Here is a 144,179-nt window from a genome sequence, read left to right as displayed (position 1 = left end):
TATTCCCCGAAATAAAACTAACAGCCTTGTGGAAAATTTATGGTCTTAAATCGTAACCTATCATATATTGTTGTACACTACGGAGGTGATATTAAAAAATTGAATAATGTTAATCAATTGCGTACACTTCGGAGTAAGCTGGTGCACTGGCTGGGCTGTAACAGTAAGATTCTGGATACTTGGTAAGCGATTATTCATCCGAATTACTCACACATTCGTACTGATTACTAACATGCATTTAGGGTTCACGGAAAAAATGTATACTAGCCGTGGTCATGATTTAAAATATTTTGCCGCTTATAATTTTCAGAGTAAGGAGTATGCTATTGGGTTTGAATCGGTTATATACACTACAAATTTTTTTTATAGTAGCGAGTTATACATTCAAGGGCTGATTTACTGCTGTGGATCCGTGTTTAGGACTTTTAAACTGATTCCAGCGAGTACTTTACATGAGCTTTATTACGATTTCACTGGAGTTTTACGTGTAATGTGTTGGAACGCTAGCGAGGTGATGTATTCATGTCTCGAGCAAACATCTGACTGTCGACGCAATCAACAAGCTTGCCACTCCCACGCGAGTTTTCATTGATCATTTGCAGGTGCCTGTCTCCATGTCTCATTCGACAACTTCTGTCTCTAGCCTCGAGAATTTTTAAAAATATTTGAGGTTAACGAGCTTGAATTTAGGTACTGTTGCTTAGTCGTACGTGAATAATTTTAAAAACGTATGTATAGGAAGATATTTTTCTACATGATGTAGGTAATAATACAGAGTTGCTTCAATGTCTGAGATAGGTATCGAACACATGGTTCTTACCCTATGGGTGACTGGTACTTGTGACGTGTACTATCTCCACTATCCCTCTTTTACTATGTAATATAGATGGGACATGGTTGTTTTCAGAGATGATGGTTAAAATATCTTGGGTAAAGAGTCCTTTGTAGAAATTACTAGGTGTGGTAATTATTTCAGTCGAAGTGATAATTTAGTAAAACACGTAAAAATAACGTGATGATTTTTTTCTCTATTGTGTAAACAAATTATTGATAAGATGGATTTGTATGTAGAACTGGTAGTATATCACATCTCTTGAAGAACACTGAATGTTATATAATGAAAGACTTTTGGGTTCAAGAAGCTATACTATAGGTGGAAAGGATGAAGTGGTTCCTATGATTAAATGAAAGGAACTTTGATGATTTTTGTTCTATATAATTAAATAATTTAATTGAGTTTGGAATGTTTGGATGATGTGATAAATAATAAAACTGGACACACTAGCTTTTACAGAAAATGAGAATGGAGCTATAGAGACTATTGTGAAGCTCACAAGATCATAGATTGTGGTAAATCTCTGAAAACTGAAATGAGGAAACTATATCATAAAATGTGTGATATTGATGCAGCTCCCGGTATTATAACTGGTCACTACGGTGATGATGTCTTTGCGTCTGTGATAGTGACATGAACGTGGAGATTTTAAGACTATTAATAACATATATGTACAGAAGATGGGAGCCGTAGCATGACAGACCAATTGTTCATCGAGAGTCAATCCAAATGATGGGCTAATAGGCTAAATCTTCTACTTGGTTCGCGAAATGATGATAATTTTTACTTCCTCAAAGAAACATGAACTAAGAAATGCGTGGTTTATAGAATAAAACCTACTTTTTTTGATCTAATGTATATTGTTGGGAATACATATACAATTTAAAATGACTTTTATTAAATATCATTCTTACATATGTACTTTCATGCTCTTGACGCTTACAGTGTACATAAAGTATATAAAATATTTACGTACCTGGTTTTTTGTTTAACGTGTATATTTTGAATTTTTAAATTTGATTTTGTTAAAGAACAATGACTGAACTGATGCTTGTTATAAACAATAAGTCCTTCTATAACTGATGTGATTTATAATGCTGGGAAATTTTGAGGATAGTATGAGGAATAGGATGTAAATATGATGTGTCATTGGCTTGATACTTCGCTTGAATGAAATTAAATGATACCTTGAGACGAAAGCTGCAAGTGCGTGCATTGCGTGTCCATTTCATTTGTCGAATTTTCTTCCAAGAGTGTTACCTTATTTTGGTGTGCTTCTTCTTTCAATGATGTTTTGACTCGAGTATTATAGTAATTGGTTCTTGATTTGACTAGCGTATTATTCCAACCGGTGCATGTATATAAGCGAGTCCTAGACAGCAGGTCGCTCAGTTTGTTACTGGCGACGACGACGGTGTAAGGATCATCTAGTTTGATTCTTCTGGTGCATAAGACGCGTAATTACCTGTTCTTGTGAACTCGATGGCATCTTTACCATCTAAAACGACGAACTTGATGGATGTTGTACCATCGACTACGGGAACCCTGACGTCAGCTATGGTGGAGAAGGTGCAGATCCCGTCGGCAACGACTACGTCATCAAAAGAGGAGACTTCAACAGTCACGATACCGTCAGCAGGAGAGACTTTAATGCCGGTGGTGCTGGCTACACAGGAAAACTCTACGAACTTCGTTTCGTCCTCGATGGAAACTTCAATGGCTGGTAATTCAAGAACGACTAACGAACATCGATGCTGTTACTGCTACAAGATTTTCTCAAACAACAGCAATGCTCGACGACACGAGAGGAGAGAATGCGCTAAGAATCCTCCTCGCAAAATGTTTAGCTGTAACAAATGTCGTAATCAATTTGCAAGGCAAGATAAGTTGAAAAGACACCTGAAGACATGTAGAGGTCCTGCTGTGCGGCAGAAAGTAAAGGTTTCTATACAACAACGATGCATCGATGTGCATAAGAGTATGCCTGGAGATGGCGCAACTGCTGCAACATCATCTGGTTCGGGTCTGAAAGGATCGGCTTCATCACCACGGTATCCTTGCAGCTACTGTGATATGTCGTTCGCATTTGCTCATGACGCACGAAGACATGAGCGGAGTAAATGCAAAAAGAATCCTTCTCGTTTAAAGTTTCGCTGCGATGTGTGTCATGGTTGGTTTACACGTATTGACAGTTTGCGACGACATGTGAAAAAATGTAAAGGTGAAGTCCGTGTGTCTACTGAAGAACTACCTGTAGAAATTTCCACTCCTCGCTTTAGATTGGAGACTCGTAAGCGTACAAGCAACAAAACCGATGTGCAGCAACCGATTGGTATGGCGTCTGAACATGAAAATAAACATAAGACTGTGTTCGGCGCATTACAAGTGAATGATAATGGGTTCTACTTGGCGCAGTCTGCATTTCGTGGAACATTGAAAGACTACTATTATCTAAATACGTTAGGTGAGTCGAAAGACATTTGTAATTTTCTTGACGATATCAGACAGAACATAATCAATCAGCTTACTGATGACGTAGCAACAAACGGTCCATTAAAATATAACTTGTGGTTGGACTGTATATATGGAAAGCCGTATCCATTCGATGACGAAGTGAAGAAGTGCGCATTCAAGACATCGGCTGCAGTAATGACAGTTCTAACGATGTGAAGCAAACTGTTAAAAACGGTATCCAGAAACTCTGTCAAGAAGAGGAGGACTATGTCTGTAAAGGTTCTGGCTGGACTCTTTCTAGTGTAAGCAGATTGGAGCTAAGAATTAGTCATTTCACGCCTATGCGGACCTAAATGTTTATAAGATTGCTGGCTTTCGCAAGTGATCCTGTAGTAAAGTAGAAATTATGTAATAAAGTTTATTTTGTGAAAGAACTTGTGTTGTTTTCTTTCTCGAACCTGTCACTATTATGTTAAATTGTTCTTATATCTAATTTTTTATCAACTAGGATCGTACCAAGGACCTGAGTCGACCTAATTAATCAGTTTATTGATGGTAAATTTATTTAATGAATTTTGGTATTATACCCTATTTTGTGCGTTAGTTATTTTGAATTTTCAAGATGACATCCAAATTTTAAGATGTCGGGCACCTCAGTAATAATAAATGATTACGTACTCTAGCGGGTTAGAATAAAACTAGTATGAAGGTAATGTTGGTAATGATGGTAAGACTAGTACACACAAGATGGTGGCCACCAGCAGACGAAAACAAGATGGTGGCAATGTGCACTAGCAGGTGGTAGCTCCTGGTAGCATGTACTGAACATAAAATGTCGGATCCATGATTGTCGACAAGGACAAAGTCAAATTTCAAGGTCAAGGTCAAATTTCAAGGTCAAGGGCAATTTTCAAGGTCAAGGTCAAATTTCATGGTCAAGGTCAAAGTTCAAGGTCAATGTCAAAGTTCAACGTCAAAGTTCAAGGTCAAGGTCAAAGTTCAATGCCAACAGTCCAGGTTAAAGGTATGGTGAACAGAAAATTATACTAACATGGTATCAGCAAATATTGTAATAGGATAATATGGGAAACAGACAAAAAAATGCGAGACATGTTGTTCAGCGAACCTGGCGGCGTGGACTGAACCTACGCTTTGGAAACGGCGGTAAAAGGCATTGAAGTGTGTTTGGTGCTATAAGATGATGGTTCTATTTGCGAATAAATAAACACATTATTATGTGAACAGTAATTCAGAATGGCCGGAAATATTTGTGCGGTGTTTGGCTGCAAAAATTACAACGTTACTAACTGCTCAAAGTCTTTTTTCAGATTTCCAGCGGACCCAACGCAGTAAGTGTTTCGCGTTTCGTGCATTCACAATTTTAACCCCTTTGTTTTATATTTTTGTCTCTTATTATAAAGTAATTATTTATTTTCTATTCCTTACTATTCTTGTAACATAATTTGTTTGTTTGCAGCAGTTTCTTTCGGTTTAATTAAGGATTTTTATTTAAAATGCAGTCACATTTTCAGGTGAGAAATTAATTTCATACATACAATTTACTTCCGTTACTAAAACTAGTTGTTCTTGTTTCCTTAAAAATAAAACAGCTGGAAAACCAATTAGATACTACATACTACTTGTTCAGTTAATTTGATAGATTATATTTTGCACATAATTACATATATATCTTTGACACATACCTTTAAATAAAGCCTGAGAACATCTCTGTATGAATAATAGCATTAAATTTGTTTGAATTTCTAGTTTTGGTAAAAACAGCACTTAATTGTGTAAACATGATGCCTTTAATATGCACGTAAAATTGAATTACGCGGGGCTTTCTTCAGTCCACGCCGCTAGAATGCGCTGCAGTCTAATGTCTCGCGCTTCGCCAATGCTAATTGGTCGGAGTTTCCCATATTATCCTATTACAATATTTGGTATCAGTACACTCTAGCAGACGAAAACAAGATGGTGGTCTCCAGCGAATGAAGCCAAGATGGCGGACATGACGTCATATCGGTTTACGATATATACCTTGTTACTGATGGTAAGTCAGTCTGTAGGTAGCTTCCGTGGAGGAAGGATCTGATGTTTTTTTTCTTTTTGCCCTCACCGGTTTCGAACCAAGGACAGGAATCGATCTAATCAATCCGTTTTCTAATAAGTTAATTTTTTTATAAATTTAAAAAAAAAATTCATTAAAATCGGATAATAAACAAAAAAGTTAAAGATGGCTACCGTAACAAAATGAGCAATGATCTAGAATCCAATATGGCCGCCAAGGTCACGATCGAAGCTCCCCACAGCATGCGGCTTGGAGCGGCTTGACCATGGGGAATTTAAGCCACTATGGGGAACATTTCTAGTTTTTTTAAATTTTTTATTAATTTTTTACTATTTTATTTTTTTATAAATTTAAAAACAATTCATTAAAATCGGATAATAATTAAAAAAGTTAAAGATGGCGACCGTAACGAAAATTGCAACGGTGACGTCATCATCCAATATGGCGGAAAACACATCGCTGGAATGTTCGAGAAAACAAAATGACGTCATCCAAAATGGCGGATCCAAGATGACGGATCCAAAATGGCCGCCGGGGTCACGGTCAAGGTCAAAGGTCAAGATCACAACCATCCAAGATGGCCGACGTGACGTTACAATCCAAGATGGCGGTCGGCACCTTGGCACCTCACCCAGGACCCAGTTTCAGGAGGAAAATTTACATACTACTAAGACGGATGAGAAACACTATAGTGCAAGACGAACTTCCTTCTCCTTGATGTCTAGCGAAGCCTTCCTTCTTTTGCGATCGTTAGTGAGAATTTCACATAACAAATAAAAGAAATAAATAATATTTGCCTACATGCAACACGTGCCACCATCTGTTGTTGAAAAGCAGAACTACTTGTGGCAAGATTCTTGTATGATATAAATAACTCAGGCTGATGAAAAATTAAAAAAAAATCTAATTCAGTTGGGTTAATTGTTTCAATTGAAAACTCTCAATTTGCATTGGGCCTTAGTCGCAGAAGCTTACATGTATCCTGGTTTGTTTTCTGTAGCTGTATCAAACCACATTGATGTAGATACAGCAAAGAGTTTACCTTAAGAAAATGCTAAACAACCTGAGAGAAGCGTGTGTATTTTGGGTCCTTGTCAAAAAACATTTAGTTGCAGTCAGTGTCAGAAATCCTTTGGTAGAAGATATTTCTTGAATATACATTGCAAGATCTGTACAACTAAGGTGACTAAAGATAACGAAGACTGGGCTACAACACCGAGGAAGAACGAAGACAAGATATTACACGACTATAATGATTATGAAAAATGTAAAAATGCTATTGCTAAAAATAGTATCCTAGATAACGATAATAATTTAAAATTTAAAACTAACGAAGAAAATGGCAACTTCATGAGAAATGAAAATATATTGACACCAATTTCTAGTCGTCTCCATGAAAATGCGAACAAAACGTTGGAAACGAGGTGTTAAAAAAATCATTCTGATAAAGCTAGCGATGATCACTGGGTCATTGACGAAAGTGACCAAGAGGCTGGTGTTAAAACGGAAGACTCCAGAGATCTTATTAATACTGTATTAATTACAAACATGCAAGGAAAATGATAGAAGCATAAGAGATTGATTACGCATCATTGGAAGATTCTAAATTATTGATCAACAGGTTAAGACTTCTTTCTACATGCTTCGCTTTGTGCAGGAAACTATTCGCATATCAAAGAAGTATCCTTCATACTCAAAGAACTGTAGGAAGCTAACTATGTATAATAATGACTTGTATTACATGCATGCGTATAAAATTGAAAAGAAAAAATAATATTTTGGATTTCAAAAGTAATTGTTTCAATTTTCGAAATCTGATTTCTATCTAATACCGAGTTTTCATAATACAACTTCTAACTTAAAAATCAAAAAATCATCACCATTGACAGACACATGGAGAGAAATAATAGTTATACCACCAATCAGGCCAAGTTCGATCAAAAAATGCAATTGAAATCATATGGAGCCCAATGTAGATGGAGCAGTTGAAACATTTAGAGCAATTGGAGTACTTGGAGCAATTGAAGATTTGGAGCTGTTAGAGCCAACTTGGGGCTGAAGCTGTTGGAGCTGTTCTATATAATTCCATCAGGTGTAAATTCAGCGCACTCTAATTAGTGTCCAGTGACCGTCACTGCTTAAAGAAACCCGTGTCAAATGATGATCTTCAATTGCTTGTTGAAGAATATAAAATAAAAATATTTTTTTGACGTAACAACGTCTAATAAATCGATGAACGCCGGCTGCACGCACGAAAAAGGATGACTCATTGTCCCGTTACGCTTTGTCCCGTTACGCTCATTGTACGCTTGCGCCGCATCTATCTCTCTTCCACTCGATTGGAACAACCATCGATTTGACTTTTTCGAGGCACATTAAACTTGAAACACTCCCATTCGTTTCCTTCTTTTCCTATCATCGTCCTATCCTTAACAGAATAACACAGATTGGAAGAAGTTAAATAGCAAACATGTATAAAAGTTATAGTTAAAATAATCTCTTCGTTAAAGTAATAAACATATTTGAATTAATGAGTGCAAATAAAAGTAAATTCATCAATTAAATTATAGATTTCATTTCACTCATTCTTTGTATAAAAGTTATAGTTAAAATAATCTGTTCGTTAAAGTAATAAACATATTTGAATTAATGAGTGGAAATAAAAGTAAATTCATCAATTAAATTGTAATTTCATTTCACTCCTTTGTATCCATACAAAATAGTGATAATTCAATAAAAATTATTCAATTTTATTCATAAAAGTATATAATCATTTCATTAATGTTTTGTTATGACCTTGTCTCCTTAAACTATCGTCCGTAAACAGACTTTACAGACAACCAATTTTTTTTTCCCTAACAAACAATATATTTTCTGATTCTAAGCTATAAATTTGAATTAAAAACTAAGCTACTTATAGATACATACACGCATTTTTTGGAGGTTGATTCCACAAATTAATATGGCCTGTAATTTCTCAACTACGAAAGTAGCATTTGAGAATATTCGCACGTGTAGATCTAGTAGCCCATTTGAATGTGCACCACTGTTGTTCGGGCGAGTGATTTTGTGCTCTAAGATGTACAAGCAGAGAGCAAGAGAGTACGAGAGAAGAGCATCTTCTTTGGTGGACAAAGCATGTTTGAACAGATTTAAACTTCACAACAAGATAAAATTATTTAGTCGATTTTTCTGGTTATGAGCCTACTGGGAACAAAACATGAGTTATTATTGGGTAAGTGTATATCATTATATGTTACTACACTTAGACAATCACATGACTGTTAGTCGGTTGGAAACAGGAAGCAAATAAACAAACTCGAAAGCGACTAATAAAGCAGATGAATAAAGGGTACTGAGTGGACAGTAGCCACCGGATATCTGAAAACAAGGTGACTGTTGAATTTAATCCTGGACAATAAACACCAAATATTAGTCCAGTTTAGTATTTTCTGCATTAAAAATAAAAAGAATTCCAAGCTATTTAAAAGTAAATTTTTTTAAATAAAAACGTTATACATCTTGACATTATTCGAAGTTGGTTTCAGAATATGCATAATTACAGACATATTGTAATTACTGAAAAGATTAATTGTGAGAAGCAATAGTCAATGTGGAAAGGTAGTGCCGAGACGTAAACCAAAAAAAATAAATGCAAGCAGAGTAAGCTAGTTTGAGTTTCTGCAAAGAGGAATACATCCATGTTTCACAAATGTTCCTTTATGGGGCAATACACTGGCTCAGTTACCAAATCCTTTGATATTCATTCATGCTCGTGGTCACTATAGCCGAGACATTCGGCACAAGCGATGTGTGAAGGAACTACGGGAGTCCTGGTTCACTGCGGCTGGTAGTGGGTTCCATCCAGTTGCTGACACAGCGCTACCTCGGCCTGTAGTGTCGTCTCCCCGAGATGCAGTATCCTTTAAGACGAGACACTGGAAACAGAGGCTTGTGTCAAGGGTGCCAGAGGAGGCGTGGATGATTGTGTCTTTCCCGAGAGCTCCTGGGTACAGGCTTCATGGCAACATACGTCACATGCGGCTGTCGGCTCCCCGAGACGCATGTCGGACAGCGGCCAAACGGGACAAGAAGTCACGTCGGGCATGGGGCCGGCAATTATGCGGCCATTTCCATGTGCCAAATGAGCGCCGGCTAATTGCTTCCTACTCAGCCCCTAACGACGCCGCTTCCTGCCGCGGACCCGGGCTGGCAGCGTCTCGACGCGCCACTGCACCGCGTGGCTCTGCGCGCAGGAGACCGCGACACGCTCCTATCAGCCGCTCCTCTCACACCGAGCCCTCGCCGAATCCTCTCTGCGATTTCCTTACAGCTTTCCTCTAGCATGTGCTATTTCAGGCTCCTCTCATGCCATGCTCTCACACTGTGCTCTCACAGCGCTCCTCTCACAGTGTGATCTAGCAATTCTCCTCTCACGTTGTTCCCTCGCAGCGCTCAGGTCACAACATTTTCTCCCCCAACCCAAAAAAAAAAAACATTTGAAGGACAGGTCTTTCGAAACAACAAACATTAAACCAGGCTATACATATCTGCTATTCTATAACCTCTCCACAAAGGTAAATAATATAAACACAGAAACAATACTTAAGTAGGCCTATATCTGTCTTAATACCATAGTTACATCAAGAACAAAAGTTAAACGCAGTAACTACTGCGACCATGTTATCAACAATATGCCTTCACATTGTCAACATGTGTTTTAAAGCTTACATTATTCTCTTTGGTTTTAACCAATAGTGTGTTAGGCGTCAAAAACAGATTATCCGATAAGTACCTTTATACTATAAGGCTAACTTATTGGTACATTTGTCTATCACCTTACTAAAATTGTGAGTTTTTTATTAAAATCAAATCGTATAGCCTACTTTATAGGGGACTTTCCTCCGTTTTTCATATATTTTTTTTTACTTTTACTTGTTTATAAAATCTACGTAAATGTTCCATGGCTTCTAACCAATGAGTGCGTGATTCCCATCATCGGATACATGTTCTTCAACTTGTAGATCCAAAACATCACTGAGAGGGTCAATATCTCTCTTGCTAAAAAAAAAACACTCCTGCCGGAGATAGTTTGGTAACCAAGCTAACACTACTGCTAATACCTAACAAGATGATGTGTATAAATGTTTTATACACCCAATTAATATTTAATTGTTTTTTTTTCGTATAGTTATTACGAACTTATTGTTTATTATGTATTTATTAATTGTTTTATAAATTTGAATTCGGTGCCAAGTAAAAAAAAAAATAGAGCACGTGTTAGTCTGTACATGCGATAGAAGTAAAACTCCTCTGGCATTTCAAATGACAAATAATTATGTATACTAGTGTTATCTTCATATATTTTTGACCAGATACCTATTTTCTGCCCTGTACGTCTTAGAAAAGTTTCACAAAAATGTTTTACGAAAATCTTGCATTAAATATCGGCATTTAAATTTTAATCTCATCGCGCCTAAAGAAGTTTCAATTCAAAAGTACACTATAATTGTTATTGATAGTCACTAAATTTCAACAACTGTTTAAAATCAGCTTTAATGCTAGTTAAGAAACAACTTTCTCTAGGAGTGCGGGCGTTGCACGGGGAGCGGGAGGAGGAGGGGGTAGCGACGACCCTTGTAATCCGGGCAGGCATGCGTGGCATGTCTTACATCAGTGGACGGCGCGTGACGCCAGTGGCCGTGCGGGGCCGCCAGCCAGCTCCGAGCCTGGCATCGCGGTCCGCTCTCTGGCGTTCGTAACGATATTAATAACAATCTGTGAAGAAGGTTGAAGCAGCAGTGGAATAGACATATTATCTTTGAAAGATTTGTGCAATGGGAGTGCATGACTTGATGTAAGTTTTTGGACATACGCCATTGCTAAGAACTTTTTCTGTTGAATAAAAAATAAAAAATAAAGAAATAAATAAAAAAGACCCAAAAAAGACCCAAAAAAACACAAAATTAAGCATATTTTGTGGTGTTTATATCCTTGTTGACAGAATTTGTTTTCTTAATTTTGTGTTTTTTGTCTTTTAGGGGTATTTTTTTTTAAATTTTTTTTTCTTCAACAGAAAAAGTTCTTAGCAATGGCGTATGTCCAAAAACTTACATCAAGTCAATATACATATTGCACATCGAGAGACAATCTAAATGGATTGGTCGACAGGGTAAGACTTCTACTTGGTTCGCAAATATGCTTAAAAAAATCATAATCAAAGAAATGTGGACTAAAACGTATGAGATTTGTAGAATAAAATTTACAGTTTATTTCATCTGATGTATATTTTTTTTTAGAAAACATGTACAAATACTTTTAAAGATGAAATAAATATGACTTACTTGATAGCATTCTTACATATCTACAATAACATTTTTTAGAGTCAAAAACCTTCCGTGTGGTAAACAAAACAAATTGTTATTTCACAAGGAACCTAAAGGCTATTCATACGAAGATTTGCAAGAGTACAAGAAATTTCTAGAACTTACGTGCATTTTTGCGATAACGATACAGAAAGTGACATATATAAATGCGAAGATCACGAAAAAATAGACATTTTCATGATTCTCTTCAGAGTATTAGCAGTGATGGTGAAGGTTTAATAAAGTTAGAAATTGGTCGGAACTTTGACTGTGTGTATTGGGACGACCCTAACGAATTGCTCGACAGGCTAAGACTCAAAACAGTCTCCATACTCGAAGAACTGAGGGAAGCTGGTTACATACAATGAGTTGAACTGACATCGCTCGCGAACTTCATACTCCTGCAAGACTAAAGAACCTTCGATGCAAAATCGTAGTGCGAGGACTTGATGATTTATTCCAGGCGGACCTTGTTGAGATGATACCATATTTCCGAATGAATAAATGTTTCAAGTACATGATGACAGTAATCGAAGTGTATAGCAAGTTTGCTTAGGTCAGATCTGTGTTATTGAAGAATGCAATTGTAACCAAAGTTATGAGAGACATTTTGCGTGATGAACGTGTTCCGTCGCACCTGCAAACGGATTTCGGCAAAGTATTCTACAATGCAACCTTCAAGGCTTTGATGGAAAAGTTTGGCATCAAACACAACTCTACATTTAGTAGTCTCAAAACCTCTGTTGTCAAAAGGTTTAACAGAAGTTTGCGCGCCAAGATTTGTTGACAGTTTATGACTAACAGAAATTCCAAGTGACTTGACATCTTGCCGAAACTAATAAACAAATGCAATTCCATGGTGTAGTCTACTATTAAAATGAAGCCTAAAGACCTGAAGGAAGATCACTTGCTTCAAACAGTGTTTTTTTTAACACAAAGAAGAAACATCCACGAAAGCGTAAAGTTAACGTCGCCCGTCGGTGACATTGTGCCAATCTCCAAGCAGGAAGGTGTCTTAGAGAAAGGTTTCACTGCGAATAGGAGTCCCGAACTTTTCTGTTTGACACATGTTCATGAACCGGAGCCTAAGACCTACTACTTCGAAGGTTTTGACCACAAGCCTATTCGTGGTGGCTTCTTTGCCGAAGAGATTCAGCCTATGATGTATCTTGATACATTCTTGGTGGAGAAGATTCTCAAATGATGAAATGGTCGATCCTACATCAAGTGGGTGTCAGATGCAGAAATCGAGAAGTGCTAGTGATTTGTTTGTACTTGTTCTTGTAGTAGTGTATAAATAAAGTGAAAACATTTTTTATTTGCAATTTTGTTTTATTTCTCGAACCGGTCTTTTTGTATTTTTAATTAAATTACTGTTGTAGAACATATAGGTATAGAGTTTTCCTACCTCTCTTTAATTTAACTTCTTTATGGTAAGAATATATTATTGTTTTCTGTTTCTGTTGTGGAACTATCTCTCTTCCCTCGTTTCCGTCAGGTCGAGATACTGCTGGTGTAATTACCAAACTGTTATCCCAGATAGAACGCCACTGAAGTTGTGAGAGACTCAAGACTTTAGTAATTTGCCTGTGTTCTTTTTTTTTGTACTTGAAGTAGTGTAGAATTTATGTAATAAACTTTTTGCTTCTAAAAGAACTTGTGTTTTATTTTCTTGAACCTGAAATTACTTCATTTTGTTCATTGTCCAAATATCGAACCAAGCATCGATTCAATATGTAAATTAATAAGTGATTTTTTTGATGAATTTAAGAATTTTTTAAAATTTAGGTGTCGATAAATACAAATTTCCAAGAAGGCGGACATAAAAGCTTACTGGAGGCTGGTAGTAAAGGGTTTTAAGCCTCTTTTAGTATTTACCACCTTATTTATTTAAATTAATATTTTTTTTACATAAAATTAAAAATTATTGCATCGTCCGGACAGGAATCAATCACTATATTGATTGCAAATTTATTTAATGAATTTTGGAATTTTTCCCAAATTTCTAGCTAAATAATTACCAATTCTAAGATGGTGCCGAAATGTCAAGATGGCAGTTGCCTCAGTAATAATAAATGATTACTGCACTCTAGAGGGTAACACTTAAACTAGCATGGTGGTATCATGCTAAAATAAACGAAAACTAGATGGTGACCTCAGCAGACAAAAACAAGATGTCCTCCAGCAGACGAAAACAATATGGCGGACATGACGTCATACTAGCTGACGATATTTATGTGCTATGAACAAAGTGGAAGGGGGGGGGGGTCAGTCTGCCAGCAGCCACCATGTGGGAATATTATTTTTCCCTCACCGGGTTCGAACTAAGGACTCCGAGCTCCATGTCGTAAGTATATGTTTTTAAATATTTTTTATAAAATTTTATTAATTTAATTTTGTTATAAATATTAAAAATATGTTCATTAAAATCGCATAATAAATAAAGATTTTCAGGATGGCGGCCATAATGGAAATTGCAATGCTGAAGACCTTCAAAATGGCGGAAAACAAAATAGTGGAATTTTCGAGAAAACAAAATGGCGGCGATGACATCATCCAAGATAGCGGATCCAAGATGGCCACCAAGGTTAAAACAAGGTTAAAGGTCAAGGTCAACCAAGATGACCGCCGTGACGTCACAATCCAAGATGGCGGTCGGCACCTCAGCACTTCAGCCTGAAGCCTGTGCCAGGAGCCCCTTTTATACACTACTCGTATCACACACAATGTTTTCTTTCTATATAGATCTTGAGGCGGGAGCGGACTTGGCCTCTCTGGCAGTGGCGCTGGAGAGCAGGTAACCGGGCCTAAAAACGGGCTGTAAACTGCACGGCGAGGTTTCCCCTTTAGCCTTGTAGTCGGTGAGGAGATTCAGGCAACCCCGAGGTCTCCTCTGCCTGTCCTGAGGTTTCCACACACCGTTAGGAAGGTGATTGTCGTCTGAGGTGTCGGAACTGTTGCCGGTTCTAGTATCCGAGACACGAACCATCAAGTCCGCGGAAAGGGTGTGTGACGCGATTATATAGCCTCTCCACACCAAGTGGCAACCCTCTGCCTCCACGTTGGCACCACTGTTGGGGGAGGATCGTGGTGACTATGTTGGGAGGGTTTCCCCAACCTCTGGTCATAGCACCTCTCTAACTAAAGAGGGCGCTGCCGGGTCAAACTCTGCCACAGTGCATCCTCAATTGCATGTATGAGACCGGAAATGGTGAAAGGGCTGAATCTGCGGGCAACAGCAGATGCGATAGAAACCTTTCCGGGGGGTTCGACGGCTGAGCCTCGGTGCATCGGTCCCAAAGGGCCCCATAGTGAATGGATCAGGCCCCATGGTAAAGGAGTTCGACTGGGTATGGTGGTTGCGGTGTCGGGCGACCGGGCCTAAAAACGGGCTGTAAACTGCACGGCGAGGTTTCCCCTTTAGCCTTGTAGTCGGTGGAGGTACTGAGGCAACCCCCAGGTGCCTCCTGCCTGGGCACTGTAGTTGCCATTTTCCAGCTGGGGTTGACGGCGGTCGTCGCCTGACGAGTGCAGTCGCATCCGGGCCTTAACCGGCTGTAAACCCGCCGGGCCGAGGTACGGCAGGTCGGAGGGTTTTCCGAGGCAACGAGGACACCTCGTGGCTGCACTCTGAAGCGCGGTGGTCTGGTCAAACTGCCGGCGAACAGTCTGCTGACGAGACCAAAAGTTGGTCGTAGTACGGGAAGAATCCATCAAGTTTGAATGGTTCCCCGCTGAGGTTTCCTTAAGGCCCAGGATTCTTGGTGAGGTAGGACTCGTACTTGGGAGTGGTGCCCCGAGTGCTTTAGGGGCAGGTATCAGGGTTCCCTAGCCCATTGAAGTGCTGACGTTGTGAGCGACGAGGACAGCTCCGGTTACCAGCCTGGACAGCTGGCAGAGGTTGGGTAGGCCTCCACCGGACCGCGGGTTCGCTGGGTGATTGAGGAGTCCCAGTGTGAGGCGGGAGACCGGGGTAAGCGCCAGAAGTGATGACAACTCCAGAGGGCTAAGGGAGCATCCAACTTGCTGGTTAGCTGAGTGGAGTGGGGGGCCGGAGGTGGTGCATAAACTGAGATGGGTAGCCTCAGTCCCTTTGCATAGCCAAAAGCTCTAACGCTCTTCCTGGTTGCGTATGCGGCGTATCCGCATCCACGCCCGTGGGGGCTCCAGGGCGGTAAGGCGAAAGCTAAGAGCGCTGGGTTAACAAATCAAAAGGAGGGGAAACCCTTTCTTGTGACTTATATAGATCTTGAGGTCGGTTAACAGAACGAAGCTGACCCATGGCCGCTCAGAAGAGAAATCCCGCATGATATGCGCGAGATATCGCAGTCACTGTACCGGCCAGAGGACCAGCGAGAAAAATCATTGTGGCTCCCTGTTGGGAAGGGGGAAATGGCGCTCAGACACTGTAATATTTACTTATAATTAAATAACCCTGAATAACACTGCAGTGTCGATCTGAGATTATTGTACATAAAGTTCACAGTGGTCTCCGCTCAGCGCGTCAACACAACGGTGCAACAGAACACGTGGTCAAACCACGATGACGGAAGACCGCTCTTGAACTGAGCGGTGCACTGACCATCAGGCGCGTGAGAGGGCTCCAGCGAGCTGAAGGCTCCAGCGAGCTGAAGGCTCCAGCGAGCTGAAGACTCCAGAGGGACTCTGTCCAGCCGGAACACTCGAGGGAAACCAGTTGAAGGTCAATTTTCAATGTTATAAATTCAAGTTGAATAGCCTTTGAGTAAATATTCCGGAAAAATGCTAGCCCCATAAATTACAGGAAAAAATGTTGTGCAATGAAATAGTCTTTAAGTAGCTAAGTGATGTAGATATGAATATAAAAATAAATTAAGTTTTATCAATGTGTCTTTATGCTTTTCCCTTAGTAATAAGGTAGTAAGATAACCATTTAAAATATAATTAACACTTGTTCTTAGAATTATTTTGCTATCGCTTTAAGGTTCAAACAATTCTACATATCATTACAAACGTCATAAATTTTTGACTATGAACTGTGACACTAAACGACAAAAGAAAAATGATAGCACATAATCAAAAATCTCAGACATACTGGTCGGTTTATCACATATTTTTGATAAGATAGTATACAAAATGTTTGCACAATTGACTAACAAACTTTAGCATTAATTTATGTAATCGTAATATTATGATAAATACGCCTTCTACTTCTGATGTTTTTAATTTTGTAAAATAAGTTTAAAAAAATATGTTTTATTGAAATATCATGTGATATTTTAAAGCCTATGACTAAAGTGAATTATTTTATGCCAATGCAAAAGCTTAAAAACTATGGTGTAACAATGGTAGCACTCGAGTTATTAGACAGCTAGATAATCAACATTTTTCTGCAAACATAAACACAATGGCTATTACTCAATAGCTTGGAAAAGATAAAGTATTTTAGGAGCTTAAAGTTATTCATTTGTATAAATGACTTGCAGCTTGCTGTAATCTGTTGATTATAACACACTGTTGATAAAGTAGTAGGACGTAAACACTTATAAGTATCACCTACTGATCTTAAAACGTGAAGCATTCCCAATAAGTATACGTTAAAGATTTCAAATTTCGCTAACTTAAAATTAAAATAAAACACCTGAAAATACTCATAGTCCAAGAACGTAAACATATAAACACAACAGCATTGACTTCCCTAATTTTTGGCTTTTACGAGAATTTAAATTTAAATTGTTTAAAACACACTAATCGGTACAAATATTATAAATGCGAAAGAGTGTTTTTTTTTGTCATTCTTTCAAGCAGCAATATAGCAACGAATCGAAATGAATTTTTGCTTATGGACAGTTTATGGGCCGGAGAGTGACATAGACTACATATAATTATGAAATTTCATCCCTAAGGGAGAGAAAATGGGTATATACAGTTTTATAATAGAAAATCATAGGAGGTAGATCATAGACACAGAAGTGAGTTTGTGTTATTTCTCTATGTCCGCCACACAGTCATATAGTAAGGTCTAGAAATTTCCTAAACTTCTCATTGGTGAAACCCATTCGTTTAGTGAATTTCGCAGCTGCTAGGGAACTAAAGGCGCTAATAACAGTTTAGTTTAGAACTTCGTCATTAAATGGCGTTGCCTTGAATCTGTAACGCATTATCGTTTGGTCCGTCACGTCTTGCCCAGAGGTTACCTGCCTTCCCACGAAATTAAGCTTAAGATTTGAGTCCCGGTTTTGCTGATGCGTAGCATTAATGCACTGATATTGTGAATTAATTGGACTTCAAAATCAAAATTTCCTGTTTTTCAAGCGTATGTCTTACAGACTTGTAACTCAGTAGGGATGTTCCTTAAATTATGATGTGCTTAGCCTGTGCAACACCGGGTACATCAGCTAGAAATAATAATTAAAAAAATTCATCTCCCTACTTCTTGATAATATTTCTAATAGGCTGTTAAAAATAATTGAGAACAACAGCCTATAATTTGCCTATTTTCACTTCGGAATTGCATTATATTTAAAGCATTAAAATTTGTGGACCTACTATCAATTGTATACTACATAATTCAATACAGTAACCCTAATAATTTGTATTGCCAATAAAGCTATAGTAAAAATATAATTGGAATTTATTTTATAGTGAATATAGACCTAAGCCTTTGATTTAATAAAACTTACTTATTTTATTTTAATATTTTTTTACAATAAAAAATCCTTTACACCACTAATAATCCAAAACATGAGAGTAATTCTAATATAAATCAAATAATTGACAAATTAGTCCTTACATAATTGATCTAAATATCAAACTAAAGTTTTCAAAACAAAATTTAGCAAGAAGTATTTGTTATAGTAAATCTGCGACCTGTATTACTTTTGTCACGCAAATTCATGTCATTAATGTTTCTCTGCTTAAAAATTGTTTTTAATACTCAGAAACAGTGATTTTGTAGCTGTTGGTAAACAGAGCTATGGTGTTTTATTTATTTTTTGTTGTCAACATAAAAAGTGTTGGCATTAAAATATATATTTTATCTACATCAAAATAAATAGCAATAATTCATTAGAATCTCAAATTAAACTATATTTCAAATCCAGGTAAATAATAAATTTCATATCTTAAATTTTAAAAATACGATACATTTTATAATTACTATACACCTCAACGCATAAAAAATGTAAAATCGAAAGGCTTCAATGTGCTAATAAATTAAAAGCAAGTATTTGTCAAATAAATTTGAAAAAAAAACATTAATTAAAAATATGCGAAAATTTCAAACAAACAAATTATCCTAGTACCTATAGGAATTTTTTTTTTGGTACTAAAACTAGGCGAAAACAAACATTTTGCAAATGTGTAAAGAATCAATATAAAATAAAGAAAATTTTAATTGAAATGTTTCTACAATTCTCTTTTTAAATACTTATTTTTTTATATTTTGTAGATTATGTAGTTCACGCTACAAAATAAGTATTAGTTTTCTGAAGCAATGTTAACAAAAACTTTTTTTTTACAAAAAAATATTTTACAATGCAAAACGATTAAATGTAATTGTTTCAATGCGATATTAGAAGAAATGAGCGAGAATAGTTTATATACTCAATTATTATATTAGGTTTTTATAATTAGAAAATCTAAATTACATATACATTAAAAGGGCAACGTTTTCAAAATAATATGTTTTTAAATATTTATGATTATGTAGTTCATACTTTGAGCACGATGTTAATATTTTCAACCACATTCTGCAAAATACGATTTTATCAAGAAAATGTCTAATTATTTCAAAATGAAATAAACTGTTTAATATTGTTAATTTTTAATCAGATTTATAAAAAATAAAATATTTTATCCTTCATTAATATTTTAGTTATTTTTACCAAGAATTTAAATTAAACATATAAGTATAGTATAGAAAAATCATAAATATAATCAAAAATACATGAACGTATACCTATGTCTTAGAAAAAATAAATATTTTTTTTCTTAAAATATTTTGAATGAGAATCAATTGTAAACTGAAAAAAAAAACTAATTTGAGATAAACATATTTACTTTAAGAAAGCTGAATACTGGGTGATATTATTTTTTGCTAAGAATTAAATTCTATGATCAATTTAATTATATTTTTAAATAACGGGGTTCATAATCCAAACGTTTTGAATGTGAGAGTTTTTAGGAAATATTTGTTAACTTAGTAATTTGAGCATTAAGTAAAGATTTACCCATACATCGCCAAAACTAATTTAGAACAAATTTAAAAATAATTATCTACCAATTGAAATAACACATTTTGCTAAAAAAGATACAAATAGATTAAATCTTCAGGAAACGTTAACTGAAATTCCTATAAATAATGAAGGTAAAAAAAAATTGGTTGTCTGTAAAGTCGGTTTACGGACGATAGTTTAACGTGACAACGTCATAACAAAACATTAATGAAATGATTGCATACTTTTATGAATTAAATTGAATCATTATTATTTTAATAATAAAAGAATAAATAATTGAAATTATACTAGTAATCAGATTTTTAAAATGCAAGAATAATAAACCTTTATTGGCGAAATTATTGTTGTAATAAGCAATGAAAACCACATTAACTTTTCACTTCACTTTATAAACAGTCGACGAAACAGTTCACGTGTAGATGTAAGTTGTGTGCTGCCGCTGTCTTTCTTCTCCTCGGACGCATAGGCCAATCGAGTGGAAGAGAGATAGATGCGGCGCAAGCGTACAATGAGCATAACGGGACACTTCGTAACGGAACAATGAGCGTAACGGGACACAGCGTAACGGAACAATGTGCGTAACGGGACACTTTTGCGTGCGTGCATCCGGCGTTCATCGATTTATTAACCGTGGTCACGTCAAAATAATTGAAGTTGTGAACTATATCTGATACAATACATGTTGTTGTGCGTTTTTACGTGATTATTCATTTGCATTCATGTGCAGACGTTTCCAAACAAAATATGATCAAATATATAAAAGCCAAATATAACCGCTTACTATATATAAATTTATTTTAAATTAATCAATCGGGAGAAGACATTTACATGTATGCACTTGCATAGCTACATACATACACACCAGTACACATACAAACCGACTTATATGTAACTATGAAACATTATTTTTCCACAGGAAAAGAGCATAAAAAGACTATAGAGCTGTTTTTTAATAGAAGAAAATGATCTCTTATTGTTTTAAAGAAAACGTATGTTCAGAGACCTATATAAACATAATAGTGTCGTTTCTCTGAAAAGTATTATATATTTTGTACTGCAACAATAGTCTAGTTCAGATTTTATATTTATTTGTTTATTTTAATTATAGTTGTGTCACCTAATATTTTATTTATGTTAATTACATGCTCTTTGGTTTAATTAATGCGTATCTATGAAATACAAACTCTATGGTATAATATGAACATTAAAATCCAACAATATGAGAGACCCCACTAGAGACAATTGAGTTTTACAACGGTAAAGTAATATTTTGATGGATGTTTTAATTATGTAACATTTTATGGTCAGTAATTGTTATTTTTAATTTAATGTGAATATTATGTTTTGGTGTTATTGTTGAGCACCTGATTCAAAAGTTAAATGTAAATTAAGTGTAACTGTCACTAGATTCCGGCCAATGAGGAGCCGCCTTGCCAACAAAGGCATAAGTTTTAAATAATTAAAAAAAGAGAGTTTTTTATGATGGCTTCGGTGGGACTTGCATGCAGTATATCAGAGAGATAAATATCAACAAGAATGTAAGCTGGAAATAGGCATCCGCACAAATGGACGATGAGGATTGATTGAATTAAAGTGTATTATTATTAGTATGGCTTTATCAAAACGATAAAGTAATTAGGAGTGCATATTTTTATGTGAGTAACATATGCCCTATTTTCCACCATTCATCTTTGGTATGGAATAATTGTAAAATACACTACCTAACATTAAATTGGATCTATTGTTGTGATTTGAGACTTTGAAAAGATTGTAAAGTATTTTTGAACACACAAAATCTATAAAAATTATTATTTTTGTTAAATACCCATTAACATACGACTTGGTGATCTAGAGGTCCAGGGAGACGTTTCTCTGTGTATCTACCGACCAATCAATAAGAAAACTGAGAACTAGCCGAGGTAAAAATATAAAACTGTGTAAAAATAATAAATCCTAGACTTTGAGAGACATTTGTTAATTTGGAGTAAATGTGCGCAACCTAAATCCAAACGTTTTTTTTTTTTCAAACTACATGTGTTCTGGAGTGCCAACATCTTTGTAGGTTTTATTATAATAACATTAACAGTAATTCTTGTGCTGACAGAGATAGAGCTATGTATTTTAATTAATTCAATTTATGATTTTGGATTCCTTTTGTTCCCTAGAATAAAAAAAAATATGTGTGAGCTAAATTTTAATGTTTGAGAGTAATTTGTTTTTATAATAATAGAAATACCCATGTCCTATGGTATTATCACACACTCAAGCTTAATAAGGGAAGAATCCTGGCGCCCACAAATAGTAATAATATTCAGCACAATAAATAATGACAATACACCAGTAAAAGCAAAAGTAGTGGAGAAACATATTTACCAGTTTCATATTAACAGGTAACAACGGACTATAATAATAAAAAGGAGTCAGAGAGAAAGAAGGGACAGTGGCTATAAACCTCGACAGTGTCACCCAACACGTGGGGCCCGATTTAGTTCAAGTTGTATGTTATTTATAATCTAAGATTTTGTGTGTATTTTAACCTGTATTTTATAAGACCATTCTGACACAATGGCCAGCCATAACACTAAATATTCATTGAGGAGTCGACCTGAGAGTGTTAATGAGGAATATGTCACTGCTCCCAGTTCAGGCAGTGATACTGCCACGGCCACATCTCCATGCAATTCCCCAGAGAGAACTTTTATAGAGCAGCCTAACGAACACACAGTCGCAGATCATGAGAGGTTAGGACGGTCCATGTCTCCCCCTGTACTGGAGAGGGAGGACATGAATGTCACTGCTCATCACAACACGACCCCATCAGACACAGCTACAACTAGTACAGGGAACCTGGAAGCATTATTGCAAATGATGATGCAACAGCACAAGTCTGACATGACCCAGCTCCAGACACAGCTTGCCCAGAACATCGCAGCACAAACTGTACACTTTAATGATTCACTGACAGCCAGAATGGAACAAATAGATACCAACATCGCAGCACAAACTGTGCACTTTAATGACAAACTGGAGCAAAACAATGCTACCATGTTAGGGATGAGAACAGACTTGAAACGCATAGAGAGCAGTATCGAGGCTCGCCTGAATCAACAACATGATGAAATACAGCAGGTGGCAGAGCAAATAGTTGAGACCATTAGTCGTGTGGACTGCCTAGAATCCCACGTAACAGCGGTCAGGAACATGGTTGCCAACGAGCACCAAGGACAGGTCAGTGTGAGAGAGGAGGTGAGAGGCCACCTACAACATCTAAAGGCCAGACTCGAGGACATGGAGGTAGCAACCGCCACATTGAGGGATAGGATGGAGCATATTCATGTTAGTCCTAATCCTGCTACTGAGTCAGCTGATTGCCACAGGAGGGAGCAGTCGAGTGCCCCATGTAAACAAACTGTGTCTAGTGCCCCTGTAGGCAAGCAACAGGGTGGCACTGATTTGCACCAGTCATCTCAACCACACATGTGCTCACATGAGACACCTGACATAAACAGAACCAGGGAATCGGCATATGTAAACACCCAGTCCCTCGACCCCGCCACCCTGATGCATCACCCTGCCAAACATTGGGCAGAGGCCATGCCAACCTTCTTAGGACAAGCAACAGAGAACCCTGTCAGATTCCTGAAGCGATTTGAAGAATATGCGGCTACATTCAATTTGAGGGATACCGAAGTGCTCAAGTGCTTGAATAGTGCACTAAAGGGACAAGCCTTCTACTGGTGGGAAATGCTCAGTGTAACCACCCTTAGCTACGCACATTTTCAAGTCTTATTTCGACAACAGTACTGGAACCTGAGAATCCAGAGTAACCTACGAGCACAACTGCACACTCAGAGATACGACCCAAAGAAAGGAACCACGCTGGAGGCCTACTTGTCGGCCATGTTCGAGAAGACGTGATACTTGGACCTGCCCATGACCGACGAGGAGTTCATTGCTGCCATCTTAACCCAGTTGCCCCTCAAGTATCAAAAACAACTATCAGGCTTAACCTACAGAGATGTGAATGAGTTCAGGGAACGACTCCTGAATTATGACAAGTTGGAAAAGCTGGACAGGGTCCTTACCAACAGAGAGTAGGTGGAGAGAGCACCACAACATCATCGTCAGGCACCCATGAATGCCTACTGGCACAACCGAGATGGGAAACCGAAGGAAAACCGCCAAGCAGCTGTGAATACCCTCAGTTGGCAGAAACGAGGAGGAGGACCGAGTGCCTACAACCGGTACTCGAACAACAAGTACAGAAAGGGCCCCTACACGAAGGGAAAGACGTGGTGGTCCAGCGGCCGCAACTACCACAGCGACGACGAAGTACGCCGGAGGGAGCAGGACGACCGACGCAACGACCGACGAAGATCCTAATCGCCTGAAGGACGGCCTCCCAGGGAGTTCTACCACCGCCGCCCGAGGTCCTCGTCAGACGACGAGAGGGAGTACAAGAAGTACAGAAGTAACGACGAGCCTCGCTACAACGGACGGTATGAGGACAACCGCATGCCACACCCATATGCCCCCCAGACACGTGAGAACAGTGGAGGCCAGTCCCCTAACAGCCACTTCTCATATCAAAAGAAACAACCAGTTGCGACTTTCCCACCACCATTCACAGCACCATCAACATCGCAACAGACTGCGTACTATCAGACTGGAACCCAGAATCCAGTAGCAGCTGAATTCAAGGCTGCAGTGTCAAATGCTGCAGGACATCAACGATGGAATGACCGCGAAGGAGCACCGACAGTTCAAGGTAGACGTGCTAGTTCCAGCACGTTAAACTAGACCGGGTTTCCGTGCGATCGCCCCGAACAGAAACCAACTATCCAGACTCAGGGGTGAATGAGAAAACTCCAATATATAGTTGTGTAAGTTATTATAAGTTTATTTGTACTGTTATGCTTCGCGAAAGCGAAAGAGAATTTTCGTTTAAAGAGAATGAGGAAGATTCAGTCCCTCAACTACACACAGTTTGTCCTCAAGTGACATTGAGTATTTGTAACCATGATGTATTTGCTTTAATTGACAGTGGCGCAGAGGTCACATGTATCAGCGAGGGGTTAGTGAGCTACCTTGAACAGCAAGGTAACCAAATACCTAAGATCCCAGTGCCAGCACTCAAAATAATAGGAGTGACATCAAGGGTCAGCCCTGTAGTCAATAGACAGGTGCTAATTACCATACACGGTCTAGGAAAACCAAAAGAAATGACTGAATTGGTAGTAAAAGGACTAGCCAAACCTTTAATAATTGGAACAGATTTTTTGTCACAGTTTGGCGTAGTAATAGATTTTCAGCTATGTGCTATTCATTCGAGTGATTGTGACACTCCAATATCACTAACTGATAAGTGGCATGTAAGGAACAATTTTGTTGGCATTTTGTACAATGAACCAATGTATCTGCAAATATGTAGCAGCAATACAAGTGAGCAACTCCAGGCATCACTTGAAGACATACGGCAGTCACTACAAGATGTAAAGAGTGTAACACCCATCCAGCTGCAACAGCTGTTTAATGTATTAGCAAATTTCCAGACAGTATTTTCGGACAAGCCAGGCAGGAATAAATTCTACAAGGCAAAAATTAGTATAAATGAAGATGCACCATACCTCCGGAAATCATACCCGATTCCAGTGAAGTATGTACAGGAAGCGACAGCCTATTTGCAGCTTATGATCAACTGGCAAGTAATAAGGAGAGAAGCTAGCCCCTATGCTAATCCCATAGTATGTGTGAGCAAGCGAGACGGTACAGTGAGACTGTGTCTCGATGCTAGGGAGCTGAACAAAATTACAGTGAAAGATAGGGAAAGCCCTGTACAGACCACAGAGATACTGAGGCTTTATCAAGGTGTGAAATACTTAACCACTATGGACCTGTCTTCAGGATATTGGCAAATTCCACTAGAGCCTAGCTCTTGCCAATACACATCTTTCCTGTTCCGCAACCAGCAATACGTATTCACAGTAATGCCATTTGGACTGTGTAATGCAGTAGCTGATTTCACAAGGTGTTTAGATGCCACCTTAGGACCCGAATGTCAGGGATTCGCCAGGGCGTATGTTGACGACATACTAATCACTTCAACAAATTTCGAGGAACACCTACAACATGTTGCCACAGTACTGCATAGATTGCAAGAGGCAGGCATGACAGTTAAGATTCGCAAATCTAATTTCTGCAGAGAGGAACTACCATTCCTGGGGCACATCCTCACGCCTGAAGGTATTAAGACATCCCCAGAGAAGTTACAGACCATCCAGGATTTTCCCACTCCTAGGAACATCAAACATCTGAGAGCCTTTCTAGGCATAGTTGCTTTCTACAGAAACTACTCCAACCAGGTTGCACAGTGTGCAGTCCCACTTTTTACCTTGCTAAAGAAAAATCAAATGTGGATATGGACTGAAGAGCACGAGCAAGCCTTCATCCATTTGAGAAATTTGTTTTTGTCAGAACATGTAATTTACCACCCCATCCAAGGAAAGGAATTTTTATTGTATACGGATGCTTCCGATACAGCCCTCGGATGCAAGTTAGCTCAAGAGGAGAATGGAATTGAGAAAACGGTTGCTATGGCTAGCAGCACTCTAAGCCAGGCAGAGAGAAACTACACCGTAACGGAGCGAGAGGCTCTTGCCATAGTATGGTCATTACAGAAGTACAGAGATCTGTTGCTAGGAGAAACGATAAAATTATTGACAGACCACCAGGCCTTAACTTGCCTTAAGGCAGGCAAGCTATTTGGGAGCAGACTAACAAGATGGTTTTTATTACTGCAGGAGTATGACATCCAGATACACCACATTAAAGGATCAAACAACACAACAGCTGACTACCTTAGTCGCCTGCATGAACTGCAAGAGAGTTCCATTTCAACACAACCTCAACAGAGAGAATTTTTAGTTGCTCCTGTATCTACAGAAGTTTTTCAAACCAGCCCTAAGTTAAAAGAGATCCTACAAGACCTGCAAGTAAAACAGCAGGAAGATGATTACTGCAAGAGCATCACCATGCAGCTAAAGAAGCAAACAGCTGATCACAAAATTCATCAATATTTTTGTCTGTCACCAGACAACGTTTTATTTGCACACTCTAAGAAGAGAGGCATATATGAAGACAATTGGAAACCAGTGATCCCAGCTGACATAAGACAGCCTATCACCTGGGTACATAGGCGTGCGCACGGTAGGTGCCACAGGTGCCTTGGCACCACCATTAGGGTTAACGTTATTTTGTTTTTTACAAGCAGAAATAATACATACTTACAAAAATCCGTATTATTTCCAAAAAAAATTTGTTTTCCAATCGTGTCGAGTTGCAGATATGTGCTCATAACACTATCAGTATATCAATTATCAATCGAACCAACTATACACACGGAAACAAGCCAGTTGCAATTACTTGTGTTGTACACGCGGGCCACGGCTACGAAACTTCTAAAATGTAAATATTTCTCATAGTTCTCCTCGAATTACATAGAATGCGCGCTCGGTGTCCACTGTTCACTCCACTCGGCAGGCGCACGGAATAATAGCCGCCGTCCGCCAGGGTTTATTTAAAAAAAGAGAGAGTTTAGTTAGTTAAAAGGATAGGCTTACTCGATGACTTATATGCAGTCGCCGACAAAACATTTTTGTTGTATTCCAAAAGTTAAAACTTTTGCCCACTCTTATTTGTGTATTTTTATTATTTTAATATTTTACATATTTAAGGTATGTTACAAAAACTCCCTTGATTTGTTGATTTTAAAACTTAACATTTGAGTTTTTTTTTCTAGCATTTATTTGGCATCTTCAGAAAACATGTAAGTACGGTTTTTCAAAGCCACCAGCATGAATTCCGTGCAAACAATTTGTGCAATTAACTTTATGGCTCAACAAAGCTTAAAACTATAAATAGTTTAGTAGTTTTCCTGGTGATTATAACGTTCAAAGCCATAATTTGTCATAAAAAAATTTAAACATTTTTACATCTGTGTATTTAATGTTTTTGTTCGGAAATACCTTAAATAGCACCATTTTGCGCTTTCAAATCCAAATTTTTCCGGGGGAGGACCCCCCGGACCCCCCCCCCCCCCACCCGCTTTAGGCTCGGGGTCCGTGAATGACAGGGCTGTTGTGTAATCTGGCACCACCAATACTGAAGTCCTGCGCACGCCTATGACCTGGGAGACACATGTGTCATTAGGACATGTAGGAAGTAAGAAGCTGATTGAAGCCCTACGCAAACAAGTATATTGGCCTAATATGCCACGTTTTGTAATAAAGGTCACAAGTGCCTGTGACCTATGTCAGAAGGCAAAGCAACCAGGAGAACACCTGCATGGTGTGTTGCAGCCTATCATTCCAACAGCACCACTGGAATTAATATCAGTAGATTTATTTGGCCCCCTACCACAGTCAAAGGGAGGTGTAAGATATATTTTTGTAATGCAAGATTTGTTTACAAAGTTTGCAAGACTTTATGCGATTGTAAATCCTACTGCAAAAGCAGTATTAAGTAAGTTGAAATTGTTTATTGAGGAAATTGGTAAGCCTAAAGTGGTACTATCAGATAAATGTACCCAGTTCACAAGTGAAATATGGCAGAATGGAGTGAAGAAATTAGGTGCTACACCAACGACAATAAGTGTGCGACATCCACAAAGCAACCCTGTGGAGAGACTTATGAAATCGATTGGCAGTCTACTACGCACATTATGCTACAGCTCGCAGCAGTCATGGCGAGACAAACTACCCTATATTGAATGTGTAATTAACCATACAGTGCATGGTTCAATTGGAATTACCCCTGGAGAAGCTATGAGTCTGGATAGGTCGGTGGCGATCGACCCGAATATTCTACCTAAATGTGACACCAACCCGGAAGATGCAAGACTACCGACCGGAGGAGAGGTCGAGGAGTTTGTGAGAAAGAAACTAACATCAGAAGCAGACACTAGAAGAAGGAGGAAACCAGCATCAAAATTTTGCAAGTTTGAAATCGGCGACCAAGTTCTAAAGAAAACGACTCCAGTTAGTAAAGCTTGGGAGAATGTGACTAAAAAGTTATTTTTATTATTCGAAGGACCATATGTCATCACAGACATAGTGCGAGAGAATTGCTATGCTTTAGCAGAGCCAGTTTCAGGCCGACCAGTAGGCCGGTACAATATAACACAGTTAAGGGCATACAAGATCCCTACCACAATGTGAAAAAAAAAAATCAAGGCCAGCATAAGTTAAGATACCTCGCAATGGTACGAGTGCAAGTGCTCTCGAACAGCTGAGCGCGGTCTAAGTGTCAAGGTTAGAGCCAGGACCTGACTATCCTGATATTTAAGTGTGTTATAGTGTTATAGTGTGTTATGATACGCCATGTGAGGCGTGATGCAGCCACTGAAGTGTACCTTGTGCAGCGGAAGTGTAATCCCCGCTGGTACCCTATCGTCGTTGCGGAAGTGTAATTCCCGCTTGTTTCCTATATTGAGGTGAAGTGACTTGCCACCCATTTATTAGATATTTTAGCCTGAGATGCTATGAATGTATAATGTTTATGTAATTTGTATGTGAGTCAGTGGCTGGCATGATTTCTTCGGATGTGTATGAGGCCCACTAACACTAACACCTATATGTTTGGAATAGACTTGCCTATGTGTATGAAGCTGTATATAATTATCACCAAGTAACGAGAAGAAATGTAAGGCCTAAATGTTCCATCGAACCTACGTGGTACAACCCCACCCAACTGTGTGTGTGTGAAAAATGTAAAGCGCATGCGAGCAGCAATTCTAAAAGCAACAAAACACTTTGCACTACAAAGCAAGAAGCGAGCATAATAATGTATTGTGTAAGTTACCTGAAAATCAAGATGTTAGCTGGTTTCTCCTCTTCACTAGTCGTCGAACTGCACTGAACACTTGTATGTGTGATAAAGAATAAAATTTTGCATATACGTAAACACTTTTAACTTTTTAATTGCAGATATTTTTGTACGCAATATCTGGGAATTCATTAGGGAATGTATTACTTTAGGGTGGCATCCTCCAAAGGGATGCAAAGTAGATAAGTATGCTCTCCTTCGCATACAAATTCACTATTTTAGCTATATTGATATTTAAGCTTTGAATTATTTTAATAAGAATTTTCTGAAAGAAAAAAAAAAACGCGGAATGTGAAGACTTCACTTCCCAGATTTATTGAGAGAAAAGGACCCTATACATGTGTAAGAAATTATCACAATTCGCTACGCGAGCACTGTCACAGTTTTGTGTGATATATCATCGAAGATTGTAAGTCGTAACAACGTCTTGAAACCTGAAAAACACTGCGTCGAACCCTGTGTCGCGAGAAGTCAGTGTACTCTCGCAAGTAAGTGTCCACAAGCGTTGAAAAACCAATTAGAAGTTTGGAGCTTTCAAGAATAAAAGTTAAAAGAAAAATTGTAAATACTACATGGAATGGTAAAGGCTATCCTGAAAGCCAGCGTGTTTGAAACAGCTGATTGAACGAATGTTTATTTTTTTCGCAAGGCCGGGAGCCTTGAGCGATAAGCAAGACTCGCGTTACTGAAATAAAGAAAGAGGCGAAATGCAATATGATAGCACCAGTCAATCCAGCGAGCCCGCTACGGATATCTCAGTACATGAAATGTGAGATGAAAAGACAACACACCAGCTGTACGATTACTGAATCGCAGTACATGTATAGAAAAGAAGCGATAAAAAAAAAAGGGACACAAGTATTCCTTATAGTCTTGCTTGTAATTGAAATATTGTATGTAAATGTTGAAACAAACATTTTTATGTTCTGAAATGAAATTTTAATGTTATGAAATGTTAATGGAAATGAAATGAGACATGAGTAATATGGTGCATTGTTAGGCACTAGATAAGACTAGACAAAGTAAACAGACCTAATGTATGATATAAGGATATGTTGTCATTAATAATATAATTATTTTTGTTAATAATCATAAATTTATGCAATGTATATACGGACAATTGTGAATTGTAAGTTTAAATAAGGTTAATTAAGCAGGTATTAATGCTATTGTTAATTTGAGTAAGTTAGTCATTTTCCTTTATAATTGTTTAGAGTTAATTAGTTAAATTGTTGGTATTCCATTACACTACTTTAAGAACACAAGTTTAACTGCCTGCAGACACTTGTACCAGCAAGAGTACAATAACGCACGTATTGGTAATTTATGGATTTAAGCCGGGACACCTAGAGTTAAGTGGTGCGATGGTTCAGCACCAAGTTAACCTGGACACAGTACGGTATAGCAACGGTAGTGTACCTAACGAGTGGTGAAATACCGACGAAATCTTCAGAGACGTGACGTGGTGATCCCGTCACGCGTACAGCAGCACCGCAGACAGCACGACGCCGTCTCAGGCGCTGTCGTGAGGCAGGGCGGCAGCTGCAGATGGTCATCGTCGAGCCGGAGGTCGTGGACCCCGGTACTGCACCACAGCAGCACGCCAGGTGTGGACCGCGTGATGTGGTAGGCAGCTTCGAGGACGGGCGCCGTCTCGTTGCCCCGTCAGCCATCGTCGTGGACGTCGACATCACCGCAGGTGGACGCCGATCCGCTGCCGTGAAGTGACCTGTAGAACGTCCTATTGTTGAATCTCATGTACACTTTCCAGAGCAATCCACCCGTTGCAACCCTGTGCGACGAATACTCACAGTAAGTAAGTCCTCCCATGTCCACGACATCAGGAGCGGCTCAAGGAAGAAGAGACCTACGAGGGGCGCAACTCCAGCATCAGCAGAGAAGAATTTGCGCGGGAAACAGAGCAGTAGACAGACGCAGATCTGCACGTTTCCAACTCCCGATGCAAAGTGATAAAAAGTGCGCGAATTTGCAGCCTTTACCAGAAAAAAAAAGTGTGCGCGCGCCGAGGTTTATTTGTTTTGGTTGTTTTTGTGAAGCGTTGCTAGGTGACATGATTTTTTTTTTAGCTTCGTGCAACAGGGGAAGAGAGAGCGTTGTAAAAGAGGGAATGACAATCTCATTAACCTGTTTGAACGAGCACGTCAACGGCACAATATTATTGCCAAGGGCGGCCATAATCTCTACTGCAACAATAGTCTAGTTCAGATTTTATATTTATTTGTTTATTTTAATTATAGTTGTGTCACCTAATATTTTATTTATGTTAATTACATGCTCTTTGGTTTAATTAATGCGTATCTATGAAATACAAACTCTATGGTATAATATGAACATTAAAATCCAACAATATGAGTGACCCCACTAGAGACAATTGAGTTTTACAACGGTAAAGTAATATTTTGATGGATGTTTTAATTATGTAACATTTTATGGTCAGTAATTGTTATTTTTAATTTAATGTGAATATTATGTTTTGGTGTTATTGTTGAGCACCTGATTCAAAAGTTAAATGTAAATTAAGTGTAACTGTCACTAGATTCCGGCCAATGAGGAGCCGCCTTGCCAACAAAGGCATAAGTTTTAAATAATTAAAAAAAGAGAGTTTTTTATGATGGCTTCGATGGGACTTGCATGCAGTATATCAAAGAGATAAATATCAACAAGAATGTAAGCTGGAAATAGGCATCCGCACAAATGGACGATGAGGATTGATTGAATTAAAGTGAATAATTATTGGTAGGGCTTTATCAAAACGATAAAGTAATTAGGAGTGCATATTTTTATGTGAGTAACATATGCCCTATTTTCCACCATTCATCTTTGGTATGGAATAATTGTAAAATACACTACCTAACATTAAATTGGATCTATTGTTGTGATTTGAGACTTTGAAAAGACTGTAAAGTATTTTTGAACACACAAAATCTATAAAAATTATTATTTTTGTTAAATACCTATTAACATACGACTTGGTGATCTAGAGGTTCAGTGAGACGTTTCTCTGTGTATCTACCGACCAATCAATAAGAAAACTGAGAACTAGCCGAGGTAAAAATATAAAACTGTGTAAAAATAATAAATCCTAGACTTTGAGAGACATTTGTTAATTTGGAGTAAATGTGCGCAACCTAAATCCAGACGTTTTTTTTTCAAACTACATGTGTTCTGGAGTGCCAACATCTTTGTAGGTTTTATTATAATAACATTAACAGTAATTCTTGTGCTGGCAGAGATAGAGCTATGTATTTTAATTAATTCAATTTATGATTTTGGATTCCTTTTGTTCCCTAGAATAAAAAAAATATGTGTGAGCTAAATTTTAATGTTTGAGAGTAATTTGTTTTTATAATAATAGAAATACCCATGTCCTATGGTATTATCACACACTCAAGCTTAATAAGGGAAGTATCCTGGCGCCCACAAATAGTAATAATATTCAGCACAATAAATAATGACAATACACCAGTAAAAGCAAAAGTAGTGGAGAAACATATTTACCAGTTTCATATTAACAGGTAACAACGGACTATAATAATAAAAAGGAGTCAGAGAGAAAGAAGGGACAGTGGCTATAAACCTCGACAATTTATTATATAACTGTAATCTTTCAAAGTATTTCGCTGTTTTAAGAGTAACAAACTGTGTCAAATCACGTTCCTTTTTGATGTGTAAACATTTTAGCTCTCGGTATATGGCATTTGATAGAGTAAGTTCGTGAATGGAATGGAAGATGATTGTGTTAACACAGTGCTGATCTGTGGAAGTATCGGAAATTTCTATGGTGGACCTGCGTAATTCATACGAGTATATTGCTTTCGTAAACAACGCTGAATTTACACTGCGCATGATTATTTAAAAATAAAACTTTTTAGTTGTAACAATTCATTAGTACTTTCTGTTATCAATTATAATCTTAAAAATAAATAATGACAACTTAAAAAGTACGTTAGAATCTTGGCATTAGAACCGTTAGTTAACATTGAAATGTAGAGATAGCAGACAGTTCATCGTACTGTAGTCACACAACAAATTGTTAGCCTATATATATTCGACATTATGAATATAAAAGAATTTTGTGATGAAATTTTTAGTGTTAAATCTTAAATTTTTAATCAGCTCCATAAGGTTAAGATTTGTTTGTAGGAAGTATTTACAGACTAATTACTGTTGTTTAAGCAAAAAAGAATATTCATACATATAATTAGTGTTAAAATTAGTATTTCAAAACGTTTCAGGTAAATATTTTAGTAATGCCGTAGAAATATATCTTCTATCGTGTACCCTTAAGTATATACCTTTTTTTATAAATAAATAGTATCAGCTTGTAAAACAGAATTATAAGTCGATTTTAAAAGGGGAAAATTGTTTACAGTTTTCCTTTAAATTGAATACTGTACAAGATGAGACCACTTAAATGTTTTGGTGGTATTTGGGATATGTTTAAGTTATATATAGGTACAGTTATAGCGTAATATAGATATTGATGGTTTTATGTTTAACAACTCTGAGTTAGTACATATTTATCAATTAAGGACTCAACACCCCATAATAAAGACCTTTTAAGGCCTATGGCCAAGTGAGGAGCTCGATTTTGAACGTTTAGAGTGTTAGTGTGTCCTTGGTGTTTTATAGCAGTGTTGGTGTTTTTTATGTGAAAACATTTGATTCCTCGGTGGATGGCATTTGGCAACAGTGAATTCGTGAATGGAAAGGAAGTCAAATGGAATGTAAACGTGCAACGAAGGTGCTCCATCTGTGGCGGATGGCGCGAACCAAAGTTCACAAAGACAAAGGTAAAAGTTATATTATTAACTATTTAATGTATTTTAACACGATGGGCACTATTTAAATAAAATGCATTGTTTAAAATCAAATCAAAAGCAGGGTTTAGTATTTTTCCAAATATTTTTCACTTTTATCGGAGCCGTTTCATTATTTAGTTATTAACTTTCAATCTGCAAATCGAATGTATCGCTAGTCTACGTAATTGATCCGGCAGTGAATTCTATCGACGAATGCGAAAGCTATGTGTGATTCGAATAAAAAAAAAGAATTTAAAAGAACGATTTTTGTATAGTATTTAACACTCTCGTTATTGTCAAAAAAAAATCTATGAAAAGTTCGTGTCAGAGATTCGTATTAAAAGTTCATTTGCAACATGAGAACACATGAATTTGTTCGTTACCGAGGTTAGATGTTTACACATCACTGGCGAGTACTGAAACGATCGCTCACATTTTTTTTTTTTTACAATTTTTTGTTTTGTAACTATTTTGTGAAATTTTGACTAGTATGTACTCTACAAGAGATCCACAGAACAATCATTATCGTTCATGTTTGCGTGAACATATTGCTAAATTCGCCGTCCTACTGCAGTCTCTGAGCCCCGCATACCAACGACCACCTTCGCTGTCGGACTGGGTCACCGCTCCTGCTGTTCCCGGGCTGGCGGTCTGTGGCGCGGCTGTGTGCAGTGCAGCGAGTAAATCACCTGTCTCGGGGATTTCCGGGAACCCTGGCATGGCATGGATACTGTCAAACACCTACTTTATCCCTGCCATAGTCTGAAATGTATAGCAACTTACCCTGCTCCATCGCACAGCTTTCCCAAGTACCCGACTCTGTTGTACTGGTTTCTCCGTGCCCTTCATCAAGACCCTTCTTACTTGGGTGCAGCCCTGCCTTACGCCTGCGATGCATGCGAACTCCTCGCATCCTAAGCCACGACCTCGAGCATATAGGACTTGTCTTGAAACGCACTCGATCTCAAACTGAACTTACCTGAAGGGCCACAGAACACGGAAGGGACTCGCGCTGGCGTAGCTGAGTGGCCACGCCTTCCCTGAGGAGTCGCTTCTGCGCCGTCCGAGTTCCAGTCCCTACCCGCCTGTCGCCGGCAGAGTTACAACTTATCAGACATTGCAATTGACAATAGAGCTCCCTACGAACTTAGGATACTGGTACCTCACACAAACTTTGTTATTTGTAGACCTATTACAATGAACATTACAAAATTATACAACACAGTAGACGTATATTAATTATTTAAAAAAAACTCTTGTATATGATGAAACTACAGATAAAGCCCAGACAATGTGGTGCAACTATAAGCTAAACTTTCTTTCATTATGACATTGCAAAATTTTATCTGTGATGAAATACTAATTGGCATGGCTCGAAGTAAGTGGTTAAGTAAGTCTCGACTTTGAACTAACACGCCGTTACGCCAGAGAAGTACTGGGATATCCCGACCGACGCAGTTCCTTCGGTCCACATGCGGGTGTGCGCGACACTTCGTTGCGAGTCCAGTTTACTGATCAGGTAAGCTAGTACATTTTATTACAGCTTTCTAGCTGTTCACTTTTAAGTATGTCGGGAAGCGAAAAGGGAAGATGAAGGATTCGTGTCGCATTGTTCAGCAGAGGATGTTTGCGACGAGACCTTCTAGATCATATCGTGATGCGTACCACGCGCAACGGACGTAGTCTTAACTAACCGTGTCCTTCCTAGACCTGGGACGAACCCCACTCCATCACTCCAGATTACGTCTTTAAGAATCCGCAGTTACACGTGATATCAACATATTTTTTTTTTAAATTAATAGTTAGTTACACGACCATTAAAAATAATTTTGTTTACCATATAAAACCATATAAGAATAGCTCAAATCTATGTTTATTTTATTTTTATTTGCCACCATATTGAATCAAGTCTTGATTGTCATCGCTATTGCGAACAGAAACAGGGCCTCGTAAGAATTGATAAAAGTTAATTGTTAGCCTTGTCTAAAAGATGGAAGTTTCTTGTTTATTCTGATAAAAAGATAACTTACATACAATGCATAAAAATATATTAAATAATTTTTGGAACCCTAAGTCAAATTACCTTGACTCGAGTGAAAATAGTGAATATATTCAGTATTTTTCATGACCTTTTAAGGTGATTTTGGGTTGGAATCACAGGAACAAAATATCTGTGTAACCAATAATTACGGCTTATTTCCAGCTGTTTTGAGTTTAAATATAGGTTCACTCTTTCCTGCTTGTTTCCGCATCAAATTTTCCAACTTATTTCAAGGACAAATATCTGAAAATATGGAACATATAAAAATTTACTGTTCGTGCAAAAAAAATACTACTACTAACGCTGAGCAAAGTCTGCAAGTAACATTTTGTGGTTCAAACTGGTTGAAATGTTAGAGTTTTGAAACATGTAAAATGATAAATATGTGAGCACATATATTTGAACAGTTGTTTAAGTTTACAGATTATTTTAAAAAACGTTTTTGACATTTAAATTAAAGTAAACTGCTGGAGAAGGGTACAAGTTGTGGCACGAGCTGCCTTTCCTAAGTGCACGGTTATTTTCTTGAAATATCCCATTGTATGATAAGCCCTTAGTTCAGGCCAGAGTTTAAATATAAACTGGATTTTTTTATCGTAAAAACTTAATTAATTACTTAATTTATTATTTGTCAAAGCAATTATAAATAATATGGCATCGTTAATAATAGGAGCGTGGTTGTTATGAGATGCACAATAGGACAATAAAAACCCATTAATCATTATTAGTGATGCCCCTTGGTCTCCTAAGATGTATTACTGCATATGTCACCCAGCCATTAAACCACATAATTTAACTAGTTAAATTATAATTCACTAATTGCTGTAAGGGGTGATATGTGCTGCCTGAACAGTGAGAAAGAAAGATAAGTAGATGACTGGTAGAAAAGAACAGCCAATAGGCACGCCGTAGTGCCGGAGAGGGACCTCTTGATGACGTCTCGCGCCTGAAAGCAGGCCTGTAGTCCAGAGGTTGAAGGTTCCGGTCCTTGCACCCCTTCTGACACTGCCCCACCCCCTTATCAATCACGGGCATCACGTCATCCCATCACTAATTAATATTTCGGCTCCTGACTCCTGCGCCTGTCCTCAGGTGTAGCACAGTGCTTAATTTAACCATCATAAAGCATTTATCGTAGAGACTGGCAGCATAAAAGTGCTCAGGAACTGGAAGAAATTGTCAGAAATCGGAGCGGCATATAAAGTACAACAAACACCAAGGCAGGTGAAAGTGTGTGACAAGATTGTCCGGCACTCAGCAGATATAAAGGAAGACTTAATCAAAATGCTTCAACAACCTGCTCCACAAACTAAAAAAATTTTAAGGTGAAGGCAATTATAAAACAACAAATTTCTTCAAGAGGGGTTTCTTTCAGGGATTTATATACCAAGAAATGACAGCAAATATAGAGATAAAAAGTGGCAAGGAAGTCTATAAATTAATTATTGGAAAGGAATTCCAGTTAAGTAAATTGATATGTCCTCAAAGACAGTGGGTGTCAGGTCTGGGCTGCAGTATTGCCGAGATCTTAGTTGAGATAATGGCAATGCAGATAAGACCCACTAGTGTGATGTGTGTGTATCGTAGGTTGCAGGCCATAACAGCAGCATGTCTGGCATCTGGTGCGGCAGAGGCGACAATGCGCGCAAGTTCGCGAAGAGGCCGGCTGTGATCTGCTACAACAGCCCGGAGGCAGCGCGAGTGAACAAGCAGCTGTACGACTCGCTGCGACACGAGGCGCTGCTGGGCGAGATGGTGCAGGACCTCACGGTGCCCAAGAGGTCTGCCAGGACCTGGACCGTGCGTCGAGGCGAGCTGTGCAGGATCTCTGTGGTGGAGGGCTCCCAGGTACACAGCCTGCTCACATACTCAGGCACACATGCAGGACCTCACGGTGCCCAAGAGGTCTGCCAGGACCTGGACCGTGCGTCGAGGCGAGCTGTGCAGGATCTCTGTGGTGGAGGGCTCCCAGGTACACAGCCTGCTCACATACTCAGGCACACATGCAGGACCTCACGGTGCCCAAGAGGTCTGCCAGGACCTGGACCGTGCGTCGAGGCGAGCTGTGCAGGATCTCTGTGGTGGAGGGCTCCCAGGTACACAGCCTGCTCACATACTCAGGCACACATGCAGGACCTCACGGTGCCCAAGAGGTCTGCCAGGACCTGGACAGTGCGTCGAGGCGAGCTGTGCAGGATCTCTGTGGTGGAGGGCTCCCAGATACACAGCCTGCTCACATACTCAGGCACACATGCAGGACCTCACGATGCCCAAGAGGTCTGCCAGGACCTGGACCGTGCGTCGAGGCGAGCTGTGCAGGATCTCTGTGGTAGAGGGCTCCCAGGTACACAGCCTGCTCACATACTCAGGCACACATGCAGGACCTCACGGTGCCCAAGAGGTCTGCCAGGACCTGGACCGTGCGTCGAGGTGAGCTGTGCAGGATCTCTGTGGTGGAGGGCTCCCAGGTACACAGCCTGCTCACATACTCAGGCACACATGCAGGACCTCACTGTGCCCAAGAGGTCTGCCAGGACCTGGACAGTGCGTCGAGGCGAGCTGTGCAGGATCTCTGTGGTGGAGGGCTCCCAGATACACAGCCTGCTCACATACTCAGGCACACATGCAGGACCTCACGATGCCCAAGAGGTCTGCCAGGACCTGGACCGTGCGTCGAGGCGAGCTGTGCAGGATCTCTGTGGTGGAGGGCTCCCAGGTACACAGCCTGCTCACATACTCAGGCACACATGCAGGACCTCACGGTGCCCAAGAGGTTTGCCAGGACCTGGACCGTGCGTCGAGGCGAGCTGTGCAGGATCTCTGTGGTGGAGGGCTCCCAGGTACACAGCCTGCTCACATACTCAGGCACACATGCAGGACCTCACGGTGCCCAAGAGGTCTGCCAGGACCTGGACCGTGCGTCGAGGCGAGCTGTGCAGGATCTCTGTGGTGGAGGGCTCCCAGGTACACAGCCTGCTCACATACTCAGGCACACATGCAGGACCTCACTGTGCCCAAGAGGTCTGCCAGGACTTGGACCGTGCGTCGAGGCGAGCTGTGCAGGATCTCTGTGGTGGAGGGCTCCCAGGTACACAGCCTGCTCACATACTCAGGCACACATGCAGGACCTCACGGTGCCCAAGAGGTTTGCCAGGACCTGGACCGTGCATCGAGGCGAGCTGTGCAGGATCTCTGTGGTGGAGGGCTCCCAGGTACACAGCCTGCTCACATACTCAGGCACACATGCAGAACCTCACGGTGCCCAAGAGGTTTGCCAGGACCTGGACCGTGCGTCGAGGCGAGCTGTGCAGGATCTCTGTGGTGGAGGGCTCCCAGGTACACAGCCTGCTCACATACTCAGGCACACATGCAGGACCTCACTGTGCCCAAGAGATCTGCCAGGACTTGGACCGTGCGTCGAGGCGAGCTGTGCAGGATCTCTGTGGTGGAGGGCTCCCAGGTACACAGCCTGCTCACATACTCAGGCACACATGCAGGACCTCACGGTGCCCAAGAGGTCTGCCAGGACCTGGACCGTGCGTCGAGGCGAGCTGTGCAGGATCTCTGTGGTGGAGGGCTCCCAGGTACACAGCCTGCTCACATACTCAGGCACACATGCAGGACCTCACTGTGCCCAAGAGGTCTGCCAGGTCTTGGACCGTGCGTCGAGGCGAGCTGTGCAGGATCTCTGTGGTGGAGGGCTCCCAGGTACACAGCCTGCTCACATACTCAGGCACACATGCAGGACCTCACGGTGCCCAAGAGGTCTGCCAGGACCTGGACCGTGCGTCGAGGCGAGCTGTGCATGATCTCTGAGGTGGAGGGCTCCCAGGTACGCAGCCTGCTCACATATTCAGGCACGCATGAAGTATCTCACGGTGGCTGAGCACCGGTTCTTATACTCAAACTCTTCTCTAACATTGATGTGGAATTTATAAAATTAATTTTTAATATATTTATTTGTTCATCACGAACATTTTATTGTATATAATTATTTCTTAATTTTATATGGTCATTTAATATTTTTATACATTTTATAAAATTAATAATCCTTTAATTTTCTTACATATATGAAGATGTAATGTTTGGAAAGTATTTTCTTTTTTCAGTCAAAATTAAACTTATTTTCATTATAAAATACACTAATATATGTAATATCTGTTGAAACTTTAAATTCATTATAATATTTAAGTATATTTTTAGGCGATTTTAAACTAGCATGATGGTTAATTGTTTCCGGAGTAATTATTTTGTTCTTTCAATATGTTGATAGGACAATAAATAGGTCGAGCTTAATGGATAGACGACATTTAGGTCATTAGATAGTATGAAAGCTGAAGAGGTGCTAATGAAGCATAGATGGAATGAATGTATGGGGGGAATGAAAGTGCGCCGAGAAAACCCACATGTGACAGCAAAGTATACCGCATTTCCTACTTGTGAAGACTCCGAGTTGAATCTCACAGCGACTCAAGCCCTGCTGGCCTTGGCGGGAGACGATTGATCTGGCCACTCTTACAGTGGCACCTTTGTGTGAAATGTGATATGTTAAGTTGTAGTAAATATTATACTGCTAGTGAATAAAGAGCAAATGCAAACCAAGACTACGAGCTTCATAACTCCCCATGAGGGGCTTCAGTACAATGTCTAGCTTATATCACTATTAACCTAGTGCTAATAAGAGATAATGATAATAATGATCGGACCAAAAGCTGGTGTTGAGTAGTTGGCAATGGCATGGGTAGGGCATACAAGGCAACATGGAGCTGCAGTGACTTGCCATCATCTTCGTCAGCATGGTGGTGAAGGGAGAACACAACAGGCAGTGCTGGGCCCTGGAAGGGTATAAAACCCGTGATCCATGACTCAGCCTCATAGCCAGGACCGAACTAACCACTGACCCAGAAGCTTGGACCTTTAGAAAGATCATTCAAACAAAGTTCATATCAGCAGCACAACAAACAGCAGGCACATTGCTGTCATTCTACTGCTGAAACAGAACTTACCCTTTAGTAAAGTTCAAACGATTGAAAAATAAAGCTATGGCAGAAAATTTATTTTCACATTATATATACCTATATATATATATATTTATATATATATATATATATATATATTAATATATATATATACACTAAAATAGGCATGTTATAAAGCTGAATAAAATAAGAACATTTGTTTGAGAACTTTTATAAGAACTTTTATTTGCACTCATTAATTCAAATATGTTTATTACTTTTGTAGTGTCGAGCACGCCGTATTTATTTTTACAAGTACAAAAATAAAGGTATAGCGGCGGCGGGGATTTTGATCCGTCAACCTTAGGATTGGTAGTCGTATCGTATCGTATCGGACAATTTTATTGGTCACAATATTTGCACTTTACATCGTTTGGTACATGGTGAAGAAGACACCCCAACACACTGTGCTCTTTTGTCTAGTTTTAAAATTATTTAAGGGTTTACATGTTATTTACATTATGCGTATGTTTGAATTTATTTACAGAAGGAAAATTTTTTAAAAACCCCCAGTCTTGGTTATGAAAATCTTAGCTCTTTGTCTTTGTTTGTTATATATTACAGACTTTCACTGGTTGTGAAAGTCTGTGACTCTTTTTTTATGAAAATTCAGAAGTTGAAAGCTTGAAATAGTTAGTCTGACAGTAAATTTGGTAAACATTTGATTTGTTGATTTCAGGTTGGAGATGCCAACTTCTGGAATCTGCACAACCCAAAAGAAAGATTTTACTCAGGTAAGACAACCATAATAACCGATAAAATTTTATTAGAGGTTGCAATCAATACAACGAGATGTTACATATGTATGTGCCATTGTCCGAAAACTAAAAACCATATTGAAAATTCTTCGACGCAGTCAACACTTCGACTTGCTGTGAGTGTAATCCAGGTTCTATTCCAGGTGGGTCCTCCAAGAGATGTAAGGAACATGCTGGATGTTGCTGTGCACTTTTCAGAGGCATTACTATTCTCGAAACGTTGACGAGTCCAGAAGCGGGGCAGAAGACGCCATCAGTGTCGCTTGGTGCAGGGAATCCGCGAGTCTCAACCACCCAGGCCTAGGTGGGACTCCAGCGGAACTCGCCGTAGACCGAAGTGCCGAGGCAGGCAATCCAGAGCGGCAATCATCGTAGATGAGGGATCACCTCTGATGGGCTCTGGAGCATCCGAGCGCTCACAGGAGCGCGAAGGCGTTCAAACTGGAGACTGCCGGCGCTCAACAGGGCACCTCAACAGGGGGCCTGCATCCGGGCGCCGCGAAGGAGCCATGCCATCAGGCAAGAAGTCGAAGCGAAGATTGCTCTCAGGGGGACACGTCCCGGCGGGGGGAGGCGAAGACGACGACGACGCCCCGAAAAGACGTCTCTCCTCGAGGCGAAGAAGCAGGCTGGTGAAGATAGTAGAGATGCGGGGCCAGCAGAGCGAGGGCAGGGGAGAAGAGGATGGCGCGCCAAACTAAAAAGGGGAAAAAAAAAAAAGGGAGAGCCGCAACAGCAAACACAACAAACAAACAACACTGAAACTTAATAATAAAACAGTTATCTAAACGCAAGCTTAATAAACACTCTCAAGTAATAATAGCAAAATACTTTAACTCACAAAGGCCTTGACTTGACTCACATGAGCCTTCTTAAACTTATGTTTAAACTTACATGACTTAAGTAACAAGGTATTAGCGGCCAAAATCCTATGCACACTATAAGGTCCTTCATAGGGAGGCAAAAGTTTCACATTTAATTTACTGGCCAAAGAAGGGAGGGTGAAGCTGCGACAGAGAACAAGGTCTCCGACTTTGTAACCATGAGGGGATCTGGATTTGTTATAAGATTCAGTGACAGCCTGACGGGCCTTACGTAAATTGCAAGCTACCGAGTCGAGCACACTGTCAAGGCCCGAGGCATCGAGGGCGGAGTCAAGAGGGGGAAGGCCCCACTGGTTAAGTAAGGGATGAGTGAGCTCACGCCCAAGGAAGGGAAGAGAGGGAGGAAATCCAGAGGAGGAATGAGTAGCAGAGTTCAAACCCACGTTAATATAATCCAAATAGGAATCCCAAAGAGTTTGGTCAGAACGATAGAAGGATATTAGGATGCTCTTCAAAACCTTATTTACTCGTTCGACCATGTTACCCTGAGGAAAGTAAGCAGAGCTATAGATGGGTTTCACAGCCCATTCAAAAAGAAAATCACTGTAAACAGAAGATCTGAAATAAGGAGCATTGTCAGAAACCATGATACAAGGGGGACCAAACAATTTAAACACCTGTTCTCTAAGAACTCTAACGATCGTAGCAGCCTTCATGTTTTTGAGAGGAAGGAGAATGACAAATTTCGAAAAAATGTCCAGAACCACTAGTAAACAGATATTTCCCTTTTTGGACCGGGTAAGAGGCCCAAATATGTCGATATGTAAAGCGTGCCAAGGAGCAACAGGAGGATCGGCGGCATAGAGCCCTACCTTGGAGTTGTGAGGGGGCTTTGATACTTGACAGTCTACACAAGAGCGAACATAGCTACGAACATCGCTCAGTAACTCGGGCCAGAATAAATGCGCGGAAATCCTGCGCTGGGTTTTCTCAATACCCAAATGGCCACCGAGAAGTGAAGAATGAAAATAAGCCAATACCATGGCCCTTAAGGCGGCTGGAACGACTGCCTTGCGAGCTCTACCTAAAGTTCCAGTAAAGTAAAGTAAACCCTGTTCTTCAATATAAGGCACAGGCCTTTTGTGATGAAGATCTCTACGAATCTCCTGGCAAAAAGGGTCATTGCTCTGACATTCTCTAATATTTAAGTATAACTCTGGAAAAATTTTACAAACAGAGAGGAATTCAGTTCGCTCAGAATAGTCCTCATCAACAGGCTCAAACTCATCAGTACAAAACATACGGGAAAGAGAATCAGCAATAATGTTTTCTCTACCTGGTATGTGATGAATGGAAAATCGGAACCGCGACAACCGAAGGATCCAGCGACCCAACTTACCCAGCTGGTGTGGGTGGTTAAATAGCCAACTAAGGGCTTGGTTGTCGGTAAATAAGTCAAAATCGTTAGCATCCAAATAATTTTCGAATTTTTCAAGAGCAAAGAGGCACCCAAGGGCCTCCTTCTCGTACACACCCAGGCGCTGCTCAGATTCCGAAAGAGAACGGCTTGCAAAGGCGATGGGTCTGATCTTACCCTCTTCCAAATGACCTAAAACTGTTCCAAGGGCGATAGAAGAGGCGTCAACCTGAACTGCGAAGCGTCTACTGAAATCGGGTAAAATAAGAACTGGAGGAGAAGCCATACAAGTCTTCAAGGCCTGGAAAGATTTTTCTTGTTCAGGACCCCACTCAAAAGCTACATTCTTTTTTCGAAGGTGATTTAAAGGAGCACTTAGAGAAGCAAAATTATGAATAAATCTGGAAAAGTAACCCAGCATGCCTAAAAAACGCTGAACTCCCTTAATGTTGATAGGCTTAGGAAACTGTACAATGGGTGCAATTTTATCTGGATCCATGAGGAGGGTTCCCTGAGAAATGACATAGCCAAGGAATTTTACTGACGTCTTTGCCAAAATGACCTTATTAGGGTTAACAGTCAGATGAGCAGCTCGTAAACGAGTAAGAACTTCTGTTAAGTGGGCAATGTGATCGTCAAGAGTATCGCTATACACAATAATATCATCGACATAATTAAACACAAATTTATACTTAAGGTCCTTTAGTACATGGTCCAAAACACGACTCATGGCCTGACTGCCAAAATTAACCCCCATGGGTATGCGATTAAATTCAAAATGGCCAAACGGGGTGAAAAAGGCGGTATATTTACGACAAGAAGGATCCAGGAGGCATTGAGGGAAGCTTTGATTTAAATCAATAATTGAAAACACCTTGGCCTTGCCTAAGTGCTGCAAGGCACTTTCTACAGTAGGGAGGGTATAAACATCCTCCATGGCTATTTTACGATTCAAGGGAATGTAGTTGTGAACCATTCGCCAATTAACCCCGTCCTTCTTACGCACTAGGAAGGTGGGAGTGCTAAAATCAGAAGTGGAAGGAGAAATAACGCCAGCAGACAAGAGCTTATCTACGATATCATGCATGGCCTGAAGTTAAGGAGGGGAAACCTTGTGATATTTACTGCGAACCGGAGATTCATCCTTCAAGTAAAACTTGTAGGGCAAAATGTCGCAGCGTCCGATTTTAGGAGAAATGACATCGGAAAATCTATGCACAAGGTTGGCAACGGCTTGCTTCTGTAGAGAGTCGTTACTATCACGACATTCAAAAATGACAGGCTTAGAAGAGTCGAAAGTTAAAGGGATTTTGACAGTAGGTGCGAATCCAAAAGAAAGCTCATGAAGACCAAAATTTAAAACTGCTTTAGTCTTGCCCAAAAAATCTAAACCCAAAATAAATTCAGGGTGTAAATCAGAAATAACAGCGAATTTCCAGTTCCAGGAAAAATGTTTAATCTTTAAATGTAAAGTGACTGACTTGTTAGATCGAATGCATTCACCATTTGCAACACAAATATTAACTGGATCATTGCAATACACATGTGAAGCAATAGTAGGAAACATTTTAATTAAATTCTGCAAAAAACCTTCGCTAATAACCGAATGGGTGGCGCCAGTGTCAACTAGAGCCGGAAAAGAATGCTCCTGAATATGAATTGGAAGAAAATGCAAATAGACTGGCACAGAGGATTTTTTAATAAACCGACAGAAACGACCTCTCTTACGTCCCGTCAGACGGAGTTTCCCGGACACTTAGCCCGGTAATGCCCTGTTCCCTTACAGGAAAAACATTTCCGGTCATTGTGCGGTATGAATGGCTGACCGCAGTCTTTAGAAATATGTCCAAAAATGCAACAGTTTGCACAGCGAGTGCGTACATTTCTTTGATCGCACTGTACATGACCTGTGGCTTTAAGAGCGGAGGCGGCAGCAAGGTGGGCGGGAGCACTTACACGAGGCGAGGAGAATGCGCCCGCTGCCGGCGCGCTAATGCGTTCAGTGTTGTGTGACTGAGTGTGTTGCCGGAATGCACCCCGACTAGGGTTTAAGGGGCGATAAGAATGACATGCCTTATCATTTGCCTCTGAGCGAAATGTGGGTAACGAGCGAACCTCGCACTTACAGTCGCGAGGTTGCCACTTACTATCAGTGTCACGACGCGATGGAAATTTCGTCTCGTATTTAGAGACGGCTAACAAACGGGCCTCTATTTCACTGCCCCAGGCTCGTAAAGAATCAAGGGTGGAAGGAGGAGTTAACATGCTAGCAAGACTGAGAACACGAGGGGCAAAGTTACCTAAGACAAGCTGAACTAATTCCGCCTCGGGGGTATCAAGTTCCAACACATCCGCGTACGAAAGTACCGAATCAATGTACTGAGTCACCGACTCATCGGGGCGCTGAAAGCGAAAGACTAAGTCTCTCTTGCAGGCGTCCAACACCCGGGGGGGGGCAAACTCCCCTCAGCACAGATAACTTAAATGTGTGAAAATCCGACTTTTGCACAATAGCCTCAGTTAGCCTATTCACAAATATACCAGAACACTTAGTTAAGAGCGCCTTCATAAACGCCTCAGAAGGAACCAGGTTCAGCTTAATGAGGCGCTCAGCCTCATGAAAAAATTCAAGAACACGCTTAGGCTCACCGCTGTCAAGAGCGGGCATACACTTCAAAGAGGAAAAGAACAACTTTTGAGAAAAGGAATGAGTGGGAGCAGGACTTACTTCCAGTGAGGCTTCCACCTCGCCCCTTACAGGTGTGACGTCACTGCTGTCACGCATAAACTGAACGAGTCGGGCACGCAAGGTCGTGACAGTGTCGCCCGACTCGGCAGGCAGTTGATTTTCTTCACAGTACCGGACAAGTTCATCCCGGTGCAGCTGATAGATCCATGTAACTCCAGGGCGGCTCATGGTAACAGAGAACAAACAACAAAGTAACAACTGCCGAAGCAGAGTTGCGCAGACGTTGAAGCTAGGTGGAAGTGGGAGATCGATGTAACTTCAACAGGTTAAGTGGGAACCAATGGTGTACCATTCCAGTATGATACAACAGCAGTTGTAAAAATGTTGTTATATTAGAAAAAAAATGAAAGTAAAAAAAATATATTTTATTCATTAAACAAAAATGATAATATATTAAGGTACAAATAGATATAACAAATGTGCAGGCAACACACATTAATCGTTGTGGTTTTTTACAAACATGAGTATAAAACAGATGCTTGAAAAGAGAGCATCATGAACAATTTGCGCAATGAAATATGCGCCTGACGTAACACGTATTTAAGTACTGCGCATAAGGAAAATTCTCTTAATTAATGTACATTTAAAAGACCTTAGCAGGCAGACAAAAATCATATAAAAGTCTCACGCTATCAAACATTATCAAACAATTAAGTATAAATATTAAGGCTTTAAATTATGCATTAAGTTTACTTGCAACATAAGCTTTCATGGCAAATTTAAATGGGAATCGCGAACCCCAGCTAAAAGACATTAAATCAAAAAAAATTACGACAGGGAGGAAGCCCAATGCGCAAAACAAATAATCAAGCAAACACTCATGTAAATTAAGGTCGGTGATAAATGGAACATCCAACAAAATTAGGTACAAGACCCATCTAGACCACTCAATCAAGAGCAGAAGGCTCGTAAGAAAGAAGTAAACAGACCATTAATGCACGCGGAAATTACAAGGCAGAGATCCATAGTGGATTTAAAGCGAAGCTTCTAACATAACTAATCAACCATGAGCATGAGTAGCGCGGCCTCCTCCCAGCGGACTGCCTACGAGCGAGAGTGACTGAAGACAGTGCCGGCCTAAGCAAACTCGCGGCCTTATATACAGGCGAACTGTCTTCCGAGAACAATAGAGAAAAGCGGCGGAGGGGAAGGTTCGAGAAACGAGGAGAAGGGAAGACGGGAAGCCTCGGGAAAGGAGGGGAAGTGCGGAGGGGAAGGCTGGGGCAAGGTGGAGAAGGGGAAAGGATGGAGGGGAAGGGAGCGCTCTGCTAGCCCGGGAGGCGGCAACTGCTACAACCTTGTACGATAAAAGAGAAATAAGTGAAGGATCATTATTACTCATGAAAACACTTTAATCTTATGTTATTTTCAAGAATGGCTTTCATCTGCGAGTCCCAAATCGTAAATTCAAAGGCCACCTAAGTTACCATTTGTATTTCACTCGTAGCATTAACACTAACAGCTATGAAATATCCATGGCTGGGTTTGTTTTGTGTACTTATTTACAACAATGCCGGAAGCTGTATAAAGGTGTGATAGTCTAGTGGTATTGAAGGCTGGGTGTATGAAGTGTGTGTAGGCTGTGAGAGAGTTGAACCTACACACTGGCCTGGGGTGAGGGCGGGAGCGGGTCTGACCCTGCGGGGAAGGTGATTGTCGCTTCAGGTGTCGGAGCTGTTGCCGGCTCTAGTATCCGAGATATGATCCAACAGGTTCACGGAATGGGTGCAAGGATGCAAATATATAGCCTCTCCGCATCAAGTGGTTGGGATGGGTAGCCTCAGCCTCTGGACATAGCTGGATCTGTATAACCTCTCTCGTTTCACGTATACGGCGTATCCATATCCACGCCCGTGGGGGCCCAAGGTCGGTAGGGCCGTGTGACTAAGAGGGCTGGGTTAAAAAATCAAAAGCGGAGAAATCCCTATTCAGTCTAAAAACCAACCTGCTTGATTTTAGTGCAAGATATTTTTGCATCCCGCATGAAAGTTCCCAGGGTTTTCCTTGTGTCCATGCAGGATTTACCTATACCCAACTTATCTATTTTTAGTCTAGAATAGTCAGTGAGGGGAGTTAGCCATGGCCCAATCATTGCCATGGCTGGCCAATCCCCCTCCTAGCACACGATGTATGCTACCTCTACTGCGTGGTTTAAACCCTGCATGGTTATAGCGTATAGACTTCGGCCTGAGATGCACTTAAGCTCCTTCCTAACAAAGACCCTTCCCAAATAGTTTTTAGTTAGGTCAGGAAAAAATAGGACATTGGTAGACAGAGATAGCTGTGTGTGTGTGTGTGTGTTACAATATGGCGGCTGTGATATCACAATCCAAGATGGCAGACCCCACAATCACAATCCTCACCCTACACTCTGGTCCAGTCACTATTTACTTCAAGCATTCCACGAAATTATATACTACTAGTTTAAGTGCCTGGCGTTGCCCGGGCTAAAAACATCATAACATAAGGAATATCCCAACCAAGTATCAAGTCTGTAGGAAACACACTTGAAAAACGGGAAATTTAAGTCTCACTGATTGCACCATTTTGGTGCATCAAGGCTAAGCATCAGCAAAACCCCTAGGCAAGACGTGACGGTCGAACTAAACGATAGAATGTTACAAATAAAGACAATGCCATCTATTGACGAAGTTCCTAACTAAGTTGTTATAAGCGCCTTTAGTCCGCTAGCAGCCTCGAGTTTCACTAAGCGGATGGATTTCCCCAAGGAAAAGAACAGAAAGTTGCCAGACATGATATGACTGTGTGGCGGACCTAGAGAAATGACACAAACTCACAGTTTAAGTGTCCATGACCAACCTCCTATGATTATCTATTATAAAATTGAATTTACCCTTTTTCACTCCCTTAGGGATGGGATTTTATAATTATACTAGTTGATTACCCGCGGATTCCCTTGCGCAAATTTACCACTGTGAAAAAAATTATATGATTTATTTCAAACATTTTTTCTTAAGAAATAGAAGCAATCAATTGTCAGGTATTTAAAATATCAAAATCATAATAAAAAAATTTGAGAATATTGTCGCGGGTTGAAATTTTGCAGGGTTGTTGAAATCAAATTTAGGGACTTAACTGGCGGGACTCTGGGCTGGCTGCTCTGTTCACTCGTCAGCGCAAGTGGCGTGACCATGTAATTGGGGCACGGGGCCGGCGCGGCGCGCTGCGGACTTGCAGAATTTTGTTTGTTTGTTTGGCCGCGCGCTGGCGCAGCCACGGGCCGCAGTTACTGGGGCGCGCTGTCGTAACAAGCCGCGCGGTGTGGCCTGCACATCGGGGTAGAGGGGGGTAGTCTTCCCAGATGTTCTAGTTAGTTGTTTAGTAAATTTGACTTCAATAACGAGCTTTTGTTATGGTAGGCGCGGCAGGGCGCGCGAATTTAAGCGCAAGTGAGTGGTGACTCGGGGCTCACTCTGGCGGAAGCTATGGCGGACGCCAGAGGCAACGAGTTACTTAGGTCGAAAAGTAGTTTGAGTTAAGCTCGGCATGTAATCGTTTCAGGCTCACTCAGGCGGAAGCTATGGCCGACGCCAGAGGTTACGAGTTACTTAGGTCGTAAAGTAATTCAAGTTAGGTCATAATGTAGTCGTCTTCAAGCTTTCGGGCGGAGGCTATGGCCCTCGTCACTAGTCGTTTAGTTCTAATTTTTAAAATGTAATGTTCGTTCGGGTTTTCAAGGGCAGGAGAGGCCCCTACGTTAGTTTTAAGTAATCGATCAAGAAAGGCTTTTCGGAAAATGTGAGTATGGACTTATCTTTGTTTTAATTTTAAGTATTAATTATGATTTGATGTATTCGTAAGGATTAGTGAAGAGTTTAGTGAAGTTCTCTCTTTCTCTCTCTTGTAAGGTCGTTCAATCGTTAAGGAAGTAAAGAAGAGTATTGTTTTAAATTGTAATCCCGCTATTTAAATGTTCGTCAAGAATGATGTTGATTATTTGACTTTAAGAATAAAATAATTTTAATTTAGTATTATGTTATTTTGCAAAATCTCCTTAGTTCAGCTCTCACCAGACATCCTGTACGGGATGACGAACCTATGATCCTAGGTACAGTAAAGTATTTTATGAAGTTAAGACTAGTTGATGCCAAGCGAGTTGTTTCTATGTAAAGAGCTACGATTCTCTCCCCCCTCTGAAAGTGAGACGTGACAGAAATGGTGGTGGCACCGGCTAGGTGCCACGTGACAGAAATGGTGGTGGCACCGGCTAGGTGCTACGTGACAGAAATGGTGGAGGCGCCGGGTAAGTTCTATTTCTGGAGAGAGAGAGGTAGATTTTTATGTTTATTATTAAGTTAGTTTCAGCTTCTGATAGCAGGTTATTAAGAGTTTACTTGAGGAGAGGATTACGGAATTTAATCTAAGTGGAGGAAGTTTGCGAGTTTTTTTTGACGTAACAGATGTTTATTTGAGTATACTTGTAAGGATAAAGTTTAGAGTGATAAGTTGTTTTAAGTCGTTGAGTTTATCAGGGATTTTTACGTGAGGAGAATACGTTATAATTTAAATGCTTATTAGAGATAATGCAAGTGGTTTAATTTAATTGAAGTTAATTTTAAGATTGTAGGTTAAGAGAATTATAATTTAAAATAAAGTTTTTTTTCGTAATTAGGAATTATTTTCAAGAGAAGTTTGTTTAGTTGTCGTGCGCGTAGGAGACGAGACGTACAAATTAAATCAGCCGAGGGAAAAGATAGACGTTAGAAAGGAATTAAAGAGAAAACGAGAGTTTATTTAAAATAGAGTTATAGAATTTATAGTGATGTTTTGTTTTAATTAGAAAAATGTTGAGAGTTGTTTCAGAACGACACGTCAGTGGACGTGGCAGAGGAAACACGTGACGGGGAGGTGCTGAGACCTAGCGGAGAACGGAGGAACCGCAAGCGAGGGTTGGCGCACCTGATGGAATTCGGTGACGTCACGGGCTCATACGGAGACGTGGACGGCCGTGGCCTTGTTTTAATCAGCTGTACGGTAACTTAGCGATAAGAAAATAGACTATTGGTTAAATAAATTTAAATTTAAGTGTGTTTTAAGAGAAGAGGAACTTTCAGTATGTAAGTAATTTATTTTAAGAAGTGTATGATGTATAGGCTAGAAGTGTTTCGTTGTAAGTTGTTTATGTTTTTGTTAGTTAAATTCTACCTTTGTTTTAAAAATAATTTTTGGGATATGTAAACAGTTATAAGGAGGTACACTATAAAATCGATAAGCATTGAGAAAAGTGGGAAGGCTAGATTTTGTGTGTAGAGGGAATTTACTCCAAGGGAACAGAGAGACAAAATTAATGTTTTCATTAGGGCGAGGGACCCTAAGGTGAGGTGTTGTGTCCCTGGGAAGTAGGGATTGTAGGGCAGACCCATAGAAGATGGGCTGACTACGGAATTAAGGGTCAGGAGAACCCCTGAGAGTTGTGAGTAGTTTGGGGCAGGAGTTCCCCATGATAGTACCGAAGTGGCTATCCTGTATGGGATAGGGTACCATTTCAATGAATTTTGTTGGTGGGGTTAGAATCCCTTGTTGTGTAGTGGGCCTATAGCAGATAGGCACTACAGTGAAATTTTTGGTTATTTTGTGAGGTAAATTCCCTGGAGGTTAAGTAAGATTGGATTCAATTAGGAAGGAGGGAAATGAGAAACATTGCTGTAGAGAGTTAGTGTACTTGCCTAATGTGAAATTGAATTTTAATAAATTAATTAATGAGAAAGTTTTTTTCTGGTCAAATAATAATGGAAGGGAATTAATTAATTTTTTTTGAGTAAGGTGTTTTAAGTAATGAAATAAAATAATGTGAAGTAAGTTTGAATAATTGGGGAGGAGTTTCTTTAAGAGTTTAGATACTTGTTTTTGAATTTATTGAGATATTCAGCCAGTGGAGTTTGAGTGTGAGAGATACAGTGAGATTTCGAGGAAATCGGTTGTTTATTAATTAGGAAGAATGAGATTTTATGATTTAGAGTCAGTAAGCAGAGTTAAATTTATGACATGATATTTGGTGACAGTTTACAGTTATTAAGGAGAAAACAGAGTAATCTATTTATTTTTATTTTTATGGTTTTAAGATAAGATTATGAAGTTTTTTTAAGTTTCTTTGGCATGTTGGAATAATTTTTTTTGATTTTAAGAATTTACAGAGAAAATTTAATTGATTTACATTAGTTTGGAGGTTTAATGTTCGATTAGCCCTAACTTGATGGTCGGATCCCAAAAGAATGCCGTAAAACCGATAGCCAATTGAGAGGAATGCGGTAGGCGCTTGTGTAGAGAGGGGTTGGGGGAAAACTCCTTGGGACTGATGGCAGATCAGGGGCCCTAAATAGTGTGTGATGCTGTAAAACCAGTGCAGGGAAAGCCTGGTATGCTTAAATTTTTGGGCACAGGTTAGGTAAACCTGGGGTTCCATGGGATTTAGTCATGTTAGCTGCTGTGAGACATTAAGATTTCCAGGCTCCATAGTAATTTCAATGTAAATTTTTGTTTTCTTAAAATAATAAATTTGTTTTTAATTTTTTTTGAGATATTTGATTTGTAACAGTGAATACAGACCCCGAGGAATAAGAGTTGTCATGCTGTGAGAGGAGAAGGTGGTAGGCCTAAAAGTGGTACAGGCACCACAGAGGTTATTTGTATTGCATAAGTTAAATATAAGGAAACTTGAGAATTTGAAATTTTGTTGTTGGGTTGTACGCCCATAAGAAGAGTATAGGCAGAATTTTTATTGTTATGAGGTGTCTAATTTAATTGAAAAGAAGAAAGTTTAAAGATGCAAGGTAACATTATTATTGTAATAATTGAAAGAGATTAAGAGGTAGAGAGAAATAGGCAGTTTTTGTTTGTAAGTACTAAAGGTTACATATAGAAATTTAGTAACTAAGAATGAATAATAAGTTAAGTCTAGTGTAAAAGTTTTTTTAAGTTTGTTAAGTTAAGAGTCATAAGTAAATTTTTTTTGAGAGAGAATGTCTTTGATAGGAAGTATTAGAAACTTATGGGAATTTTAGGGTAACATAAATAATGTAGGTAATGAATAATAAATAGATGGTAGGTCTTAAGTTAGGATTAACATTTGAAGCAGAATTTAATTAAGAAGAAGGAAAATAAATAGGCCTAATGAAAAGAACAAAAAAGGATTTTATGGTAAAGCATTTTTTTTTAAAGTAATAAACAATGAATAATAATGTTGTTTCAGGGTAATGTGTACTAATAATACAATTTTTTTTAGGACCAAAGAACAGGAATTATGTAATTTAAATTAACATGTATTTGAAACTGTTACAGATACCATAAGATGAGCTGAGCAGCAATACAGTATACAAGATTGCAAGAGTTCGAGAGACAAGATGCAAGATTTCAGAAACAAGAACCAAGACTGAAGATACAAGAGAAGAGAAAGCTGGCAGCCATGGACTTACAAGTGAAGATTTATAAGGTCATGTAAAATTTTAATTTTTGGAAGACAGCCACTGTAGTTTTTTTTGTTATAAACAGTCTTTATAGAACTTTTTAGGTTATAGTAATGTAATGGAACTAGTGAGTTGTGGTAGCTGTCAAAAAGAACTAATACCTTAAGTTTAATTTTTAAAATTAATTTTCTTAATTTACAGAGGGATTAGTAGTTTTTTTTTAAAACCTTATTTAGGTTGGAATTTAAATACAATAGCTTATTATAAATGTGTACGAACAGATCAAGTTCACAGTACTGATAGGTAGGTCAGATGATCTTATTGATTTTGATGATTTGTTGTTTTGAGTTGATTTTTAAGTGTTGTGAATTAGACAATGAAATAGTTCTGAAAACTTAGATTATTTCAAGCTAAGAAATAGTAAATTTAATTGTAACTCGAAGGACACCAGAATTTACTTTTTTTTGAATTAGTAATGTTTGAAAATTTTATACTTTACAAGAAAGGTTATAAACAAACAGATCGGATGGAACAAGGATGCAGTAAATCACAATTTCATTTAGAATTATTGATTAGCTTTTGAGGTTATGAAGTAAAAGTAATTATAATTTAAAAGTTTGAATAAAAAAAATGGTTTTTTTAATTTGGTTGAAATAGAAAGTTTAAAAGTTAATTAGTCATGATCTAGGTGGGTGATGGGGTGGGAATTGGCCACTCTTTTTCCCTATAACCTCCCTAACATGGCCTTCTATTACATCTAACAGAAAAAAAAAGAAGAAAAAGAAGACTTATTATTAGTTAGAATGTTTTTTCATGAAGATACCTGATGAACTTTTTTTTTATTGTTGGGAAGAATAGTAGCAAGATTAATCAGATGTTTTACTCAGAAGAAGAAGAAGAAGAAGATAAAGCAGTTTTATTGCTCGACAAGCCAGAGATTGGTGTTTCCCCTCTGAGCTTTTATTATTGACTACGTTGTTTACTCTCATGGGATAGCTGGTTCGGCACCATGGAGAGAGATTGGTGGGCATTGTGGTTGCCCCCAGAAGAAGAGAAGAGTAGAAGAGGTTATGGGTGGGTCATGTGAAGTGACCTTCAACCCAGTTACTTCGTGGGGACTATTTGCTGTATAGAGAAGATCAAGACTCAAGAGTTAGGGAAAATCATTGGAGGTCATGTTTCCCTTCCTTAAGTTTTTCCTATCAAATTATTTGCCGGATTAGATTATGCTAAGGGTGGGATACTTTATGTTAGCAGTTGAATTAATTAATTTTATTTGTTTGTGTGTTTGCATCCTTGCCCATCGATTGCAGTTTAGTAGTTAGTTTTGTATTTGTCAGGCGTGATGGTAATGCCTGTTGATGATGTTTCAGAATTGTAATCTGTTCGTGATGAGGATGGCACAACTTCGAAGCAGATGTGGGGAGAAGTTGTGAGCTGCCCTGGAAGCCAGTCCAGTAGTGGTTGGAGTTGAGTGGTGTTTGCTGATGGCCAGCCCAGGGAGCCACTCTTCTCGACAACACTGACTTCGAGGAGTTGCACCAACCTTCACGAGATAAGAGTTGAATTAATTTTTCACACTGATAATTTGGTAAGGATACTTAATTTTTTTTGAAGAACGAAAGAAGTACTGTGATAAACGGAAACTGAAAAAAAATAATAATAATAATTGTCAAGAATTTGCACATTGTTTAACGACTACTGAGAAACTAAGAACATTAATTTAATTTGTAAAGAGAGCTTCACTAACGGAACAATTTTTTTTAGTATTGAGAACTCGAGCCTCTGAAGGTTCCTGTGAGAACAAACCAGATAAAAGTTTTACATTTTTATTTTAATGAATAATTGTTTTAAATGATCTTGTGCAGAATCTAGATGTATGTTCAGACAGTAAGGAACTAAGAAAATTATTATTTTTGTGAAATGAGTAATTTATAGTTATGGTTTAATGGAAAAAGACAATTTGTAATTTTGAGGTAGCTCGATGGGGCTCGAGCTCTGTGAGGGGAGGGTTATGTCGCGGGTTGAAATTTTGCAGGGTTGTTGAAATCAAATTTAGGGACTTAACTGACGGGACTCTGGGCTGGCTGCTCTGTTCACTCGTCAGCGCAAGTGGCGTGACCATGTAATTGGGGCACGGGGCCGGCGCGGCGCGCTGCGGACTTGCAGAATTTTGTTTGTTTGTTTGGCCGCGCGCTGGCGCAGCCACGGGCCGCAGTTACTGGGGCGCGCTGTCGTAACAAGCCGCGCGGTGTGGCCTGCACATCGGGATAGAGGGGGGTAGTCTTCCCAGATGTTCTAGTTAGTTGTTTAGTAAATTTGACTTCAATAACGAGCTTTTGTTATGGTAGGCGCGGCAGGGCGCGCGAATTTAAGCGCAAGTGAGTGGTGACTCGGGGCTCACTCTGGCGGAAGCTATGGCGGACGCCAGAGGCAACGAGTTACTTAGGTCGAAAAGTAGTTTGAGTTAAGCTCGGCATGTAATCGTTTCAGGCTCACTCAGGCGGAAGCTATGGCCGACGCCAGAGGTTACGAGTTACTTAGGTCGTAAAGTAATTCAAGTTAGGTCATAATGTAGTCGTCTTCAAGCTTTCGGGCGGAGGCTATGGCCCTCGTCACTAGTCGTTTAGTTCTAATTTTGAAATGTAATGTTCGTTCGGGTTTTCAAGGGCAGGAGAGGCCCCTACGTTAGTTTTAAGTAATCGATCAAGAAAGGCTTTTCGGAAAATGTGAGTATGGACTTATCTTTGTTTTAATTTTAAGTATTAATTATGATTTGATGTATTCGTAAGGATTGGTGAAGAGTTTAGTGAAGTTCTCTCTTTCTCTCTCTTGTAAGGTCGTTCAATCGTTAAGGAAGTAAAGAAGAGTATTGTTTTAAATTGTAATCCCGCTATTTAAATGTTCGTCAAGAATGATGTTGATTATTTGACTTTAAGAATAAAATAATTTTAATTTAGTATTATGTTATTTTGCAAAATCTCCTTAGTTCAGCTCTCACCAGACATCCTGTACGGGATGACGAACCTATGATCCTAGGTACAGTAAAGTATTTTATGAAGTTAAGACTAGTTGATGCCAAGCGAGTTGTTTCTATGTAAAGAGCTACGATTCTCTCCCCCCTCTGAAAGTGAGACGTGACAGAAATGGTGGTGGCACCGGCTAGGTGCCACGTGACAGAAATGGTGGTGGCACCGGCTAGGTGCTACGTGACAATATTTACTAAAGTCGTTGCGTGTAAGCCGTTTTTAAATTTTTAGTATAGATTAAGTAGGTACCTAACTGATTTTATCAAATGCTTTTGTACGCGACTTCTTCAGCATAGACTTCAGAAATGGATACAGAGGAGAATGAATAAATAAGGAAAATGAATTATAATAAAGAAAGTTGAGTCTGATTTGTACTGCAATTTTGCGTTTTAATGATATTGTAGAGTCGTGGAATTTATATTGTTTCTCACTCTTAATTGAATGAAATATATATTTTAAAACAAATTTATGTGATTTATTATTTTCCACCAGTTTGTATACGTTTGCGGCTTTCGATACTCTTGAAAAACCAAAATAGAGCTGACCATGCGAGAAGCATGGAGTGCCCAAATAATTCAATGTTTAAACTTGGGACCTGTAGTCATTTTTAAAGTTATCTTTAGCAGATATTGCAGCTTCTTAAAATGTAATGGCTATTTTTCGGGAATTATTAGAGAATTAACATGCTCGCTCCTTTAGCTACTCTGGTCGGTGAGAATATTGTCACGACCTATGTGGAGAGAATTGGGTTCGTAAGGGGTAGCCCAATTAAGTTTTCCAATTAAGTTTTATAACATTTTTATTAATTATTAATATTTACATTAATAATAAATAATTGTACTTAAAATGTCCGATCACCAATCACTAGCACATAAAAACGTTTATTCGCAATGTATGTATATGTCAGTAGTATGTTTTAGGGAATCCAGGGACAGGCGCCAGGCGCTGGATTGTGATTGTCGGTCCGCCATCTTGGATTGTGACGTCACGGCGGCCATCTTGGATGAGCGTAACGGGACACAGCGTAACGGGACACAGCGTAACGGGACAAGTAGGACATTGACCTTTGACCCTCAAAATTCGCCAAAATTGGGCAAAAATTGCCCAAAATTCCTCAAAAATCGCCAAAATTTACATTTCTTAGGAAAAAATTCCGCCAAAAAAAATCTCAAAAAATTCCACAATTCAAAAATTAGGATTTCAAAAATCCTCAAAAGTTGTTTTGCCCTAGAAATAACCCAAATTCCTAAAAACGGCTTAAGAATCCATGTCTAAAGCCTCCGGTAAGCCATTTCTAGGAATAAGGATACCATGACCGCCATCTTGGATAATGTCGGTACCGTTGCAATTTCCGTTACGGTCGCCATCATTAAAATCTTTATTTATTATCAGATTTTAACGAAATTTTTTTTAAAAATTATAAAAAAAATTAATAAAATATTAATGAAAAACATTAAAAAATTGTACTTTTACGACACGGAGTTCGGAGTCCTCGGTTCGAACCCGGTGAGGGCAAAAAAATAAAAATGGCGACCGATCCTTCCCCCGTGGTGATTGCAGGCAGACTGGCCCCCACCACTTTGTTAATAGCATATAAATCATCCGACAGTATGATGTCACGTCCGCCATCTTGTCCTCGTCTGCTGGAAGCCATCATTATGTTATCGTCTGCTAGAGTGCGCTGACACCATGATAGTTTAACTCGTACCCGCTAGAGTGCAGTAATCATTTATTATTACTGTGACACCCACCATCTTGTCATCTGGCCGCCATCTTGAAAATCTGTAATTATTTAGCTAGAAATTCAGGAAAAAAATCCAAAATTCATCAAAAAAATTAATCCATCAAATTAAATAATACATTTTTTTAAAAAAACACCGTTGCACTTTTCGTTACTACAGCCATCTTGAAAATCCGTAATTTCAATGCTAGAGATGCGGGAAAAAGTTCAAAATTCATTAAATATATTTGTAATCTATATAATGATTGATTAGATCGACTAAGGGCCTTGGTTCGATCCTTGGTTGATACAAAACAACTTTAATTTTTATGTAAAAATACCTAAAAAAAATGACAGGTTCGAGAAATAAAACATCGTTATTTCTTTTAAAAAACAACATTTTATTGCATAATTTCTATTCTACTACAGGAACACTTGTGAAAGCCAGCAATCTTATAAACATTTAGTTCCGCATCGGTGTGAAATGACTAATTCTTAGCTCCAATCGGTTTATACTAGACAGAGACCAACCGGAACCTTTACTGACATAGTCCTCATCTTCTTGACAGAGTTTCTTGATACCATGTTTAACAGTTTTCTTCACATCGTCAGAACTGTAAATTACTGCAGCCGAAGTCTTGAAAGCACATATCTTCACTTTGTCACCTATTGGATACGGCTTTCCATATATACAGTCCAACCACAAGTTATATTTCAAAGGTCTGTTTGTTGCTACGTCATCAGTAAGCTGATTGCTTATGTCCTCTCTGATATCATCAAGAAAATTACAAATGTATTTCGACTCACCTAAAGTATTTAAATAATAGTAGTCTTTCAATGTTCCACGAAATGCAGACTGTGCCAAGTAGAAGCCATTATCGTTCACTTGTAATGCTCCGAACACAGTCTTAGGTTTATTTTCCTGTTCAGACGTCATAGAAATCGGTTGCTGCACAACGCTTTTTTTGCATGTACGCTCACGAGTCACCAATCTAAACCGAGGAGTCGAACTTTCTACACGTAGTTCAGCAGGAAGCGCACAGACTTCACCTTTACATTTTTTCGATTGATGTCGCAAACTCTCAATTCGAGTAAACCATTTAAGGCACTCATCACAGCGAAACTTCATGCGAGAAGGATTCTTCTTGCATTAACTCCTCTCATGTCTTCGTGCATCATGGGAAAATGCGAACGATGTATCACAGTAGCTGCAAGGATACCGTGGTGATGAAGCCGAGCCTTTCAGACCTGTTCCAGATACTGGCGTTGCAACAGTAGTACAATTTCCAGGCATACTCTTATGAACATCAATACATCGTTGTTGTATAGAAACCTTTACTTTCTGCCGCACAGCAGCGCCTTTACATGTCTTCAAGTGCGTTTTCATATTATCTTTTCTGGAAAACTGCTTATGACACTTCTCACAACCAATCATGTTGCGAGGAGGATTCTTATCAAATTCTCTCTTCTCGTGTCGACGAGCATTGCTGCTGTTTGAGAAAATCTTGTCGCAGTAACGACATCGATGTTCGTTAATTGTTGTCGATTCGCCATCCATTGAAGTCTCCATCGAGGGCGAAACAGCGTTCGGCGAGGTTTCCTGTACAGCCAGCACTACGGACATTAAAGTCTCTTCTGCTGGTGGTATCTCGACTGATGAAGTCTCCTCCAGTGTTGTCGTCGTCGTTGCCAACGGGATCTGCTCCTTCTCCGTCGTAGCTGTCGTCAAGGTTCCCGTAGACGATGGTACAACCTCCATCGAGTTCGACGTTAAAGACGGTAAAGATGCCATCGAGGTCTCAAGAACAGCTAATTAACACGACTTATGCTCCAGAAGAAACAAACTAGGCGATCCTTACTCCACCGACGTCAGTAACAAACTGAGCGACCTGCTGTCTAGGACTCGCTTATACACATGCACTGTATGACTGAGTAATGGTTGTTTATTTCTTTGATTCCACCTGAAAAATGATTGCAAGTGTCAATATATTATCAGAAATTCACTAATTAAAAGTAACTCTGAAAAAAATGACATGACTCATTAAGTAAATGTGTAGCTTCGTAACCAAGTAGCCTTGTAATATTATAACATAATTCTGCTGTAGCAGTTGGAGCCAAAGAGAAAATTCAGCCGAAGACAGATGACACAATTGGTGCCATGTAGACTTGTAGCTTCGTAGTCAAGTAGCCTTGTACTATTATAACATAATGCTGCTGTAGCAGTTGGAGCCAAAGAGAAAATTCAGACGAAGACAGATGCCGCAATTGGAGCCATGTAGACTTGTAGCTTCGTAGTCAAGTACTCGTGTAGACTTGTAGTCCTGTATCCTCGCAGTCTCGTAAACTTATGTTCTAGAAGCTTCGTAGCTCTGTAGCCTCGCAGTCTCCTAAACTTGAATACCCGTAGTCACGTAGTCTCGTTACCTCATGGCTCGTAGTCGCGTAGTCATGATGTCTTGGCGCCTCGTATACTTGCAGTTACGTAGCCAAGTAGCCTCGTTGACTTGTAGCTATGTAAACAAGCAGTCATGTAATCTTATAACATAATGCTGCTGGAGTAGTTGGAGCTTTGTACACTTGAAGGTAGTTGGAGGAGTCTTGTACACTCATAGAATTGTAGCCTCATAGTCTCTTAGAGTCATAGCCTCATAGTCTCTTAGAGTCGTAGCATTCTAACCAAATATCATTGGATCTGATGAAGCAAAAGGCCTTGTGGAGGCAATGACTGTTGGAGGCAATGACTGTTGGAGCCAATGACTGTTGGAGCCAATGACGGTTGGAGTCAATGACTAATGGAAATAAAAACTGTTGGACGCATAGACTGTTGGAGACATTATATCTTGACTTATCATTGACGATCTCATCCTACTGAGTTGAATGAACGAGAGAGAATGTGCTTCCTTTTCGTTAAATGAGCTTTCGTTTTATAGAATTTCCGTCCAAATGTGCTTTGTTCTCATTAAATGCTTGTCCTACGCGTACATTGCATACATTGCGTGTACTTTGCGTACATTGCGTGCACTGTGCGTCAATTGCGAGAACATTACGCGTTCGTTCCGTTTCCTGTGTGTACTGTATGTACGTTCCGTTTCCTGTGTGTACTGTGTGTACGTTCCGTTACCTGTGTGTGTACGTTCCGTTTCCTGTGTGTACTGTGTGATCATTACATTTATTGCGCGTAAATTGCATGTATTGCGCGTAGATTGCGTACATTAGGTGTTGGAGCTGATGGAGCTGTTGGAGCACTTGAAGCTGATGGTCAATTGAAGCATAGGAGCTAAATGTAGATGGATCTGATGCGAATTGTAGCTCTTGGAGCCTAGCGTATAATGGAGCAATCGAATTAATGAAACGAGAACGTACCATAACTCATAGTATTTTTTTCGATCAAATGATCCTCTTTTTAAAATGTATATTTGACTCTAGTATTATTGTAAATGATTCTTGATTTGACTAGCGTATTATTCCATACGGTGCATGTATATAAGCGAGTCCTAGACAGCAGGTCGCTCAGTTTGTTACTGACGTCGGTGGTATAAGGATCGCCTAGTTTGTTTCTTCTGGTGCATAAGTCGTGTTAATTAGCTGTTCTTGAGACCTCGATGGCATCTTTACCGTCTTTAACGTCAAACTCGATGGAGGTTGTACCATCGTCTACGGGAACCTTGATGACAGCTACGACAGAGAAGGAGCAGATCCCGTTGGCAACGACGACGACAACACTGGAGGAGACTTCATCAGTCGAGATACCACCAGCAGAAGAGACTTTAATGTCGGTAGTGCTGGCTGTACAGGAAACCTCGCCGAACGCTGTTTCGCCCTCGATGGAGACTTCAATGGATGGCGAATCGACAACAATTAACGAACATCGATGTCGTTACTGCGACAAGATTTTCTCAAACAGCAGCAATGCTCGTCGACACGAGAAGAGAGAATGTGCTAAGAATCCTACTCGCAACATGATGTGCAGCGCAGCGCCTAACCGCGCGCCGATACAACCAGCATAAGCCAAGTATTCGCTCGCTGCGCGCATGACGTTCAGAGCCGCTCGGGAGCCCTCGGGGAGGCTCGTTTTGGCGGGCTGCCAACCGGACATCACCGAAGGCGCCTGTTCCGGTTGCCCCGACCGAGAACAATCTGCCATGTTCGATACTAGCAGTTCACAGACTATAAAAGGGGTCCCATTTTCCGCTGAGGGAGGAGACTCGTCACGACCACGAGGGATATCCAGCCAGCAGGCTGCCTCGCTGCTCCGACACCGAGCGCCGCATTCGTGAACGTCGTAGCGTAGTTAGGGAACTTGTGCATATAGCTGTAGTAGGGTGTCGCCAGAAGCAAACTCCTATCGCCGTCTCCGTCGAGCTCACGTCGTCTCCACTGGGTGGCAGCATCGGCCGCGCGCCGTGCTGCCGCCTATCGTGCTGCTGCTCAACTACTTCACCCTCGCTGGCATCCTGGATCTACGACTGCTGTTTTGCTGTTCCTCTGATGGTCATCCCTGCTTCTCGCTGTTTTCGCTGTTTGTCTGTGTGGTGTGCCAGTCCTTTTGCTGTTTGCGATGTCACTTGCACTTCGCCTTTTCGTTTTTGTTGGTTTTCCGCTTTGACTCCGATTATTCGTCGCTGATGTTATTCTCCTCCTGCTGCTACTTCTACATGCGAGTTAGTGTGTTATGTATGTTACTATCCAAGTGCTGCTTGCTTTCGCCTCACTTGTACAGTCCCTTGTTGCTTAGCGCCGTATGGTTTCTTTTCTTTTGCTGTGCATTGTGCTGCCTGTGCTTTGCTTATGTTGCGAGTTCGTATAATTTTTCTGTTCTGCTGATCGCTGCTTTTGTTTCGTGCTCCTGTTTTTGCTGTCTGTTCTGCGCTGGATCCTGTTGTAGTCTCCTGTTGTTTTTTGCTCTATTGTGTCTGTTGCTGATTGCGTTTTCTGTCGCCTGCTGTCTGTGCCACCTATTGCTGTTCGCTATTTGCGGCTGTGTTTTGTACTTCCATTATGGCTGATCGCCCATTTCGGAGGCAACCGCATGCTGCTCATCCGGCCGAGTCCATCCCGGACTCTGCGCCGACCTTTTTGCTGCCCACAAGAAATCAATTTGCGGCGCTTGCTGACGATGCTGCCAGTCAAGGCTCCGATGCTGGGTCTGCGAAGTCCGCCGCTGCGCGCCGTGGGAGAGGACACAGGCGTCCTCAGGCGCCCTCCACCTCCGACCAGTTCGATGCGGCTGGCTGTGGCCGCGTCCCCACTCGCCCGATATCGCTGCAGCCGCCGTCGCGGTCTCACTCCAGCCGCACGTCGTGCAGCTCGCCCGAATTTTCCCGTGCAGCTTCCTCGTCGTCCCTGGATGAATCGGATGGTGCTACCCTTTCCCAGGGGGCAAGGAGTGCTGCCCCTGGCCCGCATCACGTCTCCGTGTTGCCATCATCTGCAGCGGGGGACCTGCTAGTGCCAGCCTCGTCGCCCACGACTACACTGACAACGAGCACTTACACGACCACTGTCTGCTCCACGCGCATGTCTGCTGCTGCGTCTCTCTCTCAGCCGTCCACCAGGTCCTCTACTGTTTCCGATCAGTCTCCTTTCCTGTCGCAGACGTCTGTGTCGCTCTCGGTGACTGCTCCGCACCCTTCTTCCGAGTCGCACGGCCTCCCTGACCCGAGTCTCTCTTACCCATGCCAGTCGGCCGCCCCTTTCCTTCTGCCCTCGTCACCTTTAGAGGATTTTGTCTCTGCCTTGCCTGCTGGTCTTGCTGTTCCGGCTGCTGCGCCGCTTGGTGTTGTGCTGCCCCGACCTGAGGCAGCATCGACTACGATGTCTTCGCTGCCTGACCTCTCCTCTGCTGCGGCGCTCTCTCCACTGCCACTGCCACCTACGCAACAGGCTAACGCTGTTATGGGCCCACCCGCGCCACCTGCTTACCGCTACACCAACTCATTGGTCCAGCTGCCTGATCCTGACCACATGGATGTGGCCGAAGGGCGGCTTGGCAAACGCCCAGGCCCGACAGCTTGGTGTGACGACTCCGACGACTGGACTGCCTCTCAACCCAAGCACCAACGTGCCAAGTCTTCCCGAGCAGCTCGGGCGTCTGCTCGTTCGTCTGCTGGGGCCCCTGCGGCCGGAAGCCGTGATGTCACGCCGGCGCGTTCCGATTCTCCTACTTCTCGCCGACCATCGGCCAGTCCTGCTGGGGCCCGTTCCACATCTGCCCATGCTCCCGACCTGCACGCAAGGGGTCGTGCTGTCTATCCTTCTGCCCCTGTTTGCTCGCGCCCTTCTCCCTCTGGTACTCTTCCTGGATGTTCTCCTACCATCCATGCATCCGGTCCGTCCTCTTCTGACTCCCGTCGGGTTGCTCCGTCTCAACAGCCACGCGCCCCGCCCGCAGACGAACACTTGGCACGGTCGCGCCGGCCGCCTCTTATTGACTGTCGTGGTGGCTTACCACCTACTGCCATAAAGGAAATGTCTGCCTTGCGCGCCGAGTTTGGTGCCGATTTCGTTGCTGCGCACTACAATGATTCCTCTACCTTCCAGATGGCCAACAAGGCCGACCATGTCAAGATGACGGACCTCCTTCGGCAGCGCGGCATTCCTTATCATACGTGGACTTGCCCCGAAGATAGGAATGCACGTGTGGTCATTCGGAAGCTACATATTGAGACGCCGACGGATGATATCTCGGACAGTCTCCGCGAGGCAGGCATTCGGCACTCCCGCGTTCTGCGCCTTGAGAAGTTGGGGCCGTATCGCGAACCATATCCACTGTTCCTAGTCATCTTGGAAGGCACCGACCAACTTCAGGAGGTGCTGAAATTGTCCCACCTCGGCCACATGGCGGTGAAGATAGAGCTGTTTCGGGGTGGTGGCCGGCTGGTCCAATGTTACCGTTGCCAGTCCTTGGGACATACATCCCACAACTGTAACGAGCCTGTTCAGTGTGTGCGTTGTGCAGGAGGCCACACGGCGAAGGAATGCCCTCGGCCTCTGACTGAAAAGCCCACGTGTTGTCTCTGCGGTGGTGACCACCCGGCCAATTATGCCGGCTGCCCCAAGCGTCATGAATTGACTCAGCGGAAGGCCCGCCGTCAGCAGGCCCAGGCAGTATGAGCTCCTGCGCAGATTTCTGCTCCCGCTTGGCGTGACCCAACACGCTCCTTTGCTGCGGCCGCTGCTGGTCTCCCCCGGTCTTCCGGACTCCGGGGTCCTGAGGCATCTGCCTCGACCGAAGACGTGCCGATTATGGAATCGTTACGGGAGCTCTTCGCCTTCTTCCGTCAGCTGGACCTTTGTGCGTGGCTCGGTCATCTCCGACATCTGCTGGCCTCTTTTCGAGCGGCGCGCTCTCTGGCGGACAAATGTGACGTGGTCCTCATGGCCCTGTCCTCGCTGTTCGATGGGTGCGGCGATGCTCCTCCATCGTCCGATGATGTTGCCAGTCGCCATGCCTGACAATCTCCTGTTGTGGAATGCCCGTTCGCTGGCCTGTCGCCGCGCAGAATTCTCGCTTTTGCTGGACACCTATCGCCCTCTGGTCGCTGGCGTCACCGAGACCTGGTTCACACCCCGGATCTCATTCTCCCCGGCTGGCTATGTCATCCACTGTGCTGACCGCTTGGATGCGATGCGCGGCGGGGTCGCGCTTTTCGTTTGCCGGGATGTGCGCCATTATCGACGTGTACTGCCTCAAGTCTTGCCTTTTGAGGCCGTTGCTGTTCGCATCACTGGCACGGCACGTCCTTTCACGTTTGTGGCGGCCTACCTCCCGCCTCATGGGCCATTTCCTTCTGCGGGCATTTCGCTGCTGGCTCAATTGGATGCAGCTGTCATTATCGCTGGTGATTTCAACAGCCGACATACCCGCTGGCACTGTGCCGCCACGGACTATCGGGGGCGAGGCCTACTCCGTGTCGCTATGGCTGATGGTCTCCGCATACTCGCTCCGCCATCTGCCACTTATGTGCCCGTGCGTCGCGACCAGCGACCTTCCACGCTGGACTTGTTCTTGACCACGCCTGGTGTTGCCCTTTATGCCGTTCGCACTCATTTCGGCCTTGCCTCTGACCACCTGCCTGTAGTGGCCGAGCTCCAGGCTACGTTTGACCTCTCGGATGCCACTCTCCATTGGGACTTCCACCGTGCCGACTGGCCTTCGTACAGGCGTTCTTTGGACAGGCAGTTCAATCTTGCCGCTTCGCCTCGCTCGCCGGCCGCTATCGACGCCGCTGTCCAGGTGCTCTCAGCTGCCGTCTTCCGTGCTGCGGACCTGGCTATTCCTAAATGCCGGCCGCGGAATGCTGGGATGCCTTTCCCGCGCGCCATCAAAGACCTGATTCGCCACCGGGATCGTGCTCGCTCCCGCTGGCAGTTGTTGCGCATGGAGGCCGGACTGGATGATTACCGCAGGGCCCGCCATGCTACCAACTGGGCGGTCTCTCAATGGCAGGCGGCTGTCCAACTTGCACGCCTCCGCTCGCTGTCCATCTCGTCGGGCTCGGTGTGGCGCCACGTCCGCAGCATGCGAGCCCGCCCTCGGGGCGTTCCCCCCCTGCACGATGCCACGGCGGTCCTCGAGGATCCCCAAGACAAGGCCGAAGCTCTCGCCGCACGGTTTGAAGCTACGTTCCACTCTGTCATTTCTCCTATTGGTGCCGTGGGGGCCGAGCTAGGTTCCACGCATTTTTCGCCGGCAGCTGACTCGGACCTACCGTACAGCTATCTGACTTCACCCAGGGAAGTGGCCCGTGCGATTGACAAGCTATCCATCCACAAGTCACCTGGTGTGTACCGGATTCCGGCATGCCTCATTCGCTCTTTTTCGCGCAAGGCTGTGATTTTCCTGGCGAACTTAATTAATGGCATGCTCCTCCAGTCGTACTTCCCGTCGGCCTGGAAGTTGGCCATCGTTGTGCCAGTGCCCAAGCCTGGCGGCCCGCCGCATCTGTTGACGTCCTATCGGCCCATCTCCTTGATCAACATCTTGGCCAAAGTGTCGGAACGTATCATCTTGGGTCGCCTCGTCCTTGCTGCTGATGTCTTGGAACTCCTGCCCGACCACCAGTTCGGTTTTCGCCGTCGCCACTCTGCCATCCATGCCGTCGCGGCCCTTATTGACAAAGTGACGGAGGGGTTTTGCTTGCACCAGCACTCCTCGCTCATTTCACTCGATTTGTCCCGGGCATTCGATTCTGTACATCATGATGGTCTTCTCTGCAAGCTTCGGTCGCGCCAATTTCCCGAATGCCTCTTGTCACTGCTATGTAGTTTCCTTCGCGGACGCCGATTCCAGGTTCCAGTGGCCGACGCCCTCTCCCGGCCGCGGCCTGTTGCCGGTGGCGTGCCACAGGGCTCGCTCCTTAGCCCGTTGCTCTTTACTCTCTACGTGGCCGATCTCCCACGTCTGCCGGGCGCCACGGTGTACCAGTATGCTGACGACACTGCTGTCCACCTGGTCGGGGAGAATGCTCTGGAGCTTCAGGCCAGTACGCAGTGCTGCCTTCGTTCTCTGAGCACGTACTTTCAGCGGTGGGGCGTATTGCCCAACGCAGCGAAGACCTCCGTCATGTTCCTGACCAAACGTCGCCGGCGTCCCCCTGCACCGCCGACTCTGCTCGGCCACCCACTGGCATGGCAGCCACGTATCAAGTACCTGGGAGTCCACTTGGACTCCACGCTGTTGTGGACCCATCATCTTGCCACCATGGCCGCCAAGGCCGGTTCTGCTCTCCGTTCGGTGCGCCCTCTCCTTGTGCCCGCTTTCCCTCTGGACCAAGATACCCGTCTCCGGCTGTGGGCATCACTCATCCTGCCCATCTTGATGTACGGCGCCGTTGTCTGGGAATACATGCCGGAGTACTGTAAGCAGCCCGTTTACTCCGGCTACAACCGCGGACTCCGCACCGTCCTCGGCTGGCCGCTCCGTACTGCCGTCCGTCTTCTCTACCGACTGGGGAATGTGCCCTCCCCGCAGGAGCGGGTTAGAATGATTGCTGCCTCTTTCTTCCGGAAGATCCGCCGGCATACCAACCCGGTGATTGCGGCCATCGGCGATTATGACGTCGCGGCACCACATGCTCATCGCCACATTCGTGATTTTCTGCTGCAAGATCCCCCTTGACCTTAGTGTCGAACCACGGCCTGTCCTCCTCACATTGGCATGACTTTGCCTGCTCCCTTCTAACGTGAAGATTCTTTTCCTCGTGGCTTCTTGCTGACCGCCCTACCTGTTCATCAGCATCGGTTTTTCTTTTGCCCCGTGCCACTTTCTTTCTTTTGTTGGCGAAATGTCATTTTGTTTCTTTTTGCTGCCCCTCCACCATGGCTGCGGGCTGGGTTTTCCAATTTTTCCCAGCATCTTATACCTTTGCTGGTAATACCTCATTTTCATTCTTTGCTTTATTTCCCCCGCTCGTAGCAGTGTTTACGAAAGAGCTCCAAGAGCTGGAGCGTTTGAACCCAACTGTAGGTGGTGGGATCGTGTAATTTACACGAGTGAGTACCTTACTCAATAGGTGATACTTGACTTGTCAAACCTTTTAAAAAAAAAAAAAAAAACCAAACCTGCTGGCCTTCCCTGCCGAAGGAAGCTACACTGTCAACACGTCTCGCCTGTCTGCCGTCACGCTGCCAGTTGGAAGAAGCTACCACTTGGTAAAGTACTGTTTCGTCGTAGACACTTATATACCGAGTGGGTAGAAAGCTTAGAGTGAGAAGAGGGGCAGTGGTGACGGAGGCAAGGCTTGGAGACGGCGGTGTGAGCTTGTGAGTCCCGATGAAAGACTTTACATCTGACTGGACACACAACACTTAGGTGCGAATCCCGGCAGCTACACGTGAAGAATAATGCCAGCCCCCACACCAACGAACATTTCTTCCGCTATGATAGTTTGGGGAGATAGTCAATGGTAACCCCTGCATCGACGAATAAGAACTTGCCCGCAGAAATACGTGTCGACAAGAGTAATCGATGTCGACGACCTGTTATATTAATAATTAGAGGTCTGCATACCCTCGTGAAAACATGTATAGTAGTCCTTTATGTATTAGTCATGTTGTGTATAAATAGCATTTTAGTTAAATGATATTAATGATTATGCTGATGTTTGCTAACTTGCGCATTGACAGAGGTGTGTCACATAATATTCCATAAGTCGAGGGGTCTTGTTATATAATTTCATTTGCGCTCTGGAAATTTATGTACGTTAATTGCTTGTAACTTAGCTTTTGTTTTGACGGTGTACCCAGCACCAAGCGCGGTGCCATGTATGAGAGCACGGGCAATTGTGAAGTGAATTTGTTAAGCTGCATTCACGTGTCTCACGTAGCAATAATTCTTAAACGTTTCTGTTCGCAGACTTTTGGATCAGAGCCACGCCGCAAATATCTACTGTTTACTTTTTGTCATTAATGAAGTTGTAATGAATAATTTCATGTATAAGCGATAATAAATGTGTTGTTACCATAGAGTTGTAATACCTTTAGATGACATTTCGCCACACTCTGTTCCATTCCTACTCCTTGTTCCCCTCGAGTGTTTAACACGAGAGGCTACAAGCAGTTTTCCAGAAAAGATAATATGAAAACGCACTTGAAGACATGTAAAGGCGCTGCTGTGCGGCAGAAAGTAAAGGTTTCTATACAACAACGATGTATTGATTGTAACGTGCCGCTGTGATCAATATGAAATTTCGTCTAAAGAACAAATATAGATTGGCCGTGGAAGCGCCAGGCAGAAACAGTACTAAACACATTACCGATAGGGGCACAGCGCACGCACAACAAAATTTATGATTAACCTCCTTAAAACTTGGTAAGGTTATGTGGATCGTGATCAAGGATAAGAAAATAATAAGATCTGGTTTGGTTTACATTGTCATTTACTTAATGATTTCGTTGCTGTTATTTCTACTTTACAAACCTTATTCCACTGAAGATAACCCATGGCATTACAGCCGAAACAAAATACCAAGAAAATTGTTGACCTTATTTGCTATACTTAATACATTAAATCTTGTTAAACAATAAACCAAATGGGAGGCCCCGGGGCGAGATATTATAATAAGTAACAATGGTTATATTTGACTGAATCAAAGGTCATTTGGTTTCTTAACTTTACAGGCCATTGAATATTTAGCGCGCAGGCTCTTCATAAGACAAATTATAAAAAAAATTACATTTACTCGTTAAATGAATAAAAGTGTCCTGAAACTGGTTGTTCAGAATTATAAATTATTTTGTGGTTTTTCCACTCAGGGAAAAATATGTTGAAAGCTGGAACTCTTGAGAAATTCTCCGATTGCAGGAGGCGATGAATTTCGGTGAACTAACTCATGAACTGCATGGGAGTTGAATTTGGAGCGGAATCTCTCATCCTAGTTCTTTATCCCCGCCTGCAACCAGTATTCCCATCAAATTAGGTTGGTTAACAGGCGGCTGATGTTGGGCGAAGTTAAGCCCACGAGAACAGGAAAAGAAAAGTGTGTGTGGGGCGACGAAATAACTTACCTAAGCTGCGGGGTGGAGTAGATCAGGTCGGTCCCTGGAGATGGCCAGGTGATGCGCGACGCGGAAGATTGCTGTCGCCATGAAGAATAATAAGTAAAGACAAAAAACTATTTCAAAAAATAAACTATTTCGGGCAGCAAAAAATTAAAAATTGAGTGCTAAGGCACATGGCCTTGTCGATAACCAACTACATGCTTTAGAGAAAGCCGTTCACGACTTTTCAGAAGCGCGTTGTCTCGGGCTGCGAAGAGAGATCCGCCCTTACCGCGTGCTGCCTGCCGAATCTTTTTGAAATGGCGTCGGGGCGCCTAATTAAAGTAAGCAATTGCCCCCAGCCAAAGAAGGGGGTGGTGGTGATTGCCCGAAGGTGTCCGGAGATGCCCGAAGGGGCGAAGCAGACTGCAACCTGTTCGCTGCACTCTCACGCGAGTCGTAGGCGAACTAAAATCGCAATCGCACTGCGACTGCTGCCAAGGTCGATTGTGACAAGCTGTCTCTTATGGGAGGGATGAGTATTGCACTCTGGTGGCCAAGACGAGAAGCTGTCTGGAGGGTCACAGAAACGTCCGCTAGAGTGCAGTGGGCGCGCTCGCGACCAGCGCTCAGAGCAAGGTTAGGGATTTTTCCCGCCACTAGACTTCGCTGAGGGCTCCGTTTGACAAGTGGGAATGTCCTCGGGGAGGCAATGTCCCCGCCTGGGTTCACTGGGGGTCGATGCTCCGAGTTGTACTTCCCGTGAAGCCACCGGTGGGTGATGAGGGAAGGGGTGTTTAAATTTGCTAAGTCGCCTGGGAAAGGCGTCATGTGGACTGTCTCGAGGCGTCGCCGCTGGCTGTAACTTGGTCCAGAGGCGTGCTTGAAAAACCCTTACGTATGCTTGCCTCCGAGAAATGAAAGTTGCTAGCAGTGGGGTTGGGGTAGCGTTCGCTAACGCGAAAGTCGTTCCGTTACATAGGGAAGGCGTGACGCAAACCGCGGCCGGGATGCTGCGATCGCAAATCGTCAGCAAACCGTATCTGTTTGAAGCCTGCGAACAAGCGCAGGTGCACTGGGTTGCACAAGATTACGTCGGAGTGTACAGTAATGGAAACAAAATTTAATAAAATAAAAATTACAAATTTATTATTTGGTTTTCTTCTTTAAAAATTAAAAATTAAATTTAAATTCGTTAATTTGTGCCTGAAAGTGGCACTGAAACTGCACATGATGTTCATAAGAGTATGCCTGGAAATTGTACTACTGTTGCAACGCCAGTATCTGGAACAGGTCTGAAAGCTCGACTTCATCACCACGGTATCCTTGCAGCTACTGTGATACGTCGTTCGCATTTTCCCATGATGCACGAAGACATGAGAGGAGTAAATGCAAGAAGAATCCTTCTCGCATGAAGTTTCGCTGTGATGAGTGCCTTAAATGGTTTACTCGAATTGACAGTTTGCGACATCAATCGAAAAAATGTAAAGGTGAAGTCTGTGCGCCTACTGCTGAACTACCTGTAGAAAGTTCGACTCCTCGGTTTAGATTGGTGACTCGTGAGCGTACAAGCAAAAAAAGCGTTGTGCAGCAACCGATTTCTATGACGTCTGAACAGGAAAATAAACCTAAGACTGTGTTCGGAGCATTACAAGTGAACGATAATGGCTTCTACATTTAAATACTTTAGGTGAGTTGAAATACATTTGTAATTTTCTTAATGATATCAGAGAGGACATAATCAATCAGCTTACTGATGACGTAGCAACAAACAGACCTTTGAAATATAACTTGTGGTTGGACTGTATATATGGAAAGCCGTATCCAATCGATGACAAAGTGAAGATATGTGCTTTCAAGACTTCGGATGCAGTAATTTACAGTTCTGACGATGTGAAGCAAACTGTTAAACATGGTATCAAGAAACTCTGTCAAGAAGAGGAGGACTATGTCAGTAAAGGTTCCAGTTGGTCTCTGTCTAGTATAAACCGATTGGAGCTAACAATTAGTCATTTCACACCGATGCGGAACTAAATGTTTATAAGATTGCTGGCTTATGTAATAAAGTTTATTTTGTGAAAGAACTTGTGTTGTTTTCTTTCTCGAACCTGTCATTTTTTTTTAGGTATTTTTACATAAAAATTAAAGTTGTTTTGTATCAACCAAGGATCGAACCAAGGCCCTTAGTCGATCTAATCAATCATTATATAGATTACAAATATATTTAATGAATTTTGAACTTTTTCCCGCATCTCTAGCATTGAAATTACGGATTTTCAAGATGGCTGTAGTAACGAAAAGTGCAACGGTGTTTTTTTAAAAAAAATTATTATTTAATTTGATGGATTAATTTTTTTGATGAATTTTGGATTTTTTTTTCTTGAATTTCTAGCTAAATAATTACGGATTTTCAAGATGGCGGCCAGATGACAAGATGGTGGGTGTCACAGTAATAATAAATGATTACTGCACTCTAGCGGGTACGAGTTAAACTAACATGGTGTCAGCGCACTCTAGCAGATGATAACATGATGATGGCTTCCAGCAGACGAGGACAAGATGGCGGACGTGATGTCATACTGTCGGATGATGTATATGCTATTAATTAAGTGGTGGGGGCCAGTCTGCCTGCAATCACCACGGGGGAAGGATCGGTCGCCATTTTTATTTTTTTTGCACTCACCGGGTTCGAACCGAGGACTCCGAATTCCGTGTCGTAAAAGTACAATTTTTTAATGTTTTTCATTAATATTTTATTAATTGAATTTTTTTATAATTTTTAAAAAAATTTCATTAAAATCGGATAATAAATAAAGATTTTAAGATGGCGACCGTAACGGAAATTGCAACGGTACCGACATTATCCAAGATGGCGGTCATGGTATTCTTATTTCTAGAAATGGCTTACCGGAGGCTTTAGACATGGATGCTTAAGCCGTTTTTAGGAATTTGGGTTCTTTCTAGGGCAAAACGACTTTTGAGGATTTTTTAAATCCTAATTTTTGAATTGTGGAATTTTTTGAGATTTTTTTGGCGGAATTTTTTTCCTAAGAAATGTAAATTATGGCGATTTTTGAAAAATTTTGGGCAATTTTTGCCTAATTTTGGCGAATTTGAGGGTCAAAGGTCAATGTCCTACTTGTCCCGTTACGCTGTGCTCGTTACGCTCAATCAAGATGGCGGACCGACAATCACAATCCAGCGCCTGGCACCTGTCCCCGGATGCCCCAAAACATACTACTAATGTCTGTCAAGTTCCACAGTTCGCACTCCTCACTGGAGCTGGGCTCAACAGTGGTTCGCCCCTTACCTCGTCCCTAACCACACACACACAATCCCGCACCACTCCGCATTTGCGCCACTCTCGAGGAGGTCTCTCACCCTCTTCACCGATGTCGCACCTCCCTTCACTCGCGGAACTCTCCGAACTCTCGAAACTCCCGCGAAGACCGGCGAACCCTTTTATACTAGTAGGTCGTCTTTCCAGAACCGACGAGAGCAGCTCTGTAGATTCGCGTCATCTCGAGCCGACCCGACGCCCGAAAAGTCCATAAATGTGGCCGCCTGCGGAATTCACCAGGACAGATAAAAGTGCCAAAGAAGGACGATTTGCGGGGAGCGGATCGGGGAGGTGGTAGCGACGACCTTTGTATTCCGGCCAGGCACGCGTGGCATACCTTACTTCAGTGTACGGCATGTGACACGGCGCGTGACGCCAGTGGCCGTGCAGGGCCGCCAGCCAGCTTCAAACCTGTAGTGTGTCGCGGTCCTGTCTGCGTTCGTAACAATATAATGTTTCACCCCAGGTCTGTGATGCACAGTCTGGTACTGTTGCGCAATTTCGGTGCACCAAGATTATGCATGAGCAAAACCATGATGCCAAACTTTAACTCTAGTTTGTGGGAACGCAATATGTCCTATGCAAGACGTGACGGACGCACCAAATAATAATGCGTTACAAATTCAAGGCAATGCCATATATTGAGGAAATTCAATACTAAACTGTTATTAGAGCCGTTAGTTCGCTATACGCCGCGAACTTCACTAAGCAGACGGGTATTCCCAAGAAGAATATAAATTTGCCAGACCTCAATACATGACTTCATAATACCTGACTGTGGGGCTGACATAGATAAATGACACACACTCACTGTCTGTCTATGACTTACATATTATTTTATATTTTCAAACTAAAAGTTACACCTTTTTCACTCCCTTAGAGTTGAAATTATATGATCCAAATATAACTAGACGAAATAAAAGCTATCGAGGGCCTTTAATCATAGCCAGTGGTCAACACTCAGTAAATCTCGTAGTCCTGTAGTATGTATGAAAAAATGGTAGCGAGATAAAATATATACCAGTTTTTAAGACAAAATATAAGCTTTTAAACACAAAATGTTTCATCAATATCGCTCCAGTAGTTTTTGCGTGATACTCGAACAAACAAACAGACAAACATACAGATACAGTTTGATAATAATGGCCCATAAACTATTTATATGCAAAAATCATGTCGAACTGTTGCTCTTGCTGCGTGAAAGAATGACAAACAGACATGTTTTCGGAGGCCCGAAGGCCAACGCACCCGCCTTCCGCCCCTCCCAAATGTGCGCCCTTTAAGGGTAGATTGGGAGTCTGCTTCCATATCTGTATAGTCCAGGGCCCCTTCCTACTGAACTACCAGATCCAGAAAACATGTCCCCTCCACCACTATGGAACCCATAGTGGCTTCTTAGGAACCTGTAGACTGAAATCCCCACATGGGGCTATATGCAGGTAAGGGTTCAAGTCAGGCGCATTCACAGTCCAGCAAAACCAACACCATGATATATATATATAAGTCCATTACATGTCCTTTATATGCCATTATATATGATTATATGTCCATTACATGTTATATATTTGATTATATTCATAATATTGATTATATATCTATTATACACCCATATACAAATTACCGGACATGCTTCAGCACCTGCTACCCATCAGTCGTCCAGGTATTGCCATAGATTGTGGACCATCCACTGGGGCCAGGTCCCCCATTAGGGCCCTGACTAACCAGTGGATAGTCAATGATCCTGTGCGTGCCTTATCCAGGAGTACATCATCCAAGTATCTCAGTAGTAGTTGAATACTACTCCGCTGACAGTTGCAAGGGAGAATGCTCACGGAGCCAGCAGCTCAAATTCATCTGCCACTTGAAGTCTCGCTATGACTCTCCGAGCAAATTCACGGAAGAGAACCCAACTCTCTTTCCGTGCCACCACATTTGCAAGGTCGTAGTCACACCCAATCAGACCCAGGTGGAACTTCAGCTGTTCACGAAGATCCTCAACTTTTTCACAATCATGCAGCACATGTCTGACATCATCCACTGTGTGGCAGTGCCCACACAGCGGATTCTCTGCTAGACCAAATTGGTGTAATTTGGCCTTGAAGTTGCCATGCCCAGTTAGAAGTTGAACCGTGGCCCGCGTCAGTTCTATATGTTTGCACTGAAGTCGATCTTGTACATTCGGGAAGATCTCATAGGTATGCCTACCTTTTTCACTTGCTTCCCACTTGCGCTGCCACTGCCCCATGGTCACTTCCCTGAGCCTTATGTGGTCCTCCGGCCTGAGGGTGCCCGCAGCTTTCAGGGCAGCAAAGACAAACAGACAATTGAATAGATTCACATCTCATCTCAATTCATCGACACTCCCCCAGGCAGATAATCCCATTTGGGCATAATCCTGGTTAGGAGTAAGATGGTTATTTTACATGCCTGACACTGTTACCAGAGTCTGACATGGGTTCCTAAAAAAAAAAAAAAAAAAAGCAAAGACAAACAGACAAACACACTTTCGCATTTATAATATTAGTAAGGTTCTATAAAAAAAGCCGAATTAAAAAAATCAAACTATAGGAAGTTGACCTGCCGCCTTCTGCCGCTGAAATGATGATCGAGATGATGTTGGTTAACGTAGGCGTCAACTAGCAGTTATGCCTGTGTGCTCGTCCACAGAGTATTTGAGACTACTTTTTCAGGACGTGACATCTCCACGTGTCTGGGGGGGGGGGGGGGAAGTAAGTGATGTCTCAACAGAAATACTTACGCTGCTGTGGCCACCAGGGACGCTATGCTAAATGGTGCTCTAGTCTGTTACGAAATCAGATGCTTGGCATACTGATAAGCTTGTCTTTATTGAACAGAGGAACTCTTGTATGAGCTGCTCAGTGCATGGCCTGGTTACTTCGATAGCCGGAGCTCGGCGCAACACGCTTGTGACATGGAGTTATATTGCGTGTTAATCAGAGAATGTTTTTTACGGGCTCTCTGGCCTTCGCCTACAAAGTGATAGGACAGGCACGCTCAGCGTCCTGAATTGATTTCAAACTAAAAGGTCCATGCACATGGTACTTCCTCCGCAACTCTACACATAAATAACAAGATAATTTCAAAATACACTGTAAGTACACATAGCGGCCACCCTCCAGTGGTCACGCTATAAGAAATAATAAAACCTGGACATTAATGACATAAGAAACGACCACTTGACACATGGGCTACTGGTATTATGCATTAAGCAGAAAGGTCACAGTGGCATAACACTGTAAGCTAAGAAATACACTGTGTGGGCAGAACTATTTGCCGGCCTCGAAAGTCCTTCCTTTGGAAAGAGTCGATGCTTCGTTTAGCCTAACCGGCGACCCTGCGCAGACGAAACTGAGAACGTCTCGACGACTTGATACCTAATCGTTGAAGTCTGGGCATTTGAAAAAAAATGCAAAATATTAAATAAAGTATAAAAGTCCCACACGAGAGCACGCGTACTTAATTTCAGCATCTTGAGTTTCAGCCGGCTGTGCAGACTGCCCGTGGGGCCAGATGCAGAAGGATTCGAAACTTATACGCAACTGCAGTGGTGAATTCAGGGAACAAAGGTTGATGGGCCCCGCTGAGCGATATGCGCCTGGTCTGCTTCAAGGGTGATGGTCAGCTGCCGAGGCTGTGGATTATGCCCGGCTCCCCGGCTCCATTCCTGCGAAAACTAGCCATGTGCGATTAGGCTATAATCTCAGCTTAATCGCGCTAACACAGATCGTAGTCATTATTTCTTATATAATTATTGGAATGGTAATATTGTCTAACAATTGTCAGGTTTAATTTTGAACAGTATTAATGAGGAGCAAAGTAACAGCAACAACACTGGTCGATTGCCACTCGGGCGACCATCCATATGCCGGTGGTGGCTGGTGTTCGTAGCATTGCACTCCCTTGCCCTGCACTTTGCTGGGGCGCGTTCGGGTCGCACACGCTCTCTGGCGAGGCGGCGATGTGCCATAGCGGCCTGTGCGGACTAGAGGAGTCAAGAATATTGTTATGACCTAAAAATTGGTGACAGAATGACATCTTCGATTACTATTTCTCCCATTTGAAGGAAGGACATATTTTTTTTCGCAGGTAAAACACGCCAGCTTCATTCCACTCACCTCACCACCTACGACAGACTCTGGAGCAACCTGCCGTACTTGCGGCCCATGGCTACCGTGGTTGCCGACTCCATCCAGTACGGCATCGACGAGGATGGCGCCAGTTTGCACGATGTGGTCGGTGAGCTCCGGTGCAGCTTGTTCGTACCTCGAGCCTTGATGCCGCCATGTGCTCGCTACAGGTACGCGCTGTGACGACTACACACAAGCTGATCACCGGCAAGGACCGGGCCATGTCCTGCCACACCTACCTGACCAGAGCCGCCGAGCTGGCGGGGCTGACCGAGGACCATGTGCACGACGTGCACCGGCTTCACCAGGGTCAGTGGCACGTGCTGTAAGCGAGCAGTAGCTTGGCTTCTGGGTTGTAGCCGCGTCCTTGGCGGATAATTCACCGACGTTTCGGTCGACATTGCAGTCGCCATCATCAGGGAGCAGTTACCACCTACTGTAACTCCTCCCTGATGATGGCGACTGCAATGTCGATCGAAACGTCGGTGAATTATTCGCCAAGGACGCGGCTACAACCCAGAAGTCAAGCTACTTCAGCCAATGGCAGTGAAAGCCTGCGAACATTTTCAAGCGAGGAGGTTAATTCCTCACAGGTTTCAATGATATTATTTCTACTGTATATCGAACTAAACTATAAACGTAATGGAGAGACCATGCACAGCCTGTATTGCAGTGGCATTTTTTTTAATTAGTAAGAGATATGATGATGACAATGTTATAAAAATCTGATACACCAGCATGCACCCTAGGTGTTTTGTTATTTCAATCATAAATACGTAGTATTTTTACTAAAAATATTCCTCCCTAACAAAAATATATTAATTTTACGATAATTTATATTATTTTATAAAAATTCGTGAAATTAATATTTTTAGTTACATTACTTTTAAAAATCCCTTTTTTCAATTTTTAAATTAACTTGTCAGTAGTATATAATAGCCGGAGCTGGGACAGGGTCCAGGGTGAGGATTGAGGAGTGTCGGTGTCCGCCATCATGGATTGTGACGTCACGGCGGCCATCTTGGATGGTTGTACCTTGACCTTTGACATTGACCTTGACCCCGGCGGCCATTTTGGATCCGCCATCTTGGATCCGCCATTTTGGATGACGTCATTGTGTTCTCGTAAATTCCGGCGATGTGTTTTCCGCCATATTGGATGATGACGTCACCGTTGCAATTTCCGTTACGGCCGCCATCTTTAACTTTTTTATTTATTATCCGATTTTAATGAATTTTTTTTAAAATTTATAAAAAAATTTAAATAATAAAATTTTAATAAATTATTTATAAAAAAAACAAACATGTACGACACGGAGTTCGGAGTCCTCGGTTCGAACCCGGTGAGGGCAAAAAAAAATTAAAAATGGCGACCGATCCTTCCCCCGTGGTGGATGCTAGCAGACTGACTCCCACCACTTTTTCTCAAAGCATATATATCGTCATCTAGTATGACGTCATGTCCGCCATCTTGTCTTTGATGCTGGAAGCCATCATCAATGTATCGTCGGCGAGAGTGCGCTGACGCCATGTTAGTTTAGTTCTTATCCGCTAGAGTGCAGTAATCATTTATTACTGTGACACCCGCCATCTTGAAATTTGGCCGCCATCTTGAAAATCCGTAATTATTTAGCTAGAAATTCGGGAAAAGTTCCAAAATTCATTAAATAAATCACTCATTAATTTACATATTGATTCGATCGATTCCCGTCGTCGGTTCGATACCCGATCGATGCAATAATTTTAATTTTATGAAAAAATAATAATTTCAATAAACCATGTTAAACTTTCGTAAAGAGACTTTAAATCATCTACTACCATCATCCTATCAGATGTCAAGACTACCATATTGGAAATTCGTAATTTTAATGCTAGAGATTCGGGAAAAAGTTCAAAATTCATTAAATAAATTTGTAATCTATATACTGATTGATTGGATCGACTAAGGTCCTTGTTTCTATCCCTCGTCGATACAAAACAACATTAACATTTAAAAAAGTACCACTAAAGTGTAAGGTTTGAGAAAATAAAAAACACTGCAAGTTCTTTTAAAAAAACTTTTATTACATACATACTACACTACTACAAGTACAAAAAAAATACACAGACAAATTACTAAAGTTTTTTGGATTTCTCGATTTCCGCATCAGCCACCCACGAATTAAAGCGAGGTGGAAAGCCCCACCACTTGACGTAAGACCGTCCATTTCTTCGTTTTATAATCTTCTCCACCAAGTACGTATCGGGATACAATGTAGGCTGAATCTCTTCGGCATAGAAGCCTCCATGGATAGGTTTGTGGTCCAAATCTTCGAGGTAGTAGGTCCTAGGCTCTGATTCACGAACATGTGTCACACGGAAAAGTTATGGACTCCAGTTTGCAGTGAAACCTTTCTCGAAAATACCTTTCTGCTTGGAGATTCGCACAATGTCACCGACGTTAGCTTTACGCTTTCGTGGATCTTTCTTCTTCGTGTTGGAAAACACTGTTTGAAGCAAGCGATTGTCCGTTACGTCCTTTGGCTTCATTTTCGTGGTAGAATGCATCGTGGAATTATACTCGCTTATTAGTTTCGGCAAGATGTCAAGCCACTTGTAATTTCCGTTAGCCGTGAACTTCCGCCACATCTTGGAACGCAAAGTTCTGTTAAACCTTTCGACAACGGAGGCTTTGACATTACTAAATGTAGAGTAGTGTTTGATGCCATACTTCTTCATCAAAGCCTTGAAGGTTGCATTGTAGAATTCTTTCCCGAGGTCCGTTTGCAGGTGCGACGGTACACGTCCATCACGCAAAATATTGTTCATGGCCTTGGCTATGTCAGTTGCAGTCTTTGATTTGACAGGTCTAGCCCAAGCGAACTTGCTATAAACATCGATGACTGTCAACATGTACTTGAAACCTTTATTCAATCGGGAATACGATATCATCTCAACAAGGTCCGCCTGGAATAAATTGTCAATTCCACGAACTATGACTTTGCGACGAAGGTATTTCCGTCTAGCAGGAGCATGAAGTTCGCGAGCGATTCCGGTTCGACTCATTGTATGTAGCCGGCTTCCCTCAGTTCTTCAAGTATGGAGACTATTTCGTTGATGTGCGAATAGTTTCCTACGCTAAGCGAAGCATGTAAAATTCTAAGGCGATCAAATAATTCATTAGGGTCGTCCCAATATACATAGTCAAATATCTGACCACTTTCTAGCTTTTTTAAACCTTCGCCATGTATTGTTAGTTCACTGAAGAGATTAGCGAGAATGTCGATTTTTTCATGATCTACGTCTTTATATACACCACTATCTGGATCGTTATCGCGAAAATGTGCGTTGGTTAGCTCTAGCAGTTTTTTGTACTCTTGTAAGTCTTTGTGAGAATATCCTTTAGGCTCCCTGCGAAACAGCAATTCGTACAGACCCGGAGTCCCGCGCGTTTTGTACTCTGCTACGCGTACGATGTTTCCTGGTAGAAAGTCTATTTCTTTAGCACCGAGGAACCACTTATTATATTTTCTGTACACTCCGTAGGTCGTGTCATTATTCCGGCTCGTAAACGATATCAGGTATGGTCGGACCATTGCATTAACTTGATGTCCCTTTTTCGGTATTTTTTTCTTGTGCATGGACTCTGTACTTGTTAAGTACTCTTCTTCTCGATCCGGTTCATACTTTCTCTTCTTTACAGTCGGCATTTCATCTTCAACTTCTGTCTTCACAATGATGACTGGTGCTTCCTTGTTTTTAAGTTCGTCGAGGCGACTAGTGATTGGTTTATATATCTTCTCATTTTCCATCTCACGTGCAAGTCTGGTTCGTCTAGCAAGTAAATATTTTTCACGAACAGACTGTATAGCTCGATGAAGGTCACTGGCCAGGTCCGACATTGTACTGGCTGAAAACTTATTGCAAGACCTCCTTATATACTTTTTTATTCGATCGCAGAAACTTCTTTCTTGTGTTTGGCTAAATCTGAATTTGTTGGCAAGTGAGATAGTGATGCTTTCAGACTACTTTGAAAAGTTCTCAGATCGTCACGTCTTTGTGCATTCGATACTTCGATCATGTCGCGAATGCAAGAATCCGAGGCTTCCACACGCTGGTCGATGGCAACGAGATACTCTAGTAATTCGTTTTTCACACTTTCCACCTTTTGAGCCAGTAGCGAAATGTATTTGCGGATATCGCTGTCATGAGACTTGAGAGCAGTACGTAAGTCTCGACTGCTGCGTCCAAATTTAGAAATGCTATGACTCATGTTTGGCGATAAACTGATCGAAACCTCGTCTGTACCTGCCCTTATATAGCGGCCAGTCCTTTACAATGACTAGAAATCCGTGCTCGTGTTTCCAACACAAGGAGCACATGTCTTTGAATTCCTGGAACGTCATGTCGGTGTTTACGTGATCGTCGTAAGCGTGGCGTAAATTAAGTTCGTCCATGCGAAACAAAACTATAACATTCGCATTATCACGCAGCAAATGTTTGGGTATTCTACCGTACGTCTGACACAGGTATACGCAGTCTACCTTGGCGTGTCTGCCCATGGAAAAGTACTCTTGTATTATTCCTTGTTTCTCGCACATTACATCGTCGAAAACAAACACGGAATTAGGCTTTGCTTCGCTTGGAGGTACAACATCGGTATTATCGCTAAACGGAAAATACTCCAGACCATCCACAGATCGTAGAACAGTTGCTAGGCGCTGGTACTTTGGCTGTTGCAACGACTTGGAATACAAGTAGACGTTCTCGAACCGAAGACCATTTGGCTCCTCCAGTAAACTCAGTAAAACACACGTCTTGCCACAGTTTGACGGGCCCGCCATTATGCATCGTACGGCAGAAGGCAACAGTAAGCCATGTCGTGATTCACGTGCACTAAATACATCGTCTTGCGTAATGCGCACGGGCAAACACACGTCTTGCTTGACGACCTGCATTGTACTAAAGTATTTGTATAAAAGAAGCGTATTTATACTTTCTGGTCAGTTGTGCGTAATGACTCGAAGAGGTAAGAACAAAAAACACATCGGCGCGGGACTCGTAAACTCGCTGATAAACAATCTACCATTCGAGCTACACATTCCCGGCTACAGATTTTGCGGCCCCGGCACGAAACTAGCGAAAAGGTTAGCTCGCGGTGACGTGGGCATTAATTCACTCGACGAAAAGTGCAAGCAGCACGATATCGCATATTCATTAAGCAAGGACCTGGAATCCAGACACAGAGCAGATCAGATATTGTCACAGGAAGCCGAAGATATAAGCAAATCGTCGAACGCGGGACTAGGAGAGAAAATCGCGGCCTGGAGCGTATCTAAAATCATGAAGGCAAAGACGAAATTAGGACTGGGCGCTCAACGAGCCAGCTCCATCAAGTCAAAGACTAACTCACGCAAGACCAAACGCAAGACTGGTGCAGGCGTGCAAAAAGCCAAGCAAAAATTACAGACTCTCGACAAGAAGATTATAGGAGGATTTCTTCCTTTGCTTTTGCCTGCATTGGGTGCTCTCGGCGGCCTCATCGGTGCAACGAGCGGTATAGTGCGGGCAGTCAACACTTCGAAGAATGAACGCAAGCAGTTAAAAGAAGCACAGCGACACAATTCCAGCATGGAAGCCATTGCCATCGGTAAAAAAAACGGTGCAGGACTGTACTTACGACCTTACAAGACAGGCCGAGGCATGAAAAAGAAACGAGTAAAGAGAAAATCCTAAGTTCTTTGCCAAAACGTCCGCTCACCAATGTAGATTTAATAAAGTACGCACGCAAACTTAAAATACCAAACTTCCGTGGCGTGTTTATGCGAGACACTTTGCCCAGCAAGCCAAACACACGTGAGTGCGCCATAATTAATTTAGACACGTCGGCAGGTCGCGGCACGCACTGGGTGGCGTACATAAAGTCTGGAAAAATGGCCGAGTACTACGATAGTTTTGGAAATTTACGGCCTCCGCCAGAACTGCGACAGTACCTGGGCCGGTCCACTACGTTGTTTTACAATTACGAAACGGAACAGAGGCCTAATCAAACAAACTGCGGACACTTGTGTCTTCGCTTTTTAACAAACGAAAATTAGCTGATATATAAAAATTGCTACTTAAAGGTTGTGCAGTGATGATAATTTATAAGTCATGTCGATAACACTTACCTTGACAGGTCACGCATCTGAGCTGCGGGCGGTCCATTTCCCGCCTCTGGATTTAGACGGAGAATGGTGTATCGGACTCGTAGATTTTCAAACGTATAATGCCATACCGAACATTGACGAGGAAAACTGCAAGATCTGCTTCCTGAAAAGCGATGGGACCGCTCATGAAATACGGTTACCTGTTGGCTCTTACGAAATTGACGACATTGCAAATTACATCAGGGATATGTTACCACAGGATGTAGACTTTCAACTTCGTGGAAATCCAAACACTCAAAAAAGCATTCTAACATGCAGTGAAAATGTCGACTTTACGAAACCTGGTACCATAGGTACGATGCTCGGATTCGAATCAAAGGTTTATGATACGGGAAGAATGTACGAATCTACGCGCGCAGTAAACATTTTGCCTGTGAATGTCATAAGAATAAACTGTAATTTGGCAAGTGGAACGTATCTCAACGGAAGACTAAGCAACATGCTGCACGAGTTTTCACCGATGGTCCCGCCAGGATATAAACTGGTAGAAGTACCGCAAAGTATCATTTACGTTCCAGTCGTCGTGAAGTGCGCACACGAAGTCGTCGTCAGAATCGTTGACCAGCGAGGACGATTGGTGAATTTTCAAGACGAAGAAATTACATTACGTCTGCACTTGAAGCGATGGGCATAAAGTTCGTAACACCGAACAGTTATAAAAGAAATCGTATTGTCGTGAATAAGAACAGTTCTCTACCAGACATCGATGCATTAACACCTGACAACATAAAGTATCTTCTCAGTATTGGACAAGTGCCGAATAAATATGGAAGACGAAATCCTCAACGTGGAAGATCCGGTCATTTTTGAAGACAGCATTACGAAAATGGAATTGCACGAGTACCAGCCTTTCCTGCTCGGACCATACGCACTACCATCGGAAGTGCGCATTGCAGTACAGCACCAAGATATTTGTACTTTACCTTCGCAGTCATTTCTACGTATAAGAGGCACGCTTACAAAGGCGGATGGTACGCACCCGACAACGACGTCAATATCCTGCAATGGTATTCTTCACCTAATCGAGCGCATTACTTATGTACTCAATGGCGTCGAGGTAGACCAGACGAGAGATGTAGGCATAACATCTGCTATGAAAAATTACCTTTCGCTCACGCCAAATGAACTGTCTGCTGCAAAGATGGCCGGTTGGGCTCTCGAGGATGAATATAGGCTTCCGGTTTATGCCGAAGGGAAGTTCGAAGTTTGTGTTCCTCTCTCCATGCTTCTCGGATTCGCTGAGGACTACAAGCATATAATCATTAATTCGAAACAAGAGCTCGTACTGCTTCTAGCCAACACGCACATTAATGCAATTGTCACCGCTGCAGAAAACCCTCAAGATGTCTCGCTAACACTACAGTCTATCGAGTGGATGCTGCCCCACATCCAAGTGAGCACCGTTGAACGAGTCAAGATGTTGAAGAACATAGAAAATGGCAAGAACTTCGATGTGCCATTCCGATCCTGGAGCCTGGAAACCTATCCTGGCTTGCCTCATAGTCAGCGTATCAATTGGATAGTAAAGTCTAGCTTCGCTACGGAAAAACCAAGATACATCATCGTCGGGCTTCAGACCGGAAGACAGCTCAATGCAGGAGTAAGTCGCTCCGTATTCGATAACTGTCAAATACGCAATGTAAAAATATTTTTAAACAGCGAAAGTTATCCGTACGTTGACATGAACATGGATTTTGAAAGTGGAAGATTTCTTCTAGCATATCAAATGTACGCCAAGTTTCAGCAAGCTTACTATGGGCGGATAGAGTCACCGATACTGAGTCCCGACAGTTTCAAGAACAAGGCACCGTTAATGGTGTTTGACGTTTCCAAACAGGATGATCGTATAAATTCAAACATCATCGACTGTAGGATCGAGATAACGACTAGCGGAAATATTCCACCAAACACCTATGCTTTTTGTCTGATACTTCACGATCGGCTTGCTTCGTACAATTGTCGAGACAAACTTGTGAAAATCCTGACATAAATACCGTTTCTTTTTCGATAATAACTTAGTTACGACCGAGCATTGCTAGCGACAAGATGTACTGCAACCTGCAAGGTTTCCAGAGCCAAAATGGGTTCGTGCTCAAGGAAATTGCCGTCACCTCCGGAGACAAGACTCGAACCCGCAGCTTCCGACCTCCGTATCCGTGGAAACTACTAGACGAAAAAAGTAAACGGTCGAACGAATGGCTATGTAAATATTATCACGGACTAGAGTGGGACGAAGGAAAAATTCCGTACCACCAAGTGAAAAACACTATTGAAGATTTACTAGTTCAAAACGAAATAATCTACGTTGTCGGACCTGAACAGAAGAAATGGCTGAGCAAGTTGTGTGACGATGGAGCAGCTGAAATCGTAGACCTACAGACCGACTACGGCTGTCCTTCCCTGCGCAAGCTTAGTGTAATATATGACATGCAGCTACGTGACAAGTTTGAACTTGTCTGTGCCTGTACAAACTCGCAGTTAATGCAGAAATGGCACACACAGTGTTAGTAGGAGTCTGCATATATAAATGTCGTACCTACGTACGTGTCTTCAGTTGACGTTCGACCTGCAAGAAGATGTTTACGTTTCATCCTGCTAACGTGTACGTGAGCGCAAGACCTAGCTTCAGCAGTGTCGTGTACAGCTACTGGGATTCCGGGTATCTACGTACATATACAGAAACCTGTGATGGAGGCGCTCAGCATTGGCGGTTTGCGCACTTTCCTGTGTCCTACGAACCGACCCAGCAGCTGGTAAATTGTTGCGAACCTGGAAACTGTGCCGTCTATCACATGAGACCACACACAATCCTTCCTGCTAGCATCGCTGAGGTAGTCGCCTCGTCTTCACGTGCAACACCAAACATGGCCGTGTTGCAACCTGTTGCGACCTGTGATGCTTCTACGCAGACGTCCAAACGGTGTGTGTCTCGTCGTCGCAGTTCAGGCAGTGAATCTGTCCCAATTAGCACTGAGCCAAAGCCCAGGCGTAGACGTGGTCACAGACGTCACCGACCATGTCTTGTCGGAGTTGTCGACGTTGCAGAAGATGACCAGCTGGAAACCTGTGTTCCTGATACCATGACCGGCGAACCAGTTGGAACCGGAGTCAACGAACCAGTTGGAACCGGAGTCGACGAGTCAGTTCGTGCGGCATTAAAAACTTTTCTTGTGAAAATGCTTGAATCCTTAACCTAATATGTATTTGTGTACTTTTTATAAATAAATGTGTAAAACTTGAACTCGTGTGTTTTTTATTTCTACAATTTTTAGGTACCTAATAGGAAAAAAAATAATTTTAAATACAGACATTATTTTGACTCATGTAGTATACCAGTAGACCGTGGGTATATAAGCGAGGTTCAGACGACTGGACCCGCAGTTCACCTCTGGTCGCGGTGCAGTACGGACGTGCTCTCTCCATTAAGTTTCGTGAGATTTAGTTATGTCGACCGGAATAGAATGTTTACCGACAGCAGCGGGGACCTCGATGGCAGCAACGATGATGGAGTCGGAGATCCAGATACCGACTGCAGAGGAGACCACGGTGGCGGTGGAGATCCCGATACCTGCTGCAGAGGAGACAACGATACGTGCAGTTCCAACATCAGCTGACGTTTCATCATCTGCATTCCAGACATCAAGTAATGAAGAGCATACATCGCATCAATGCAAATATTGTGACGCATCATTTACTTTCACTTCAAATGCGCGCAGACATGAAAGAAGCAGCTGTCAGAATAATGCTCAAAGAATACTGTTTCAGTGCAAAAAGTGCAATAAACTAATTTCACGTCTCGATAGCTTACATCGTCATTATAAAAAATGCTCCGAGACGTATAATGAACATGGTTATTGATTTGACTCATGTGTTGTACCGGCTAATGAGACTATATAAGTGAGACCCCAGGTGATATGGACTTCAGTCCGTCTCTGGCTGCGGTGATGAACGGCTCGGATAGTTAGACTTGTATAACATAATGGACCAGTATCTATCTATTCTTGAGAACTCGATGGCATCATTACCAGTATCAACACCAACCTGGATCGAAGGTCTACCATCATCAGTGCAGAGCCCGATGACAACGATGTCTACAGCTACACCTGCTCTCTCAGCACAGCGGGAGATTTCGACGCGTGCAACATCTTCTGCAGAGCAGACCTCAACGGCTTCAGAAGTTAACATGTCAGCAGTGTTACAATGGTTGTCAACAGTTCCAGTGGCATTGATGAAGGAAGGTGCATCCAACGGTGTTCCATCATCCGGCTGCACGTACTGCGAGAAGATCAAAAACTTGAAATTACGTGATTATGTAATACACAATTGTAGTAATAACTCTGAACGCATTAAATATCAGTGCAACAGATGTTTAAGCAAGTTTGTACAATATGGAAGATTAAAACGGCACCTCAGGAATTGTGATAGACTGGCTGTACATTCATCGGAATCAAGCTGTATATTTTGTAACAAAACATTGGTAAATATTCAGAGTGCACAACGACACGAAATATATCACTGTCCTTTTAATGAAGTCGATAATTCAGCTTTGTGTGAAAATTGTGGTGTACCAATATGTCGACCTGATAAACTGAATAGACATTTAAAGTCATGTAAAGGACTTAGTCCGTATAGTAAGAAGACTGTTTCAATCGAGAAATCCAAAAAACTTTAGTAATTTGTCTGTGTATTTTTTTTGTACTTGTAGTAGTGTAGTATGTATGTAATAAAAGTTTTTTTAAAAGAACTTGCAGTGTTTTTTATTTTCTCAAACCTTACACTTTAGTGGTACTTTTTTAAAATATTAATGTTGTTTTGTATCGACAAGGGATCGAACCAAGGACCTTAGTCGATCCAATCAATCAGTATACAGATTACAAATTTATTTAATGAATTTTGAACTTTTTCCCGAATCTCTAGCATTAAAATTACGAATTTCCAATATGGTAGTCTTGACGTCTGATAGGATGATGGTAGTAGAGGATTTAAAGTCTCTTTACGAAAGTTTAACATGGTTTATTGAAATTATTATTTTTTCATAAAATTAAACATTATTGCATCGATCGGGTATCGAACCGAGGACGGGAATCGATCGAATCAATATGTAAATTAATGAGTGATTTATTTAATGAATTTTGGAACTTTTCCCGAATTTCTAGCTAAATAATTACGGATTTTCAAGATGGCGGCCAAATTTCAAGATGGCGGGTGTCACAGTAATAAATGATTACTGCACTCTAGCGGATAAGAACTAAACTAACATGGCGTCAGCGCACTCTCGCCGACGATACATTGATGATGGCTTCCAGCATCAAAGACAAGATGGCGGACATGACGTCATACTAGATGACGATATATATGCTTTGAGAAAAAGTGGTGGGAGTCAGTCTGCTAGCATCCACCACGGGGGAAGGATCGGTCGCCATTTTTAATTTTTTTTTGCCCTCACCGGGTTCGAACCGAGGACTCCGAACTCCGTGTCGTACATGTTTGTTTTTTTTATAAATAATTTATTAAAATTTTATTATTTAAATTTTTTTATAAATTTAAAAAAAATTCATTAAAATCGGATAATAAATAAAAAAGTTAAAGATGGCGGCCGTAACGGAAATTGCAACGGTGACGTCATCATCCAATATGGCGGAAAACACATCGCCGGAATTTACGAGAACACAATGACGTCATCCAAAATGGCGGATCCAAGATGGCGGATCAAAAATGGCCGCCGGGGTCAAGGTCAATGTCAAAGGTCAAGGTCACAACCATCCAAGATGGCCGCCGTGACGTCACAATCCAAGATGGCGGACACCGACACTCCTCAATCCTCACCCTGGACCCTGTCCCAGCTCCGGCTATTATATACTACTCTTGCCCCCCCCCCCTCCATCCAAGTGGTTTTTACTTTTATTTTACCTATTCTACGTATAACTCATTTGCCGATATTAAATGTAAATTGAAAGAATTGCAAAATTAAATCTTTAAGCATTTTTCACCAGTAGGCAGTGGCGTAGCGTGGGTGGGGCGGAGGGGGCGGCCCGCCCCGGGCGGCAACCCGCGGGGGCGGGTCGCCGTTGAAGCGGGTTGAGATCTGATCTATGATTCATCCATTACATGTGTCAGACACACTATAATGTTCCATTTTTATCTAAAATTTTGCGCACCAACTATTTTTTAATATTTATTTAAAAGAAAAACTGCGAAATCACTGACAGAGCTCTTTATAACGTTTGTTTGTTTACATACGAACGGCAACATCGCATCACGCCGCGCCGCCCGGCGCGCGCGAGCCGAGTTGAGCGGCACTCCTTATTATGTTAATTACTCATACAAAATCTTTTGTTTCACGCGTCGGCCCGTGTCGATGGCTCTCTTTCGCACTCATTGAATTTAGTACTACGCATTGTACTGTAAAGTTTGACCTTAACCCAGGGCAAACCAAACAATTCCGCAAACCGGGACACAGTAAAACTCCTATATTATTATTATTATTATTTATTTATTGTATACAAAAGTTACAATATTTCTTACATTAGTCTCGCAAAACCTATTCACCTAGGTTTGTCTGCGAGTACGGAGTCACACTCGTACATTAAATCTTATTTTATAATACACTTAAAATTGCTCTAATAGCTGTTTGAACATTGATTATTGTTTAAAAAGTATGGAGTATATTAACATAAATTACATTGAGTTAAGGTACATCTTTTTAAGTTTACGACTGAATTTTGTCCTGCTACTTGAATTTAAAACTTCAATAGGGGATGTTTTGTAAATCTAGTAGTAGTCTAGGAATATTTTTTTTTTTTTGTTTTTGGATATCTTGATTATTTATGGTACCTGTCATACAAAGAAAACATAATTTTTCATTTAGTTCAAAAATGGCGCCAACGATTTTTCTCAAATTTCTCGTCATTTTATCTTTTAATAACATCTATAACATGGCTTACTCAGTCAGTTTTTACCGGGAAACTCTAAAAAAGGTAGCTGCCATACAAAATCAATTTTGTTTGTAAATTTTCCTATTAGCCCGGCAAACCGCGCCGTCACCAAAACCACTTTTGTTTTGTGATAGATAAAATACTTATTTGAAATTCGAACGTGTCCTCCGGCCAATATTCATGGGAATACATAACTTATTTTACAGGTACAAGAAGAAGACGTACCTGCCGTCGCAGTTGGAAGTAGTTCTGGTCCCACCACAGAGCAGGGTCAAGACGAAGTCGACTCATTAAAAGTACCTCAAGCATCTAGTCATAAGCCTGCAGAAAAAGTGAATGTTGCCAAAGAAGACATAATTGAAATCGTGCCTTCTGCTCCTGCCGAAATCAAAGATATGAATCTCGACGATGTAGGTTGCTGGCCTTCTCCTATGACCGACGAAGTAAGAACGCTTCTAGTATGTCGCGGATCTGACTCAGTACAGCACATCGATTCCAAATTTGCCGATGTTGTTCGCTCAGGGACTTCAACGAAAGGCGGTACCCGAAAACTAACCAAAGAGTGGTTCTACAAACCATTATCTAACGGCGAAAAGGTTCTCCGAACATGGATGGTGTACTCGCCTTTGAAGCAATCCTTGTATTGTTTTTCTTGCAAGCTGTTTGGCAATACCGGCTCTAACTTCGCATCTGAAGAAGGATTCAACAAATGGTGGAAGCTAAATCCAAGAATAGGAGACCATGAAAATAGCCTGGGCCATGAACAGAGCTTCTTGAAATGGAAGGAGTTGGAAGTTCGCCTGAACTGTAAAGCAACCATCGATCAGAAACAACAAGAAGTTTTCGAAAGTGAGGAGAAGAAGTGGAGGGATGTACTGTACAGGTTGCTGAATATTATCCAGTTCTTAGCCAAACAGAATCTGGCCTTCAGAGGACATCGATAAGACATTCGAGGAGATGATAGTGGCAATCGCGGGAACTTTCTGGAGTTAGTGCACCTCCTAGCTAAATACGACCCTCTTCTAATGGAACACCTGACAAAGATAAAGCTGGGAGCAAGAGTCTCAGTTTCGTATCTATCTCCAGAAACCCAGAATGAATTTATAAACTTACTGGGACAGCAAGTTCGATCCACCATCATCCGTCGTATTCAAGAAGCTAAATATTATTGCGTAATCTTCGACAGCACACCAGTCATCTCCCACAATGACCAAATGAGCCAAGTTCTGCGATACGTACATATCGAAGGAGAAAAAGTCGCCGTGGTAGAATCTTTCATTGACTTCTTCGAACCAAAAGGAAAAAATGCAGAAGATCTCAGCAACGATATAATCGCGAAGATAACATTAGACGGACTGGACATACAGAATCTGAGAGGACAGGCTTATGACAATGCTGCCACAATGTCAGGGATCCACAATGGAGTTCAAGCCCGGATTAAAGCACCGAATCCGAAAGCTATATTCGTTGCATGCACAAACCACTCACTAAACTTGGCTGGGGTACACGCTGCTTCTGAATCAGTGGATTCCGTGACATTTTTTGGAACTCTGGAGAAGCTGTTTGCCTTCTTTTCCGCATCAACTGTTCGATGGAACGCTTTGGTTGCCGTCACAGGTCAAGCATTAAAACGAGTCACTGAAACGCGCTGGAGCGCTAGACATGTAGCTGTCAAGATGCTTAAAAAAAAGTTTGAGGTAGTTCTTGAGGTACTGGAACAGTAGTATATGAATGGGCATCCGACGGCAGGATGCAGGATGTGGATGGTGCGGATTGTGATTGTCTGTCCGCCATCTTGGATTTTGACATCACGGCGGCCATCTTGGATGAGCGTAACGGGACACCGCGTAACGTGACACTTTTTCGTGTGTGCAGCCAGCGTAACGGGACACAGCGTAACGGTACACAGCGTAACGGGACACAGCGTAACGGGACAAGTAGATCACGGCGGCCATCTTGGATCCACCATTTTGGATGATGTCATTTTGTTTTCTAGAAAATTCCGACATTGTGTTGTCCGCCATTTTGAATTATGACGTCATCGTTGCAATTTTCGTTATGGTCGCCATCTTGAACTTTAGACGCCATCTTGAAAATCTGCAATTTTTATGTTAGAAAATTGTGAAAAATTTTAAAAATCATTAAAAAATTTAAATAATGGAATTAAATAAAAATCTTAAAAACCACTGTTGCAGTTATCGTTACGGTCGCCATCTTGGATTATATAAATGTTGCATATTTCGTTACACCCGCCATCTTGGTTGAGTACTATACCATTCTTACACTTTACGTTACGACCACCATATTGGATCCTATTAATGTTGCAATTATCGTTATGGTTGCCATCTTGAAATTCAGTCACCATCTTGAAATTTAGACGCCATCTTGGAAATCCGTGATTTTTATGTTAGAAAATCGGGAAAAATTCCAAAATTCATCAAGAAATTAACTTAATAGAATTCCGATTGATTATATCGATTACCGTCCTAGGTTTGAACCCGGTGAGGGCAAAAAATAAAAAAATCAGATCCTTCCACCACAGAAGCCACCTACAGACTGACCTACCTCCACCAATAACAAGGTATTTACCATCAGCTGGTATGACATCATGTCCGCCATCTTGTCTTCGTCCACTGGAGTCCACCATCTTGTTTTCGTCTGCTAGAGTGTGCTGACGTCATGTTAATATATTGTTCTGTTCTCCATACCTTTAACCTTGTATATTAACATTAAACTTTGACCTTGACCTTGAACTTTTACCTTGACCTTGAACTTTGACCTTGACCTTGAACTTTGACCTTGACCTTGAAATTTGACCTTGACCTTGAAATTTGACCTTGACCTTGAAATTTGACTTTGTCCTTGAAATTTGACTTTGTCCTTGTCGGCCATCATGGATCCGACATTTTATGTTCAGTACATGCTACCAGGAGCCACCACCTGCCGGAGTACGCCATCTTGTGTGTGTACTTGTATTATAGAGGACATTCCCATCTGGATAGTTTTATTCTAACCCGCTACAGTGCAGTAATCATTTATTATGGAGGTGCCCCCCACCATCTTGAAATTCGACCACCATCTTGAAATCATGTAATAATGTAGCTAGAAAAGCCAGAAAAAAATCCAAAATTAATTAAATAAATTTGTAATCCATATAATGATTGATTAGATCGACTAAGGTCCTTGGTTCGATCCCTGGCCGATACAAAACATCTTTAATTTAAAAAAAAACTAAAAAAGTGTTGGTTTTAAAAAAAAACACCGCAAGTTCTTTTAAAAAAATTTTATTACATAAATTCAATAGGAAACGAAACGTATACACACATTACACACAGGAAACGGAACGTACACACAGTACACACAGGAAACGAAACGTACACACAGTACACACAGGAAACGAAACGTATACACACATTACACACAGGAAACGGAACGTACACACAGTACACACAGGAAACGGAACGTACACACAGTACACACAGGAAACGGAACGTACACACAGTACACACAGGAAACGGAACGTACACACAGGAAACGAAACGTATACACACAGTACACACAGTACACACAGGAAACGGAACGTACACACAGTACACACAGGAAACGAAACGTACACACAGTACACACAGGAAACGAAATGTATACACACATTACACACAGGAAACGGAACGTACACACAGTACACACAGGAAACGAAACGTACACACAGTACACACAGGAAACGAAACGTACACACAGTACACACAGGAAACGAAACGTATACACGCAGTACACACAGGAAACGGAACGTACACACAGTACACACAGGAAACGGAACGTACACACAGTACACACAGGAAACGGAACGTACACACAGGAAACGAAACGTATACACACAGTACACACAGGAAACGGAACGTACACACAGTACACACAGGAAACGGAACGTACACACAGTACACACAGGAAACGAAACGTACACACAGTACACACAGGAAACGAAATGTATACACACATTACACACAGGAAACGGAACGTACACACAGTACACACAGGAAACGAAACGTACACACAGTACACACAGGAAACGAAACGTACACACAGTACACACAGGAAACGAAACGTATACACGCAGTACACACAGGAAACGGAATGATCACACATACAGTATCGGAAACACACACGCTTAGTTGGAAATCAGAATACAAGAAATAAAACATACTTTAAAATATATAATAATTTATTTATTTGTCAATAGTACACACATGAAAGTTAAACAATTTATTATTGTATGTAGCCAGCTTTCCGAAGTTCTTTAAGTATGGACGATACTTCCTCGATATACGAGTAGTTTCCTCTACGAACAGATGCCACCATCAGTCTTAGCCGGTCATCCAATATGTTTGGTTGTTTCAACGATGTGTTATCAATCTCTTCTGTCACCATCTTCCTTGCACGTTTATAATAAATATTATTATCTCTGGTGTCTACCGTTTTATCGTCATCCACAAGGTCACTTTCGTCATCGAGCCAGTGATTATCACAAGCTTGATCAGATTTATTTATTGCAACACGTCATTTCCATCGTTTCGGTCTCAATCCACCATCACAGTCTTCGCTCTTACATGCTTGAGGTGCTTCAGCACAGTCTTCGATCACGCCATCAGCTTCAGAGTCACTGTAGCAATCACCGTAGAAGGCACCGTCTTCACCCAGATTACCGTATGAATTCGATAGCGTTGACGTCGAAGTGTCTTCATCTTCATGCTTCATTTTTAGGAGTCCATCATTTTTACAAAGTATTGTGGATCTACTGAATATCGGCTTGGTTGTATTCTCACTTTTCACGGTGTTGTTACTTCCATTAGTTTCAGTCTTCACGAAGCCATCAGCATCCTTCAATTTATGTTCTTCAACATGATCGATCGATCTAATACCATCTCGCTCAGGTCAAGGAAAAATTATTGTTGTATTCTTTAGTCTAGTGGATCCATCGATGTGATCTATGACGTAAGTAGGCTTGGCTTTACATGTTCTACCATGTATTTTTAATCCGTCAATTCGTGTTAACAACCTGATACACCGATTACAGCTTAACATTTTGCGTAGTGGGTTTTTAATACAATCATTCTTCTCATACCGTTCAGCATTCTTTATCAAGGTAAACACCTTGCTACAGTATCTGCAGTGATGTTGTTTTGATACAGCTACATACATCGAAGGCTCCAAAAGGCTCCAATTGCTCCAACAGCTTTTTGTTTCATCAGCGCCAATGATATTTGGCTAGAATGCTACGAGTCTAAGAGACTATGAGGTCTCAAGGCTACGAGTCTAAAAGGATCTAGCTGGTTATGACTTATACATGGCTGCGGCGAGTCTGCATGGCTAAAATACCGCGTGGCTACGTAAAAACATGACTATGAAGCTACAAGGATACAAGTCTACTCGGCTCCAAATAAATGCAAGACGACATGGCTACAAGAAAACTTTGATACAAAGCTTCAATTCTACGAGTCTACAAGACTCCACCAACTACCTTCGAGTGTTTAAAGCTACAACTGCTCCATCAGCATTATGTTATAAGATTACAAGGCTACTTGCTTACGTAGCTACAATTCTATGAGGTCCCAAGACATCATGACTACACGACTACGAGCCATGAGGTTACGAGACTACACGCCTACGAATCTTAAAGTTTACGAGACTGCAAGGCTACAGAGCTACGAAGCTTCTAGAACACAAGTTTATGTGACTGCGAGGATACAGGACTTCAAGTCTGCATGAGTTCTTGACTACGAAGCTACTCGTCTACAAGGCTCCAATTACCGTATCTTTCTTCGACGGAATTTTCTCTTTTGCTCCAACTGCACCATCAGCTTTATGTTATAAGATTACAAGGCTACTTGCTTACGTAGCTTCAAGTCTACGAGGCTCCAATGCATCTTGACTGCGAGACTACGAGACTATACGATTGCAAATCCTCAAGGTTACGTGATCTCGAGGCTATAGGTCTATGAAGCTTACAGAACGCATGGTTACGAGACTGCCTGACTAATTGGCCGCATGGCTACGAAACTTCATGTCTCTAACTGACTAAAATAGCACCATTCAGTGGTGAGAGTTAATTTATCTCATGCAAAGGTACTTGTTGCAAGTAGTTCCGCTTTTCAACAACAGATATCGCCACATGTTGCTTACAGATAAATAAAATTTATTTCTTTTATGTAGGATGCAGGATGCTCACTAACGCCCGCAAAAGAAGCACGGCTTCGGAAGTCACCAAGGAGAAGGAAATTCGTCTTGTACGTTAGTGCTTCACAGATGTCTCATGGTATATTACTAGACTGAGTAATAATATTTTTTTTTATTTCCACCTCATTAAAAAATATTGCAAGTGACGATTTAGTAGCCGAAAATCACTAATTAAATGTAACTTTGAATAAAATGACATGTCTCATTAAGAGTAAAACTCCTTCATGGAGAGATCGGTTTCTCAGAAATAACCAGAAGCACTTGGAGAAACCACAGGAATGATCGCAAGCACACGGAAAAAACCTTCATAATATTGACAAGAATAATCAGAAGCACACGGAAAAAACCTTCATAATATTGACAAGAATAATCAGGAGCACACGGAGAAAAACCATCATAATATTGACTAGAATTATCGGTAGCACACGGAGAAAAACAATCATAATATTGACAAGAATTATCGGGAGCACACGGAGAAAAACCATCATTATTTTGATAAGAATAATCAGGAGCACACGGAGAAAAACCATCATCATATTGACAAGTATAATTAGGAGCACACGGAGAAAACCGACATAATATTGACAAGAATTATCGGGCGCACACGGAGAAAACCACCACACATTTTCTTTGATATCATAAAATAAAAAAAAATTAAAAATAAAAATAAATTAATAAAAAATTTAAAACAAAAAAAATCTACAAAAAATACATAAATAGATTCTGCTAGCTTGTAAACTTATCATTGTTGAGCAAAGATAGAGTTTTAGTACAAGCCAGAATTTTATGTATTTTTTGTAGATTTTTTTTTGTTTTAAATTTTTTATTAATTTATTTTTATTTTTAATTTTTTTTTATTTTATGATATCAAAGAAAATGTGTGGTGGTTTTCTCCGTGTGCGCCCGATAATTCTTGTCAATATTATGTCGGTTTTCTCCGTGTGCTCCTAATTATACTTGTCAATATTATGATGGTTTTTCTCCGTGTGCTCCCGATAATTCTTGTCAATATTATGATTGTTTTTCTCCGTGTGCTACCGATAATTCTAGTCAATATTATGATGGTTTTTCTCCGTGTGCTCCTGATTATTCTTGTCAATATTATGAAGGTTTTTTCCGTGTGCTCCTGATTATTCTTGTCAATATTATGAAGGTTTTTTCCGTGTGCTTGCGATCATTCCTGTGGTTTCTCCAAGTGCTTCTGGTTATTTCTGAGAAACCGATCTCTCCATGAAGGAGTTTTACTCTTAATGAGACATGTCATTTTATTCAAAGTTACATTTAATTAGTGATTTTCGGCTACTAAATCGTCACTTGCAATATTTTTTAATGAGGTGGAAATAAAAAAAAATATTATTACTCAGTCTAGTAATATACCATGAGACATCTGTGAAGCACTAACGTACAAGACGAATTTCCTTCTCCTTGGTGACTTCCGAAGCCGTGCTTCTTTTGCGGGCGTTAGTGAGCATCCTGCATCCTACATAAAAGAAATAAATTTTATTTATCTGTAAGCAACATGTGGCGATATCTGTTGTTGAAAAGCGGAACTACTTGCAACAAGTACCTTTGCATGAGATAAATTAACTCTCACCACTGAATGGTGCTATTTTAGTCAGTTAGAGACATGAAGTTTCGTAGCCATGCGGCCAATTAGTCAGGCAGTCTCGTAACCATGCGTTCTGTAAGCTTCATAGACCTATAGCCTCGAGATCACGTAACCTTGAGGATTTGCAATCGTATAGTCTCGTAGTCTCGCAGTCAAGATGCATTGGAGCCTCGTAGACTTGAAGCTACGTAAGCAAGTAGCCTTGTAATCTTATAACATAAAGCTGATGGTGCAGTTGGAGCAAAAGAGAAAATTCCGTCGAAGAAAGATACGGTAATTGGAGCCTTGTAGACGAGTAGCTTCGTAGTCAAGAACTCATGCAGACTTGAAGTCCTGTATCCTCGCAGTCACATAAACTTGTGTTCTAGAAGCTTCGTAGCTCTGTAGCCTTGCAGTCTCGTAAACTTTAAGATTCGTAGGCGTGTAGTCTCGTAACCTCATGGCTCGTAGTCGTGTAGTCATGATGTCTTGGGACCTCATAGAATTGTAGCTACGTAAGCAAGTAGCCTTGTAATCTTATAACATAATGCTGATGGAGCAGTTGTAGCTTTAAACACTCGAAGGTAGTTGGTGGAGTCTTATAGACTCGTAGAATTGAAGCTTTGTATCAAAGTTTTCTTGTAGCCATGTCGTCTTGCATTTATTTGGAGCCGAGTAGACTTGTATCCTTGTAGCTTCATAGTCATGTTTTTACGTAGCCACGCGGTATTTTAGCCATGCAGACTCGCCGCAGCCATGTATAAGTCATAACCAGCTAGATCCTTTTAGACTCGTAGCCTTGAGACCTCATAGTCTCTTAGACTCGTAGCATTCTAGCCAAATATCATTGGCGCTGATGAAACAAAAAGCTGTTGGAGCAATTGGAGCCTTTTGGAGCCTTCGATGTATGTAGCTGTATCAAAACAACATCACTGCAGATACTGTAGCAAGGTGTTTACCTTGATAAAGAATGCTGAACGGTATGAGAAGAATGATTGTATTAAAAACCCACTACGCAAAATGTTAAGCTGTAATCGGTGTATCAGGTTGTTAACACGAATTGACGGATTAAAAATACATGGTAGAACATGTAAAGCCAAGCCTACTTACGTCATAGATCACATCGATGGATCCACTAGACTAAAGAATACAACAATAATTTTTCCTTGACCTGAGCGAGATGGTATTAGATCGATCGATCATGTTGAAGAACATAAATTGAAGGATGCTGATGGCTTCGTGAAGACTGAAACTAATGGAAGTAACAACACCGTGAAAAGTGAGAATACAACCAAGCCGATATTCAGTAGATCCACAATACTTTGTAAAAATGATGGACTCCTAAAAATGAAGCATGAAGATGAAGACACTTCGACGTCAACGCTATCGAATTCATACGGTAATCTGGGTGAAGACGGTGCCTTCTACGGTGATTGCTACAGTGACTCTGAAGCTGATGGCGTGATCGAAGACTGTGCTGAAGCACCTCAAGCATGTAAGAGCGAAGACTGTGATGGTGGATTGAGACCGAAACGATGGAAATGACGTGTTGCAATAAATAAATCTGATCAAGCTTGTGATAATCACTGGCTCGATGACGAAAGTGACCTTGTGGATGACGATAAAACGGTAGACACCAGAGATAATAATATTTATTATAAACGTGCAAGGAAGATGGTGACAGAAGAGATTGATAACACATCGTTGAAACAACCAAACATATTGGATGACCGGCTAAGACTGATGGTGGCATCTGTTCGTAGAGGAAACTACTCGTATATCGAGGAAGTATCGTCCATACTTAAAGAACTTCGGAAAGCTGGCTACATACAATAATAAATTGTTTAACTTTCATGTGTGTACTATTGACAAATAAATAAATTATTATATATTTTAAAGTATGTTTTATTTCTTGTATTCTGATTTCCAACTAAGCGTGTGTGTTTCCGATACTGTATGTGTGATCATTCCGTTTCCTGTGTGTACTGCGTGTATACGTTTCGTTTCCTGTGTGTACTGTGTGTACGTTTCGTTTCCTGTGTGTACTGTGTGTACGTTTCGTTTCCTGTGTGTACTGTGTGTACGTTCCGTTTCCTGTGTGTAATGTGTGTATACATTTCGTTTCCTGTGTGTACTGTGTGTACGTTTCGTTTCCTGTGTGTACTGTGTGTACGTTCCGTTTCCTGTGTGTACTGTGTGTACGTTCCGTTTCCTGTGTGTACTGTGTGTATACGTTTCGTTTCCTGTGTGTACGTTCCGTTTCCTGTGTGTACTGTGTGTACGTTCCGTTTCCTGTGTGTACTGTGTGTACGTTCCGTTTCCTGTGTGTACTGTGTGTACGTTCCGTTTCCTGTGTGTAATGTGTGTATACGTTTCGTTTCCTGTGTGTACTGTGTGTACGTTTCGTTTCCTGTGTGTACTGTGTGTACGTTCCGTTTCCTGTGTGTAATGTGTGTATACGTTTCGTTTCCTATTGAATTTATGTAATAAAATTTTTTTAAAAGAACTTGCGGTGTTTTTTTTTAAAACCAACACTTTTTTAGTTTTTTTTTAAATTAAAGATGTTTTGTATCGGCCAGGGATCGAACCAAGGACCTTAGTCGATCTAATCAATCATTATATGGATTACAAATTTATTTATTTAATTTTGGATTTTTTTCTGGCTTTTCTAGCTACATTATTACATGATTTCAAGATGGTGGTCGAATTTCAAGATGGTGGGGGGCACCTCCATAATAAATGATTACTGCACTGTAGCGGGTTAGAATAAAACTATCCAGATGGGAATGTTCTCTATAATACAAGTACACACACAAGATGGCGTACTCCGGCAGGTGGTGGCTCCTGGTAGCATGTACTGAACATAAAATGTCGGATCCATGATGGCCGACAAGGACAAAGTCAAATTTCAAGGACAAAGTCAAATTTCAAGGTCAAGGTCAAATTTCAAGGTCAAGGTCAAATTTCAAGGTCAAGGTCAAAGTTCAAGGTCAAGGTCAAAGTTCAAGGTCAAGGTAAAAGTTCAAGGTCAAGGTCAAAGTTTAATGTTAATATACAAGGTTAAAGGTATGGAGAACAGAACAATATATTAAAATGACGTCAGCACACTCTAGCAGACGAAAACAAGATGGTGGACTCCAGCGGACGAAGACAAGATGGCGGACATGGTGTCATACCAGCTGATGGTAAATACCTTGTTATTGGTGGAGGTAGGTCAGTCTGTAGGTGGCTTCTGTGGTGGAAGGATCTGATTTTTTTATTTTTTGCCCTCACCGGGTTCAAACCTAGGACGGTAATCGATATAATCAATCGGAATTCTATTAAGTTAATTTCTTGATGAATTTTGGAATTTTTCCCGATTTTCTAACATAAAAATCACGGATTTCCAAGATGGCGTCTAAATTTCAAGATGGTGACTGAATTTCAAGATGGCAACCATAACGATAATTGCAACATTAATAGGATCCAATATGGTGGTCGTAACGTAAAGTGTAAGAATGGTATAGTACTCAACCAAGATGGCGGGTGTAACGAAATATGCAACATTTATATAATCCAAGATGGCGACCGTAACGATAACTGCAACAGTGGTTTTTAAGATATTTATTTAATTCGATTATTTAAATTTTTTAATGATTTTTAAAAATTTTCACGATTTTCTAACATAAAAATTGCAGATTTTCAAGATGGCGTCTAAAGTTCAAGATGGCGACCATAACGAAAATTGCAACGATGACGTCATAATTCAAAATGGCGGACAACACAATGTCGGAATTTTCTAGAAAACAAAATGACATCATCCAAAATGGTGGATCCAAGATGGCCGCCGTGATCTACTTGTCCCGTTACGCTGTGTCCCGTTACGCTGTGTCCCGTTACGCCGGCTGCACGCGCGAAAAAGTGTCACGTTACGCGGTGTCCCGTTACGCTCATCCAAGATGGCCGCCGTGACGTCAAAATCCAAGATGGCGGACAGACAATCACAATCCGCACCATCCACATCCTGCATCCTGCCGTCGGACGCCCATTCATATACTACTTGGAACAATTAACAGATTCATCTCAAACTTCCGAAACAAGATCGGGAGCCAGTCTTCTCCTGACAGCCATGCAGTCATTTAACTTCCTAACTTTTCTTGGCTTTTGGGCTGCAGTGCTACCTGAAGTAGATGACGCACAGATTTACCTGCAGCAACGAGGACTAAGTGTGGATAAGTGTGCTCAGAAACTCTGCGCTTTGAAAACCCTCTTAGTGGAAAGTAGAGACAGTTTCGTGCAAGAAGCAATTGACTTTGCTAAGACTCTCTGCGAAAAACTCGGAATCGAACTGAAAACGAGAAGAATTCGCAGGAAAAAACGCATGCATGGCGATGAATCTTCTGAAGATGCAGCTTTGTCTCACGAACAGGAAATCCGTCGAGAGATTACCGCATCATTCGACAAGATCATTCAATAAATGACGACTCGATTCCAGCAAATTCAAGAAATATCGGACAAGTTCGGATTTTTGATGCCAGCGAAACTTTTGGACAGCAAGTTCGAGTGTGATCTTTCCCATGTATTATAAGACATCGACAAGGACGAGTTTCAGATGGAGCGGAAGCGTCTTTAGCAGTTTGTTGTTGTTGCCTGTTCTGAATCAGAGGAACATATAAGTGGTAATGGACCACTGGAGCTCCTCCAGTTCATTCAAAAACTGAATCTCGGAATTTCGGTTCCAAATATAGTCATCTTGATTCGTATATATTTGACTTTGGCGATTAGTGTTGCAAGTTGTGAGAGAAGTTTTTCGAAGTTGAAGCTAATAAAAAATTACCTTAGATCTACTATGAGCTCCGCTAGACTATCAAACTTGGCTATATTGTCGATTGAACAAGAATTGGCTGCTAATATTGATTTTGACAAAGTTATTTCTGAATTCGCTGCTCATAAGGCCCGTAGAATCCGCTTGTAAAACCGCTCATCCTATTTTAACTTCAATAAAAGGTACCTCATTGCATGTGAAATTTAATTTTAAGTAAGCACCTATAGAATGGGGGCGGCAAAATGGGTCTCCCGCCCCAGGCGCCGAGATGGCACGCTACGCCACTGGCACTAGGCCTTAATATTTTTGTAGATAATTCGTTTTCAGTTTTTCAGTGGCCAAACACTACTGTGCAATAGTTATTGTTTTAAATTTGTACAGTAAATCCTCAAATACACCACAAAACAAACAGTAGGCATATTGCCTTTGTGAAACAATAGGTATCTGTAAGATAGAAGTATCTTGTAATTATTTATGATAGTGATAGAGGGGAATAAGTCATGCCACTTTCCATTGTAATAGGCTTAAATATGCTGAAGAAATGATTTTACAACCACTGAAGCTCATTTCAAACGAGTATTTTTACGCCAGTTTAGAATGTAACCACATCCGACTCATGCTTCTCATAAGATACGATTATCTTGTGATTAGGATCTGAAATTTAATCAGTCTATCATCGTCTTCTCTCTCATCAACTTGCTCTTTTCATCTCGCTAGATCATATCAACCTCCTTTTTTTGTTTCTAAAACATCGTTCAAGCAAGTTAAGCGCTTCTCTAGCTGCCTTGTGACTGTATACGATGCTAAGGCTGATGAAAGGTATTCACTGACCTAGCGAGCAGATTTAGGTCCATAGTCCATAAGCACCCGAGCACTCGGGTAGCGCAATGGTGCCATAATGAAGAGAACGGTAGTCATAGCCACTATTCCATGCTTCCCTGTCTACTGGAGTGATGTTTTGTAATATTCTGGCTACTTCGTATAGATAACACAAGTGCCATGTTATGATATCTAACGGTGTTCTGTAAAAATGGCTTCCAGAAGTACCTACTTCCTAATGTGGCATCCTAAAGAGCCAGTGCAAAATCCACAGAATAAACAGGCTACCTATTCATATTCAAATACTGACTTAGTCAGAAGCTGAGACAAGGAAAGGGAGAGAAAAGGGTGCAATAACCCAACCCAACCCCCCCCCCCCCCCCGCCCCTCCCCCGCCCATTCCGACGTATCCCAGACATTCCAATGACAGGCAAGGTCTCTCCTTGTTATGTTCCTCAGTCTGACAGATATTTGGCGTGTAACAGACTTGATAGATTATCAAAGTTGACCAGATTGATTCAAAACTAAGTATTATCGTGGAATACAAAATATTTTCAGTGTGACAAATTATTATTAAAATATATTTTTGCAATAAAGAATTATTAGGGCAGTGATAGTTTCATCGCTTCCATTATGGTAAGGGAGAATGCCAAAAGAAGAGTCTAGATGGAGTAGAACATTAGCATTTGCTTTATAGCAATTAGTATCAGGTTTCCAAGTATATATAAATAAATTTTAATATTCTTCAAGCAACAATAGCTGCAGAGTAAGGAAAATATTAATTTTGGAGGAAAATTTACTATAAACTGAGTCGTATCTCCTATGGTCACCAAGCCCAGTACCCAAGCCGCTAATATCCGTCCCCGCTGGCGGCGCGCACCCTCGCATCGCTGGTAGAGAGGCCCAGTGAATCTCTCGCCCGCTCTTAAGAATGTACATATCATTTTAATATGGTGGGAAAAAAAACCAAAAAGGGAAGTGCACTGTAAGGATGTGTGTGGCCCCTTCGGGCCATCATAGTAAATCAACACACATTATTTATGGGTACCGCCTTAAGCACTATTTGATTGGGGGAGTTTAAGTAGGCATCAAATGGAATAGTCCAAACAAGTGACGAACAATCTTCCATTTGACTTTCGCACCAGTTACTGGTCCGACCTATCTAGTTGTTGGACAGTCACATCATTTGGTGACCATAAATGTGTATTTGTTGGTCAGACATGTCTAGTCAGTAGCCACATATGTCCAGTCGGTAGCCAGGCTTGTAAACTCTGTGGCCAGCCAGGAACGTCCAATTGGGAGCTAAAAATTCCCAGACAGTGGCCAGGCACATCCATTTGGTGGTCTGGTACATTGTGTCGGTGGCCAGGCACGCTGAGTAGGTGCCCAGGTACATCCGTTTGTTGGCCAAGCACATCAGTGGTTTACCAATCACGCATATCCAAGCTCTCTTTGATTAAATGGCCCCTCTGGATTGTTTGAGGGAACAAATGGGAAATTTTCCCTCGAAGAAGGAATTTTATCCTCGAAATAGGGAAATTTGAAGGATTTTAAAGTATTTTTTTAGAAATTTTGAGGAATTTTTGAAACCAATATTTTCGCCGTGACATCAGATGACGGTAGGTCATTGAGCTACAGATATTATTCTACTCCTTGTGGAGTCTCAGCACCAGTGTCGCAAACCCTATTTTTCATATAAAAATATATCTCCAAAGAAATGAGTAATATCTGTTGAGTCAAGACTATATTTTTAGTATATTTTCTCTGTTTTTTTATAAGAATATTTGAAGTGAAACTTCTTCGGTCGCGATGGGAGTAAAATTTCAAGGCCGAATTTTAATGCAACGATTGACGCCCTCCGACTTGCTGGCATTTAGCAAGGGAGTATTTAGGCAGAAAGCAACATAAAAGAGTTTGAGCTAACTGTTGTGCACCGCGCCACGGGCCGTATTCGCAAGAAAATAGTGTTCTTTCAAGTACCTACTTATTATTTTTATTATTTGTGTAAATCAGAATCGTTAAACAATGTTATATGAGTACTGTTTTAGCTGTGTAACTAAATATTTATTTCTCGAATAATTACATTTTCACCTACTTCCATGTCATCCGGCCACAATCCAGTTGGCTAAATGTTATCAATTTTTCGAAAAACCCTGTTTGTGTTATATCTGTCTAATTTGTCTAATTTGTTACACTTCAATGTTGACAGGTTAATTATTTGTCACGAATTATTAGTAGATATAAGTATTAGTAGATATAAGTAGATAACACACCATAACATAATGAGCCCACGAGCATGTAAATATGTTAAGTCTAACTAAGAATATGCTAGTTAAATTTTTTTTAACAAATCCCGTGCCTGGAATATTATTTTTGTTTTTATTTTTATTTTAATAAAATTTCTAATAAACACAAAAAAGTTTCGGATTTTTAAATTCTTGAAAAAGAAATGATAGTCAAAAACACCGCCCTGTATTATTTTTAGAAAATTGTCTTTTTTATATATATATATATATATATATATACCATTTTATCATTTCGATACACTTACGACTAGATGTTTGAATTGCCAAAGAAGTTTCACTTCTATCATGTGTACTGCAGTTATACACACTCGTTTATTATCGTTTTTAGTATCTTGGCATCTAGCTGCATAAAAATCTAATATCTCAATTTTTAGTTAGTTCTACACACATTGATCACAAAACCAGCATGGATTTTCTGGAATACGCTTATAAACACTTATAAAAATTACTCCTCTTGAGCAAAAGTCTAGGTTCTCATCTGGACTTAGCGAAAAAGACTACCTACTGAAGTTTTGCTTCCTTCACCATTCTTCCTTGTAGTTCGAGATCTAGAAGAGCTCACAAATGAAAAGAGTGTCGACATTTGAAATATTAAAAAAATTATGCGTTCGTGGGTGGAGCTGTCTTATAGTGAAATATCTGTGCTTTCGCTCGAAACACCGCCTGCCTCCAGTCATGCGGGCTGCTAGAAGTTAGTGAAGCGAACCCTTACGTAAGATTTAACTCCAGCAAGGGCATCATTTGGTGCCCGGCCTGATGGATGTGTCACGAATTAAACTTATGAACATGCTCAAAAATCTATCTGTAACATACATTCATAAGATACTTGAACATTACGAAAATAAATACTTTCCTACTCCATTATGTTACTTCAACTGTCAGAAATAGGGACACTCGCCAGCAAACTGTATAAACACCTCAGTTTGACCGAAATGTGCCAATCACCAGTATTCACACCGAAGTGAGTAAAACCACAGAAGTGTATCAATTGTAAACAAAATTGTTGCTGTTAGAACATACCTACTCCGTCTATCAAGAAGGATAGGGCGTACCATAAACAGAGCTACTGAGTTCACCACTGGCGAGACATGCAAGAGGATCACAGCTCTGCAAGGCATTAGATCTCCCTAACCTTCAGTGTTGTTGTCAGTGCTCGACCTATAGCAACATATGCATGGGACAGTGTTTATAAGTGCGACTTTACAGACCGAAGAGTCTGTACCTTTACAAAAGTATTTTCAGGCCACCTGAAAGACGATATATGCATAATGTAGCCCCACTGTCAGCGAGCTTACAAAATTACCTCTGGGAGAAAAATTAACAAAATAAAGCTCCCGAAATATGTCCTCATCTCGTCAACATGAAGTGACATCAAAGTCTCAATCGTCTTAATATGTCACTGAGACTGTGACAGAAATTAAATGGATGTTGATGCGGAAACTCTTCAAATTCTGTTTGGTCCTTTCGGTCACTTTTAAATCGGTTTAGGGTGAAGCATTTTCTTGCATTCTCAAATCGCTTCTACTTTTTTATTGTTAAGAGAATATCCCACCATGATTTATCTAGTGGCATTTAAACTAAATGAAAAATATCTAGCTTCGTTTTACCTAACTGTATACTTTATTCCTTGCTTCAGAAATGAACTAATGTACGATTCCATGCCACTTTAGTTGACATTAGCTGTTATTGCTGCTAGAACATTCATATTCCCCTAATAAATGTTTCATTCTTTGCACTTTTAATTATTTTAAGCACAGTCTTTATGAACTCCACCCAAACGTTTGGTAGATGGTTGCTGTTTCTGAAGACTGTCTACCTCAAGTTTGTATGACTCCTGGTAAAGAGTCATTATGTTGTGTAATGGTGCTGCACTCAGCCCCTAGCTCAGCCATTATAGCTTTGTCACATTGCAAACAACAGAGTGAAAAGATATGGCACGATTTAAATAAATCTACCTTGTTTGAATATATCGCTATTATATTAAACAAACGGCACAAAATAACAATAGTTCCTCCAAAATTCACATTGTTGTGCTTAGCCAACAAAAACTCTGCAAGCCAGTTTAATGCCTTTTATCTCAATTTTATGCGCAAGACAACATACCTACCTAAGATATCTTACTTATAACTAGAAAAATCCAGCCATACAAATAAAACAATGACAATGATGAAATTCTAATTTTTATTTATTGTCTTTGTTTCCAGGACACAAACCAGTACTTCGCTAAGGCAACCCCGGCCCAAAAAGGAGATTACATAGAATTCATTGCTGAAATTGATTTACTAGCGGCAATTTCTGCATGCCCACATGGTAATTAATGGCTTTTCTTAATTATTATCTAATTTTTTCAAACACAGGGTGGTTCATTGTTGTAATTGCAAATCTGAATGAATCAAGGTTAAGTATACTGCAGTTCAACACAACAACTGTCTTTAGAAACTTTAAATTTGAATGTCTTGTAGATTCACTTTTTGACGTGACGTCTACTCAATCGATGAACGCCGGCTGCACTAACGAAAAAGTATCCCGTAACACACATTGTCCTACTACGATGTGTCCCATTACGCTCATTGTCTTCCGCGGCAACCAGGCACTCGTTAATACATATTTTCCTATGTTTATCGCGATGGGCGTAATTATTAATGATTTATAAATAAAATTTCGTGCCCGGGGCCACAATTGCATATCATTTTGAGCACTGGAAGACATAAAAACGTAAAATATTCTCGACAAATTTTAATCTCGGCCCCAGCGCACCACGAGCATCTGGGTTGGAGATTAAAGCCGAAATTCTTTCTTAAACTTACTAATACTTATTTTATTAACTGCAAAGGCATTTTTATTATATTCTACATTTAATTTCACGATGAACAAACTTCGTCGTTAAATGTGTAATTGCGAAAAAGCATAAAACATTCTCGACGATCTTGAAGTTAGTATAAACATGGCGACCGACTAGCAGCCGACAATATATTTTAAATTTCCCGCCTACCACTATAAGATATAAACATGGCAGACTACATTCATTTTTAAAACTTCCACAACACAAAACAAAATTTTTATATGACGCTGCCGCCGGTGCTCCCTCTGAGAGAGCACAGGCCGTTATGTGTCCTCAACACCCGAATTAGCTCCAGTGTAACGAACACGCCCGCGCTTGCAAAGTAGAGTAGGGTAGGGCAGTGCACCGAACGACGTGACGCTATAGTAACGGCCGGCTGTGTTGCGCGAGCGCCCGGCTGGGTGTGACAATGCGCAATACGAACGTAGTGCACATGCAAATTTCATTAGGAGAAATACCTAAAACTTTTTATGTACTTAATATTCAAGAATAATTATTACATGTTAATTGATATGCTTTTGTGTCACAAAACTAGCCGTCACCATCTTCCCGCGCTCCGCAACTTTCCGCGGGAATTTGAGCCCTCCCTGGCCGGGTTGCCAGGGAGAGTCGTCAGTCGCCATATAGCACTCACCAGGGCCGGCAGCTCTGCGCATGTGGAGCCTTCAACCTTCACGCCAAAACCAGCATGTAGCTTCCATAGGTAATTTCTTGTAATCCATTTTCATCCGCTCCACGGTCGGCCCTAAATCGACTGTACGATGTGTCGTGTGGTTTTTTTATTAATAATGTGTGACTCAGCCACGAGTTGTTTCGCGTAATACGTAAATCTTATTGTTTTGGGCAGCCTGCCGATGTGCCCGCTCTTCACACCATAATTCCTCCGTCAGGAGATTTGGACTTTGCCCACGCAGGGCGGCATTGCGCCAAACGCGAACAGTGACTTACTAACGAATCAGTTCCTGGGACTTGCCGCGGTTGCGAGTGAGTTTCCGTGCCCCGGTACCGCCGCGCCCGCGCCCAGCATTACGTGGCCCCACGCCACCACGAGGATGGACTCTCGATAACTATACTAATTTAATCTGAGTAGTGTTCCTGTATCAGATCCTTCCGGCCAACGGGACAATTCCAGGTCAGACTCTTTCTCCGGTAGCGATGTTAGTATTAGTTTTCAGCCCTCAGCCAATCATGTGCAGATAATCCCAGTGGTTCAACTAAGTCATTTATTCATTAATTAATTGGAGTGTTCCTTTGTTTCACCGTCTCGAGTATCACTAGCCGCAACCTCCAGACGCGCCACGCGCCTTCATCGCCTCTATTACTGCTCTCAGGGTAGCCTGCAACCCTCGGTGGGGTATTTCTAGGGAATTCCGCAAACCGCGAATCAATACCGCCATTCGAGGGCTGTGTGTGCAGAGATGAGAAGGTAGACGATGATACGGCCAGTTACGTGACTGTATCAAGTGACGTAATGTACTGAGGTCGTACCGCCGAAGGCCACAAAGCCCGGCCTCCACCCGCCAGTATTGGCTCCCGCTGGTGGAACGCACCCCTCGCCAGCTCGAGTCAAAGGAAGCACCCTCCCGCAAGTAGCCCTAGCACCCTGTACCTTAATAAAACATACTCACCTGGCAAGAATGCTAGAAAATTAAGCCCCATTAAACTCATCAGGTATAATTACCCAAAGTTAAGTGCCGGAAATAGTGCGTCTTAGTGTGTGTGTGATGACCCCCTAAGAGCACCCCAATTCGCTAACGCAAATTATTTCCCGTGCGGCCTGGGGCCTTAATTAAAGCGGAAAACCACATGAGTGCATCATAGTCGTAATTAATTATAAAATGTGCAGCGAGGGGAGTGTTTGAATAGTAAGCGAACAGTCGCAAACTTGAGCCCCACTTTTGAATGTTTTATCGGCTATTTGTGTGGCCACAAATTCAATAGACACAGAACCAGTTAAGAGTAGCCTTAAATCTAATTTAAACAAGGGTGACATGTAATTAGCATGTAAGTTTTCCAGTTTATATTGTATAACGGTAAATTCGAGATTATGGCGCGAGGGAACAATGACTCCCTCCAAGACCGAAAGTGTTCCCCCGGCAGTTCTCCGCAGATCGCGGTCTAGGGCGGACTTGTTCGTCCCGCGGAGTGTCATCACCTTTGTCTCACTGATCGTCATACTGGTAATTATTTAATTCTTCAAAACCCTTTTCAGTCACCCTCCGCGAGTCCCTAGGCCATTTACGGTGCAGGGCTTAACACGGCCGCTTTTCATTTAACTCCCATGACGCGTTCATGTCGCCACGCGAGTAACAGCAGAACGGACCTGGCCGACTCCAGATCACAGAACTTTTGCTAAGACAACGGCGCAAACGCCTGCCGGTAACAAACTTTAGTAATTAGCGAACACGTGAAGTGTCAATTTAATTATAATTTACGGGGCTGGCAAACTCCAGCCGAGACACAACATATAACTGCCGCTAGGGAACGTGGACAATTAGCGTAAGCAGAGTAGGCACTCTGCCTTGTACTTTATTTAATTAACGTGTCAGTGTAAAGTGTTAGTGCAACGTGTCGAATATAATTGTGTACTTTGTAAACAGTGTTTTCGGCATCGCAAAATTAAGTGACACGCACAGAGCATAATAAAAGCCACCAACCGGATCATGCCATCAATTATTTAACTCAAACCAGTAATCACCTCAACCGACCCTCCGCATATGGTGTGTCACAAACCAACTCACAGCCTACGGACCTAGTTAACACGCTAGGGCTAACGAACCACACCCTGCTCTACCACCCCGTGTCTTCAACAACGGCTAGACACACGGGCTAGCCTGGCGCCCACCTGGTAAATTCGGCATAGAAACAACTCACTACACACTAGGTTCACCCCGGGTTGCGACCACAAAAACCCGGGTGATGGCTGTACCGTGTGATGTGTTAATAAATCAAGTTATATTTACGTATTATTTTAATCGTACGGCGTCCTGGGTGACCTAAACAGCCCGGGGAGTCCTGGTCGACGCGTCCCTGCCTGCAGCCACGAGGCAAAGAACCCCGCCCTCGAGTCAAAATCCTAGTTTTCATAACTTAAATTCATTTAATTGTAAATCAGGCAGCGGGTACGGCGTCAAAGCATATATACAACATCTGAAATTATTATTTCCAAGATGACCTCATGGCCATGCGGTTAGCATCGTTCACTACCTATCCAAAGGCTGACGGATCGAATCTCCGCCGCCGCGATACCTTCCATTTTTGTACTTGTAAAAATAAATACCGCACGCGCGACACTACAAAAGTAATAAACATATTTGTATTAATGAGTGCAAATTAAAGTAAATTACTAATTAAATTGTATATTTCATTTCACTCCTTCTTTGTATCCATACAAAATAGCGATAATTCAATAAAAATGATTCAATTTTATTCATAAATGTATGCAGAGGTAGATATTATCATACAAAAGATATAAAAATTAAAAAAAATTACTTCCTCTAAGAATAACATATTTTTAATGCCTAAATGGTTTGGTTACAAAAACCTATTACGGCTCAGTCTCAGGCTGAATTGGATATTTCATTTTCTTCTGGATCAATTATTTTATCAATGTTTTGTTATGACGTCACGTTAAACTATCGTCCGTAAATCGACTTTACAGACAACCAATTTTTTTGAAACAGCTTCATTCCTGTCTCAGAAATAAATGTGCAATGGACATCAGGTTTTGTGACAAGACGAACCATAGTTTTCTAATATAAATGTATTTCACATGTGCATGTTCTGTCGTTTGACATAGGTATACAAGAAAACGATTCCGCTGTGGGAAGTAACTGCCGACCAGGGAATAATGCTACCAACCCAACACAGAGCACGTGATTGTCGCTGCAGCCCGGCACACTACCGTCCACTCTGGCCACAGCTCTTGCCTGTTGTCACGTACACCCCTGCATGTGTACACGAGCAACCACTAGTCTTTGTTGGGGAGTGGTGCCACATTAGAGGACACATTCATGCATTTTGATTTTTACTGAATTTATAAGATCTGTTAACAGTTTAAACTCTTCGCCTTTCCTTTTAGCTTTTAGCTTTTAGCTATAAAAATTTGTGTGAATAAAAATTTAAACAATTTATTACTGATAATTTTGCTGAGTATGTTCATCCGTAAATTAAATGTACCTACTGTAGAAAGTAGTTATGTTAACAAACAGGATAACTTGATGAAAACGTAATCTTGTTCCAGGTGATGTGTCGTTAGTTGTGGGGCAAGAAGTGCCAGAGAGCTTGTGCCATCCGCTGGGAGTGCAAGTGTTCCAGGCTACCAACCCGACTGTGAAGTTACCATGAAGCGATTGTGTTGGTCTTTTGTAATCACTGTTAATAATGTGTAAGCGAAATTGGCATTCAAAGAACTAATTTTTTTCAACTACCTAAAAAAGTTCATAGAAAACAGTATTTTTATATTATTTGATTTAACTGACGTGAGCTCAAGTGATTAAATATCACACTGTTGTAGTGGCATGTGACTATAATAAATTGTAAACAAACTGATAAATCAATTATTGGTACAGTTAAATACAAGTAGCCTAAGTATAAATAGGTAATCATTGACATCATTCAATTAAAAAAAATAATCTAACAGCAAAATTGTGTAGACATGATTAATTATTAAAACAAATTATAATATATTTGGTGATTTTAAAAAGATTACTTTATTTCCCTTGTACACCAGCTTCATTTTAGTGTTTAGAGACTTGGTTAGAGTTATAATAGAAAAATTATAATTTAAACAAAATTAATGTTATGCATAAAAATGACAATTCAAGTCTGGAAGAAATTATTTATCATATTGAAAATATGTAACTCATAATCAAAGTGACTGTTGACATCTAACTCTGTAAGCAGCTAAGACCCGTCCCCACCTTGTCAGTAGGCTATATGTCCCTGCCCCATCAGTATCCATCCCTTCCCCGTCAGTATCCGTCCCCAACTCGTCAGTATCCGTCTCTGGGCCCACCAGTACCTGTTCAATCACCATCAGTATCTGTCAATGCCCTGTCAGTATCCGTCCCCACCCCATCAGTAACCATCCCTTCCCCGTCAGTATCCATCCCCAACCTGTCATTATCCATCCCTGGGCCCATCAGTATCTGTCCATGCCCTGTAATTATCCGTCCCCCATCAGTATCCATCCCTGACCCATCAAAATCCTTCTAACCAACATCAGTATCCGTCCCCACCTCATCAGTATCTGTCCCAACAACAACAGTATCAGAACCCACCCAATCAGATTTAGTCTCCATCCCATCAGTATCCATCCATGCCGAATCAGTATCCATACCCTGATCCGTCAAAATCCGTTCCCACCCTGTCAATTTCTGAACCTGCCCTGTCAGTATCGATTCTCACCTCGTAAGTATATGTCCCTGCCCCACCAGTACCCATGCCCATCCCATCAGTATCCGTCTTCACCACGTAAGTAAACATCCCCAACCCATCAGTATCCTTCTACACTGTCAGTATCCATCCGCATCCCATCAGTATATGTTGTCGCCTCATCAGAATTCGTCCTTATTCTGTCCATATTCATCCTTGCCTCGTCAGCATCAGTCCTCAACCCATTCAGCATCCGTTCCCATCCCATCAGTATCAGTCCCTGCCCCATCAATATCCTTCCTGGCACCTCAGTATCCATATCGGTACCGGTATTTGCTCAACCAGTATCCACCTTCGCCCCATCAATATCCGTCCCCACACCATCAGTATCCATCCCTGAACCCATTAAAACTGTCCCTGTCCCATCAGTATCGGTCCCTGTCCTTCCAGTATCTGCTTATTCCCCATCAGAATCCACCTCTGCCTCATCAGTATCCATCTACACCCTTTCATAACTGCCCCAACCCCAGGGCCTGATTAACCCTTAGAATAATTAGGATGCAGCCTAGGGCGCGAGGATCGGGGGGCAGCGCTGAAATCGTGTCTTCGCATGCACTATTAATCTAACAAAGTTAGTTTCGCTTGCAGATCGATCTGAAAACTTTTATAGGTACTATGAACCATTTTAACATTTTCACACTAGTAAACAAAGTCAAAACTAATATACTACTTTTTAGGCCGACCATAACACACGCACCTGGCGGAGGCATGTCCTCATAATTAGCCTAGGGCGGTCAGAACTCTTGATCAGTCGCTGCCCAACCCATCAGTATTCTTCCCCACGTCATCAGTATCTGTCCCTGCCAAATCAGTATCCGTCCCTACCTCATTAGTATTTGCCCGCATCCCATCACCATCCATCTCTGCCACATCAATATCCGTCCATGCCCATAAGTATTCGTCTTCGCTCAGTCAGAATCAGTCTACCCTTCATCAATATCCATCCCCACACCATCAGGACCCATTCCTTAACAGATCAGTATCCATTCTTCCCTGGTTAGAATATATCCCTGCACCATCAATATCCACCCCTGTCCCATCAGTATCCATCCCTGCCTATCAGTATCCAATCCTGCCCTGTCAGTATCCATCCCAGCCCCATAAGTATCCATTCCTGCCCCATCACTATCCACCCCCACCCCATCAGTATCTGTTCCAAAATCTTCATTATCCATCCCCACTTCTCAGTACCAGTCCTTGCCCCATCATTATCCATCCCCTCTCCATCATAATTCATCCCCAATCCTCAGTTTTCGTCCTCATTCCATTAAATATTCATCCCTGCCCCATCAATATTCATTTCCGATGTTGGAACACATTAACCGGGCAGGAAAACTAAGTCAAGTTCAGCCTCAAGTTTAGTATATGAAGTGTGCATAAACCTCCTGTTCTACTTTTATCCTGTATAACAAATATATATTAGTATATTTAAATAAACAGTCTATTATTCTAGCCCCAGTTCATAACCACAAAGGAACATATTAACCACATGTTTCGGCATATTATGGACACTGTGAGTAAAGGACCAGCTAATACCCCATGCGTTCATTAACCTTAATTAATTCACATTTTTAATTCGATACATTACATAGTTAAAAAATTCAAGTGGCTCCAGATGAATCAAGTAAAAAAAAATATTCCTTTTTTTTCTAGTTACTACTTAGTGATCAATAATAACATCTTCAGACCTTTAGCACGTAATCAAATAAGTGTTGTTTCACTTGATGAATAACATATTAGATTCTATAAAGCTTATGCTTAGCTGATTTATTACCCACACTCCCTAACCCTTATGGGCCGTTATATACAGGTACTCCCGGAGATGGGCTGTATCCGATGGGGAATGACATAGTCTCATATGGCTAGAGAAACAGATACACCATTTCATCGCGGTCTGGAGGCGACGGTGAAGACTATATCGAGTTGCTGAGACCAACCATCCCAGCATCGACACCACCCAACCGATAGCTCATTCAGCAACCAATAGCATTCCTGACTGCTAGCCCCTCCAGCAGCCAGTAAAGGCACCTATCCAAACCTCTCTCATCTCTGGGAGTCCTCAGAACAGCCTCTCTGGTTGACCTCTACAAGCTCTCCAGGTTAGTGCCGGAGCAGTGTGACACAGTGGGGATTCCTGGGGCTTGCTCGTAAACCTTCGAGCACAAACCAAGTGCGAGACCAATACCACATGGCCTGGGCTCTTTGATGAAACCTCAGGGAGAATCTCTCGGTCGATGATTGGTCGCCCCCGCACTACCGCATAGAACTTTCATGGCATTTGGGGCTCTTCTTGCCTGTTAGCCAGTAAGCCAACATATTGACGCCGACCGTCAATGCTCCTCTATGTCGCATAGACCGCTATGCCTCATCAACATCTCACGAAGGTCTGTGCACCGAACGTGCTCGGGCGCGCACCGGAGTGTAGAAAGTGCAACGGGGCGAACGCCATGTAACAAGTGCCACGTCAGCGGAAGGATCCGGCCGGATGTAGCATATCCCTCCCCCGAACTACAACAAATGTTTATGTATTTTTCCACAGGAAAATATTAGACTTTATTTTCATTTTTTAATATTTTATTTCTTTCAAAATTATGTTTCACCATGCACCTTGTCCCAAACCTGGCCGGTTCAGTTTCCGCGAAAATCACACTTTTCCGCGAGATGGCTGGCGGGGGAGGGGGGTCGCGCGCTGTGAGAGCGGCAGTATCCTTCCGGAGCTCATAGAGGCCGGCAGCCTCCGCGCAACACGGGACCAGCAATTCTTACTTTCACTGATATGTAGTTTCAATAGTTCTAATTTTTCGCAAACCTTTTTCTTTCAGTTCCGTGGTCGGCCTCGACTTACCAAGTGGTATTTAACTTAATTATTCTGTGCTCCAAGACGAGCGTTCGTTGTAATATGTAAGTACTGTGTGTGAACTACGAGATGTTACTTCGGCGCCTCACGCGATAATCTAGCCAACCGGCTAACTAGTTTCAGCCCGCACGGGGCAGCCAGTAGGCGTCGCCGGAGTTACGGGCCTACGTGTTCTTAGCCCAGTATACTACGTAATTGGTAATTGTGCAGTGTAATTTTTAATCAGGATTGTAGTATGTCATGTTAGGGTTTGTTTTTGTAATCACCGCATCGTGTCCTTACCGGGTAGTAAAATCGTGAGCCGCCACTGAGAGTGGTCGCGCGTGTGACAATTCAATTCGGGACAACCGTTGCGGCCAGGACGGGCAGCACTATGTATAGGGCTGTGTCGGAATAAATTAATCAGACATCAGTCGGCATTTTCTTGTTCTTTTCAGGCGTCCCGAGTGGCCTAAACAGCTCGGGGGGCCCTACTGTGTCGAACCCAGGGACTGGAAGTAACGCGCTACTAGTAACGACGTTATTTGTAACAGTTACTTTTTATGGTAACGATCATGGTAACGCAATATATTAAGTTTTCAGTAACTGTAACTGTAACTGAATTACATTTTTCTGCCTTAAAGTAACAATAATTGTCGTTACTTCTTGCGTTACATTTTTTAAATGTATTTCTTACTGAACGAACAACGATTTGTTGATTTTTTCAATCCCAGAAAGAAAAACCCGACAAGCATATTATTTGCGATAGTATTGCTTGTACTTGTAAAACTGCTGTTGGCTAGCCTGTGCTCGTATTTTGTTTTGATTGTCATTTATTTAATATTTGCGACATGCGGGTTTACTGCTGTGCTGTTTAATTAATTAACCTACCTGTGCACATGCGCGAAAGCAATGACAGAATATAATGAAGCGAGAAGCCGAGAAAGCAGTCAAGAATTTTCGTTGCCGTGGCCTTCATATTCTAATTTTTTCAAATTCGGTCGAGTGATCAAAATAACCTTATTGTGAAGTGCTTGTTGTGTGGTGCTGCGTACAATTTTGTAGTGTGAAATAATTACTTAATGTAATTTTAAACCTAATTTAAAAATTTTCAGTTTAAATAAACATATATCTTTACTAAACACAAAATGTTTTATTAGCTTTTAATTATAACAATATTACGTATCACATTTTTAGTTTTTCACAAAGTAACTGTTAAAGTAACTTACAGTTACTTTTCTCAGAACTGTAACTGTAACTGGTTTATTTTCAGTAGTGTAACTTGTAGTTGTAACAGGGTTACATTTCCAATGGAGTATTTGTAACTGTAACTAAGTTACTTTTTAAAAGTAACTTTCCGGTCCCTGGTCGAACCACTACCTCTAGCCACAAGGCCGAACCTACCCTGAGATTTCGAACAATACTAAAATCACGTAAATTTTCATAGAGGTAGCGGGGTTCGCGTCAATATGACAATACTTTTAACTAAAACCATTTAAGTAACTGTTTTTATCATGGTATGGTTTTGGCACCCACCCCAGCTCCCACTCGCAGTACAGCACTGGCCATGCTTTGTTGCGGACAGACAGTCCAATGGAGACTCTTCAACTTTAGTATCGCTCAACACATTTCTGGTAATGATAGTCATTTTAACCTAATCTGTTTAAACTTCATTCCTCATGCAGCCCAACAGGGCGGCAAATATCAGGGGGCGGCAAAATATGAAAAGTGGTTCACTAAAACAAAATGTAAGTAGTCATTAAAAAAAGTTTTGAAAGTGTACATATCGCAACCAATAAGTTAGCCAAGAAATTAAGAAATTCTATTTAACTTGATCATGCATAATTTGTAAATATATTCGTACTTCAAATGCGTTACTTCACTCTAAGAAACAAGTATTACCATAATTCGTGGTCTGGAGTGAGTAAAACCACTGCGATGAGAGCTGGCATCTCAAGGACCCGTTGTGCGGGTGATCACTATAGCCCGTCCCACTCTTAGATTGCAGTACACGGCTTATGGCGCGCGCTGTTGCCAAATCTCTAACACATTACGAATTTCAGGAGATGCGTGTCTTTGTAATTTGGATCGAACAAGAAGCATTTTAAGATATCATATCGTAATTTATAATATTTTATACTATTACACATATAAATTTGTAATAATGCCACTTTTACGTAAATTTCAAATAAAAACTACCTATTGTAGACGAAAATTTCTTATAGTTTTCTTTTCTGTTCTAAAAATCCCATATATATATATATATATATATATAATTATATATATATCACATTTTCATGGGCCCGATAAATGCCGTATTTTTGGACAAGTCATGTCCAAAATTATAAATAAAATACGGTAATGGAAATTCTCGGTCGAGTAAGTTATGGGAAAAATCCGAACGAACAATTGGTTCGAAATGGGGAAGATTTTTTGAAAAACAGAAAAATCGCAACAACTCCCATTATATGAATAATATCGAATACGTTTTAACGTATGATAACTCGGATTACCTAATGCCGAAAAATGTTTTCTAAATACATTTTTGATACGACCAGCCATAACTGCATGGGTTCGAAAAAAATTTTCACCGGAAAAAAAAGTAACTGTCTTAGTAAACACCTTATCAAATCTGTTTAAATTGTTTGTAATAATATCATAATTATTTTCCAAAACTTTGTCTAAAACAATGTTTGATAAGATGCTTGGTGTTGAGAAGGATAGAAAAATAATTCAAAATTTTTGTTCCATGATCGCTATTGAATTCCTTCGTATTTATTTCATACATTTTACATATTATGTTCAAGAATCTATTATAATATTTTTTGTTGACTAGGGAGCCATGTATTTGAAATTGCTTGTAGGACAGAACCCCACTTATCTAAACACACGACCCTGTTTCCTCTTACGACGGCAGCGCGCGCTCTTGTACTGATAAGACACATCTTTAACAGCTATTTCCACGGAAACACTAGAAGCAATTGAGATGGGGCTGCTTTTAAAAACTAATTCAATTCATTGTGAACATTTCTCTCGCTTTCGTCCCCCATCTATCTTTAACAGAAAAAAAGTTTTCCGCGGGTCAACTTTTTGATGTGTCAGTTTGTGAGAAAATGCATTTCAATATATTAAAAAAATTATTTAAGTGAAACCTGTACAGTTTTTGTCTTAACATTTGTTCGGTGGCGTCCTAAGGCATTAATTTACTAATAAAAAAAATCTGAATGAAATACACAAGTAGGTTTTCTTTTTTAATGTGAAACATATCGGAATACTTCAAAACAGTTCGCAGCGAATAAGTTATGTTTTTTAATTTTTTCGGACACTTAAAATATTGTTAAGTATTCAAAATAAGCATTGCCTGATGCGTATTTTGATTCTATACAATATGAAAAAAAGCTTGGTCCAAAAATTAAAATTTTAAATTTCGTTTGATATTTGGCAACAACGCACGAAGAAACAAGGACAGTGCTAACGGCAATCGGCGTGTGTTAGAGAGAGAGAGAATGCGCCCATTTACTTCCACACTGCAATCTAAGAGTGGGATGCTCTATAGACGAGAGCGTCGAGTAGTGGAGGGGGTTCTGGCTGATAACACCGATCGCGCTCGGCTGTCTGGCAATCCTAGTTACACGAACCACGAACCATCGGGATTTAAATCGTGTATTAAATCTGGCTCGCCACTGCGGGAACAAGCTCGAGAGATAGTCTACAATAAAATAATGCAAAACATCTCAGCGAACCAAAAAGTTGTTAAAATTGTATACAGCAAGTGCTGCAACAGGTGTCTCAATTTTAACTGTAAAACGAATTCTAGCAGATGGTAAGGCAAAGAGCTAAACAAGATTTACCTTTTCGACACCAATGGGTACGAAAATAGAGCACATGAAAATAATCGAAGTAGACGATTTCACATGTGGTGCTGTGCAGAGAAAAATTCACGAGTTTTATACTGCAAGGAAATGCGTTCCGAAATTAAAGAAGTTGAAAAAGGCTTTGTAAGAAGACGGTGTTTTTACTGTAGCAGGGAATACTTGCGAAATTTTTTGAAGAATTTAGGATTCCCCTGTAGTTCTGTTTCTGTATTTCATTTTGAAACAGTATTTTTATAAGAAGGATAACAGCTAAAATGCGTGTTTTCGGTACAGTTTTTAGACATGAAACGCCCGGTAAATATTGCATTCCACCTTTATCTACATGTAGCCACCCTTTAATGGTTTCCGCTCAATTTTCATAATTATCCTGTGTACGACGAGAAGTCTGCGTGCCAGTTCAGAGCCTTGCGCTTAGAGGCGATACCGTGCTAGTAACACCAGTGAGAGTCTTGCTTATCATCTCGCCTCACTAACACAAATACGCCCTGACGAGCTATTCTGTGGACAAATGAATGTTGAAAAAAATTTAAAAATACTGGGACGTCATTAAGTGGCTGAGAGTGTGGTGAAATGATGAAATAAAATGCATTAGTTACGCCGTTGGTTCTCGTGTAAGACGGACTCTCGCGCGACGGTATGGTTTACCACCCCTCCTTTCCCGGCGCTGGGGGGGAAGGCTGTTGATGCGCAGAGGGACGTCGGAGCAGGCTCTTTTGTTTGTCGTCGCATTTTAGCGGCTTTTTGGGCGAGCAGACAGCCCAAAAAGCCGCTAAAATGCGACGACAAACAAAAGGGTACACGTCGTTTGTCCTAAAATCGTTTGTCCTAAAGCGTTTATCCTAATTTCGTTTGTCCTAAAAATTAGGACAAACGACTTTAGGACAAACGACGTTAGGACAAACGACTTTAGGACAAACGACATTAGGACAAACGACTTTAGGACAAACGACATTAGGATAAACGACTTTAGGACAAACGACATTAGGACAAACGACTTTAGGACAAACGACATTAGGACAAACGACTTTAGGACAAACGACTTTAGGACAAACGACTTTTAGGACAAATGATTTTAGGACAAACGACATTATGAAAAACCAAATTAGGACAAATGACTTTAGGACAAAAAACTTTGAGTCAAACTATTTTATTTAAAAACCACAGAGCATGTGAGAACTTACAGTAAAAGAAAACATTTGAAAAAAAAATGTTATATACTGGGGAAATACTTTACATTCTATGTAAAAAAAATTCAGCGTTTACGATCGTTACAATTTTTAGACATCTAGGAATAAAGACTACGGTTTCAACGACCTAAATCTGATTTTTTTTTTTTTTGCCATCTTGGATCCGCCATATTTAAATAGAGTGCCCCACTCATTATGATGAAATTTTCGTCATGACCGCCATATTGAATTTTTCTGTTCCACTGGAGGCCGCCATCTTGGATGCCGTCGACTTTGTTTCTGTTCTTTGTTCCTAGATTGCGCCAGCAACGCTCTTGATTTTTTTTGTTCTTCTGGAGGCCGCCATCTTGGATACCGTTGACTTTGTTTCTGCTGTTTGTTCCTAGAGAGCGCCAGCCTAGCTCTTTATTTTATTTTGTTCTGTTCTTCTGGAGGTCACCATCTTGGATACCAAGGACTTTATTTCTGCTGTTTGTTCATAGAGAGCGCCAGCATCGCTCTGATTCATCACATAAGGTCGATGTTCCATTACCTACCATAGCTATTATGGTCCTTATCGACATATTAAATTTAAATTTTTTAACAAAATACATTGGAAGCGCTGTGATTCGAACCATTGCAGCTCTGATCTCTAGGTTGAAAAACATACGCCTTTAACAGCACGGCCATCGAGACATTTACCAAACTGAGAATAAAATAAGGTATATATAAAAATAACATGCATATTCAGACTTGTAATTTTTTTGATTTGAAGTAATAATAGCACCACCTGTATTAAGACGTAACTGTAACAATTATCGTTACGGTCACAATCTTGTATATACGTAATGGTTTTGTTAGAAAAACGGGAAAAAATTTAAAAATCATTAAAAAATAATCAATCGAATTAAATAATAAAAATCTTAAAAAACACCGTTGCACTTTTCGTTACGGTCGCCATCTTGAAAATACATAATTTTAATGCTAGAGATTCGAGAAAAAAAATTACTTATTAGAATACTGATTAATCAGTTCGATTCCTGTCCTTGATTCGAAACTATTAGAGCAAAATAAAAAAAACAGATCCTTCCTCCACAGAGACCACCTACAGATTGATCTCCGCCACCAATAGCAAGGTATATATATATCGTCAGCTAGTATGACGACATGTCCGCCATCTTGTCTTCATCCGCTGGAGAAAACCATCTTGTTATCGTCTGCTAAAGTGTGCTGATACCATGTTAGTATAATATTATGTTCACCATAACTTTGTCCTCAACTGTTGGCATTGAACATTAACCTTGACCTTGAAAATTGACCTTAACCTTGAACCTTGACCTTGAAATTTGACCTTGAACCTTGAAATTTGTTTTTACCTTAACGACCATCATGGAAACACCATTTTGCGTTCAGTACATGCTACCAGGAGCTACCACCTGCTAGAGGTCATTGCCACCATCTAGTTTTCGTCTGCTGGAGGACACCATCTTGTGCGTGTACTCGTCTTATAGAGTACATTACCGTCATACTTGTCTAAGTTTTACCCGCTAGAGTGCAGTAATCATTTATTATTACTGAAGTGCCTGCCATCTTGAAATTTGGGTGCCATCTTGGAATCGTGTAATTATTTAGCTATAAATTCTGGAAAAAAATTCCAAAATTCAACAAAAAATTCACTTATTAAAGTAATCAGAGATTATATCAATTCCTGTTCTTGGTTCGATCCTTGGATGATGCAAAAAAAAATAATTTTATGGAAAAAATAATTATTATAATAAATTATTATCAAAGTCCTAAAAGAGACTTAAAATCATCTATTACCATCATCCTTTAAACCATTACGACCACCATTTTAGATATTTGTATTTATTGACTTATTAGTTCGGGAAAAATTCCAAAATTCACCGAAAAATTCACACATTATTTCACATATTGAATCGAAACTTTCTTTGATCTATGAACGAAGCTGAAAATAAATTTAATTTAAATACCAGAAAATTGCCAGGTTCGAGAAATAAAATACCGCAAGTTCTTTTACAAACATAATATTTATTACATAATTTCTATCCTACTAAAGGATCACTTGCGAAAGCCAGCAATCTTATAAACATTTAGCCCTGCATAGACGTGAAAAAAACTAATTCTTAGCTCCAACAGCTCCAACTCCTCCAAATGCTCTAAAGCTCCAACTGCTCCAACTGCTCCAACAGCTCCAAATGCTCCAAATGCTCCAAACGCTCCAAATGTTACAAAGGCTCCAAATGCACCAAATGCTCCAACAGCTCCAACAGCTCAAAATGCTCCATATGCTCGAAATGCTCCAAATGCTCCAACAGCTCCATCATCTCCAAATGCTCCAAAGGCTCCAAATGCTCCAACAGCTCCAAATGCTTCAAATGCTCCAACAGCTCCAATTACACCAACAGCTTGAAATGCTCCAAATGCTCCAACTGATTTCAATTACTTTTTTTTATCGAACTTGACATGATTACATGCATGACTTTATTAGTATACATTTTGGATGTCAGTGGTGACTTTTTTACACCTTTTAGTTATAAATTTATTTAGAAATGATAAAGTACATTTTTTAAAAATCTTAATTTTCTTCAAGTTTATACACATGCAATTAATGAAAACCATTATTTTATATAGCTAGCTTCCCTCAGTTCTTTAAGTATGAAGGATATTTCTTTGATGCTCGAATAGTTTCCTAAACAAAGCGAACCATGTAGAAGTCTTAGCCTGTCAACCAATATATTAGGATCTTCCCATGAGGTATAATCAATCTCTCTGCTACGTTCATCTTCCTTGTATGTTTATAATAAAAATGATTATCCCTGGTGTCTTCTGTTTCAACACCAACCACAAGGTCACTTTCGTCTTCGAACCAGTGATTATCACAAGCTTGATTAGGATAATTTATTTTGTGCCGGAAAGTAGGCATTTCGTCACCTTTTTTTTAATTTTTCTAAAATTTTAAATTTTTTCTGGAAATCTTTTTTTTTTTTTTTAATTTATCTGGTTGTTAAGGGGGTGATTTAATCTTTGTTAGGCCGCTGTAACCACGTGTTTAAACTTTGTGCCAGTGGACCGAAGACCCTTTTCCCAGGGGGCATATCTGATATTTTGCTGTCAAATGTGGACGTAGGCAGCCCAGTTGAAATTTCTCTCGCCTGCAGTCACGTCCCGAGTTTGTAATTTTATTTCTCTTCATGACCAAAATTGCATAGAGTGGCTTCTGGGCTGCAAGCTGCTTCTTCTTAGAGGCCTGCTGAGAATAGCAAGTCTCGTCACGAATGGGTCTCCAGTGGACCTATGTTCCCACCTTAGTGGCTATTCCTGTCCCCCCTTCCTCTCACTCCACCTCACATTTGTTCTGAGAAATCAAGTCGGGAGCAGTGACCTGACGTGAACTTAGCCAAGACGATGGGCTAATTCAAGGACTTTCTCCCAGGTCTTACAGAGATGTCCACGACATCTAGCAGCAGAAAAAGTAACCGCGGGCCTGGTCGCCAGCATGTAGAGCACACCCTCGTGACACCTGGTGGCAAGTCAGCTCACCGCCTCAATTAGTTCCACTTTACACCGCTAGAAAGCAGCGCCGCAGCGCCATAAGGCACTATGTTTCTTCTCGCGGCCTGTAGAAGTCGATTGTTTGTTGCCTTCTGTACTTGCCGGTAGAGAGTGTGCATGTCTGTGTTCTTGTCACGACCGCCTCGGACTCCTTCGCATGTTTTCGGCCATGAGCTGAACCTTCCCCCTCTTTTTTCCTAGGGCCGACCACCCGATTTAATTAGTAGCTATGACCGTCATCGCCAGGACTCAGTACGCTGACCTCGGCTGCTGACCACATCTTCTCAGCGTCCTCTGCGCTAAGAGGCTTTTCGCGGGAACGGCGATTTTCGGTTGCATAAAAGATGTAGTCAGTTGCTTAAGGGATGTGATCCCATTTGTACAGTAGCCAGGCAGATGTAATTTTTAGAAAAAGTCATTTGTAGTTAAAATTTTTATTTATTTTTTATTCTTTAAAAATTAGTTTTCTTAACGCGCATCCGCGATTTCTCGGTGCACGTCATCCTGATGTCGGCGCGAGACACCTCGGAGGCCCTGTTTCCACACCCTGTTTGGTGAGTGATCCGTTTTTTCCCCCTCCCCATATTCCCATTTGTCGGCCTTTCGCACCGAATGTGTATGACTGTCTGGAAGAAGGTCTAATTTATTTGAATTTGACTTGTGTTTCAAACAGGGCCCAAGTTTCTGGGGAGAGAAATTGCTCCCCGCATGATCTTCGGGACCTCCAGCTGATTTCCCCCTTTAGAAGAGTTTTCCTCTCGGTCCGACGTCATCCTGGGAAGACCCGGGTGATATGAGCTATATATATTTTCCGCTTGCATGGAAGGAACTAAATTCATTAAAAAGATACCAGCGAGCAGTGCTTTAAGAACGTAATCCTTAAGAACATGTAAAATCAAGGAAACTAATATATATATGTAATCGTTGGGAGGATAAAATTTTGGTGCTATACTTGAAATTTTGTTAATGTAATAATTTGTTTGTTAAGGTGTAATATGTATTGTTTTAAATAATGTAGGGGCTCCCCCTTAACTTTGTTAATTACTAAGATCTTTATTATCATGTCGAAATAATGCTAAAACAAAACCTCTTAATGATAAACCAGGAAAACCTATAGACCAAATTATTTATATAGTGTATTTTATATCATATACCTTCTTCTACATAACGATCCACGAACTCCCAAGTAACTAGAGTGCAGGGAGTGTAAATTTTGTCTCTTTTCACCGCCTCGTGTCCCCTCTGGTAATTAACTTTAATTTTCTTAATATTTTGCCCAGCAGTTTCCAAGGTGTTTTTAATTAATTTAAAATAATATATTTTTTGGGCACGAGGGGCATTACAAATTTATTACGTCATTTCCATCGTTTTGATCTCAAGCCACCATCACTGTCTTCGCTCTTGACTGCTTTAGGTGCTTCAGCACAGTACTCAATTATGTCAGCATCACAAGCTTGATCAGGAAATTAATTTTATTACGTCGTTTCCATCGTTTTGGTCTCAAGCCACCATCACAGTCTTCGCTCTTGCATGATTTAGGTGCTTCAGCACAGTACTCATTCATGTCAGCCTTAGATTTGTCAGCACAGTCATCGATCATGTCAGCCTCAGATGTGTCACCACAATCTTCAATAATGTCAGCTTCAGATGTTTCATCACAGTCTTCGGTCTTGTCAGCTTCAGGTGGTTCTCCATCTTTCACATTTTCATGGAGATGACTTAATATTGATGTAAATATATTTTCATTTCTAATGAGGTTTCTACTTTCTTCGTTGTTTTTTTTTAATTATTGTCTTGATATATATCAGTATTTTTAGCATTAGCTTTTTTACATTCTTCATAATCATTATTGTCGTCTAATATTCTGCCTTCGTTCCTCTTCCACGATGTTGGAGCACAGTCTTCGTTATCTTTATTCATCTTAGTTGTACAGTTCTTGCAATGTCTATCCAAGTAATATCTTCAACCAAAGGATTTATGACACTGACTGCAATTATATGGTTTTTGACAAGGACCCAAATTATACTCCTTCTCTCATGTCGTTTAGCATTCTTTCTCAAGGTAAACATCTTGCTGCAGTATCTACAGTGATGTCGTTTTGATACAGCTACAGGCAACGAATCAGGGTACATGTTAGATTCTGCGACAAATGTCAAATGCAAACTAAGAGTTTTAAATTAAAACCATTACTTAAATAGAATTTTTTAAATATTTCGTCAGCGAGAGTTAAATTATCTCATGCAAAAGTACTGGTTGTAAGTAGTTATGCTTTTCAACAACAGATGATGCCACGTGTTGCTGCAGGTAAATAATATTTATTTCTTTTATGCGGGTTGCGGATGTTCACTAACGATCGCAAAAGAAGGATGTCTTTGCTAGACTCCAATGAGAAGGAAGTTTGTTCATCCAGTTAGTGTTTCTCAGATTTCTCAGGCCATATTATTATTTGACTGAATAATGATTTTTTTAAATTCCACCTGATAAAAATATTGCAAGTGGTGATTTAGTAGCAGAAATTCACTAATTAAATTTAACCTTGAATATAATGACATGTCTCATTAAAAGTAAAACTCCTTCATGGAGAGATCGTTTTCTCAGAAATAACCAGAAGCACTTGGAGAAACCATAGGAATGATCGCAAGCACACGGAAAAAAGCCATCAAAATATTGACAAGAATAATTAGGAGCACATGGAGAAAACCATCATAATATTGACATGGATAATCGGGAGCACACGGAGAAAACCACCACACATTTTCTTTAATAAATTACAAAAAAAAAATTAAACAAAAATTACAAAATATAAAAAAAAAATGATTCTGCTAGCTTATTAAATTCTCATTATTGAGCAAAGATAGAGTTCTAGTCCAAGCCAGAATCAGTTTTTGTATATTTTGTATTTTTGTTTAATTTTATTAATTTTTTTTTTGTAATTTATGAAAGAAAATGTGTGGTGGTTTTCTCTGTGTGCTCCCGATTATTGTTGTCAATATTTTGATGGTGTTCTCCGTGTGCTCCTAATTATTCTTGGTAATATTGTGATGGTTTTTTCCGTGTGCTTGCGATCATTCCTGTGGTTTCTCAAAGGGATTATGGTTATTTATGAGAAACCGATCTCTCCATGAAGGAGTTTTACTCTAAATGAGACATGTCATTATATTCAAGGTTAAATTTAATTAGTGAATTTCTGCTACTAAATCACCACTTGCAATATTTTTATCAGGTGGAATTTAAAAAAAAATCATTATTCAGTCAAATAATAATATGCCCAGAGAAATCTGAGAATCACTAACTGGATGAACAAAACTTCCTTCTCCTTTGAGTCTAGCAAAGACATCCTTATTTTGCGATCGTTAGTGAACATCCTCATCCCGCATAAAAGAAATAAATATTATTTACCTGCAGCAACATGTGGCATCATCTGTTGTTGAAAAGCATGGCATCATCTGTTGTTGAAAAGCATAACTACTTACAACCAGTACTTTTGCATGAGATATTTAAGTCTCGCTGACGAAATATTTAAAAAATTCTATTTAAGTAATGGTTTTAATTTAAAACTCTTAGTTTGCATCTGCCATTAGTCGCAGAATCTAAAATGTATCCTGGTTCGTTGCCTGTAGCTGTATCAAAACGACATCAATGCGGGGAGCAATTTCTCTCCCCAGAAACTTGGACCCTGTCTGAAACACAAGTCAAATTCAAAACAAATTAGACCTGCTTCCAGACAGTCATACACAGTCGGCGCGAAAGGCCAACAAACGGGAATATGGGGAAGGGAAAAAACGGATTACTCACCAAACAGGGTGTGGAAACATGGCCTCCGAGGTGTCTCGCGCTGACATCAGGATGACGTGCACCGAGAAATCGCGGATGCGCGTTTGGAAAACTAATTTTTAAAGAATAAAAAAAATAAAAATTTTAACTACACATGACTTTTTCTAAAAACTACACCTGCCTGGCTACTGTACAAATGGGATCACATCCCTTAAGCAACTGACTACATCTTTTATGCAACCGAAAATCGCCGTTCCCGCGAAAAGCCTCTTAGCGCAGAGGACGCTGAGAAGATGTGGTCAGCATCCGAGGTCAGAGTACTGAGTCCTGGCGATGACGGTCATAGCTACTAATTAAATTGGGTGGTTGGCCCTAGGAAAAAAGAGGGGGAAGGTTCGGCTCATGGCCGAAAACATGCGAAGGAGTCCGAGGTGGTCGTGACAAGAACACAGACATGCGCACTCTCTACCGGCAAGTACAGAAGGCAACAAACAATCGACTTCTACAGGCCGCGAGAAGAAACATAGTGCCTTATGGCGCTGCGGTGCTGCTTTCTAGCGGCGTAAAGTGGAACTAATTGAGGCAGTGAGCTGACTTGCCACCAGGTGTCACGAGGGTGTGCTCTACATGCTGGCGACCAGGCCCGCGGTTAGTTTTTCTGCCGCTAGATGTCGTGGACGTCTCTGTAAGACCAGGGAGAAAGTCCTTGAATTAGCCCATCGTCTTGGCTAAGTTCACGTCAGGTCACTGCTCCCGACTTGATTTCTCAGAACAAATGTGAGGTGGAGTGAGAGGAAGGGGGGACAGAAATAGCCACTAAGGTGGGAACAGTGGCGTAGCCAGGATTTGTGTATGGGGGGTGTTAAGAAGCATGCGGGGGGTCCGGGGGTCCTCCCCCAGGAAAATTTGGATTCTAAGGTGTAAAATAGTGCCATTTTAGCAGTTTTCGGTACTTAAATTTAAATATAGTAATGTTAAAATTTTTATTAATTTTAATACGAAATTGTTTGAGTGATGAATAAGAAATTAATTAAATATTTGGTGCTAAGGGGGGGGTTTGAACCCCTAAAACCCCCCCTTGGCTACGCCCCTGGGTGGGAACACAGGTCCACTGGAGACCCATTCGTGACGAGACTTGCTATTCTCAGCAGGCCTCTAAGAAGAAGCAGCTTGCAGCCCAGAAGCCACTCTATGCAATTTTGGTCATGAAGAGAAATAAAATTACAAACTCAGGACGTGACTGCAGGCGAGAGAAATTTCAACTGGGCTGCCCACGTCCACATTTGACAGCAAAATATCAGATAGACCCCCTGGGAAAAGGGTCTTCGGTCCACTGGCACAAAGTTCAAACACGTGGCGTACAGCGGCCTAACAAAGAGTAAATCACCCCCTTAACAACCAGATAAATTTAAAAAAATAAGATTTCCAGAAAAAAATTTAAAATTTTAGTAAAATTAAAAAAAGATGACGAAATGCCTACTTTCCGGCACAAAATAAATTATCCTAATCAAACTTGTGTAATCACTGGTTCGATGACGAAAGTGACCTTGTGGTTGGTGTTGAAACAGAAGACACCAGGGATAATCATTTTTATTATAAACATACAAGGAAGATGAACGTAGCAGAGAGATTGATTATACCTCATGGGAAGATCCTAACATATTGGTTGACAGGCTAAAATGGCGGTCGTAATGGTTTAAAGGATGATGGTAATAGATGATTTTAAGTCTCTTTTAGGACTTTGATAATAATTTATTATAATTATTATTTTTTCCATAAAATTATTTTTTTGCATCATCCAAGGATCGAACCAAGAACAGGAATTGATATAATCTCTCATTACTTTAATAAGTGAATTTTTTGTTGAATTTTGGAATTTTTTCCAGAATTTATAGCTAAATAATTACACGATTCCAAGATGGCACCCAAATTTCAAGATGGCAGGCACTTCAGTAATAATAAATGATTACTGCACTCTAGCGGGTAAAACTTAGACAAGTATGATGGTAATGTACTCTATAAGACGAGTACACGCACAAGATGGTGTCCTCCAGCAGACAAAAACTAGATGGTGGCAATGACCTCTAGCAGGTGGTAGCTCCTGGTAGCATGTACTGAACGCAAAATGGTGTTTCCATGATGGTCGTTAAGGTAAAAACAAATTTCAAGGTTCAAGGTCAAAATTCAAGGTCAAGGTCAAATTTCAAGGTTAAGGTCAAATTTCAAGGTTAAGGTCAAATTTCAAGGTCAAAGTTAATGTTCAATGCCAACAGTTGAGGACAAAGTTATGGTGAACATAATATTATACTAACATGGTATCAGCACACTTTAGCAGACGATAACAAGATGGTTTTCTCCAGCGGATGAAGACAAGATGGCGGACGTCGTCATACTAGCTGACGATATATATATACCTTGCTATTGGTGGCGGAGATCAATCTGTAGGTGGTCTCTGTGGAGGAAGGATCTGTTTTTTTTTTTTTTGCTCTAATAGTTTCGAATCAAGGACAGGAAACGAACTGATTAATCAGTATTCTAATAAGTAATTTTTTTTCTCGAATCTCTAGCATTAAAATTATGTATTTTCAAGATGGCGACCGTAACGAAAAGTGCAACGGTGTTTTTTAAGATTTTTATTATTTAATTCGATTGATTAATTTTTTAATGATTTTTAAATTTTTTCCCGTTTTTCTAACAAAACCATTACGTATATACAAGATTGTGACCGTAACGATAATTGTTACAGTTACGTCTTAATACAGGTGGTGCTATTATTACTTCAAATCAAAAAAATTACAAGTCTGAATATGCATGTTATTTTTATATATACCTTATTTTATTCTCAGTTTGGTAAATGTCTCGATGGCCGTGCTGTTAAAGGCGTATGTTTTTCAACCTAGAGATCAGAGCTGCAATGGTTCGAATCACAGCGCTTCCAATGTATTTTGTTAAAAAATTTAAATTTAATATGTCGATAAGGACCATAATAGCTATGGTAGGTAATGGAACATCGACCTTATGTGATGAATCAGAGCGATGCTGGCGCTCTCTATGAACAAACCGCAGAAATAAAGTCCTTGGTATCCAAGATGGTGACCTCCAGAAGAACAGAACAAAATAAAATAAAGAGCTAGGCTGGCGCTCTCTAGGAACAAACAGCAGAAACAAAGTCAACGGTATCCAAGATGGCGGCCTCCAGAAGAACAAAAAAAATCAAGAGCGTTGCTGGCGCAATCTAGGAACAAAGAACAGAAACAAAGTCGACGGCATCCAAGATGGCGGCCTCCAGTGGAACAGAAAAATTCAATATGGTGGTCATGACGAAAATTTCATCATAATGAGTGGGGCACTCTATTTAAATATGGCGGATCCAAGATGGCAAAAAAAAAAAACAGATTTAGGTCGTTGAAACCGTAGTCTTTATTCCTAGATGTCTAAAAATTGTAACGATCGTAAACGCTGAATTTTTTTTACATAGAATGTAAAGTATTTCCCCAGTATATAACTTTTTTTTTTAAATGTTTTCTTTTACTGTAAGTTCTCACATGCTCTGTGGTTTTTAAATAAAATAGTTTGACTCAAAGTTTTTTGTCCTAAAGTCATTTGTCCTAACTTGGTTTTTCATAATGTCGTTTGTCCTAAAATCATTTGTCCTAAAAGTCGTTTGTCCTAAAGTCGTTTGTCCTAATGTCGTTTGTCCTAAAGTCGTTTATCCTAATGTCGTTTGTCCTAAAGTCGTTTGTCCTAATGTCGTTTGTCCTAAAGTCGTTTGTCCTAAAACTCAGAGTAAGGATTTATCGATACTGGAACCGTCGTTTGTCCTAAAAGTCGTTTGTCCTAAAGTCGTTTGTCCTAAAGTCGTTTGTCCTAATGTCGTTTGTCCTAAAGTCATTTGTCCTAAAACTCAGAGTAAAAATATTTTGAAGCTGTTCCGTCGTTTGTCCTAAAATTCGTTTGTCCTAAAGTCGTTTGTCCTAACGTCGTTTGTCCTAAAGTCGTTTGTCCTAATTTTTAGGACAAACGAAATTAGGATAAACGCTTTAGGACAAACGATTTTAGGACAAACGCCGCACCCCCGTCTGCTCCTGCTGCCACTAAACAGACATAATTCGCCGGGTACACGTCGTTTGTCCTAAAATCGTTTGTCCTAAAGCGTTTATCCTAATTTCGTTTGTCCTAAAAATTAGGACAAACGACTTTAGGACAAACGACGTTAGGACAAACGACTTTAGGACAAACGACTTTAGGACAAACGAATTTTAGGACAAACGACGGAACAGATTCAAAATATTTTTACTCTGAGTTTTAGGACAAACGACTTTAGGACAAACGACATTAGGACAAACGACTTTAGGACAAACGACTTTAGGACAAACGACTTTTAGGACAAACGACGGTTCCAGTATCGATAAATCCTTACTCTGAGTTTTAGGACAAACGACTTTAGGACAAACGACATTAGGACAAACGACTTTAGGACAAACGACATTAGGATAAACGACTTTAGGACAAACGACATTAGGACAAACGACTTTAGGACAAACGACATTAGGACAAACGACTTTAGGACAAACGACTTTAGGACAAACGACTTTTAGGACAAATGATTTTAGGACAAACGACATTATGAAAAACCAAGTTAGGACAAATGACTTTAGGACAAAAAACTTTGAGTCAAACTATTTTATTTAAAAACCACAGAGCATGTGTGAACTTACAGTAAAAGAAAACGTTTGAAAAAATAATGTTATATACTGGGGAAATACTTTACATTCTATGTAAAAAAAATTCAGCGTTTACGATCGTTACAATTTTTAGACATCTAGGAATAAACGACTACGGTTTCGACCTTAATCTGTTTTTCTTTTTTGCCATCTTGGATCCGCCATATTTAAATAGAACGCCCCACTCATGATGAAATGTTCGTCATGACCGCCATATTGAATTTTTCTGTTCCACTGGAGGCCGGCATCTTGGATGCCGTCGACTTTGTTTCTGTTTTTTGTTCCTAGATAGCGACAGCAACGCTCTTGATTTTTTTTGTTCTTCTGGAGGCCGCCATCTTGGATACCGTTGACTTTGTTTCTGCTGTTTGTTCCTAGAGAGTACCAGCCTAGCTCTTTATTTTATTTATTTTTGTTCTTCTGGAGGTCACCATCTTGGATACCAAGGACTTTGTTTCTGCTGTTTGTTCATAGAGAGCGCCAGCGTCGCTCTGATTCATCACATAAGGTCGATGTTCCATTACCTACCATAGCTATTATGGTCCTTATCGACATATTAAATTTAAATTTTTTAACAAAATACATTGGAAGTGCTGTGATTCGAACCATTGCAGCTCTGATCTCTAGATTGGAAAACTTACGCCTTTAACCGCACGGCCATCGAGACATTTACCAAACTGAGAATAAAATAAGGTATATATAAAAATAACATGCAGATTCGGACTTGTAATTTTTTTGATTTGAAGTAATAATAGCACCACCTGTTCGAGACAGAACCACCATCATGTATTAAGACGTAACTGTAACAATTATCGTTACGGTCCCAATCTTGAATATGCGTAATTGTTTTGTTAGAAAATCGGGAAAAAATTTAAAAATCATTAAAAAATTAATCAATCAAATGAAATAATAAAAATCTTAAAAAACACCGTTGCACTTTTCGTTACGGTCACCATCTTGAAAATACATAATTTTAATGCTAGAGATTCGAAAAAAAAATTACTTATTAGAATACTGATTAATTAGTTCGATTCCTGCCCTTGCTTCGAAACTATTAGAGCAAAAATTAAAAAAACAGATCCTTCCTCCACAGAAACCACCTTCAGATTGATCTCCACCACCAATAGCAAGGTATATATATATATATATATATATATATATATATATATCGTCAGCTAGTATTAGTATGACGACATTTCCGCCATCTTGTCTTCATACGCTGGAGAAAACCATCTTGTTTTCGTCTGCTAGAGTGTGCTGATACCATGTTAGTATAATATTCTGTTCACCATAACTTTGTCCTCAACTGTTGGCATTGAACATTGACCTTGACCTTGAAATTTGATTTTACCTTAACGACCATCATGGATCCGCCATTTTGCGTTTAGTACATGCTACCAGGAGCTACCACCTGCTAGAGGTCATTGCCACTATCTTGTTTTCGTCTGCTGGAGGACACCATCTTGTGCATGTACTCGTCTTATAGAGTACATTACCATCATACTTGTCTAAGTTTTACCCGCTAGAGTGCAGTAATCATTTATTATTACTGAAGTGCCTGCCATCTTGAAATTTGGGCGCCATCTTGGAATCGTGTAATTATTTAGCTAGAAATTCTGGATAAAATTACAAAATTCAACAAAAAATTCACTCATTAAAGTAATGATTGAATATATCACTTCCTGTTCTTGGTTCGATCCTTGGATGATGCAAAAAAATAATTTTATGGAAAAAATAATTATCATAATAAATTATTATCAAAGTCCTAAAAGAGACTTAAAATCATCTATTACCATCATCCTTTAAACCATTACGACTGCCATTTTAGATATTTGTATTTATTGACTTATTAGTTCGAGAAAAATTCCAAAATTCACCGAAAAAATCACGCATTATTTTACATATTGAATCGAAACTTTCTTTGATCTATGAACGAAGCTGAAAATAAATTTAATTTAAATACCAGAAAATTGTCAGGTTCGAGAAATAAAACACCGCAAGTTCTTTTACAAACATAGTATTTATTACAAAATTTTTATCCTACTAAAGGATCACTTGCGAAAGCCAGCAATCTTATAAACATTTAGCCCTGCATAGACGTGAAAAGACTAATTCTTAGCTCCAACAGCTCCAACTCCTCCAAATGCTCTAACAGCTGCAACTGCTCCAACAGCTACAAATGCTCCAAATGCTCTAACATCTCCAAATGTTACAAAGGCTCCAAATGCAACAAATGCTCCAAATGCTCCAACAGCTCCAAATGCTCCAACAGCTCAAAATGCTCCATATGCTCCAAATGCTCCAACAGATCCAAATGCTCCAACAGCTCCATCATCTCCAAATGCTCCACAGGCTCCAAATGCTCCAACAGCTCCAAATGCTTCAAATGCTCCAACAGCTCCAATTACACCAAATGCTCCAAATGCTCCAACTGATTTCAATTACTTTTTTTTATCGAACTTGACATGATTACATGCATGACTTTATTAGTATACATTTTGGATGTCAGTGGTGACTTTTTTACACCTTTTAGTTATAAATTTATTTAGAAATGAGCTTTCGAGAAATGATAAAGTACATTTTTAAAAAATCTTAATTTTTCTTCAAGTTTATACACATGCAATTAATGGAAACCATTATTTTATGTAGCTAGCTTCCCTCAGTTCTTTAAGTATGAAGGATATTTCTTTGATGCTCGAATAGTTTCCTGCACAAAGCGAACCATGTAGAAGTCTTAGCCTGTCAACCAATATGTTAGGATCTTCCCATGAGGTATAATCAATCTCTCTGCTACGTTAATCTTCCGTGTATGTTTATAATAAAAATGATTATCCCTGGTGTCTTCTGTTTCAACACCAACCACAAGGTCACATTCGTCATCGACCAGTGATTATCACAAGCTTGATTAGGATAATTTATTTTGTGCCGGAAATTAGGCATTTCATCACCTTTTTTTATTTTTCTATAATTTTAAATTTTTTTTGGAAATCTTATTTTTTTAATTTATCTGGTTGGGGGTGATTTACTCTGTTTTAGGCCGCTGTATGCCACGTGTTAAAAATTTGTGCCAGTGGACCGAAGACCCTTTTCCCAGGGGGCCTATCTGATATTTTGCTGTCAAATGTGGACGTGGGCAGCCCAGTTGAAATTTCTCTCGCCTGCAGTCACGTCCCGAGTTTGTAATTTTATTTATCTTCATGACCAAAATTGCATAGATTGGCTTCTGGGCTGAAAGCTGCTTCTTCTTAGAGGCCTGCTGAGAATAGCAAGTCTCGTCACGAATGGGTCTCCAGTGGACCTGTGTTCCCACCTTAGTGGCTATTTCTGTCCCCCCTTCCTCTCACTCCACCTCACATTTGTTCTGAGAAATCAAGTCGGGAGCAGTGACCTGACAAGAACTTAGCCAAGACGATGGGCTAATTCACGGACTTTTTCCCTGGTCTTACAGAGACGTCCACGACATCTAGCGGCAGGAAAAGTAACCGCGGGCCTAGTCGCCAGCATGTAGAGCACACCCTCGTGACACCTGGTGGCAAGTCAACTCACCGCCTCAATTAGTTCCCCTTTACGCCGCTAGAAAGCAGCGCCGCGGCGCCATAAGGCACTATGTTTCTTCTCGCGGCCTGTAGAAGTCGATTGTTTGTTGCCTTCTGTACTTGCCGGTAGAGAGTGCGCATGTCTGTGTTCTTGTCACGACCGCCTCGGACTCCTTCGCATGTTTTCGGCCATGAGCCGAACCTCCCCCCTCTTTTATCCTAGGGCCGACCGACCACCCGATTTAATTAGTAGCTATGACCGTCATCGCCAGGACTCAGTACTCTGACCTCGGCTGCCGACCACATCTTCTCAGCGTCCTCTGCGCTAAGAGGCTTTTCGCGGGAACGGCGATTTTCGGTTGCATAAAAGATGTAGTCAGTTGCTTAAGGGATGTGATCCCATTTGTACAGTAGCCAGGCAGATGTAGTTTTTAGAAAAAGTCATGTGTAGTTAAAATTTTTAATTTTTTTATTCTTTAAAAATTTGTTTTCCTAACGCGCTTGCGCGATTTCTCGGTGCGCGTCATCCTGATGTCGGCGCGAGACACCTCGGAGGCCCAGTTTCCACACCCTGTTTGGTGAGTAATCCGTTTTTTCCCCCTCCCCATATTCCCGATTGTTGGCCTTTCGCGCCGACTGTGTATGACTCTCTGGAAGCAGGTCTAATTCGTTTTAAATTTGACTTGTGTTTCAGACAGGGTCCAAGTTTCTGGGGAGAGAAATTGCTCCCCGCATGATCTTCGGGAACTCCAGCTGATTTCTCCCTTTAGAAGAGTTTTTCTCTCGGTCCGACGTCATCCTGGGAAGATCCGGGTGATATGAGCTACATATATTTTACGCTTGCATGGAAGGAACTAAATTCATTAAAAAGATACCAGCGAGCAGTGCTTTAAGAACTTAATGCTCAAGAACATGCTAAATCAAGGAAACTAATATATATGTAATCGTTGGGAGAATCAAATTATGGTGCTATACTTGAAATTTTGTTAATGTAATAATTTGTTTGTTTAGGTGTAATATGTATTGTTTTAAATAATGTAGGGGCTCCCCCTTAACTTTGTTAATTACTAAGATCTTTATTATCATGTCGAAATAATGCTAAAACAAACCTCTTAATGATAAACCAGGAAAACCTATAGACCAAATTATTTATATAGTGTATTTATTTATCATATACCTTCTTCTACATAACGATCCACGAACTCCTAAGTTACTAGAGTGCAACGAGTGTAAATTTTGTCGTGTTCACCGCCTCGTGTCCCCTCTGGTAATTAACTTTAATTTACTAAATATTTTGCCCAGCAGTTCCCAAGGTGTTTTTAATTAATTTAAAATAATATATTTTTTGGGCACGAGGGGCGTGTCAATTTTATTATGTCATTTCCATCGTTTTGATCTCAAGCCACCATCACTGTCTTCGCTCTTGACCGCTTTAGGTGCTTCAGCACAGTACTCAATTATGTCAGCATCACAAGCATGATCAGGAAATTAATTTTATTACGTCGTTTCCATCGCTTTGGTCTCAAGCCACCATCACAGTCTTCGCTCTTGCATGATTTAGGTGCTTCAGCACAGTACTCATTCATGTCAGCATCACAAGCTTGATCAGGATAATTTATTTTATTACGACGTTTCCATCGTTTTTGTCTCAGGCCACCATCACAGTCTTCGATCTTGACCGCTTTAGGTGCTTCAGCACAGTACTCAATCATGTCAGCCTGATTCTGGCTTGGACTAGAACTCTATCTTTGCTCAATAATGAGAATTTTATAAGCTAGCAGAATCAGTTTTTTTATATTTTGTAATTTTTGTTTAATTTTTTTTTTTTTGTAATTTATAAAAAAAAATGTGTGGTGGTTTTCTCCGTGTGCTCCCGATTATCCATGTCAATATTATGATGGTTTTCTCCATGTGCTCCTAATTATACTTGTCAATATTTTGATGGTTTTTTTCCGTGTGCTTGTGATCATTCCTATGGTTTCTCCAAGTGCTTCTGGTTATTTCTGAGAAACCGATCTCTCCATGAAGGAGTTTTACTTTTAATGAGACATGTCATTATATTCAAGGTTAAATTTAATTAGTGAATTTCTGCTACTAAATCATCACTTGCAATGTTTTTAACAGGTGGAATTAAAAAAAAATCATTATTCAGTCAAATAATAATATGCCCTGAGAAATCTGAGAAACACTAACTGGATGAACAAACTTCCTTCTCCTTGGAGTCTAGCAAAGCCATCCTTCTTTTGCGATCGTTAGTGAACATCCGCATCCCGCATAAAAGAAATAAATATTATTTACCTGCAGCAACACGTGGCATCATCTGTTGTTGAAAAGCATAACTACTTACAACCAGTACTTTTGCATGAGATAATTTAACTCTCGCTGACGAAATATTTAAAAAATTCTATTTAAGTAATGGTTTTAATTTAAAACTCTTAGTTTGCATCTGCCATTAGTCGCAGAATCTAACATGTACCCTGATTCGTTGCCTGTAGCTGTATCAAAACGACATCACTGTAGATACTGGAGCAAGATGTTTAACTTGAGAAAAAATGCTAAACGACATGAGAGAAGGAGTTTAATTTGGGTCCTTGTCAAAAACCATATAATTGCAGTCAGTGTCATAAATCCTTTGGTTGAAGATATTACTTGGATAGACATTGCAAGAACTGTACAACTAAGATGAATAAAGATAACGAAGACTGTGCTCCAACATCGTGGAAGAGGAACGAAGGCAGAATATTAGACGACAATAATGATTATGAAGAATGTAAAAAAGCTAATGCTAAAAATACTGATATATATCAAGACAATAATTTAAAAAAAAAAAACAAACGAAGAAAGTAGAAATCTCATTAGAAATTAAAATATATTTACATCAATATCTAGTCATCTCCATGAAAATGTGAAAGATGGAGAACCACCTGAAGCTGACAAGACCGAAGACTGTGATGAAACATCTGAAGCTGACATTATTGAAGATTGTGGTGACACATCTGAGGCTGACATGATCGATGACTGTGCTGACAAATCTAAGGCTGACATGAATGAGTACTGTGCTGAAGCACCTAAATCATGCAAGAGCGAAGACTGTGATGGTGGCTTGAGACCAAAACGATGGAAACGACGTAATAAAATTAATTTCCTGATCAAGATTGTGATGCTGACATAATTGAGTACTGTGCTGAAGCACCTAAAGCGGTCAAGAGCGAAGACAGTGATGGTGGCTTGAGATCAAAACGATGGAAATGACGTAATAAAATTGTAACGCCCCTCGTGCCCAAAAAATATATTTTTTTAAATTAATTAAAAACACCGTGGAAACTGCTGGGCAAAATATTAAGAAAATTAAAGTTAATTACCCGAGGGGACACGAGGCGGTGAACACGACAAAATTTACACTCGTTGCACTCTAGTAACTTGGGAGTTCGTTGATCGTTATATAGAAGAAGGTATATGATAAATAAATACACTATATAAATAATTTGGTCTATAGGTTTTCCTGGTTTATCATTATGAGGTTTTGTTTTAGCATTATTTCGACATGATAATAAAGATCTTAGTAATTAACAAAGTTAAGGGGGAGCCCCTACATTATTTAAAAAAATACATATTACACCTTAACAAACAAATTATTACATTAACAAAATTTCAAGTATAGCACCATAATTTGATTCTCCCAACAATTACATATATATTAGTTTCCTTGATTTTACATGTTCTTGAGGATTACGTTCTTAAAGCACTGCTCGCTGGTATCTTTTTAATGAATTTAGTTCCTTCCATGCAAGCGGAAAATATATATAGCTCATATCACCCGGGTCTTCCCAGGATGACGTCGCTCCGAGAGGAAAACTCTTCTAAAAGGGGAAATCAGCCGGAGGTCCGGAAGATCATGTGGGGAGCAATTTCTCTCCCCAGAAACTTGGACCCAGTCTGAAACACAAGTCAAA

General features: G+C 40.9%; 1 protein-coding gene across 1 annotated transcript; it reads left to right on the top strand.

The window, feature by feature from the left end:
• Positions 1 to 38,295: 38,295 nt before the first annotated feature.
• On the top strand, positions 38,296 to 115,653 carry LOC134535694 (uncharacterized). The gene is given in 9 exon segments (XM_063374892.1): positions 38,296 to 38,535; positions 42,385 to 42,439; positions 79,554 to 79,703; positions 79,765 to 79,786; positions 79,788 to 79,886; positions 88,532 to 88,541; positions 99,821 to 99,844; positions 110,669 to 110,774; positions 115,550 to 115,653. Coding segments are annotated over 9 exon segments (810 nt in total).
• Positions 115,654 to 144,179: the final 28,526 nt, after the last annotated feature.

This window comes from Bacillus rossius, chromosome 10 (genome assembly GCF_032445375.1).
Source record: "Bacillus rossius redtenbacheri isolate Brsri chromosome 10, Brsri_v3, whole genome shotgun sequence".
Taxonomy (NCBI): Eukaryota; Metazoa; Arthropoda; class Insecta; order Phasmatodea; family Bacillidae; genus Bacillus; species Bacillus rossius.
This window is presented reverse-complemented; position numbering and strand designations above follow the sequence as displayed.